This window comes from Myotis daubentonii, chromosome 5, assembly GCF_963259705.1.
Source record: "Myotis daubentonii chromosome 5, mMyoDau2.1, whole genome shotgun sequence".
In the NCBI taxonomy this organism is placed as follows: domain Eukaryota; kingdom Metazoa; phylum Chordata; class Mammalia; order Chiroptera; family Vespertilionidae; genus Myotis; species Myotis daubentonii.
Window position 1 is genome coordinate 59325572 of NC_081844.1, and position 144179 is coordinate 59469750.

Here is a 144179-nt window from a genome sequence, read left to right on the forward strand (position 1 = left end):
ACTTTTATATTTTCTAAGGGAATTTGATAGATTCCATTTTCTAAATTAAAATTTAGTTTTATTGAGCTAGAACTTTCACACCATGCACCTTTAATGTTTTTGAATTTGAAAGCAGTTACGATGAATTTCCAAATAGACATATATTAATTAAAAAATAAATCACCCTGCCAGCTTAACCAAACATAATAATGGCAACTACTATGTATCGGGCATCAACTCAGGTGACAGGCAGCACTTTACGTAATGGTTCCTAATCTTCACATCATACCTGAAGACTATGTCTCCCATTTCACAGTGAGAAAATCCAGCCTCACAGGACCTGGAGCACGTCACAGAGATCACCAGGGAGGGAGTTCAGGGACTCGAATATGGATGCAGGTCTCTGGCTCAAAGCCTTTCTGTCTTCCTTCCTTCACCTTGCTCCCGGTCTCCTGAAAGACAGAAGCTAGCGTCTGGAATGGATATAAAACCCTCCCCCATCTTAAAGATAGAGCAATGTCACAAGCCATTGGGATTGGTATTTTTTTTATTTTATGTTTCAATTACAGTTGACATCCAATATCATTTTGTATTAGTTTCAGGTGTGCAGCTTACTTGTTAGACCGTCATATACTTTACAAAGTGATCCCCCTGACGTTTCCAGTACTCACCTGGCACCATACAGAGTTATTACAATATTATTGACTGTATTCCCTATGCTGTACTTTCCATCCCTGTGACCATTCTGTAACTACCAATTTGTACTTCTCAATCCCTTCACCTTTCTCACCCAGTCCCCCAATCCTACCTCCCATCTGGCAACCATCAGTTTGTTCTCTGTATCTATAAGTATGTTTCTGTTTCGTTTGTCCATTTATATTGTTCTTTAAATTCCTCCTATAAGTGAAATCATGTGGTATTTGTCTTTCTCTGACTGATTTTTTTCACTTAGTATAATACCCTCTAGGTAGGTCCACCTTTTTTTATGGCTGAGTAGGGATTGGCATCCCTCTGGTTCAAATTTTAAGGCATTTTACTGTCCTGTGGGGATTAGCTCAGAAATATTTCTTAGTGGTGTTACATTTAATGCCTTATGTTTAAGCAGAATTACATATCCTATAAAGATTAAATGGGCTTTTCTTGCCTCCTTCCTCTCAAAAGAACCTATGCTTAATTAAAGTTCCTAAATATATTTAGGCAAATACAGGGGTGGAGTAGGAAAATTGGTAGGGATGTGAGCTAATGGCCTTTATTAGATACAAATGAGTGATTAACATATGATGACTTGTAAATGGTAGAATCTGCTGTGTATTTAGGCAGACGCCCAGGGCAGAGTGGCCACCAGGTCACCCAGTTAGACATCATATCCTAGTACGTCCATGTCCTGACCAGAGGAGAGAAAATTACACTACCCAATGCCGCCTCGCCTGCAAAGGGATAAGCAAGAATTTGGAATGTGGACTCACACAGAAGGACAACAGCTAACATTGTGGCGAAGGCATACCCCGGATGGGAATTTCCAGTGGGGCGTCCTTTCCCCAGATGAAGTCAAATGTGTGTGAACGGAAGAACTGAGAAACAGCTGGAACCCTTCGGGGTTAATGGCGCTCTAAGACTGATGGGGGGAGCTGGTCCGGGTCTGGGATCAGGTGTGGCAAACATGCCAGGGAGAGTAACCCATGATGGAACCAGGAATAAAGAAATTATTTTAACACCGGAAATCACAAGGGTAGGAGCAGCTAGTCTATAAAGCACAAGTACCTAGTAAGAGGATAAAACTAGTAATACAATCCGACCAAGATTCTTCAGTCAAGGAGCGGCGGATGGGACTCTTGTTGGAAGCGCCTGGGAAAATGGACGAGGCTTATGTTTTATTACCATTTGCTACGCTGCACCCTGAGCATTGCTTGTTTGTTTTTTGTTTGTGTGTGTGTTTTTGTTCTTGCCAGACTCACTGCATTTTTCTTTACTGTATTGACTATCATTGCTGTGGGGATTTAAAACATTCGTACTGGGTTTTGAGTCATCTAGCATAACTATCCAACGTTACTGAGGATCCTCCACCTCCACTCATTAGACGTCACTAGACCTGTATTTTTAAACCCTCTCGGTCATCATCATTGCAAGCAAGCCACTATTAAGTGCTTACTGTGTGCCTGGCTCTGTGCCAAGGATCTCGTATGCAGCACACCATCACACACCTGGGAGAGCGTGATTGTATTTTCTCACTTTACAGATAATGAGACTAAAGCTCACACATTAACTCACTTGCCTCAGATGACACACCTAAAAAGTGATGAGCCAGCATAAAAAACAAGTCTGGAGAACAGGTACCCAGACTCTTAACGATCACATCTGCGTGGCATGAAAATGCAGTGGAGGCGACTCTGTTCTGGCCTCCACCTGACCCACAGCCAAACGAAAGAAGAAATTTTCTCTCATGTTCTCACCGCTGTGTCTCTAGACATAAAGGGTCACAGGGCTCAATTTTTTCTTTATTTTTCCCTTTTAAAACTTATTCTAAGTTTAGGGATGATGGGAGCTGTGTTACTCTATTTCTTTTTGGATCAAGGGAGGAATTTACAAATTGTCCGATTTTTACAAAGGATTTCTTAGAGAAGTTGCTCCCAAGCCTTTGACTATAACAGATCCCTGGCTTTTACTTCTCGTGCTACATTCAGACCCGGATGGACTGGGGCCTCCCAGTCGCTGGCACCGCGCTTTCAGATCCATCCAACGTTGTCGGTTCCAGTGCTTGGAAACGGCAGGCCCGAGGTTTCCCAGCAGCACCCTCTGAGGGGCAACTGCCTTAAAAACCACGTGACGGTTATAAAACTGTACCTGCTACACAGTCACCAGGCCCGATAAAAAACAGACTTTTCAGTAAACTGCCTATAATTTGTACAATCCCCAATTCTCCCTGAACAAGAAACGTATTTGTAACAAAGAAACCAATTCACATTGTGGCCAACAGTCCCTCTTCTATGTTGGGGGAACCTCATAGGAATAAAATGTTAAGTCTAGTACAATAATTTGCAAAGCACTTGGCAAATTACTTCTTATTAGTAAGTCCTGCTAGTGTAAGAAAATGCTGTAGACCCAATGCAGGCAACAAATGAAACATAGTCTGTTAAGAAATGCCGACTGTTCTCAGTGACTCAGCTGGTATTGGATCAGCCCAGAAAATACCCCAAAAGTCCCTAGAGCTGGCAGAGACGTGCTCTTCTCCAGCTCCGGGGGTTCCATGCGCTCTGGAAGAGGGGGAGCCTGCCCCACATCCCACAGCAGCGGGGATGGCCATATTCTTGTCCTGCTCGTCTCCCTGGGACCGCCTCACTGCCTTCCATTTATTCTGCTTGCTGAGTCTGACCTTAGTTTAGACTTTTTTTTTTCAAATTTTATTTTTCAATTACAGTTGACATTCAATATTATATTAGTTTCAGGTGTACAGCAAAGTAATTAGACATTTATATAATTTACAAACTGATGCCCCTTTAAGCCTACTACCCACCTGGCGCCATACATAGTCATAATATTTCTGAGTATATTCCCTATGCTGTACTTCATATTCCTGTGGCCGTTTTGTAATTGTCAGTATGGACATGATTACTGACATGGTAGGATCTGGGAAAGCAACTGGTCCGTAACCTGAAATACGAGAAAGAAAACTCTCGGGAGCCTCGGCTTTCCGTCCGCTGTGCTCCACCAACCTCCTCCTCTTCTCCCCATGCCCATGTCCTCTTTCCTGGCTTCCTCCTCTATTTTACTGTATCACAAAGACTACGGACTGAGCTGGAAAGTCTTCAGAAATCCTTCCCAAACCCTGGCCACAGAGCATCTTTAAAAGACACAGATGGGCCCTAATGGGTTTGGCTCAGTGGACAGAGCATCGGCCTGCGGACTGAAAGGTCCCAGGTTCGATTCCGGTCGAGGGCATGTACCTTGGTTGCGGGCACATCCCCAGTAGGAGGTGTGCAGGAGGCAGCTGATCGATGTTTCTCTCTCATCGATGCTTCTAACTCTCTATCACTCTCCCTTCCTCTCTGTAAAAAATCCATGGAAATATACTTTAGAAAAATAAATAAAAGACACAGCTGGCATAAGGTTAAATCTGTGAAAAGTACGGAGCTCTGGTACAATACCAGCCTCCGCCAAGCGCTGGGAGAAGGAAGCTCTTCACCTTTCGCATCGCTCCTTTCCTGATTCCCGGGCGGATCGATACATGTTCCTGCTTCTCTCTGGCTTTCTTTTCCAGTGTCCTTCCTTTTCAGAGCCGTGCTCAGTCCTGGATTCTTGATGGTTTGTTTCTTCCCCACTGTGCATCTTCTTCTCCGTTGCCCTAATTCCACTGTAACCTTTCAGTGTCTTCTGCATCATCCTAAATGACTTCCATGTCCATGCCGCTAGACCAGTGGTTCTCAACCTTCTGGCCCTTTAAATACAGTTCCTCATGTTTTGACCCAACCATAAAATTATTTTCGTTGCTACTTCATAACTGTAATGTTGCTACTGTCATGAATCGTAATGTAAATATCTAATATGCAGGATGGTCTTAGGCGACCCCTCTGAAAGGGTCGTTCGACCCCCAAAGGGGTCGCGACCCACAGGTTGAGAACCGCTGTGCTAGACTATGCCATTCATTCATTCATTATGTATGGAGTGCCTACTATGGGTTAAGTACTATCTGGTGATGTAATGATGAGCAAAACCACAACTCCTCTTAGCCTACTTCTTGGTTCCTTGATTCTTCTCTCCTCCAATGAATAACCTTCACACCTCAGCACCATATCAGCACCCTTCATGGAGGGTCTTGGCTCAGGACTTATTGTCTTTGAGAATTCGAAATTTCTCTGAGTGAAGTAAAGAGAGAAGGCTGGGGTCATTCACATTGAATGTGCTCTTTGCTCTCATCTCAGCTTCCCTGCAACTCCTGTTTGGCTTCTTGTCCTTAGCTCACGTCTTAGTCTCAACCACATAGACCTACATTCCAATGATGATCGTTAGTCCCCTAGGATTTCCCCAGGACTGTGTTGTTAATCCTCAACTCTAGAAATTTTACATTCTTTTTCTCTGATCCTGACCCCAAACCACAGAGCCATTACAAAACCATGTAGATTGGGCCTATTTGGAGGCCATGTCACCCACCTCAGCCGTGTTACTGATGCTCTCCACAATCTCCAGCCTATGGCTAGTTGGCTCTTCTCTTCCCAGCAATGGCTTTGACCGTTCCATTGTCCCCAGCCCAGCCTCAGTCCCCTTTTAGTGGCTGACCTCACTCCGGAAGCACACTTCATCTTTGTTCTGACACCGCCTTCCTTCACATCCACTTCTCTCTCCACAATCCATGCTCTCTATTTCCTCCTCACCAAGACTTCCTAATGACCAAGTGTAAACCTTTCCTAAATTCTCATCCTTTTCAATCCCATACTGCTCACCTTGTTCGTTAAGCCCCCCTTGTTGAAACTCTCCCCTTAGCGTCTGTGGTTCCTTCCTATGTTGTTAGCTGCTCTTTGCTCCTTATCCTAGAGGCCTGGTGCAGGAAATTCGTGCATCGGGGGGGGGGGGTGTCCCCCTCAGCCCAGCCTGCACCCTCTCCAATCCAGGACCCCTTGGGCGATGTCTGCCTGCCGGTTTAGGCCCTGGGATTGGGCCTAAACTGGCATTTGGACATCCCTCTCACAATCCTGGAGCACTGTCTCCTAACCGCTCACCTGCCTGCAGGCCTAATCACCCCTCACTGCCTCTGTGTGCCCGCCTGATCGCCCCTAACTCCCCCCATGACAGCCTGGTCAACCCTAACTGCCCCCTGCTGCTGGCCAGGTCACTCCCAATTGCCCCCCCTGCCAGCCTAATTGCCCCCAACTGCTCCCCATGCTAGCTTGGTCACCCCCAACTGCACACCCCCCCCCTGCCAGCCTGGTTACCCCCAACTGCCCTCCCTGATGACCTGGTCACCCCCAACTGTCCCCCCCCCAACCCTCCTGCTGGCCTGGTCTCCCCAAACAGCCTGCTTCTTCAGTCGTTTGTCATTCCTCACTAACCTCCCTGCCAGCCTGGTCGCCCCATGCAGCCTGCTTGTTCAGTCATTTGGTTGTCCCTCACTAACTCCACTGCCAGCCTGCTCATAGGCAGCCATCTTGTGAGGGTGTGAAGGTTAATTTGCATATTACAGTTTTATTATATAGGATGTGTGCCTCACTGTCCATTCTCTCCTGGACCCTGTACTGTTTGATCCCCGGGTGACCTCAACCATTTCTAGGTTCAGATCTTTAAGACCCAAAATCCTAGGGGGAAAAGGAATCCCATTCCTTAGAATAGTATACACAAGATCCTTAATGACCTGGCCCCCACCCGTCCGTTCTTTCATTTACCATCATCATTAGTTGCCCAACACTCCCAGTAGACGGCAGTACTGTTCCCAAAGATGCCAGGCTCTCCCACATTCTGCCTGGTACACATCTTCCCCTTCCCATCCCTTGCCTGTAAGATTCCTAGTTAGCACACTAACCATTAACACTTAGCTCTGAAAAGTCTTCCCTTCCTCTTCTGGTCCAGTTTATGATCCCTTCTGTGCCCTTGCGGACACAGTAGTGTGTCACTGTCTAGTCCAGTGGTTCTCAACCTTCCGGCCCTTTAAATACAGTTCCTCATGTTGTGATCCAACCATAAAATTATTTTCGTTGCTACTTCATAACTGTAATGTTGCTACTGTTATGAATCGTAATGTAAATATCTGATATGCAGGATGGTCTTAGGCGACCCCTGTGAAAGGGTCATTCGACCGCCAAAGGGGTCACGACCCACAGGTTGAGAACCGCTGGTCTAGTCTCATTAGAGCGCAGGCTCCTTGAGGGCAGGTCTGAGGATTTCTCACTTTTATCACCTTGCACAGTGGCTGGCATGGGATTGGTGCCAACAACTGCTTAACAAACGGAACTACTAAAACTAACCTTTGGACCCGAATTTCCTACAGCACACCAAATATCTACACTAAGTTGTCATAATCACCTAGTTCAAGGATAAACTAATCATAGAGGATTAGTACAGGTGACGTTTAATTTCTCCTTTTGGTTTTTCCTGGACTTTAAAAATCTTTAGTAAGCAAGTATTGTTTTGATTAAAAGAAAATGATCTATAGAAATGATCTATATGGAGCTATGTCATAAGATAGGCTTTATTGCCGCTATTCTCACAGATGAGGAAACAGGTGCAGAGAAGTCATGAAACTTGTTCGAGGTCAACTACTACCAGCTGACAAAGTGAGGCCAGGGTGGCTCCAGAACACTCCACTTCTTATCACCCTGTCATTTCTTAGTTGCTGATAATACATCTGCTAGGAAACAGTTCACATTGCTTGGTTTTGTTTGAACTAGCTTTTTTTTTTTTTTCATATAGTTGCTCTTTTTCATTCCTTTAATTGAAAACTTCCAGGTTTAATGGTTTCCTATGGCTGATGACAATGGTCTTCACTAAGATCTTACCAAAGATACAAGTAATTGCCTTTGAGCATAAAAGGGCTATTTATGCACCATGCTGCAAGCTCCTAAGACCCAATCTAGTATGTTTCAATCTATGGGATGATCTTGGGGTTTTATCTGGTAGATCTACAAGCTACCAGCATTGCCACACACAATTAACTGGCATAACTATCTCATCAAGGTCGGTGCAATAGCTGTTCACGAGGAAAAGGGTGAGAAATCCTGACCTGAGCTCTTTATTTTCAGACAATTTCCAGTTACACCTTACTGTTAAAGTCCAATAGTCTAAATTTATTGATCCTTCTTTTATTATATCTCACTAATCACCACCATCGAACCAGATCACCTGTACTAGGAATGACGTAGCAGGTAAGTGGAAAAACAGAGTACAGGGGAGGGTTCAAGAAAACAGTGACCCTATACTTACATGCAGCTATATTTCCAAGGTATTTTCACACATATTTTTATTCCAGTAGATCCTCACCTCAACTTTGTGGTAAGAACACAACATCATCTCCATTTTACAGATAAGGAAAATGGAGGTTCACAGACGCGGAGTGACCCAGCAGGGACACGCATGAATTTGTGTTATAATGTAGGTCTTCTATTCAGGGTTTCCTCCATTTGCACCATGATGTTTTCGGAGACAGTAAGATGCAGCGGACATTTCTGCTGAGTCATAGTTTAGGGAATAAGGGGGGCTGGTAATAATTCTGGGAAAGAGACATAAAAACGTCAAGGAGAACAAGTTGCATCTATTTGGCCAAAGAGAACTGAAGCCTTCAAATCTGCATCCTTTGAAGGCAAACTCTGTTTAGGGGGATGAGGTGGAGGATGGGAGAGAGAGGATCCCAGGCCAAGCAGATTGCAAAAGTACAAGTCCTCACTTAATGTCAGTAAGTCCTGTGACGTCAAGCAAAATGGCACATAATGAACACAATTTTACCAGAGATTAATTGACATAAACAAAAGTTAAGTTCCTACAGCATTGCATCAACATTATAACAAAGTGACATTGAACAAAACGACGTTAAGGACCCACTGTGATCATTTTGATTTGCTGCAGTTTTGGCTCTCATTCCTCCCCAACGTTATGTCCTTCCAAGAGCCACCTTTGCATCTCACCTGAAGTTTAGAAATTGGGGATACTTTTGGTTGACTGAAGGGCATCCACCAATAATTGCTGCTGCTATAATTCATCACATAAAAAAGCTTATACATTTAGATTAGGAATTCCAGGTTTTACTAATTTCTCTTTCTTAATTTTTAAAGTTCCACATGTCCTTTCTTTTCTGATTTAAAGCAACTCTGTTCTCTTCATGATTCAATATTCTTGTCTCTATGGCAGTGATTTAGTTTGTTACGTTTGGCAAAGAATCTTTGAGAAAATCCCTCTAAAGAGTAGTGAATCTTATGGATCATAAAATTTAGTGTGTGAAAAAAGGAAACAACAAATTTTTAATCAAAGTAAGCAATAATGACAGGTTTATTTAAAATTTCCAGTAGAGAAAACCCACTAGTTTTGGAATAAAAGTACTCAATGTACGAGAGCATAGTGAATATAAAAGATTAGCAGAAGAAAAATAAAACCAAACATAGTACAAAAAAGTTTTAAAAGTCTAAAATGGATTTAAGCAGGGATGTTCTTTAAATCCTCCAAATAGTTAGCAGAGTTACTAGGTTTGGCAAATAATTCACTTGAGAATTAAAGCCTATTTCTGAACTGTAAACTCCATAAAAACTGTTTATTAAATTCAAGCATTCCATACAATTGGTATTTAAACATTTTTGCCGTCAATTTCAGAATAGCAGGAATTATTCATTTGCTCTCACAATTACATGAATTAACCAGCTGCATAACTGTTTTTTTGGAGCGAATGAACTAGAAGATGCCAAAAAAAAAAAAAAAAAAAAAAAGTAGGATAAAAATCTCTAAAAAATGGAAACACAGCAAAATTCAGATATCAGTTTTTTTCTTTAAAGCAACAAACTGAATTTTTACAGTATATTCTACATCTGTAGTTGTCATTTCCCTCGCCCCCACCCCCTCCAATACTCCTAAAGCCACTAGTCTAATCAATTCTTAGCTTCCAAATATTCTGTACATATATATTTAGCAAAGAGCATATGCCTAACATTATTCTGACAGCAGTATGGTCAGCATACAATTTTAGAAAGATTACTATGTATATCATCAAGATTAACCATTACTTAAAAAAAAAAAACCATTACTAAACAAATAGTTTTAAAATATTATGAAAACCCATGAAAAGAAGACTCCACATGGGCTCTAAACCTGATAAAAACACACTCCAGAAAGACTATTAATGCTAAACTTCTGCCGAACGATGACCTTAAAGTGCCAAACACAAAAGAATCTCTTAGGACCAGTCTTCCAATTGATTTGTCCCTGGCTTGGCCATCTCTCCTTTAACTATACACAAAGTCCTGCTAAAAGTATGCATTTTAGGTGATTTTTACAACAGAATGTTACAATGTAAACTAAACAGATTCTTGATATCAACAGTATGTTACCAAGGTGTTTTGTTGGTGTGTTTTTAAATTTCTGAATCCAACAATTGGTCACAGAGGTCAAGTATTATCGAGGCTCCTTTGTCAGTTGTCAATCGTGTCTGACTCATCCATCCTTCAAGTACATGCAAGGCTCAACAGTTTTCAAGAGGCAGAAGCCTGAGGCGTTTAAGACACAGACGAAATGGGATTGTGAGGTGAACCCATTTGAGTGAGAACTTTATCCAGCCACTGGAGGGGGCCATGCAGGTGGATCTCAATCCAGCAGGGGGTGCTAGTAACATCTTGGCGGTGGTATTCTGCTCCCCAACCCTAGAAACAACATGTAGGAGGTCATTTAACTTGCTTAACTCAGTGGTTAAACTTATTAAGTAAAAAGAGCTCACATAATCAGACATACAAATATGGATGCTTTCCACAAGACGAATGCTTGGGCGCACAAACACACACACAATTTGGCAGGCACTTTCAGGGAATGGGTGTGTTCCCAGCTCCCCAAAGCCCATCCATGGATTCTGGATTAATCAGTCTTGGTCTTGGGGAATAAAAGTTTTAGAATACATTATAAGGCTGTTTCAATAGTGTTAAACTTTCATTTTCATTGCCCATTCTGTTACTAATAGTATTGTAATAGATATTATTAAATTCTCACTTTATCGCCAAAAAAAAATAAGGAAGAAGGAAGTATGTGAGACAGACTGACATTCTGTTCCTCCTTATTCAACCATTGGAAGTCTCCTATGGACACAGGGCTCTGGAGCTTTTAATCTCTAAGCAAAACTGGCAGGAGTACGTAAGTATCCAAAAGCTATTATTGAAACCTAGTCATTGCCTTGAATCTATGGATTCCATTTTCATTTGCACAGGAAGGGAGCTTGCCAGGCATCTTCAGGATTGCGGAATCAGGACACTAAGGCTGCAAAGAAGAAAGTCACTATGCAGAAGGGAAAAGTAATTTTGCTATTGCAATGATGAGTAACTCACTGGTGTGGTAGCCAATGGAATATGACGTTCTGATAAACCCTGGTTTCATGAGGAATAGCAGAATAGACTGGGTTCTATCTTTGAAGGTGGGACCAGATCTTACTTATCTTCTATCTCAAACATCCATTGAGTGATTGGCACAAAGCAAAAGCTCTAGAGAAATACCTGTTCACCTGAGCGGACTTGGATTTTTCAGATATGGGGAGTTTACTGTGCAAATAATTTATAAAATAGATGTTTTGTATTAAAGTCCAAAACTGATCACCTTAAAAACAGTACAAGACTGGCTATTAATATTAGTAAAATGTTCTATATTGTTCCCCTAAGATGCTAAGTGTTGAGAGGGCAAAGTTGCGGTCTTTATGATAAAGAACAAGGTAGTGAACATTTTTTGTTGCTAATATATAAGCCGCTGCCCTTTATCATGTCAGCAGGAGTTTTAAAACAAGATTTATTTATCCTTAACTCTCCAAATCCAGACTCCCAGTTATGTCCATTATATCTTATATAACTCTCCATTCCAGCACTGACCACGTTATAATTAAACATACACTAGGCCATAAGCATCTTGAAGCTAGAGATTTTAGGTACTTTTCCATCTCTGTGTTAATTCTCTGGAAAAGTGTTCAAAGTATTTGCTAAATGAATAAATTCTAATATATTTTTAATGCATATCCTTGTGTTTTAACACTTTTTATTAGTGTAAAGGTTGTTTTGACGTGTGTAAAAGTAAATAATTAAAAATGTGTAAAAGTAAAATAATTAAAATTGATTGGGTAATCAACATGAAATGAATTTGAGGAAAAAGTCAATTGAGCAAGAGAGTCAGAAATTCTTGTAGAGTGGCCCTTCAGTAATAACAGACTCACCCAGGGACCTCAGCAATGACTGCCACAATGCCTGACTCCATGCACCCATTTTAAAGATGAGGTCTATGAAGATCAGAAAAAAAATCCCTGTGCCTGAACCACATTGTTAAAATGGCAGACTGAGCTAGAACTTGGATCGCCTCCTCTCGAGGGATTCTTTCCTCTTTACCAACAAAAACAGCAAATGAAAAGCACTGTCCTCATTTTAAAATTCATTTTAGCCAAAATCCAAGTCAAAAATTAACTATTAATGTTAACAGTGGACAAGGAAGGTCTTTGTAGTCACATAGGTACAAAACATATAGGTAAACTTCTTCAAAAGGTAAAAAAAAACCCCTCTTTTAATACTAAAAAGGTACCAGACTCAGCAATGAAGTGCTGTGGAATTACGTTTCGAGAAAAACACCACCAAAAGAACACACTGAAAATCTGCTAATAAAACTCAAAGAAGTAGGAAAAAAAAGATACTTGGGGAAGGATATCTGTGATCCACAAGGTGATTAACACAGTCAGTTTCCCGAATTGCCCTCTGTAATAAACACATTACAGAACAGGTTTAACAACAAGTCAGATGAGCTTCTGAAGAGAGGACATGAAAGGTGGTTGCCTCGCCCAAATATATAATTAATTTTGTTTCTCAAGGTAACAGAGGATAAAAAGTTACCTTTGAGAATTCAGCAACAAGGCAGTCAGTCACTAGAATAAGTTACTGACTCATGAAACTGATTCAGATACTTAAATGTTTTACATTTCAATGGCATCTTAAAATTTTTTTATTTCTTAGAGGAAAAGAGGAGGCAGCAAGGAAATCAATTATTGTGAGCAAAGTCCCTGACCTTCTCCGTCCTCCTACCTTACCATACAGTCTTAGAGCCAAGGCATCTATTTATCTTTGGGCAAAGGCCTTATTAACTTTTGAATTAAAAGGAAATTCATAGGGTTTACTGGAACCACTAAAAAAACTGACCAACTGAAAATAAATCCCAGTGTGATGAACCTTTATTTTTACAAAAACCCTGCTTGCTTATTGTTAAAACAAAAGCAAGAGGTGTTACCATCATAAAAAACATAGAATGAAAAGTAAAGGAAGGGGGTGTGTTGACTGAATTGATCTTATAAGACAACCAAGCATTTAAACTATGTATCTTAAGTATAATACATAACCTACTAATGGTATTACCATAGCTAAGATAGCGCTATTCAAGTAAGGGAAAGGCATTAAAGCCTGCTACTATTGACATGTAACACACACACTCGTATTATCCAATGATACTGGAAGTCCTCTATTAATGTTCTGTGACTTTAAGTGAAATGACCAATTTTTCATACGGTAACTGATATAAACACGAGTTAAGTTTCTATGGTGCCTTGTCAATACCGCAACAAAATTACATTGAATGAAATGACATTATTCAAGGACCTGCTATATTCTCCTAATAACTGACATCCTTGTTTAAGTTTAAAAATGCCTCGCTAACAAGCTGGCCTCCACGGACATGTATGGAGAAGAGACAGATTGATATACTGGGAGAAAGCACAGCACAGGTGTGTTAAACCCCCACCGGAGGAATCAGGGCTCACACACCTTCACAAAGCTCATGCGTATAGTACACATTTTCGTGAGCTCGTAGACGGTCTCGAAGCCATGGTTCACAGACTGTGCCAACAACTGAGCAAACTCCTGGTTATTAAAAATTTTCAAACTGCACCCGCTTGGGATCTTGCACACAGTAGTGGGATGGAATCCATGATGGTAGTTGCAGTTCCGGCTTTGCACAAAGATGCTACTGTCGCTGAGGCACTCGGCATACACCTCCCCTCCAACATAGTAAAGGTGGACTCCTGTGGGAAGACAGAGCACGGAGTCAGTTATTACAGCTGAAAAGCATGTGAGTTTATGCAACATATGAACATAGATGGGTCTGAATTTTGGCTAATTAGGTAAATAGACATTCTCCCCAAGTCTTGCACAATTGATAGAATCTTAGTTAACTGTATTAGTCAACATAGTGCCTATCTGTCAACATGCACGTCTAGGTTTCTAAGAAAAAAAATATAACAAAGTCTCTTAAAACTCCGTAAGAGAGTGCAGCAATTTCATTCTGATAAGTGTTTAATGCCCTGTGTGGCCACGGACTGAAAGCAATTCCTGCTTTAAAAATACAGCACAATAAAGCTGGACTTTATTAAGGGATCCTGCACAGATTCACCACACCAGCTTGTTAGCATTTATTTTGCAGCTGAACTGTTTGAAAGTGTTTAGGGTAGGAGAAGGGAGGATCGAGACGCAAAAGAACTAGGAAACCACAGGTGGAGGAAGTATGGCTGAGAGCTGTCAGATGTAAGGTCCCGGAAAAAAAACACACACTAGAAAAATAATCCAAACTGTGTGGAATCTGATCTCACTGAACTACCATCTGCTCCGAACCTTTTCCTGTGAGATCCAGAGTGCCAGGAGTGTAGGACATTGATCTTACCCAGCCTTTAAAAAAAGGGAAGGGGGAAAAAACCATTCTGACGAAGCCCCACCACCAGTTAGGAAGATTATTACAGGCCACCCAGAGAACAGGGTCCCATCCCATGTGGCTTCAAGTGATCTCGCTACCTTGCAGGTAACTCTGGCATGGTTTAGTCAATGCTACAACCACCGTCTCACAGGAAATATTATGTGCTCTGTGTACGTGTGCACACAACGGCTAAGACTTCTGCAACAATTCAACAGTGGCTGGAGCAAAAGCCCATTTTTCTGTCTGATCCAGAGAAAATTTAAGGGCGTGTTCTGTGTTTGTTTGTTTTTACTTTTTTCCTTGATTATAAAAGTGACAAATATTCATTTTAGAAAATTTAGAAAGTGAGACAAAATATAAAGCAGACAATAGTTTCCTTTCTTTGGTGACCCAGAGGCAAGAATTGTTAACAGTGTGACACACTGTATGAGGTTTTAAGGATCATTAAACTTTCTTTGCAAACATCTGAAATATCTACATGGCTGTAGGGATACAACATTTATTTAACGATTCTCCCATTACTGGACCATTGTGTTCACACTAATTTTCTGCTATTATAAGAATGCTATGATAAATGTCTCTGGATCATTTTTTTATAATACCCTTAGGAGAGAATCCTAGAAGTTAAATCATTGGATTAAACACTTTTGATTCACTCTGCCAAATGAGTTTCCAGGATGCTTCCATCAATTTACACCCTGCTCACCAGCTGTGTATGGTACCTTTCTCGTCTCACCCATACCAGTACTGAGTCTGAGTTTAAAACAAAACAAAACTTCTCTAATTAAGAGCTGAAAAACAATACTGTTTTAATTTATACGTGAGGCTGATATGATGATTTCATATGTTTATTAGCCACTTGTGTTTCTCTTATGAATTTACTGTTCATATTTCTCACCTATTTATCCTGCCGGGGCTCTAGGGTTTTTATTTATTATGAACTGCACATATATTTTAATTGTTTCCCCATTAGTCCTTTGCCTTTTAATTTTGTCTATGTATTTTTTTTTTTAACCTACAGAAGTTTGAAGTCTTTAAGTAGTCAAACCCCTTGTGGTCTTTTCTGTTGCTTTAAATGCTTAGAAAATTTCTCTCTCTCTGATCCAATACATTTTTTCCTAACTTTTTAATAGTCTGTCTTTTTTTAAAAAAAAAAGTTCAGCGCATTAATCTATTTGCATATATGGAATGAGGTCAGGGTTTCTCTCCCGAGCCTCACCCCAAAGCTAGCATTGTTACTGCAGGCCCATTAGAAGAATACTCTACTGATCTTATCATACATTAAATTTTAAAATACTGTGTAGTCTGAGTTTAATTTATTCCACTGTTTTGTCTACACACTGATTTAATTGTAGTTTCATAATGTTTTATTAACCCTAACATCAAGTATATTTTCTTTACTCTCCCACTAAAAAAAAATTAGCTATTTTCACTTGTTTATAATATTCAGAAAACATTTTCCAACTTTCAAAAAACATTACATTGTGATTCTGAAATGGATTGTCTTAAAGTATAGGAAGAATGAATATCCTCAAAATATTTTCACACTATTAGGCCTTTTCTTTAAGGAACACAGAATGCCTATTTATTTATTCAAATTTTCTTTCTCTTGCAATAACATTTGATTTTCTTAACATAAATCTTATATATTGCTGGTTCAGATTATTCCAAAAAAATGTGTGTTTTCTGTCGTTATTGGGAAGTCATTCCCCCCTCTAGTGTATTTTCTAACTGATTATTGTCAGATTAAAGGAAACTGACATATAATTTCTAAAAACAGATTTATTGGAAGTTTCTAAATAAACAATCATATCATTTGAATTGACACAATGACCATAAGTAATACTGACACATGGGCGAAGGAGGAAAGGCACTCAGAAACTTATGGTTCAAGTGGAAATTAATAAAAGCTTCCTGGAAAGTAAATTAGCAAAGTACATCGAGTTTATGACCTACTAATTTCACTTCAAGAATTTATCCCCCCCAAAATCTATCCTAAGAATATCAGCAACCAATTAATTAATCATATCATCTGCAAATAATGATCATTTTGGCTTACTGCTATTATCTGTAATTCCACAATAGTCAAGGCATCTGGAACAATTTTATATAACAGCATTCCCAGAATTCTCATCTTCTTCCTAATTTTTAATAGGAATGTCCCAGAGTACAATGGCTTTTTACTACTTTGGGGCAATGGCCAACTTTAGAACGTAATGAAAACTATGTCCCTCTATCCCAAATGTGTGCAAAATTGTGTTTATCTGCAATCTCAGGGGTTTACAGCCATAGAAAGGTATTTGTATGCTAAGTTCTAGCATTTCATCTTTACATGTGTAGCTTAGGGTTCCACCCCCCCTTAATCAGGTTAAGGAACTATCTATCCATTCCTGCTTTGAGAGTTGTTGCTTTTTTTTTTTTTTTTAGGATTGAATGTTAAACTTTATTTCAAATGTCTTTTAAACATCAATTAAATAACCTTTTAATTTGATCCACTGTTCTAAATTTCATAGGTCATTTAAAAAAAAACCTTTACTCTGGAAATAATTTCAAACACACGGAAATAGGAAAACAGATCAAAGCCATATAGCCATCATCCAGATTTATCTATTGTGACAATTTACTCCACATGCTTTATCATCTGTACATCCCTCTATTCTATTCTTCTATACACACCTACTCATACATACATGCATACATACATATACATATATATATTCTAGCACGGGACTATTTTAGATTGATATTTATACACAGAATAAGGCAAAAGTAGGTTTACAGTTGTGAGTACCCGAGTTTATTCTTGTATTATTATTTTTTAACTAGAAGCCCTTTGCACAAAGATTCGCGCAATAGGCCTTCCTTCCCCTGGCTGCCGGCACAGGTTTTACTCCGGCACCTGGGACCCAGGCCTTCAGTCTGGCCGCAGCAGAGAAGCCAAGCCTCTTCAGTCTTCAGTCTTCACTCCAGCCGGAGCCTTCAGTCTTTGCTCTGTGCCTGCATATGCAAATTAACCACCATCTTTATTGGGTTAATTTGCATAGTCACTCTGATTGGCTGGTGGGCATAGCAGAGTGACACCAATTTGCAGGTTTCTCTTTTATTAGTGTAGATTATGGTTGTATTTAATTGTATTACCATGGTAAACCTACTTTTGCTGCACCGTGTGTGTGTGTGTGTGTGTGTGTGTGTGTGTGTGTGTGTGTAAATAAAATTTCGTCCTGAGCCATTTCTTTCATCATGGCCCTTTACTCCTAAATACTTCAGTGTGCATTTCCCAAGCCTAGGGATATTCTTCTACACAGGCACCATACATTAGCAATGCCAGCACATTTAACATTGATATAATACTTTAATCTACCACTCTTATTCCAATTTTGCCTGTTGATCCCCATAATGTCCTTTATAATATGTTTTCCCTGGATGGTACAGGATCACATCCAGGGTCAGGTTATAACACTGAGCTATCGTATCCCTTTAGCCTCCTTTAATTTGGAACATTCTCACACCTTTGTCTTTTGACATTGATATTCTGGGAGAATACAGTCCCTCCTCACCCTTTTGAACAGGATGCTCCTTATTTGGGATTTGTCTGACATTTCCTGATTATTAGGTGCAGATTTGCATTCTCAGCTGGAACTCGGCATAGGTGATGTTTCCTTCTCAGGGCACCACATCTGGAGGTATATGATACCCATCTGTCTCTCACTGGTGATGATCATTCTGATCTCCCAGTCAAGATGTTGTCCAATTCCTCCACTGTGTAATCACTGATCTTTATTCTCCCTTGAAACGAATGGGCTGTCTGTGAGGAAACACTTTAAGACCATGCACAGATCCTGATTCTCATTTTAAAATTCTCTCTATTTTTAGGATCCATGGATGAGTGTTGCCTGATGGCTAACACATGATGACTGTCCAACTCTAGCACTCAGTCTACATTTACCAGTCAGCCTTCCCCATTCATTTATCAATTCATTTCTAGCATGGATTTCTGGATTGCTGTTGCTTTTCAGTGGTTTGAAACTCATTACTTAGTTATTTTGGTGCTCAAATTATCCTAGAGTTGGCTCCCATGACATGCGCCCATCATTTTCATAAGCATTTCTTTACTTTCTGACACAACAGAATGTTCCAGGCTCACTAGGTGCCTGTCTGTCCCAGCCTTGGAGTCAGCCCTTTCTCCAAGGAGCCCTGGTTCCTCTGAGTGGGAAATGGTGTTAGAGGTGTCTCACTAGATGTGTTTATTGCTCCTGGGTATCTTAGCCTGTTGGCCCTTTCAGCAGACAGGTCAGAAACTACCTGCATGTACAGATGCATCTATATATGCACACACACACACATATACATGAGATCATAAACATGTATGAACACACACATAACTAAAATCATGATTTCACACTGATACTTCCACAGGGTTCGTTTCTTTGCCGTCCTCCACATGTGTACGTCTCTTATTTCCCAGTGAAAACCCAGGCTCCCAACATCACGCATTCAGTATCAATCTTATAATCGAATCTGAACGTTTCAGAACTGTTTCATTCATATTGCTACTAAATAATCAAGTCTACTACAAACAGTTCAGGGTTTGCTTACAATCACGCTACCCTACCTGGCCCAGACTGAGGATATATAGCAAGGTACTATCCATTCCTAAATTGTTTGGGATTATTTCACTCTTTTTATTTCCTCAGTGAGTTACGGTATTTGTCTGACATACACTAGGTTTACTTATTTTAATCTGCTTTTCGTTTCAGGTGGTAAGTAATTGTTTAACAGCGATCCTATTCGGCAGCAAAACACAAGATAGGCCAGGGCTCCCGAACAGCAAATCACTGTTTCTGCTAATGACGACTAATTATTACGCGTGGGTCGGCCACAGAAATCGCTGACTGGAAGGTGGACTTCCTGGTAATGCGCATTGGGAAAATATTTACAAACTGAAGCAAGTACACATTATCTGGCGTTGCTACACTAGTTTTGCTACAGGAAAGACTAAGAGGCTCTGGGGGGACAGGAACACAACAGACAAAAGAGGTTAAAGTGGAAACTCACCTTTTCCAATGTGCCGCCTCGTGTTTTCAATAGTGGAATTCCGATTAACGTTGGAGAGCAGCCCAAGGCAGAAACGGTTCTTATTGTTGGAAGGGTCGGTGAAACCATCCACCAACACACTGGTGGAGGAGGCATGGAACGCTTCTCCCACGCGGTTATTGAGCTCGTAATAGACAATAGAGCACCAGTGTTTTGGCTCCTCATACGCAACTGCCTGAACATCTGTAAGAGAGGAAAGCTCCTAGTGAATCACGGTGGGTGCCCTGGGCTCGAAAAACTGAAACTGTGCTGTAACACTGGCTCAGGACCAATGGAGAAGCAACGGCTATTTTAGGGTATGGCGTGTACCTATGATGTCTTAGTATTCCTTACTAAGTGCAACATTGTCCTTTCATTGGAAAATAATTTTCTCTAATTACTATTGGATAACCAAAATGCCAGCTAGGCAAGCATACCCACAGCGTCTGCGGAACACTCACAATATGCTCTGTAATATGCCAAAATGGAAATTACCCCCATTACAGACCCTGGCTCACCATCTAAAGAAAGGCAACAAGTGGTAAGTGAGCTGAAAAAAAAAAAAAAAAAACAAGGGGGAAGAGAACAATAGAGGACGGGAAATATGCCAAAGGTGCTGGCACGGAAAGGAATTACTTTCAACCAAGCCTTAGCATGCCGATGCTTTTCCAGAGCAATGAAAATCAGTTTCTAATTATTGATAAGAAGTTCCTTTACTTCACGTTAAGTTGCCAATAACCATCACAGCTACAGCTCTGCTCCAGTCCTCAGACTCAGGAAGAAATCGTGCCAGCTGGCCAACTCGCACAGAATGAATCATATCTCTCTCATCCAGATTTCATGCTAACTTCCTTATATTTGCTTTAAGTCATGCAGAGCAGGTGTGTTTTGTCTCTCCATTCCCAGAATGGGCCAACAATGGAAATTACCCAACTTTACTGACAGGATGCAGCTTGTTAAGTCAAATCTCTTAAGACTAACAAATCTCCAAACAGAACATGCTTCTAAATATTTGCAACTAGAAGGTTCTAAAGATAAGTTCCTTCTGTAGTAAAACCTCTTATACCACTGCATTAGAGATTCCAGGAATACAAGCCAGATATAGCCAGCATGCCAGTATGTAACGATCTGAGGTTTATGGTCTTGAATATATAATCATAAAAAAAAGGAAAGAAAATCCGAATTGGAGGCAAGTACTTCTGTGTTCTTAACATCAACCTCCATAATATTAAAATGCACTTTACTTTAGAATTCGGTACAGAAAAGAAGGAAAATGATCGTTAAGAAATCACTCAGCCACAGAAAAAGAGGAAATACTGCCATTTGCGACAACATGGATGGATCTTGAGACTATCATGCTAAAGCAAAATAAATCAGACAAAAAAAGCTAAAAACCATATGACTTCACTCTTGTGCGATATAAAACTGAAAGCAACAAATGAACAAACAAGAAAAGCAAAAACTCATAGACACAGACAAAACAGTACACTTGAAATCTATCTAATTTTATTAACCAATGTCACCCCAATAAATTTAGTAAAAAATTAAAGAGAACCACACAAACTTTAACTGCTTTATACACTGAAGCGGGTGAGCTAAAAGCATGCTTGCTAAGCAATTATCCCTTGTCAATTTGCTATATTTCAAAGAGCGAAAGTCTAGTGATTTACAAGTGTCAAATCTTAAACAGGGCTGCAACATCATTAACAGGATGCTTTATCAACTATCAGTGTTGTTCAAAATACGTTCATCTAGGTTGGAGGTTGACAATATTTTTTTCTATAAAAGGCCAGAAAAGTTTTGTAAGCCACGTGGTCTCTATGGCAACTACTCAACAGTACCCTAGTAGTGCAACAGCAGCAACAGATAATATGAAATGAATGAACACAGTGTGTCCTAATAAAACTTTATTTATAAAAACAGGAAGAGTCTGAATTAACCTGGAGACTGTAGTGTACTGACCCCTGCTCTAGGAAAACCACTCCAAATTAAACAACAGCAACAAAAAAGGCCAACGTTCCTTCCTCATGAAAAAATTAACTAGAAACTTATTCTAATGGAGAAAATGTTTAAAGCTATTTAAAGGTCAATTTCCTGAAATCAGACATTTTAGACTTAACAATAATATTTACAGGTCAGCATGCTCATAACTGTATATGCCATCCTTTCCTGCAATCCTGATCCCCAAATAAAAATCCCAAAGATGTGTGAGACAGGAGTTCTTTTCTCCAACCAGAACCTTTGTTGGCTCATAACCATATGTTTGAGAGGATGTTCTAGAGATCATCAGAGCCAACAAAAAAGGTGTACATTCCAGTTTATCACACTGCACATCTAAGAAAGGTTGAGTTTACCATCAAATTTTAAGAACTTCAAAAATACAAGCAAGTCTGACAAAGTGTGAGGTGTCCTAAATTTTAATTATAAAGTTGATGAGAATGACCTAAGACATATCTAGTCATCGAATTGCATTTCAACTCCAATGTGTGTAAGGTCTGCACAAATTCGATGGCCCAGGCCATGTGCCGAGTGCACCTGTGCAGCACTGTCCTCCGTGAGAAGTTGTGGGAGCAGCTTTACTCAACGGCGTGGCCGTGACTTCCTACCGATGCTCAGACTTTCCCAGCACTCATTTACCTGGGCTCCCTGCTCCCTTAAGCCACTCGACTTGGCACTGCAGCCCTGGAGGAAGGATGGCGTCCTCCCCTATGTCATGGCCAAGGAGTATGCAGAGCTGCAAACAGACCCGCCCTCTACTTGAGAGACAAAGAACCTTCGTTCTGCTTAGAGCTCTTCCGGGTGAAGACAGGAAAGACATGCGCCTCAACTTCTTTTAGCAGCGAGGTTAGAAACAAACACAGAAAGCAAGAAAGAAGCGAACGTATGGTTTGTGCCAGCTGCCCTGTGCATGGAGGGGGTGGAGGGGGCTGGAAAATAGAGGGGGTTGATCACTATCTATCCCAGCTACAAAAGAACCTTCTTCTCCAAAGCCTTGTGACATGAACTCCTAGTTTTGGAAATCACCCGTGGAAACTCCACTTAGGTATTGTTATGATCATCATTTCTCAATGCCCCTTTGTCCTTAAAAATACTCTTTTTTCACCAATTCAGAATTACTAAGTATGGAAGCTCTAACATGACTGCTCAATTACACGTAGGCCTTCATTAGTTCAATCAGTGTGTTTGTTCTTCACAGCAAAGACTTACCTGTAACCCAAGGAATTGTTTCTGCAGAGCCTCTTATTGTGCTGTCTTCCTCAAATAGCTATCTTTTTAAAGACTAATGCAATTTTGTGAGAGAAAGCCACATTTGGGCAGATAAACCTGAGACTCTCAAAAGGGAATCAGCGGCAATTCCTTTACCTCCTCTGTTGATTTCGGGGGGCAGTGAAGGAGCCATCATGTTTGTGTCCATTGGCTGAGAGCCATCCTGGGTCATGGGGTCTTCAGGGGGCAGGTAAGCAGGTGGGGGCGTATCAGCTACAAAGTAAAAAAAGAAAAGAAACAAAAAAAAAAAACCCATAATTTTTAAATCCTTAATAAACACACACACTTAAAACATATATATCCTCTTCTGTCCTGAAATTCGTAAGAGATTAAGTTGCTGTTCCCACCACGCTTTCCGAAGATTGGAGGCTCCGGACACTGGACTGCTGTGCACTTTCTGAGAATTGCTACCATCTCGTGATCTTACACAATTTTAGTCAAAACTCAGGGGGAGGAAAAGCACTGAGTGCCAGTCCTGGAAGTGGTCTGCCAGTCTGGGATGGTGCCATTGGAACACACTCGGACGAGCATTTAAACCACCTTGGGTACAACCCACGCTGAGCGGGCCTCTGCCTTTCCCTCGCACTGGTAGATGGAAAACCTCTGAAGGCTCTAGAGGACTTCTCAAGAAAGGGGCTTCAGGGTCTCCTACATGCAACCTGTGGGCCCGTAGGAATCACCACTGAGTTTCATTACTCAACTTTCTGACTGAACTTAATTTTTCAAGACTTTAGGCGACCTGTCAGGACCACCTTCTCCCACCCTCTTAAATAATCACTAATTTTAAAACCCCTAATAGCGGAAGAGGAAACAAATCCGTTTATCACAGCTATCTTTTATTTCAGAATTTACATATATGTTTCCTCTGGAAAGTCATAGGCAACTGGCAAATAAGAGGCAGCAAACAATATTGATTTCGGAAACAAAGACCATCACACAGGTATTCTTAAACAAAGAGCATGGTTTTCCCAAAAACAAGTTACTCCCTGGCTAGCGTGAGCCCATGGGGCACACGGGGCAGAGCAGGGAACAAAGTCTCACCCTAGGGACCCACGCTAACTTAGGTAAGTCCCCTAGACCACTCGGGCAACCCTCAAATGCAAATACTAACTGGGCTCCACTAGAGTTCCGCAGCGATTTCCCAAGACTGACTGTTCCAAGGTTGAATCACAGCACCCAGTGACTTCCCACAGTCCAGCTGTTAACGAGCAAGGGCTCGGAGCACAAAGACAGGGCTGTGGGGACCTTATCCAGCTGCCTTTTTCACCCTTCTCCAGCTTCTTTTAATTCGGCTTCTTCCCTGCACCTGGAACACTGACTTGGCTTCACTTCCAGTCAGGAAGGAAGACAGCCTCCCCCGAGACCAAAGACAACACATTTCTCCAAACACACAGGTGACACTTCATGGGCAACCCACGGCATCAGCACCACTGAGAGGGACCAGACGCCACCGGTGGTGCCCACTGTCCCCACAAGTGCCTCCTCCACCTCCTCTTCTTCACATTTCCCCTGCTGGGCCTGAGCCTCCATCCCTCGGCAGCCGGGGAAGAAGTGTACATCCAAGCAATAACCTTCAAGTTTTTCACCCTTGGACCCACCCCGGTTTGCCACTGCTCAAAAGCCTTCTGAAGTTATCTCCTCCCTATTATCCTGTTCACCACACACAAAGGGTCTGAAAGGGTGTGGATAGAAGTCACCAGATGCTATTAGCTTGATTTTTTTAAACTAGTCAATCTCCCACCCTCATCTGAAACAGTTTTGCATTGAAAACCAAGCAAAACAAGGCAAAGTAACCAGGCTTAAAATAAAAGGAAGCAATAGATACATAAATTCCAGATAGCAATATCAAGTGTGGACCACTTTTCAATTTTTGAGGACATACCCATGCTGATGTCGAATTCAAATTTACTTAAAAAAAAAACAAAAAACATTTCAGTGGCCCAATGAACATGCTTGCCCACTCGTTCATAGAGGTTAAGTATGCAGATGCCAAGTATATCTTTATTTCGACTATGTTTCTTGAGGTCTACTGGCAAGAAATTCGTTACTAATCATTTTTGGTCTCTGAGGTGCTGGCTTATTAACCTATTAACTTGACAAACAAAATGTCCTAATTAATCATCTATTCTGATAAATATTACACCATCAGTTAAGTCTGAAAAAGGAGGATAATTGTTTTCTGTCTTTGCTAAGTTAAACAAGCAGATGGTTTCCAGTACATCTGTTGCAATTCCTTTGTTGTTAAAGTATATGTTTCTTGGGATTACATCACCCCTTAAATGAATTTAATTAAGAAGGGGACTGTGATCCCTCAGGAAATATCTTTTCTGAGGTTGCACTTGCAGCAGGGGTTTTAATTCCACGTATGAAATGATGCTGATGGAGCCTGTGTTTCTCCTAAAGCAAATGTGTGCAATACACTATTTTTCTCTTCCTTTTATCAAGAGCAAAGACTGTTAACAATGATGCCACGCCCAGAAAGATGCAGCTGTTTCGAAGCCCTTCAGAATAAAAACATAAAACTTATTTGAGCATCTGTGCCTGACAAATAAAACAAGACATGTGCCTATGACTTAGCGATGAGGTCTTCTTTCAACCAGTCGGGTCCTGAGCCCTGGAGCACAGGGCCATGTACCAGAGCGGACACCCTCTCCCTCCAGGCACACCAGCTTCTCCCCACACTGTGATAACACTGTGGGAACTGCCCACAGAACAGCCCCCAACAGTGCAACCTACCTGGCATCTGAAAAGGGCTTCCTGGGTCAGAGCTGGTGGGAGAATGAGGGTAGGTGCTACTGCTGCTTCCGGGAGAGTTGGGGTAGCTGCTGTTGGGGGAGTGAGGGAACGGGTGGCTGTTGGGCTGCTGGAAAGAATCCGGAAAAGTGGCGTTGAGTGGCATGTGAGGCTCATTTTGTCCTAAGTTGCGGAACTGAGCTAAGAGGCTGTGCTGAGGGTTATATTCACTGTGTCTCGGGACCAGCACTGGAGGAAGAACTGGAAAAAAAAGAAAAAGACAAAAATGAGAATGATGGAAATCTATAACAACATCGCGATAAAGTTGTAGCATAACCTGTACATAACAAATTATCTGAACCCTGCCCTGCTGCCCACTCGAAAGCGCCATCCAAATGAAAAGCCATTTTTCACTCAGGAACAAATGCGCTAAAAAAAATACTGTCCCTTTAGAATCACTGGAGACTTATGGTGAAGATGAGCGGCAGTGACAGACTGTTGGGGAAAGTCTGCAAAATACATCCATGTGGGTTAACAAGTTATGGCTCCCCTATTCTCAACTGTTTCATTTACTAAAAACCAAAGCACAATTAAGAGCATGCATATGTCATCACTGACGAGTCCACTTTATATCCCTGGCTGATAAGACTTGACATTTAAGAGTTAATAATGCCTATTAATGATATGAATTATTCACCATACATGTTTTAAATGGACCCAACTCACTTTAAACCAAAAGGAAGTGAATAAAGGTGAGAGGGTAAAATCAGTGAACAGTATAAATCCAAATGCCAATGAAGACAGTTAATTGGACAAAATAGGATATTTTGTGGGACAGACTTTAAGTTGTGTCCTCCTAGTCCAGCTGTGGGCAAACTACGGCCCGCGGGCCGGATCCGGCCCGTTTGAAATGAATAAAACTATTGAAAAAAAAGACCGTACCCTTTTATGTAATGATGTTTACTTTGAATTTATATTAGTTCACACAAACACTCCATCCATGCTTTTGTTCCGGCCCTCCGGTCCAGTTTAAGAACCCATTGTGGCCCTCGAGTCAAAAAGTTTGCCCACCCCTGTCCTAGTCATATAGTCACATGCCGCTTAATAACAGGGAACACTGTAATGGCATGGGCGTTAATATGACTGGCAGGCCAGTAGGTTTGTTTACACCAGCGTCATTACAAGCATGTGAGGAATGCGTTTTGCTACCGCATCACAACCACTATGATGTTACTAGGCGACAGGAAGTTTTCATCTCCATTATAATCTTACACTAGAGGCCCAGTGCACGAAATTCATTCGGGGGGTGGGGTGGGGTTTGGGGGGGGGGGCAAGCGGTCCCTCAGCCCGGCCTGCGCCCTCCCGCAGTCCGGGAGCCCTTGGGGGATGTCGGACATCCTTAGCGCTGCTACGGAGACAGAGACAGGAGAGGCTCCCAGCTGAGCGGCGCCCCCCCCCACTCCCCCCCCCCCCCCCGTGGGAGCACATTGACCACCAGGGGGCAGCTCCTGTGTTGAGTGTCTGCCCCCTGGTAGTCTGTGCGCATCCTAGCAACCGGTTGTTCCCCCGTTCGGCTGATTCGCATATTAGCCTTTTCTTATATAGGATTATATTGGATATGTGTGGTCTGTTGTTGACCAAGAGTGTTCTGAGGTACATGACTGTACCTTGGGAACATCTTTTCTCTAAGGATCTTAGTGTATTTACCCACTTATCAGTCATCCTATTTACTACCTGGTAGGTTAAAAAAAAAAAGACATTTTATACAATCCACATTTTGCTAGGTGAATACTTAAGGCCAAAACTGTTTGTATCAGTAGAGAAGGAAAGAAAACAAGCCATGCCTCAAAGCTCTGTGTGTGAGGAGCCTAAGGAGTTAATAATTAGCATGGTCGGAAATCTCCAGCAGCAGAGCCCCTACAAGTACACGAGAGTCCAGGGGAAGGGCTGGCAAACAGAGCCCTCACCAGGGTTAGAGCCTAGCTTCCTGCCAGGGTCACCAGATGGCTCTCCCCAGTAACAAAGGCCCTTGGAATCCCTGCTGTTCCGTGGCCTTGGCTAGAAAGACAAAAACAACCCATTTGGTAAACTGTATGGGAGGAGAGAGGAAGACATTTAAAATCTGTTATTGTTGCTGGGAGTTAGGATTCAGAATTTATTTTCCCAATGAAACAATACTTAGAGGCTTTAGGAATTAAGTAGATTTTTGAGGGCTATCCAGGGAATTTATCCATAATTTCTAACATTTCTACAGGGGGGAAAAAGTGCTCTTAACACTTGGATCATCACTTATTCATGAGCTGAAAAATGTTAAAAGTTTCTCATACGCTGTATCTTAAATTTTACATAATCCTGTAGCAATGTGATGTCCCTACTATTGGGCCCCTTAGAAACAAACCCTGTTAATACAATAAATAAATGTATTTTCTTTTAAGCACAGTGATGGAATCTGCCCAAACCAAGTCATTAAAAGAATAAGTCCTCCTTTTACCTTTCAATAGCCACCTGAAGTGTAATCTACTTTGTTTTGTTGAACAAAAAATTTCCGACAGTCTTAAAGGCTCACCCTACACCAAAAGAAATCTATATTCCAAAATAAACTCATGCTATGAAATAGTCCACTGCCTTTAAATTGTTTATGCAATCAAACATTCTCTTTTTCTTTTAGCTGCTGCAGCTTATGGTAAGTTACCACTTTACAACTTGCCTTGTTTGGTCATCTAGCTATTGCCTCATTTCTGATTGGTACCTTTCAAAGGGGGCAAATATTGGCCTCTGTACCCCTCCCTACAAAGGTAGCACCAGACAGCAATTTGAATCAATTCTCCATTTTAACCCTTCAGAGGACCCCTAACCCCCAACACACACACACACACACACACACACACACACACACACACACACACCCCTGCACCCCAAGCTGATACTCTGCACAGTGTTCCGGTAACTGCTGTGTGGTGTGCAGTGGTCTGGCTCCCAGGCACAGGGCTATCCTTAGTGGACATTACAGGTGAGCCTGACCAGCTTTTGCTAATCACTGGGAGAAGTGCGCTACCAGCTACAATAAATTAGCATCCGATGAACTTGACAAGAAAAATGACGTTTTTCCTCCCCTCTGACTATTGAGATGATTTTGCCACTGCTGACATAGGTACAGGTATCTTTTAATAAACTTAAAAAATGTATTGATGTATCACACATCTACCCTAAAATGCACAAATCTTCATATAAATGAAATCATACAGACTCATGTATCTAGCTTCTTTGGTTCAGCATTATGTCTGTGAAACCCACCCATGGTGTGTATAGCATCTTATTATGCATATATATTACAATTATTTACTCAGTCCCTCCACCTAACCTCCTCAGAGGATAATCAATTTCATTTTTTTTCTGATTTATCCTTCCTTTAAAAAAAATAAAATACATAAATATATGCTTTCTTTCTTTTAATTTTCTTTTTTTGTTGCTAATCCTCACCCGAGGCCATTTTTCCCCACTGATTTTTAGAGAGAGTGGAAGGGAAGAAGGGGGGGGGGGAGAGAGAGAGAGAGAGAGAGAGAGAGAGAGAGAGAGAGAGAGAAACATCAATGTGAAACACATCAATTGGCTTCCTCTCGAATGTGCCCCCCACTGGGGCCATGGATTAAGCCTGCAACCCGGGTGTGTGCCCTTGACCGGTAATCAAACTCAAGACCTTTTGGTGTGCGGGCCAACACTCCAACCACTGAGCACACCAGCCAGGATAAATATATGCTCTCTTACTTCATTTTTATTCCTAAAAATGAAAGTCAGCCTACTATGCTTTTTCTCACTATATCCTAGAATTAACTTCACTTTAATTTATAAAGATCTTCCTCATTTGTCTTTACAGCTAATAACACCATCGTTTATTCAACCAATCTCCCATGGCTGGGAATTTACATAGTTTACAATATTTTACCATCAGATATAATACTGCAATGAATAAGCCAGCACATATATGTTGTACTGTGCAAGGTGTAGCTCCAGGATAAATTCCTAGACATGGAAATCCTGGGTGAAAGGGTAAATGCAGGTATTATTTTGCTATTGTCGAGTACCCCTTATTAGGGTGGCAGCATTTTGCATTGCCACCAGCAACATATGAGGATGACTTTTTCCCCACAGCTTCCAGGACAGACTATGTTGTCAAGCTTTTGATTTTTTTTGGACACTCTGATGGGTGACAAATGGTATTTTGGTGCAATTTTAATTTACATTTCTCTTAGTATGGTGAAAGTTGATAGTTCAGAGGACATTTTAATATCGTGTGTGTGTGTGTGTGTGTGTGTGTGTGTGTGTGTGTGAATTGTCAGCTTGTGTCCTTTGCCCATTTTGGGGTAATTTTTCATTTAAAAATATATATTAGAGATGTCAACCCATGATATATTTATATGTCACAAATACTTTATCACAACCTGTCTTGATTTTGCTTCTGTGCAAGTTTATTTTTGGGCTGCAAATTTATCAATAATTTATTTTACTGTATGTGGATTTTGATTCATAGAAAGCTCACTCCTACACCCAGATCGTAAGGAGGAATTCACCCATGTATTCTTGGAGTGCATATAAAGTTTCTTATTTTACTTAGAGCTCTGATCCATTTGGAGTGCAGTTTTATTTATAGTAGGAGGAACAGATCTAATTTCATCTTTTTCCAAATGGCTAGCCAGTTGCCCCAACACCATTAAAAAGCCCATCTTTGTCCCAGTGACTGGAGATACCACTTTTCTCATAAAGTTCCATACATGTTAGGGTCTGTTTTTAGGCATTCCATTCCATTCTATTCTAGTCTGTGCCCCAATACCGCTCTGTTTTAATTATAGAGGCTTTATAGTATGTTTTAATATAGACAGGGCTAGTCCCCTCTCACAGTTCTTCGTTTTCAATGCTGCATGCTTACTTTTCCATATGAACTTTACTTATCACTTTGTCTGCTTTCAGAAAAAAAGGTATTATTGGTACTTTGATTGGGAACATATTATATTTATACATTACCTTACTAAGAATGAATGTCTTGATTATGTTGAAGTGTCCTAGTCAAGAACTAGGAAGGTCTGCTCAAGACTACTTCTGTGTATTTCAGGAGTGTTCTATAGTTCTGGTCTGTATGAGTTTGTGAGGGCTGCCGTAACAAAATACCACAGACCGAGTGCTTAAACAACAGAAATTTATTTACTCAAAGTTCTGGAGGCTGGAGTTCCGAGGTCAAGGTTTCTCCTGAGGCCTCTCCTCTTGGCTTGCAGTTGAGCACTTTCTTGCTGTGTCCTCATATCGCTTTTCCCCCTAGTGTCTCTCTGTATGTCCTAATCTGCTCTTCTAATAAGAACACCAGTCGGCTTGGATTAGAGCTCACTCCAATGGCCTAATTTTAACTTTTTAAAGGCCCTATCTCCGAATACAGTCACACTCTGAGGTACTTATGATTGGGGTTCCAATATATAAATTGGGGGGAGGGGGAGGGGGAGGGTCACAATTCAATCTATAACACTGACCATAGGTTTTAAATTTCTCGTTAAATTTATTCTTAAGTGTTTTATCTTTTCTGCTGCTATTTTAAATGGGGTTTTCTCTTCCATTATATCTTCTAATTGGTAATGACATATATGGTTATTGATATTTATGATATTTCTGTTACCTTTTTATTTCCTACTACCTGGGTGACTTCTTTTGTTGTCTGAGTTAGTTTTACCTTTGATTCATTAGAGAGCTCTCAAGATAAATGATCATGTCACCAACAAATACAGTTTTAATTTTCCCGTTTCAGCTGTTTTCTCTTGTCTAATTGCATTGGTGAGTACTGCCAATATAATGTTAAAAAGTAGTAAAGATAGTTAACTTCCTTGACTTATTCTTAACCTTGGTGAAAATGCCTCTACTGTTTCCCCATTAAGAAGCTGACTTTAATAGGAGAGAGAAAGGGTGACAGAAGGAGACTTGACTTGGGGTGATGAACACACAATACAATATACAGATGATGTATTCTAGAATTTTACTCCTGAAACCTATGCAATTTTATTAACCAATATCAGCCCAATAAATTCAATAAAAAAGTTAAAAAAAAAAAAAGCTGACTTTAGGACTATAGGACTAAGGGGGTGTGTGTGTGTGTGTGTGTGTGTGTGTGTGTGTGTGTGTGTGTGTGTTTAAGGAAGTATCCACTTGTAATCCCGTTACATATCCATTCAGTAGAACACTACTCAGCAACAAAAAGGAATGAAATATTGATTCACACAACATGAATGAAGCTCCAGGTAATATGCTGCAAGAAGGCTGACAAAGAGTGCAAGCTATATGATTTCATGCACATGCAAACCAATGTATGGTGACACAAAGCAGACCAGTAGTTTCCTGGGGAAGAGGCCAGGGGCTGGAGGGAGAGACTGCAAAGGTGCAGGAGTGAACTTGTGTGGGTGATGAGTATGTCCATGATCCAGGTTATGGTGATGTTTTCAGAGGTATACACCAACACTAACCACACTGGACGTTTTAAAAATGTGTAGTGTATTCTATGCCAAGCTTTCCTCAATAAAACATTCAAAAAAGGAATGTAAAGAGGCAATTTAAAATGGTCCTTTACTGATTTTTTTAAATGGCTAAAATGTCCTATTATCTATTCCTTTTCCATTCCCGTCTTCAAGGTTCTTCCTCTGAGCTCTCCATAGTACATTCCCCAACTAAAACGGTTTTTCCCACTAGCTCTACTTTGGGGGCTCTAAATGTACGTCTCCCAACTCAGAATCCTCATCCAGGAAAGGAATTCCAGTTCTTGGCACAGATACGTCAGCTCTCACAGTGAAAACCAACCGAAGATACTGAAGGGAAAGAGCTGCAGAAAGCCTGGTGTTAAAGTGGAGATGACACTGGAGACATACAGGGTGTCATATGGCCCCGTTAAGAGTTAGTAAGCAGAACAGAAAGATACACAGTCTTTCCGAGAGACATGTCCCCAGTCTTTCTCAACATTTTCCACCCAAGTAAACGTCAGTGACAGAGGAGAAGATACTAATCAGGGGTCCCAGCGGCTCCCCTGGAATTATGGAATGGCACTGAAATTTTTCTCTATCTCACCAAAGTCACATATATTTTATGGTTATGCTCTACTCCTCTCTACTTCTCAAATACAAAAATACTTTACATAACTTACAATCAAGTAAAACTGACACTCCAGGAAGACGGTCCATGTTACCCATGGCTTTGGGTATGCAATTATGGCACACTGGTTGGGATGTGTGGATTTCCTATTTACTCAGTGTCACAATTCTCAGAAAACTGCAGTAAAAAGTGGCTGATGATAGCAAGGAGGGAGACAGATAAGATATCAAGCTAAACTCTAGAACTAAGAGGATTTATGTGGAAGCAAGGAAAAACATATCAGGTTGATTTTAGGGGATCACTGTATTACACAAAATTCACATGGACACGATTATAATTATTTGCTATAAGCCTAGAACCATGCTTAACACATCACACCACTTTGCAAATAAGAGTGCTGAGGGGTACTCACCTGAAGTCACATAGAAAGTTTCAAGAGTTGGGAAGGCAATGTGCGCTCTCAACCGTGGTGTCCTACGGCCTCAAAGACTCAAGGTGTCTAGGAATGCTACACTCTGTTCTATACAGCCTGCTTAAGACATGGATGAATAGAACAAATTCCAGAATGTCTCTGGACAAATTAAAGTTAAGGTCACTCCATTTAAAGGAGAAAACTCTAATTTAATAAGCTCAGTTATGATAAGCACCTAACTCCCTGATGATGGATAATAAGTGAATCATTATCAAACCTGATCTGTTTCATCTGACAACTTCTCTAAGTAGGGTGTCTCTATGTTCTGGTTTGCCTGGGACAGTCCCAATGTGCACCTGTTCTCTGATGGAATTATTCACAGGTGACCCTTGTCGCGCTCAAAAGTGTCCTGGTTTGAACAATAAATACTATGGCTCTTCAAACTACAAACAATAATGAAGTCATTTCAGAAGAGGGAAGAGATGAGCCTGGGGTCTGGGGCAGCGGCCAGCCCTCGAAAGAAGCATTACTGTGGAAGAGGTACCCGGAAGCTGGTGAGGCAGGGGTAAGTCCCCCTTTCCCCCCACATCACACACACAAGCTCCTCTCACCTGTGTGGCACCTACAGGACAATGCAGCTGCTCGTCTAGACATTTCTCTCCACCCCACCCAGTGCTTGTTCCTTTCCCTTCAGCAATATTTCAGGGAAGAGATTAAGCAATCTGTTTTCTACTGGTGGACAAGGAAAGAATAAGCATCCAGACTAATTATCCACGTTTAAACACATCTACATGGGATTCTTATTTCTTGGAGCGGGGTGGTGGTGGTGGTGGGAGGGTGACGATCCAGCTCCAAGAATGAGCGTTTAGGTACCACAGGGTAGCAGCTGGCTATTTTCCATTAGGTCTGTGTCGATGAACACAGGCAAGGGCCTGGCCCAGTACAGCATAGGGAATACGGTTAATAATAGTGTAATAACTATTTTTAAAAAACGGAATGAGGATTTGCAAACTCTAGGCCTGACTCAGGTCAGAAACAGGAAGACAGGGTGAGGAATGCCTTCCTCTTAATCTTTTCTTTCCGTGTGTCAGGCTATTTCCATTTTATGGAAACAGAAATCTGGGAGCACGGTGTCTCCCGGGGGCCCTTGTCTGCAGAGCCCTGAATAGGGCCACTCCTGCTTGGCAGCGTCACAGAAGGACTGTGGCTGCGGCTTCCCTTTGAGGGCGGCTCCCACTGGTTCATTTGAATGCAAAGAATCTCCTTTGAAAGAAGCAGCCAATATTAAAACGCTTTCTTTACACCCGTATGTTTCTTTTTTATATGAATCATTTTAAAATCAGACTGTGTGTGTTGCTCCTATATTTTCGGGAGTTCTAATCCTGGTAAAAACCCTAAGCTAGCTCCACACCCCCTCCGCAGAGGCATTCTGGAAGAGAAAAGGCTCCTCCTCGGGGATTTCACCACCCCCCCCTCGGTCCCTTGAAAATCTCCCATTGCTGCGTGCCTTTAGAAGGAGGAAAAGCGTTCTTCCTTTCTTTTCCTGACCTCTCAGGAGGGGGAAATCAGATTTCTGCCTTTTCTCAGTGAGGCACCTCTGCTTTTCAAAGTGTTTATGCATCTCTTTCGGTTAAAAAAAATAAATAAATAAAACCCCTTTTTGGTTAGAAAAAAACAAACTAAGAAAGTTTCAGGAGATATTTTCGTTCCAGGAAGCGAGTTTCAGGAGACATTTGTGATTCTGCTGTTGGACTCGGCTTTTCTGCGTTGCCAAGGCACAAGGAGGAGGAATGAAAAAGAAACAGCTAAAATTGGAAAGAGGGGCTGAGCTTTGGAAAGCATCCATACACCCTCTAGATCCTGGAGGGCATCCCGTACACCCTCTAGACCGGGGAGCTTTTCCGAGATTGGGAAGTACGGTCTGAAATTGGATCACCACGTTGTCAGTAAATATGTAACCGAGTAAATAGGAAATCCACACGTTCCAACCCCAACGCTCAACACCCACGTTGTCAGTAGTAAAGCTGTGCAGCAACCAGACTAAGGCCCACAAGTGACCCACCAAACGTTTATGGACACACTTTCTTTGAACACAGGAGAGAGTTCTATAGCAACGCTGCCAGGTCCTTGCCTGCGTCTGTCGACACAGATGTAATGGAAAAGAGCTATCTGCTAGCCAGGGGCACATGAACACCTTTTAGTTCTGAAGACTCGGAACAGGCATTTAGGTGAGGAGTCCAGACACCCGAGTTCTGGTCCTGGCTATGATAATAATTACTTTTGTGACTTTGAGCAAATCACTTGACTTCTCAGAGTCTCAACTTCCTCACACACAAAAGCAAGGGACTTGAACTCCAGGGCCCTCCCTGCCCGCTGTGCAAGTCTCCTGGCTGATGATAATGCTGCCGCGCCTGCATCTGCAGCTCCACCGCATTCGGAGTTCAGTGCCGACTGTGTCTCGGCTGGGTCTCAGGACACACCACTGAGGTCACCTATGAGTGGAAAGGTGGCCGGGGCTAATCAAGAATGGCCCGACAGCCAGTCCAGCGGCAGCAGTTCTCATTTGAAGACAGGTTGAAGGGGGAAAGGCACAAGCGGGCAAAGCAGCTGTGCCCAGTGTAATATTGATACCAGACATATGGCCCTAGACAACGTGTGTCCAGTGACAAGCACAGAAACATTTTAAGTACGAAGTGACGGAGAGGACAAGACCACTTAGATGTTAACAGCATCACATACAGCATATGTAGGAAGTAAAAATCCGATCTCAGGATATATCAGAAAAATTTTACACTAAGATTCTCAGAACCTTTAATGGAGGTTAAATTAAAAATATATATCCCTAAGTGGTGTCACTTGATCTTTTTGTTTGCTTATTGGTGGTGAGGCGATGGCAGGGGAGATCTGAAATAATCCTATATAATAAAAGCCTAATATGCTAAAGTGTCCAGTTGTTCGTTCAACCAATCAAAGTGTAATATGCTAATGATATGCTAAGGCTGCTCAACTGCTTGCTATGACATGCACTGACCACCAGGGGGCAGACACTCTGACCGGTAGGTTAGCTTGCTGCTGGCGTCTGGCTGATTGGGACTGAGCGAGATGGGCCAGACAGGCCCTGGAGCCTTACCTTTGTCCCTCCCCGACTGGCCAATCTCCCACATCCCTTCCTAACCCCTATCGTGCACTGGTGGGGTCTCTTGGCCTGGCCTGAGCCCTCTCATAATCTGGCGGTGGCAGGAGCCTTTCCCACCTCCGCTGCAGAGCTAAGGATGTCCGACTGCCCATGGGGAGTGGGCCTAAGCTGGCAGTCGGACATCCCCCGAGGGCTCTCAGACTGTGAGAGGATGCAGACTGGGTTGAGGGGATCCCCACCCCCCGCTGAGTACATAAATTGCATGCACCAGGCCTCTAGTATTAGATAAAGTTCACTGAGCATGACACATACACCCATGGAACACGAACTGCGGGCGAGGCACTGTGCAGGGCACCGCAGAGGGACAACCACTGTCCTTCCCCACGTGGAGTTTCCAAGAGATGGCTGAACCCTCGCAACACAGGAGGAAGCTGACTCAGCCCAGCTCAGCAGCACAGCCACCGTTACACAGCTGCTACCCTGAGGGCCAGAGTTTGAAGCAAGGTCATAACCACCAGACTACATTACTCAGTGCTACAAAACTGGGAAGAGATTGTAGAAGTTGTTTATAAAGTTCTCCTCCACTTTTTTGATTGGGTTTTCTTTGGGTGGGAGGCATCTTTTAAAAATTAAGATGGTTTTGCCTAAATGTAGCAACTTTGTAGTATTTTTTTTCTAAGCAAACATCCATTACTCTTGAGCACAAATACATGAATAGAAGACAAACATGTGAACACAATTTGAATATAAGCAGAGAAATAAATTGTATTCACTAACAACAGCATCTTGAAGTTTTAAGAAAGCCATGAAATTTACGTCAAAGAAAATCTAAATCAAACTCAACTTCTGAGAGCCCGACGTCCTAGATCATTCCAGGCCAGATTCCTTGAAACAACTCTTGTCTGTGAGCTACACACCCACAGTCCATCCTCTACAACCCCATGACCCTGTCCAGATTCCTGCCCCAATCTCACCCCACTCTCACCCAGCCTTTTCAAGCTTCTCACAGCTTCCATCTGCTAGTGTCATACTCTGTATCCTTTGCTCACTTGGGCACATTTTCAATTTATTCTTTAAACCTCACCTCTCACTAGTAAAATGGAATAGTATTTTCTCAGATTTTTTAAATTTAACATTTATATAGTGCTTATACTATATGCCTAGTGCTGTAGTAAATATTACCCCTTTAATCCTCCTAACAACGGTAACAAAGGCGCTGTCATTACCTCCATTTTATAAAAGTGGATGCTGAGGTGTAGAGGTGAAATGACTCGCCTATGTATATGTAACCATCGGAGACAGGATTCAAACCCAGGCAGCTTGGCTTCAGAACCTAGGTGCTTTAACCACTGTGGTATGCAGTCTCTCTCAATGTCACGCAGGTATGTTTTAACAAGTTCCTTGGCTATAGTAAGCACAGTGGGATAGTTACTATTACACGAAGACTACTTTTATGGAAATAACCATCCCCAGGAGTCACACCTGGCAGCATGGCTTAACTTCTAAATGCAGTTGAATGTAATCAGTTCCCATTTGGAATTCAAATTTGACTCTGTTAAAAATATTCCGAGAAATAGACACTAGTTGTCAATGATAAAGTTTGACCAACGGGAAATAAATCAAGGCTCCATGAAAACTTGAAGCACAGGTGTGGACGCTCTCAATTTACCATGATCAACCCCAAATGCATGCATTTCTGGTCACATGCTCCCCTACTAAAAACTATGGGTACCCTGCCCCTTTGGGAAAGAGAAAAAAAATTGATTAAAGGGAAGCAGCACAGTGTGGGGTTAGAGCATGAATTGTGAAGTTGGACTTGAAGTTGAATTCTAGCCTCTCCAGTGACAAGTTGTGTGACAACCTAGCTGCACAGCAATGGTCCTGTGGGTACCTCTACCGTGTAATCCCTGCCACAACCCTGGGCAGCAGATATGTTCTCCCCCCGTGTCACAGGTAGGAAACACAAGCTCAACGAGGACAAGAAACTGGCCCAAGGTCAAAGATATCGAGTGCCAGAATTTTAATCCAGGCCTTCTGACCTGAGATTTTCCAGACCAAAGAGAAATCGGTATCTCCTTTGAATAATTGTATTTGTCCCAAATTTCCTAAAAGCTCCACATTCACCAGTCGGCAACCAGCATTCTTCAGTGAGCAAGAGCCCTCCTCGCCCGTCCCCACTTACTTACTATCAGCATGGAGTCCTACTGTTACCCCCAACGGTTTCTAATTCATTTCTGTCCTTGATTACTGTGCGGCTCAACTGTCTGATTTAGCCAGGGGCTCACCCCTGAGTCCTTATGACAAGCTCCCATCAGTTTTCTCTTTTCAAAACAACTCATTTTTAAATTAGCTGTTCTTTTTTTTCCTAAGTAAAAGCTACAGCTTACATATTTCAACAGCATTTACCCACAACTGCTGCCTGACTTGATCTTTACATAAATACCTGTCTCGCACACCACTAGACCTTGGGTAAACTTTACAGAAGCTCAAAGGAAAAAAATCCTGCTGAATCTGCTACAGCGCTAGCTTGATGTGATTTAGGGAAATTACAGGGAAACATAAAGGAAAAAACATACAAGGCGATTCCGCTTGGTTGTCCTATATATGTTTACTTTTAGATTACAAGAAGTTGCCCCAATATCACTTATAAGCAGCACAGGCTCTCTTCCTGCCTTATTGTGACGGAAGATTCCGGACAGCCAAGCAGGCAGATGGTCAGGCGACAGTGATGTGGCCACATGAGCCAGACCACTTACTCCTTAGACCAGAAATGGCTTTTCCGTGCGGAAGAGTGAAGAATGGAGAACAGCAGCATGCCTCGGAGAGCTGTTTTAGAGATGAGGCAGGGGTGTGGTAGAGCGTAAACCGGACCTTCCATTGTCAAGGTGTGCTAAGATTCCGGAGCATAAAACAACCGTTCGAAGAACTGGAGGGGGGAAATTGCCAGACAGCCCTATGTTGACTTGGGTCTTTGTATTTACACACAGTCCGTGTTTCCAGGACTAGATCTTTCTAGATCTTTTATCAGGGAAGTTACTGACTTCTGGTTGCATAACCCGCGGCAGCCCTAGTGTTAGGAAAGGCAGACCTGTACCGAGGGGCACTGCAGGCCAGGGCTGAAGGTCACAGGGATGGAGAAGTCCCGCTGATGCAAGGGGAAGGGGTGAGACGCAGGTGAGTGCTGCTCTCCCATCTCCTCCCCACCGGGAAGATCCCTGTTGACACTGTGGAGGCCCAGACAGGCTAAAGGCAGGGAAACGGGAGTCTGCAGCTTCTCAAACTAACCCCAAAACCAGCATCGAAGGACTACAGGAATCCACAGCCACGCTGGCAAATTAACATTTGGGCTTTTTAACTCTCCAGAGCACTCGTCAGGCCCTTTGAGACTATTAGCGCAGGGCTCATGGGACCCTATAGCTGCCCACAGTCCGTGAGCTCAGCTCTTTGCAATCAATTTCCTCTCTTTGCTCCCCTGACCCCTCCCCAAAGGAATCTGATTTTCCCAAATATCAGGGCAGAGGCCTGATGCCGAGTCTTTCACGGGAACATTCGCGTTTTGAAATGGGAAAAGACAAGGGGGTGGACATACATTTCAGAAAGACATCTCCAGTCTTTTCCGTGAGCCCTTTGGTACCTAGTAGCAAGGAGGCTGCGAGGAAATCCGAGATCCTCAGCCCGAGGTCCCACATCAGCCCACCTCGCCTTCCATTTCTCTCACCTTCCCAAGTGTCCATCAAGAGCACGGGCGCTGTCAGCACGGGCAAGTCGCCTGTGGCTCTTTCACTCCGGCCACATGAAACGTTCCCGACCCGACCAGAACTCACTGGCTGAGGATGACCCACCTGTGGGCAAAATAAGCCCTAAAGCACGACTCATAGGTCTCAATATTATCTCACCCAAAGGCGGACTTGGAAGTATTAGCCAGGCATTCTCTTTAATTTTCACATAAGTGCAATCAGTGTATACACCACTTCTTTCATTTATCATGACAAATACTTTTCTATGGTTTTCAAAATTGTTCTTTTCCATCATTGTGTGTGTGTGTGTGTGTGTGTGTGTGTGTGTTCTGCTTCTAACACGGGCTGTGGTTCCTTTGGTGCTATAAACCAGCAGTGGTGGATGGAAGAGTGCTGAACTTTAAATAAACCAGCAAAATCTGAAAATAGCTGCTCTTGCCCACCTAATGTTGCAGAGACAGAAAAACGAATGAAACAGAGGATAAAGGTCAGGAAAGCAAAAGTAGGAGAAAGATGCTTAGTATAATCTGTAGCAAACAGTCTTAAAATTTCAAATTGGAGTAGATTTAGCAAAAGAAAATGTCAACTCAGAAACAAATCACATAACTGTCTAGATGTCCGCTTCCATGTATGTAATTTATGTAAAAATAACAATTAGTGGCTGCTAAAACTTTCCATCTGTTCATCTATTAATAAAAACACACAAAACCAATGCCCCAAATAATGTACTAAAAAATCAGAATAAACTTCACATTCTGCCTTAGTTTTAAAATATGGAATCCACTAAAAAATCTGGGTATAGCCCGGCTGGTGTGGCTCAGTGGTTGATTGTTGACCTATAAACCAGGAGGTCATGGTTCCACCCCTGGTCAGGGCACATGCCTGGGTTGCAGGCTCGATCCCCAGTGTGGGGCATGTGGGAAGCAGCCCACCAATGATTCTCTCTCATCATTGATGTCTCTAGCTCTCTGTCCCTCTCCTTTCCTCTCTGAAATCAATAAAATGTTAAAACACACACACACACAAAACTCATATTAAATATATATATGTATATATATATATATATATATCCTATTAAATATATATATATGTATATATATATAAATCCATCCATACATACATACCTGCATATAAAATCCTACTCATGATTATATTACCTCATCTGTTCTAGTATTATTGTAAATGACAATGATGAAATTATCAAACACAAGCCAAACACCAATGATAGTATCTAGGAGAACAATTCACCATCTAAACTCCATGTCCACTTGGCTGAGTGTTGAGCTTGGATAAGAGACAGAAGTAGCTACTAAATACTGTGTCAAAACAGAACTTCCACCTGGATGGAGACTGGAGCGCTGATGGACTGAGCGAGAGTCAGTGCTCAGGTGGGACGCTCTCCTCACCCCAGGCGTCCCTCCCGAGGAAGCTTCTGCAAACAGCCTCCGTGGCTCTTCCCCACCACCCACCCGCAGGTACATGTACCTCTTAAGAGCTTTTAAAACATTCTTCCTTCATCCCAATGTCATACACACCTCCCTCACCAAGAGCCTTAGAGAACCATCCAGACTACGACTAGAAATGTATAGTTACTACCCACAGCAGTATATCTGCACCACAGTAACTTATGGAACACACATGTGCTCAATTTCCTCCTAGCCTTGACTTTCCATTTTAATTTGTTTTCCCTGGTCTACTTTATTAGTACTACTTTCCTCTTTATTGTATATCTTCTTATAAACTGATCTAAATCCTCTGTACAATGAAACATACCTGTATGTCTGCACCACCATGGAGACTGGAACACAATGCCCAGATGTGTGAGCCGAGTGAGCTTTCTGAGCGGCCACTCTCAGGCTTGTCAGAGTTAGCTGCGCCCCCTGTCCGTGCTTCTATTATACAACGTGGCACACTGTGCTGTTATTACATGCCAGTCGTTCTTGGGTGGACTCAGTTCCTGAGGAGGAGTATGTGTGCCATAAATGTCTGAAGAGAAATTTAGATGTAGACGAACACAGAGCGATAGCTAACTGTGTGTGTCACCTCGACTGGGCTAAGGGATGCCTAGATGGATGGTAAATGCTATTTCTGGATGTGTCTGTGGAGGGTCTTTGGACTGCAGACCGAGTAGAGAGGCTGCAAGCTGCCCTCATTAATGCAGGTGGGCATCATGCAAAGGCAAAGAAAGGGCAAATTTGCTTTTTCTTTTTGCTTGAACTGAGGTGTCTTTTCCGGCCCTGGGACACGGGTGCTCCTAGGTCTCAGGTCTTGGACTAGGCCTGGGAGTGACACCACCAGCTTTTCCTGGTTCTCCAGTCTGCAGACAGCAGGTCGTGAGATGCCTCAGCCTCTAGGCTCATGTGAGCCAAAGCCTATAATAAACCTCCTCTGATCTATCTATCTATCTGTCTGTGTCTGTGTCTGTATCTGTATCTGTATCTGTATCTGTATCTGTATCTGTATCTGTATCTGTATCTGTGTCTGTATCTGTATCTGTATCTGTATCTGTGTCTGTGTCTGTATCTGTATCTGTATCCTACTGATTTTGTTTCTCTGGAGAACCCTGAATACACATATCTTAATGTTTTATTTTAATAGTTAAAATTGTTGCTAATTAACCCCAAATCTTCAAAGCACTTGTAGTGATCCTATCTTGGTATCTGAATTACAACTTCAGTTATCAGACTCCTAGATAGCACCACTCAGATAAACGAATACTTCTCCAAATGGATGCACTAACACAAGACTTAAAAACCAACAGAGAAAAAAGAAAACCCAATCACCTGGATAAGATAGAAGTTTCTGTCACCACTGCTTCAAGTAAAATCATTCCAATATAAAAGAAACACATTTTTTAGAAAAGATATTGACTTTTGTTTTTTAAAAATATTAACTGCACTACATCTCGATCCTTGAGTACGTAATGTCTTTTTAATATTCTGTGCGTGAAAATATGAAGTATGCACAGAGCACCTTGCTGCGTGTCCAAGCACAACGCTGTCGGGAGGAAAAGCTGGGGTGTGACTGTCGGAGTCGAGAGCTGAACTACCTGCTTCTTCCTGAATCACTACTTCTTAAAAAAATATATTTTATTGATTATTTTACAAAGAGGAAGGGAGAGGGATAGAAAGTTAGAAACATCGATCAGTTGTCTCCTGCACACCCCCTACTGGGGGTGTGCCCGCAACCAAGGTACATGCCCTTGACCGGAATTGAACCTGGGACCCTTCACTCCGAAGGCCGACGCTCTATCCACTGAGCCAAACCAGGTACGGCCTGAATCACTACTTTTTATTTATATATATATATATATATATATATATATTTTTTTTTTTTTTTCTTAATTGATTTTTTACAGAGAGGAAGGGAGAGGGATAGAGAGTTAGAAACATCAATGAGAGAGAAACATCGATCAGCTGCCTCCTGTACAACCCCTACTGGGGATGTGCCCACAACCAGGGTACATGCCCTTGATCAGAATCAAACCTGGGACCCTTCAGTCTGCAGGCCGATGCTCTATCCACTGAGCCAAACTGGTCAGGGCCCGAATCACTACTTTTTAAGTTGAGATCATTGTGGATTCACATGCAGCTGTACGACATAATACAGAGAAATCGGGCCTACCCTTTACCCAGCCTCTTCCAATGGCAACACCTTGCAAAACTACAGAACAACCTCAGGATCAGAATACTGACACTGATTACAATCACGACACAGAGAATGTCCAGCAACCCAAGGATCTCTCCTGGTACCCTTGACAGCCACACCCACTCTCCTCCTCAGCCCCTGGCAGCCACCAATTCCTCCTCCTTTCCTGTCATGTAAAGACTTCCTCTTCGAGGTAAAATTCACCGAGTGACAAATGACATAATGACCGAAGCAACCAGAGTCAGAAACCCGCATTCCAGCAACAGGTGAAGAGGATTTTAGGTGCATTTCATTCTTCCAGCAGCTGGGAGCCATTACGCTGAAAATGAAAGCACCTGGAAGCTAACTGCAGGGTGTTACTTTAAAGATCAAAATGGAAATCTCAGAATTTCAAGCTCAGGTTCAACGTGGCCTTTCAAGTTAATGAAGTTCAAAGGACAGAAGATAATTTTCAAGAACCATGTGAAACACATAAAAAAGAAAAGAAACAAGCCGAACGACAGGAAGTCTCCGTGAAGCCATTTTAGTAGCAGCAGACAGCAGCTGAATGGTCTCCTCACAACCACAGTCAGATGACTTCCTTAACCGCTGTCAGCATTTCCTTTGGTAAAGGAAAAGAAAACCCACACTTACCCCGACCACTAATGAGCAGCCTTGATTCTAAGGCTACTCAACGTCCAAGGAAAGAGTCACCTGTTACATCAGCAGCAGGGCCATCGTCTTCAGAAGCTGCATGAACTTTCTCTTTCCTATAAACTGCCCAAACACTTGCAGAAAGAGAGACTCTTAACATCACGCGCTTAAATAATCTTATTTGTACACACAGTTACGTCGCACTTCTTGGCGGGCCTACGTTCCGAGGAATGCATCGTTAGGAGATCCTGTCATTGTGTGAACATCACAGGGTGCACTTACACCAGTGGCTCTCAACCTCCTGGCCCTTTAAATGCAGTTCCTCATGTTGGGACCCAACCATAAAATTATGTTCGTTGCTACTTCATCATTGTAATGTTGCTACTGTTATGAATCGTAATGTAAATATCTGATACGCAGGATGGTCTTAGGCGACCCCCGTGAAAGGGTCGTTCGGCCGCCACAGGGGTGCGACCCACAGGTTGAGAACCGCTGGCTTACACAGCCCTAGATGGGACAGCCCACGGCACACCTAGGCTATGGGGTCCAGCCTATGGTCTATACGTCATGTTACTGTAAGAAATACTGTAGGCAACTGTAACACAGCGGTAAGTATGTCTGAATCCAAACATAGAAAAGGTACAGTAAAAACATACAGTGGGGCCTTGACTTACGAGTTTAATTCGTTCTGAGACCGAGCTCGTTAAGGAGCTCATTAAGGTGCTCGTTAACTCAAATTACTCTATCAACTCAATGCAAAAAATCAGCTGAGAGACAGCTGGTATCTCAAAAAACTTGTTAGTCGGGACACTCGTAAGTCAAGGCCCCACTGTAGTGGAAAAGATAAAGAATGGTACACCTGTATAGGGCATGTACCTTGAATGGAGCTTGCAGGACTCAGTGGGTGGTGAGTGAATGGGAAGGCCAGGGCATTGCTATCCCCTACTGAAGACTTTATAAATACTGTACACTAAGGCTACACTAAATTTATTTTTATAACTTTCCTTTTTTCAATAATAAAAACATAGCTTACTGTAACTTTTTTACTTTATAAACATTTTAATTTTTTTCTTTTCAACCCTTGAAACAACATTTAGCTTAAAACAGAACACATTATACAGCTGTACAAAAATATTTTCTTGATATGCCTTTATTCTATAAGCTTTATTTTTAGAATTAAAGAATTTTTTTTTTTTTTTACTTTCTAAACTTTGTAGTTAAAGACAAAAACACACACATTAGCCTCTGCCAACACAAGGTCAGGATCACCTACATCACCGTCTTCCACCTCCACACCTTGTCCCACTGGAACGGCTTTGGGGACAATAACACCCATAGAACTGTCTTCTCCTACGGTAACGGTGCCTTCTTCTGGAACACCTCCTGAAGGACCCGGCTGTCGCTCTTCTCATGGGGGTGTCGCTCTTTCCAGAAATATGTCCATGATGGTTTGGTTTGTTTCTTTTCTTCATCACAGATTTTCTTGTAACCAGATAATGCACCATCCAAACCTTCCGGTGTTCGAGTACAAATCTCTTAAGCCGCCTTCTAAGGCACCTGCTGAGGTCTGCAAAAGCATCTGCTAAACCCTTCACTGTGAATTTCCTTGGGGGTTCTTCTTTTTTCTTGCTTCTTCTTCAGCTATGCATTCCTATTCCACTTCCAACAACTCCTCATTAGCCATTCCTCCAGGAGCTCCTCAGTGTCACCCTCATCCACACCCACATTCAAGTTGTTTACCATCTCAGCCACAGCCTTGTTGATTTCTGCAACTACCTCATCCTGGGCAAATCCTTTGAAGTCATGAATGAACCTTCTGAGTGTCTTTCTTCCAGATGCCATTCATAGACTCCTAGGTGACATCACCCTACACCCAAGCAAGGTTCTTAAGCAAACCTTGAACATCATAGATGTAATCTTTCCAGAATTGCATCAGTGTCTTCCCAGTGTTCCCTTCAGTTTTAGCAACAGCCTGGACACAGGTCCTCCTCGGGTCGTAGGCCTTAAAAGCTTCTGTAACTCCTCGATACAATGGTTGGGTCAAAGAGTGATGTTTGGAGGGAAACACACCACTTTGATAGTGAAATGACAGTGGAGTTCTCACCAGGTGGCAGGAATTTTTTTGCTCCATTAAAATCTTATGAGACCAGTGTCATATTGGTGGTCTATTGTTGACCAAAACACTGTTATGCGGCACATGACTGTACTACTTATACACTATTTTTTACTCTCCAAAACTCTTTGCTCCATCTCAATTTCTAGCTAAAAGAAGACCATGTTTCTTTGAGTTGAGTTTTGTGTGTGTATATTGCTGGGTTTTTTTAATTAACATCACAGCAGGTATAACAAGCAGTAAGTAGTATGTTTATATTAGAATAAGGGGAATTCCAGTAAGGTTGTTAGTAAAAAGCAAGTGCAGTTCCAACAAGAGCAACTATAACAAAATATAACTTACAAAAGGGTACAATAGAACCCAAACAGTGATTAGAAATAAACCTAAGAAAAGATGTACAAGAACTTTATGGAGAAAAATTTTTAAAAAGACCTATATAACGTTAGAAAAGATTATGCACAAGGTGTGACTATGTCAGTCCCGCCCCAAATGAAATCAGTGAAATTCCAATAAAATCTCCAGGGGATTTTTCACAGAACTCAAAGAGTAATCTTACAGTGTATAAAATAGAAGTCATAAAAACATAATGGTGAATGAATATAATAAATTGTAGAAGGATCCTCCAATATCATTATATAACTAGAGGCCTTATGCATGAAATTTGTGCAAGAGTTGGCCTTTGCAGGCCCAGCTGCCTTGGCCCTCACAGCCCTGGCTTCATCCAGAAGGTCATTTGGCTGCCCAGTCTAATTAACATATTATGCTTTTATTATTATAGATAATCTTAAGTATACAAAATAGGTATCAAGATGAATTCATATGTACTAATACTGTTACTTATACTTAAAAAGCATGAACAGGAATCTATAATAATAAAAGTGTAATATGCTAATTAGATCAAATGGCTGAACAGTGGAACGACTGTCCAGACGACCTTCCGGGCAACCTTCTGGACGAAGCCAGGGCAGCTGATGTGGCTGTGAGGGCCGCACCCCTCGCAAGAATTTCGTGCATCAGGCCTCTAGTGCTAACCATAAAATTTTATCAAATTCAGAATAGTAGTTACTGAAGAGAATGGGATCAGAGAGGTATAAACTGTAATTTCAGTTTTATTTATAATCTCTTATTTCTTAAACTGGGTGATGGGTACAGAGATGTTTATTATATTGTTCCCCAGTCTTTAAACTCTGTTTGTATGTCTTAAATACTCCATAAAAAAAAAAAGAATGCCTTTTACTTGAGAACCATGTTATGACATGACCTAGCAAACACAATCTAATAAACTACATCAGCACCACCTTGTTAAAAACATGGATTACCAGGCTATACAAGAATCAGAATTTCTGGGAGGGGGGTCATGTGACTCTAAGGCACAGACTCATTTGGGAACTCTTGGTAACCATTCATCCATCAACAAAATCGGTTCCAATCTGACAATGAGATACTTAAGTGCTTACGATTACCTAATCACTTTCCAACTGAAGCAAATGTCCACAATGCGGACTCTAATTTGAGAGCAAAACCGTACAAATTTTAAAGTAGCGTATCTTTCACTATAGACCCCCCCCCCCTAAAAGGTAAGACATGTAAAAAATTAGAAATATCTTATAAAGTAATCGCATCAAATGATTCCACTGCAGAACATAATTCATACACATCCTCTACAGGGAACATGTCACAGCAAAATTCCACTTCAGAGGAATTACTTTGACGTTTTAAGCCACACGGATCTGCTACACGCATCAACACTGAAAAGACTCGCTTACCGGGGCTCTCCACTCTCTTATAGTGGTAGGGATTGATGCACACCTCCTTCTGCTTGGAGCCGAAAGGAAACTCGCAGCATTCCAGTGGTTTCAGTTCATGGTGGCTCTGCAGGTCGGGCCAGCGCCACACTCGGCAGTAAATGACGTGAGGCAGTCCCTTGCGGTGGGAAACCTGCAGCCTGCCGTCCAGGGAGCGGGGGATGGTGACGCAGTTGCTGGGCTGCCCCGGGCAGCTCAAGGCCTTTTCCAGTTCCTCCATGGCCCCCTTCTTTTTCTTCAGTTTTTTCACCAAAGCATCCACCGCTTTCTCTGCCCATTTCTCTTCTTCGTCGCCCTGCTTCCACCCGAGAAGTCTCTTCACGGCCGGACTTGTGAAGGAAAATAAACTTGTCACGTTCATGGTGATGGCACCGGTCAGACGCTCCTTGTTGATGGTAGGACACAGGAGCCTCCAAATGCAAAAGGACCCGAGGAGGGATTCCCCTTTATTTACATAGGACTCTCCTTAGCGTCTTCGTCTTGAGGTGCTGAAAAGTAGGAAGGACCATTCCTAGTGTTTCAAAAGGTAACCCAGAGTCAGTACCTGGAAAAGAGAAAAGAAAAAAAAAATGTTTAAAATCATCTCTACCACAAGCCACAAGTTATTAAAGAATTACTATGGGCCAGGTCTGATTTTAAGTGCTTTTATCTATTATAGTATGATATGAACTGACCTACGTCCCTCCTAAAACTCATGTTAAAACCCTAACCCCCAACATCACTATATTTGGAGAGGGAGCCGCTAAGGAAATAATGAAGGTTAAATGAGATGGTGAGGGTGGGGTAGTATCTGATAGGAATGGTGGCTTGACAAGAAGAAGGGAGGGTATTTCTTTCTCTCTCTCTCCCCCATGCACCGAGGGAAGGCCATGTAAGGACACAGAGAGAAGGCAGCCATCTGCCAGCCCAGAAGAGAAAACCAGAAACCAAACTGGCTGGGACCTTGATCTGGGACTTCCTAGCTTTCAGAACTGTGACAAATAAATGTCTGTTGTTTAAACCACACAATCTATAGTACAGTAAGGCCTCATGTAATGTTCTCGATACGTTCTGCGACTTTAAGCAAAACAATGTATAAGGAATCCGATTTTTACCATAGGCTAACTGGTACAAACAAGAGTTTGTATGGCATCTCATCAACGTTATAACAAAACGTTGAACAAAATGACGTCATTCAAGGACCTGCTGCACTTTGTTATGGCAACTCAAGCAGACCAACACACAGCATTTAATCCTTTAAATAATCCTTTCAGCTAGGTAATAAAAGCACTGTCATTTTACAGATGAATAAACTGAGACACAGTTTTAAAAGTAGTGTGTTACTGCCAGGCCGGTGTGGCTCAGTGGTTGAGCATCGACCTATGAACCAGGAGGTCACGGTTCGATTCCTGCACATGCCCGGGTTGTGGGCTCGATCTCCAGTAGGGGTCATGCAGGAGGCAGCCAATCAATGATTCTCTTTGATCGTTGATGTTTCTGTCTCTCTCTCCCTTTCCCTTACTCTCTGAAATTAATAAAAATATATTTCAAAATAAATAAATAAATACATAAAAAAAAGTAGTGTGTTACCGTTTACATGATTTCTGATACAGAAGCAATAGACACCTTAGTACAAAACAGTTCAAGTTCTCACCAGATATTATAATGTTTTATATTTAGATTCATTTATAGCACTAAAAGTGTATTTTAAGACACACCTGAATCAACAAAAACAAATGTTTTCATTTGTTCAAGTATTTTTAATGCTAAAAGGAGAGGTAGTTATATTTTTACCACATAAATGTAGCAACAATTTAGGGTACTTATTCAATGAACAAGCCTATGTCTATTGGCCACAGGTTATGTAAGGTAAGAAATTTATTTCACACTTTTTCAAATTTGCTTTCTATGGCCATGAACAGAATGATGCACATGAACACATACTTCACCAAATTCTTTAGTGAAGTTGTCTCATTTAAACCTTCTAGTTACCTTTAACCAGATGTAAGCACAAACGGTGAGAAAGATTAAAGAGGGTAACTTTACACAAACTCTGGCTAAGGTGCAGTAGCATGTATCAAACCAACCTCCTCCCAAAAATTACTATAAAAGCTGTATAAAATGCAAACAAACTAGGGTGGGGGAGCCTGGTTTTTAATGGCATGAAAAATCAACCACGGTGCCCAACCGGTATTGCCCAATGGTTAAGTGTTGACCTATGAACCAGGAGGTCATGGTTTGGTTTTGGTGGGGGCATATGGTGGGGTTTCCGGCTTGACCTCCAGTGGGGGGCGTGCAGGAGGCAGCCAATTCATGATTCTCACTCATCATTGATGTTACTCTCACCCTCTCCCTTCCTCTCTGAAACCAATAAAAATATGTATTTTTTAAAAAGCAACCAAGGTACTCAGGACCATAGTGGCCAAGATATTGGAGAAAAGGAGAAAGCAATGAAGTGAGCTGAGCATTCTTCATTGCTTTTCTTTTCAAGGCATTTGCAAAGCCTATGCTATGAATAGCAAGGGGCCTAGTAGCCATTTTGAAAGAGGCTAAAGACCCAAGCAGAGACTTCAGTAATCTTATGGTAGAGACAAAAAAAAAAAAAAAAATTGGAGTTGAGGGCCTGCTAAGAAGGCCTGGCGAGTACACTAGGCTTTTAGTTCAGACCCGTAAGGGCAAAAATGACATGGACCAGTTTTTATACTAAAACACAGCTTAGAATCATCTTAATACTAAAATGGATCAAGGTGATGAGAAAAGAGAAGAGTGACAGAGGCTATATTTGTAGATAATGGCCAAGGCTTTACCAAAACTGGCAATAGACATCTAGCCACAGATTCATGAAGCCCTCTAAATCCCCAAAAGGATAAGTACAATGAAATAACATCCTTAGCATGCCAAATGTAAACAAAGAGCTGATAACTCAGAATTCTATACCTAGTAGAAAAAATCATGCAAAGAGATGATTGTGAAATAAAGATGTTTTCCAACAAACAAAATCTGAGAAAACTGGCTTCCAGCAGGAATTCCTCAGGCAGAAGGAAAAAGTTCCTAGAAAGAAACAAGGAACTGCAGGAAAGAATGAAGAGTTCCAGAAGGGTAAGTAAGGGTAAGTCTAAATGAATACTGATGTCACAAAACAATAATAGGAATCGCTTTGGTGTTTAAAACATACAATTAAGATGCATAACCCAAAAAAAGCAGAAAGGGCTAAATGAAGTTGGTGTTCTAAGCTCCCTCTATTACCCAGGCTACAGTAAAGAATTAAATTATTATTGATATGTTTTAAAGTCATGTCATAATAAAGCAACCACTGAAGGAATAATTTAAAAACTATAAAAAGGTAATAGTTTTAAAATATGTAAATTATTTTTTAAAATATGACTAATACAAAGAATATAAGGGGGAAAAGAAGCAAATAGTGGATGGGACAAATAAACAGCAATACAATTTAGATCTAATCTCCAACGTATCAGCAATTACTTAAATATAAACAGATTAAATATGTAAGTAAAAGATGGGGGTGAGGATGGGGAGCTTCTCTTAACCACAGTGTACTTATGAGAGACACAGATTAAATATAAGGGTGAAGAAAGGTTGATAGGAAGGATGGTTATTCTTACCAAACTGCTGGCAAAGCTAGCCAATCAGACAAAATAGGCTTCAAAATAGAAGCATAATCAGAGATAAAAAGGGACATTTCATAATGTTAAAAGAGTTAATCTACCATGAATATATCACAATCCCGACACCATGAATATATCAAATTTTTATGCACATAGTAACAGTCTCAAAATACATAAAGCAGAATCTGACAGAATGAAGATAATAAAGAGAATCCACAAGCTAGTGGAAGATTAACACAGTAACTGATAACACAAGCAAACAAAAATCAATAGATACAGAAGATTAACAACGTGTTTAAAAACTTGATCCAATTCATATGCGTATATCATTGTATCCAAGAACTGTAGAGTGCAAAATACCTTCAAATACACATGGAATATTTAACCAAAATGACCATATAATGAGCCATAAAACAAATCTCCATACAGAGCAAAACCATACAGAATGTGTCCTTTGATCATAGCATAACTAAGAAATCAGTAACAAAATGTTGTTATCGGAAATAATTATGCTTTTAAATAATCCATGGGTCAAAAAGAAACCACAGTTCTAAATTAGAAACCCTTTTTAACTTAATGATTATGAAAATATGATAAATCAAAACCTGTAGGATATGGCTCAAACCATGCTTAAAGGGAAATGTATACTCTTAAATGCATATATTGGAAAAGAAAGATAAAGTTGAAAACCAATGTTCTATGTATCCACCACAAGAAAAAACATTAAATTAAATCCAAAGAAAGTAGAAGGAAATGACAGTAGTTATTAAAAAAAAAAAAAGAATAGAGAAAACCTATAAAATCAAAGTAGGTTCTTTGAAAAGACTAATAAAATTGAATAAACCTCTAGAAAAATTGGTTAATAAAAGAGAAGGCATTTATTATCAATAACAAATAAAAGGGGGAATCATTACTGATCCTCGAAATTAAAAAAGATAATGATTATGAACAGCTGCACAGCACACTGTGCATGTCCATAGCTACTCTGTGGTCATTTACACATCTTTCTCATTATAAAACAAGGAATTCAATCTTCTGCCTTCCTATCTTTGGAGTCCAGCACAGTGCCTGGCACACAGCAGATTCTCAACAAATGTTTAGCTCCCTGGGGAAATCAGAAGGCCAAGTGTGGGGCTTCAACTTTATTCAATATTTAATATGAATAAATATTACCTAATATGAATATTATTGAATAGGCTGTGGCAGTCAGTAGTTTCCTTTTTTAAAGTAAAGATTTTTACTCAAATTTACCAGTTCTTTTCATGCTGGTATTATTTCCATTTAACAGGAAACAGAATGATGCTATTATCAAAAGTCACACTTGGTCAGAGTGTACCTATTGACACGATCATTTACTAAAAGTTAGCTTTGCAAAAGAACAAGAAAGACAACTTCTGTCTAGTCCTCAAGTCACAATGTATGAAGGGAATATATTTCTTCTTGTTCTATATGTTATTTTCTTTTATTCCAAAAACTGCTTCTTTATAGTTTAGCCAATGATTTTTAAGTAGAGGGGATGAGTTATTGGAAAAATCACTCGAGGTTACTTGAAACTCTATCACTGATCGGTTTGTTACACTAATACATGTGTTCGGGGGTGGCAGGGGATTAAGAACCCCCATTTCAGACCCGTGTTTTAACTAATCAAATTGACATTCATCCAACATCGCTGTACTGAGCACGGTGCTTCTCCGAGGACAGAGGCACAGATGTCTACACACCGAGGGAGCTCACATTCTAATGCAAGAGCCAGTGCCTAACTATGATGCTATGCGGTGAAAAGCTCTAAAACAGGCACCAATAACACAGAAAAGCAGAAAAAAAAGAGAAAACAATTCCAGGATTTCAGGAAGTTCGTCAATGAGGAAGGATCAGACAGCCTTAAAGGATGGGTAGAATTCTGTGAAACAACAAAGCTAACATTTTGAGCAATCATTACCGGACAGAATGTGTTCCAAGCACTTCACATCTATTAACTAGTTTGGAGGGTTTGCGACAAACCCTCCAAAGTGACCACTAATTTTACAGCTAGGGAAAGGGGAATGTAGAAAGTTGGATGACTTGCCCGAGGTTGTTTATGTACACAGCCGTAAGGCAGAGGCAGAGTTTGGACCCATGCGTCTGGCTCGGCAGCCTCAATTTCTTTTAGTAACCACGCTTTTGTTGTTAATCCTCACCCGAGGATATTTTTCCATTAGTTTTTAGCGAGAGTGGAAGAGAGAGGGAAAGACAAAGAGAAACATCGATGTGATTGAAACACATCGATGGGTTGCCTCCTACATGAGCCCTGACCAGGACCCGGGCCGGGGAGGAGCCTGCAACCCAGGTATGTGCCCTTGACCGTGCCCTTGACCAAAATCGAATCCGGGACCCTTCGGTCCACAGGCTGACACTCTAACCACTGAGCCAAACCGGCTAGGGCTAACCACTTTTCTAAATTGCTGGTTTTAACAGACACACAATAGAAATGCTAGGGTTCAAGACGGTGGGAGATAATACAAGACTGATAAGAAGGGCAGGGTTAAGACTTGTGAAGGGCCTGTGATACATCTCATTCTGTAGACTAGTGGACGGTTTTAAATGAGAGCATCGACATGACTAGATCTATGCTTTAGAAAGACAGCTAAGGTGATATCCTCAATACAGGAAATCTTCTCCATACAGAGACAAGACAAAAACAGAAACAAAACATACTGCTTCAAAGTACTGCAGGGGCCAGTTAGGGGGTGAATGTCTTGATGTCACTCACAAAAATCAAAGGGCCAAGATCACACACACCCTTTGCATATAAATGCAGAGATGACCCAAAATGCAGGCTGATCACTAATTTGTGTGTTTCTGAGTTAAGCACTTTTCTAATATATACAAGTCAAACAGGTCATCTACCTCCCAGTAGGAATTCAAATAAGTCCATGATACTCTGTCCTTGGCAAGACAACTCATTTTTTTCTGCCCCTTTTTGTACTTCCTGCTTTAGTTTATGTCAAAAGTTAAGTGGCCTTATCAGTTTAAAGTGCAAAATAAAAACATGAGTCAGCAAACAGAGATTTCCTTCCCGCTTCTCCAAATACAAACATTTCACACTGACAAAAAAAAAAGAAAAAGAAAAAAAACCATTAATCTAGTAAAGAACCCCCCAGAAGCCTTAAAATATGGAGATCTTTGTTTCACTTTTAGAAACCTAGTCTGAAATATTCTGAACTAGAAAAGGTAAAAAGTTTTTGTACAAAGGTTTTCATCAGAGCATTATTTATTATGGGGGGAAAAGAAGTGTCTAATCATTGGAAAATAGTTATGTAAGCTATAGTACAATTCATTCAATAAACTGTTATATAACCCTTTAAAATTATGCTTATAAAAACTACATAATAACTGGGAAAAACCCTTAAGCAGAACACAGTGATATCGATAACATAAACAACTATGCAGATACACCAAAATATGAACAGTGGCTGGGTATGCAAGGTTAGTACTCTCTCTCTCTTACTTTTCTAAACTTTCCAAACACTCTTTAATGAAAAACTATAGCTTTAAAATAAATGTTTAAAGCTTCTATATTTAATTTGCTAATTACAAATCAACAAAACTCAATTTCAGGAGCTCAGGCCACACACAATCTCTACTTCCATGTCAGGCTGGACCTGTAGTGCGATCTGGTTTCAGAAGTAATGAAAATGGGAGTTGAAAACAGGGTTCTCAATTCAGAGCCCTGCCCTGTGGGTCCTACTCCTGAGAAGGGTTTCTCTGGGCCCTGCCAGAAGCCAAGTGAGAAAAATACGCCTTTTGACTTGGATTTTTAATTTTGCAACTTATGTGGTGTTCCTTAATGTTAAAAGGAAAAAAAGCAAAAAAATCTAACAAGCCTTTAACTGCCGTGCAACTCGCTTTATATATAAAGGAAACCTAAGTAGCCAACTGGACCACCATGGGCATTTCTTCATCTTCCCTCTTCCAGTGAAGACACCCGTAATTATCTGACTGTGTGACTATCAACAAAACACACCCTCTGCCACTTCTTATCGTTCGGATCCCAATTTCCACGGTAAGTTTTAAAAGGAAATTACTTTGATCTGTATCTGAAGATATATTTTTTAAGAAGGTGTGTGGGGGGGGTAGGGGGTAGGAGATTCGCCACCAAGTGTTACAAACCAAGTACCGTTAATAAAAGGATGAGAAGGGGAGGAGACAGATAATGACCCAATGTCCTCTGTAGCTTCAGACCAGTGCCACTTTACACATCTTGCACTGGCATGGGATTCAAGTGATCCCATTAAATATTGAAAGAATAATTAGATTATTCAATAAAAACTAACATAAAATATATGCTCCAAAAAGTGACTGGGGTGAAAAAAATCAGAATCCTTCTACCTTGAAAATAGAAGGTAAATGATCTATTTTCAATGACACAAGCAACTCACTTTTTAAAATTCATTTCTTGTTCTTTGGTTCATTATCTTAACTGTAAAGGTGAAACTTCAAAGCATAAAGATCAAAAGAACCAAGGAACTAAAATCACAAGGTATTGATTAACTTTACTTTGAAAATGGTTACAGTTGGGTGAGTCGTTTAAGAAAAAAAGACAATTTTATAAAATTATCTTTCTATAAAAATATTTGATCCTTTTTTGGGGGAAGCGAGTATTTTTCCAAGTAAGCAAATAAACTGGGTGCACACTTCCTGACTCATACCACTAGCTTTCTTCTTAAACAGATGACCTTGTTTCTTTCTTTTTTTTTTTTTTTAACCTCACCCAAAGATATTTTTCCATTGACTTTTAGAGAGAGGGAAAGACAGAGAGAAATATTGATGTGAGAGAGACACATTGATTGGTTGCCTCCTGCACTCGTCCCAACCAGGGCCCAGATGGGGGAGGAGCCTGCAACTAAGGTATGTGTCCTCGACTGGAATCAGAATCAGAATCGAACCCAGGACCCTTTGGTCCACAGGCCGATGCTCTATATCCACTGAGCCAAACCGGCTAGGGCTTAAACAGATAATCTTATGAATAAACAGAAAAAGTAAGATTTGAGTTTCCAAAGAAGAGCTACAGCAGGGCATCAGAGAAATCATAAGCAAACCATATGATTTTTGTAGTTTAGCATTTTTATATCTACAACACATCACTATAGGGAATGCTAAGGAGATGGAAAAGACGTGTTGCATAAAGTGATTGGTGGCAATATGAATTAGTATTATGAAAAGGTATGTGTAATCTATCCTAACATCCAAGTTTAGATAGGATTCAAGGCCTGATGAGCATGCATAGCTAAATTAAAACATCAACAAAGGGAGAAAAAGATGAACATGGGAGAAGATCTGTAATGTAATTTTTCATTATTCCAAAATGGACTATTAAGAGTACAACTAAAAATGGTACCAACACGAAACAGTTCCTAATAAAAGCATGAAAGGTTACTTATTTTACAGATCCTTAAGGAAAATGATACATATTGACACGTAAGGCAGACAGAAAAAAAAGTTAACTTTTGCTACACAGGATAATGCCATTACAATGAACATAAAAACAGAGATGGGTTTTCTCTATTTCAGTCTCAGAAAACACCCCAAAGTAACAATGCTCTCTGATTTGGTTTCAACAATATTCAAATGTTTCTTTTCCCCAGTTATCCCAACTCGTAACTAGCCTGCTTTTGAAATATTGGTATTGTAGGAGAAAACAGGTGAAGCGCCTCTGTTTCTTTTTCCTGTTTTAAAAGAGCAGTTAGCGCTTGACTTTCGACATTTCTCCATTTCAGACGGGTGAAAAGTAGTCCAAAATAACCAAAGGTAGCCCATCACCAACCAAAATAAGGGGTGGAGGACTTAGAACAAGAAAAAAAAGTGAGAATAGATAAAATCTCTCTCCATTTCTTTTACAGATTCCAAAGCACTTGTGAAACAACCTACTTCACTGCTTGGCAGTTGGACTAAAAGGAACTCTACTTCAACAGAGTCCTCAGAAAAAGAAAACGTACTTAAACAATTTTCCTACGTGAGAAAGCAATGTGAAGATCCTCTGGGGATCACAGAACTCCCCCGGGTTTCAAATCAAAGCATCAGCGAAGCCTGCTGTCAACAACACCTAGAGTCAAATTTCACCTCACGGAACCCCTTACTATCAAGCCTTGTTCTGGTTACTTCCAAACATTTCCCAACTTTTTAAACATGTGATTGCTGGCACAATAACTAGTTTGCCATTTTCTCATGAACATGTTTATTTTTTTCAGAGAGTAATTTCCCAAATCTGGAGAGATGGGGGGCTGAAGGTGGGAGGGAGGACAAGCCACTTGAAAGCCTTTTGAGTGATGCAATTAGGCAGGTACTGTTGCCTTTACACACAGCTCCCAGCCTCTCAGGTGTGACTGAGTGACATGATAGCAAGAGCTGCCATGTGGTGTCTCAACAGAGTGTTAAGTGAATGGGAATCTCGGGGATCGAAAAGAAAGGGAGTACCGCAGACCCTGAATGCTAGCTTACCTACGTATCCGTTCATCACCAGCTGTGACATTTCAGTCAAATGATTTCAAAAGTAGCGCCCCCTTAATGAAAACGCAGCAAGGGATGCCACGATTACAGGAGTCTGCAAGGTCAGACCTGTATGTGGCTTATAGTTTAGGGGTATAGTTGAGGAGTGCCAAGTATGCTACTCAGTATATCTTCATTGCGTTAGAAAATTCTTCAGGACAGGAATGCTTTCGTGTCCTGCTCTGCATACACAAGTCTGTCCGTCCATCCTGATAAAACTGGGCTGTGTGTAGGCCAACTGGCCAATTTCTTAGTCAGAGAGATTCCATATAGACCAGCAAGTGTCAGTTCTGTTATGTTTCATTGGCGAACTAGCTATTTACTTAAGGAGACTGAAGGCGCTTAAAAGTTTTCTTCCTGTCAACGTCAGCAAACAAACTTGGCTTCTTTCTCTATCTCCTTGCCACTTCTTCCAAAAGTTGTATGGCATTCCTTAGTCCCACTGAATCCCCTCTCTTAAATTCAGCCTTGTCACGGGAAACTGTCCTTTCGCACAGGGTGGCCTCCGAGAGAGCCAGCTCCCAAGTACCTCACCCTGACAAACTTCTCCTCTAGTCATCTCAAACACTGCTGAGTCACTGACCCGCAAGCGCTCACTCCTCAAGCATAGGACATGGAAGACCGGAGGCATTTCAGAATTTAATTGCATTGACTACAAGAGGGGAGACGTCTACAGTGGTTGTCTCTAAGAAAAAAGACTTCTCTTTGAGTCATTGTTATCATAGCACAGCAATTCTACAGATGACAAAGAATGCTAAATGTGGTAAATTTCCATTGAGTGGCCAGTTATGAATGGTTCATCATTAGCAAGCGAGTGAAATTAGTTTAATTGAGCTATTACTTACACAAGCATTATACTGATTGTTTTTACAAACATCTTACTGACTTCTTACAGGAGTTCTCTAAGGTATGTATCGTTATCTCGACTTTACTTAATAAACCTGAGTTCAGAGGTTAAGTAACTTTCTCGAGGCCATGTTCTAGCAAGTGGTTGATCTACATTTTAAACCAGAATAGATATTAATGCCTATTCATCAGGGTTTTTTTAAAAAAAAAATGCACATGCCAACTTCACAGGAAAAATGGAACAGGCGGAAAAAACTACCCGTTATTTAAAAAAAAAATTACTGTTTCATTTTTTGGAACATTTTTCTCTTGTTCCACTGAACTCACAGGTGCTGTTTATGACAACAAACTTGCACATCTGTAGGGGTGAGCGGACATTCACGAGGCAGGACAGCCTGAACCCTCTCCCTATATTTAGATCCTTCAGTGCAGAGCTAATTGAATAATTTAATCTGGACCCTTTAGAAGGGAAACACATCCATATTCATCACAGGCATCAAAGGAAACATCTTTACAAGTTATATCCTTTTACAAACCAACATATGGTCTCACACCATTCTCCCAATTGTTGAACTCCTCCTCTGGGAAGAGCATGGAATTTTATTTCTTTTTTATCACTTGAAAAAATCACTTCCCTCCTAATTCAGTAAAACTGGGTGGAGGCCACTTCCTCCACAGGTGAGAGAAATAAAACTTGTTGATCTGTCATTGTCAGGAATTTTAAAGTTAACCATTTATTTTACGTACTTTCAACATGGGAACAAAAGGCAGGCTAAATCCGGAATAAGAAATCAGAGCTCCTTTCTCCAGACTTTCAAAATAAAACCCCTGCCGTGTTTCTGTCGTTTTAAGATGTTCCTAAATGAGAAAACAAGAGTCCTTCCCTCGGAATCAGGGGCAGGTTGCAACGGCAGCTTTCCACTTAGCAGCTGTACTGTGAGCAAAAAGACTCTTCTCTGAGCCCCCATTTGCTTTTCCACAAAATGTTGACTCTACTACCTACCCCACTGGGGAGGTTAAATATAAATATGTGAAACTGATTTGAAAATTATAACAAGCTGAAAAAGGTGACATTTTATTGAGAGCAGTTTCACAAATAAGAAAGCTGATTTTAACATTTTGTATATACAAAAAAATACCCCACAAAAAAAAAAGTTTCTGTCTTTAGTTTTTATCTGTTCAGTGAAGTTCTAACTTTATTTTTTTAAAAACAATAAAAAGAAAAACGGATAAGCACTACAGTCATTCAATGCACTTGACAGACACCGATATTGCGCCCGACACTATGCAAAGCACTGGGACAGAGCACTGAACAAAAGAGACAAAAGCAGTCATTTTTAGGAAGTCCATGCCTTCAGGAGACCTACATTCCAAGGGTGATGGAAGGCCTCGCTGAGAAGGTGACATTCGAATGGAAGCCTGCGGGGGGAGGGAGGAGACACTCGGATCTCTGGGGAAGCACAGGGCAGGCAGGTGGACGTGGGGACGTGCGAGTGCAAAGGCCCGGAGGCAGCAATGTGGCGACCTGTTCCAACAGCAAGGAGCCCAATGGGACAGCAACACAGTGAGGAGAGAGACGTGGGAGGTGAGGTCGGAGAGGTGAGGGGAGCAGACATAGGAACCGCAGGGACTTGTTAGCTTTCCCTCTAAGTTGAGATGGAAGCCACTGGGAGATGTGAAGAGAGATGGAAGTCATGCCCTGACTGACAGTTTAACAGGACTGCAGGGCTTGCTGGGTTGGGAACAGGCGGAAAGGATGGAAGCAGGAAGCAGCAGGGAGACCAGTTCGGAAGCTGCAGCAATTGTTGCAGTTTGAGATGATCAGGGTTTGGACTGTGACGGCAGAAGGGGTCAGACGCTGGAGGTATTCTGAAGGCAGAGCCATGAACAAATACACTTTCCTGCTTACGTAAATCAACAAAAGAACCATAAACTTGGAGAAATCGGTTTAATTTTTAGAAGGACTGTGGGACTGAGTATCTGAGGTGGGATCAAAGGTCACGGAAGAAGTAGACCAAGAGTGATCAGAGGAACAGCATGAAGGGAGTAACAACTAGAAGCTAAAATCTAGTAGGAATGAGGGAGAAGGATGGGAGTGAGGCAGAACGTGGAGGGAAGGGAGTGGTATAAGCTGACAGATACTCCAAGCTGGGTGTTTTCACAAAGGCTGGCGGGAGGATGGTTTGGGGTGGCAATGAGGAGGATCCCCACACCTCCAAGCCCCACAGTATGAGGTGAGAAGAAAACAGGCAGGACCTACGAGAGCTACAAGGGAAGCGGCATCCTCAGATCAGCTTCATCTATGCTTAAGATTATGCACAGCCCAGATAACCCAGATGTCTAACAACACAGAATGGTACATCCAACCATGATGTAACTGTTAAAAAAAAAAAAAAAAAGGAAAAAAGAAGACAGACTTTCATGTCTAACATGGAAAGAAAACCATACCATAATTGTTCAATGTCTTTGTTTGTTTGTTTGTTTGTTTGTGGGGGTTTTTTAATTGATTTCAGAGAGAAAGGGGGGTGGGGGGGGAGAGAGAGAGAGAGAGAGAGAGAGAGAGAGAGAACCATCAATGATGAGAGAGAATCATTGATTGGCTGCCTCCTGCATGCTCCCCACTGGGGATTGAGCATGCAATGTAGGCATGTGCCCTTGACAGAATCAAACACAGGACCCTTCAGTCCACAGGCTGATGCTCTATCCACTGAGCCAAACCAGCCAGGGCTGTTCAGTGTTTTTTAATTGCAGAACAACATATATCATATGATCTCATTTTACAAATAGAAACAAAACCTGCACATGTACAATATATGTGCATCTTTAAAGGCCTGGAAGGAAATAAACAAAACTGAACACGCAGTTACCTTTAGGAGTGAGATAGGAGGGGAGTGTAAGAGAGCTGACTGTTTTTTTTAAATAATCAATTACCGTTTTCAATGTTAAAACCCCAATAATAAAAACTAAACATTGGTAAGAGATTTAGTCTACAGGGCTCCAAAAGACAATATTATGACCAAGAGGCAGAAAGACATCATGTTATAAAGAAAAAAATAACTGAAATTGTTTCTGTACAGAACGCCATAATTTATTTATGTACACAGGGTCTGAGTGAATATGATATGGCTGGGAATGTACTTTTTTATTAAGCAACTCAGGAACATGATAACAAAATTCAATTTTACAAAATGCCGTGACATGAACAGAAAGTAAATTTCCGTTAACAATTCAAACATCCTTCACATTTTTCAGTGCACGAATCTTACCCCCCAAAAATGTTCTGTGCTATTCAAATATCTCAAGAGCAGTTTGCTCCTGTCCCTTCCCCAGTACAGAAATCTGTTACTTAGAAAAAATAAAATAACGCCTGAAAATCAAAGTTTACATAATCACTGAAACAAACACTGAGATCAGCCAGGTTCCACTCTCCTCCACATGACAATCAATGGCATCCTGTTTTCAAGCTGCCGAACACTGGACTGGCCTTCCCCACGTCCAGTTGGCCACCTCAGCGCAGAAACTGAACAGAGAGGGGCAGCCTCCTCCAGAACTGTGAGAGCTCCTACAGCGAGAGCGGGAAGCGGCAAAGGCGACTTCTCTCACCGGGTTAGGAACATAATGCTGTGGACATAAGTGAGCGTCACCTACAGAATCCGGTGAGACCTGCACCGTCACTCCAGACCCTGGCTGCCTCAGATCACTTGCTCAGCCCCGTGATGGCACTCACCGCTCCACAGTGACTGACTTACCATCAGAATGGAGAACCCTAACAGAGTGGTCCTAGAAGACTCCAGAACCCCAGTCCTCTGTTACACGTTCAGCTACTAAGACAGCTTTCGTCTCCACTAATTCACTATGTGATTGAACAGTTCTTACTGTGCTTCCCACCAACAGAAAGGTGCAGTGGAAAGAAAATGAGAAGACTATATCTCCCACACCACCAAGGACACAGCTGTAAAGGGTGTGGGGGAGGGACGGGAGAACCATACTATACAGCTGACTGTGATAGGAGCCGCATGACCTGTTCAGGCTGTTTAAGGAAAGACATTCGTGCAGGGAGAGTGGCCAACAGCCTGTGCCATTTTCTTTGCCATAATGACCTCTCCCCTGCATCCTGGGATCTGAGATACCTGCTGTGCAATGGAAATCCAAATGAGTTCAACCACCGACCAGTTGCATCAATGGGTGTGAACTATGGAATGGATAATCCAAAGCAGCCTTCATAAAAATTAGCCATGGCTTTTGGAATATATTTTGCTTTATCAGAGGAAGCTTTCAATTCCTTATCACATTTTGCTAACACTAATAATAAAACTATTATATACATGAGAACACAATAAATTAAAAAAAAATACCTGTTCAAGACTCAAATATTTCTGTGGAAAATCTATAAGTGGATGACAGTTAAAAGTAATGATTTTATTATAAAAACTTACAAACATATTTTATCATAAAAGTCACTCTATCTTCCTCTGGAAATTCAGGCTATATGCAAATGAGCCTTTACAGAACACCTGAAACATCCCAGTTTGAAGACCCAACAAATTCCCATCACCATCACCATCACCACCAACTTCAAAGGGAGAGCATTCTCATGAAGGTGGTTCTATGGGAGACCTCACCTAACAGCTCACCCGTGGTCTCCATCAATTTTCCAACAACTCTAGTGTTCAGAGAGAATCATGTATCATTCTCATGTCATTACCACCACCACCACCACCACCACGAAGCACCAGTATCTGTTCTGAGCACTTTATACCTATTAACTCTCTTAATCCTCACAAGAATCCTAGGAGGTAAAGACTATTTCCGAGATGATGAAACTGGGGTGCAGAAAGGTTAAGGAGCTTGCCAAGGCAACCCCTCGACCACCCAGTTTCCCCTAAATAACCTCCTCCTCCGTCTCATGTATAGAGCAGAGGGGGTAACAAGCAAGGATTTCTTTATGGTTTTATTTCTTTTTAAATTTTTATTTATTGATTTTTTAAAATTACTTTTGTGAGAGAGAAACATCGATTTGTTGTTCCACTTACTCATGCATTAATGGGTTGATTCTTGTAAATACTCTGACTAGGGATCAAACCCGCAACCTTTGTGTAGCAGGATGATGTTCTAACCAACTGAGCTACCGAATTAGGGTTTATGGTTTTATTTTAATCCATCCAATTCCTTCCCTTCCAAACTTAATTTATTTTTTCATTGTTGTTTTCCTTCTTAATTTACTCACACTTTCCTAGAACACAGAAAAACCAAGAGTTTTATCAGGGCAGCAATGACAAAATTAAGTTCATTTTCATCTAAAGAGCCTAGACTACAGATAAGAAGTATTAAGCTATACCTCAACAAGATATATGGAAAATGACACCATTACTTCACACCAACAGCTCATAATATTCTTAATATTCTTTTCTTATGATGAGTCATGGGACATTAAAATTAAACTCCTTTTAAGAAATCCACTTTCCTTATTATATTTCCACTAATTATTCTTAGGGTCCCTTATGAAAACATAAACAAAGCAAAACAAAAATTACTGCCTCATTTATTTATTTATTTTTGAAGCAAATGTAGAGATAGAGAAAAGTTAAAGAACTCCTTCAAGTATCATGTTTATTACAAGTAAAATATTTAAATATTCACTTTAATGACTCCGATATAGCTGGCAACCTCAATGCTTTCTACAAATAATGGCAAAAAAAAAAAATAGTACTCTCAATTGGAGAGATCTGGGTGCAGTGGCGTGGCAGAAACAAGTCAGTGACACTGCCACTTCTATGTCCTATCTGCCTCTAGACCCCCTTGTCACCCTCTACTCCAGGCTTTCTCAACCTCAGCATCGCCCTGGCCTCTACCCACTGACGCTGGAGAAACGCCCCTGCCTGCCCCCCGCTGTGATGACCCCTAATTCATATTGCCCGATGGACCACTGCTCTATTCTCCCCTTTCCCTCTTCTCCTTGTAATCTAAGTGCCTCGGGCCTCAAGAGCTTTGTTTAACTTCATTCTAGACTCCAGGACACAAGGAACTGCTGATTTCTACAACAAGGAAAACACGGCAAACACATGAATCTGTTCTTCCCATCTCTTTTCTCCTCCAAGAAAAAAAAAGTGGGAGAACAAATCAGCTAACACTCAAACATCACTAGTACGTCTGGGTATAAAAGACCTAGTGCATAACCACAGTGAACTTACAACATACCACTTTTCCTGGCATGTTTTAAAAAACATCAAAATGAAAAAAGTTTACTCAGCAATTACCTATTGTGTGTCAGGGCTATATTCTTTTTTTTTTTTTTTTTTGGTATGGAAATATTCATAATACTGCTATACATGAGACTTCTCGTGGTACTTTTTAAAAAGCTCTCCGAGAGAGAGAGAGAGAGAGAGAGAGAGAGAGAGAGAGAGAGAGAGAGAGAGAGAGAGAATGAGAAAAGAAAAAAAGCTCTCCACTGTAACCCTTGAGAGGGTTCCCTAGGGACAGGCCCAGTCATTTCTGAGGTGGTTGTTCATGTACTTCTATGTGCCAACAGGTAAGAACCACTGTACTAACACAAAGATCATAAACACACTGTCCATATGCCTTCACGGAACTCAGTCCAAAGAATTAATGAGGTAAGTGTAATAAAAGCCATTAAAACTGACACTGGATGAGACAAGCAGGTTTGTATTGTCCCTCAAAGGTACAAGATCCACAGTGCAAGTCCCACACTTATGGCCCCGTATCCCAACTTTATCAAGCTGTAGGAGAGATACACTATGAATAGAAGTACAATTATAAATACAGACACTCAAAAACCTGCTGAAAGAATTAACTAATGTAGAAACGGGCAGGAAGCAAGAGCTCTACCAAGCACATCAGATTCCTTTCCCCATCCCTTGATTTTGAAAGACTATCCCCATTATAAGAGAAATGCCCTCCAGCTGAGATGATATAACATTAATAACAATGGCTTCTCATTTAACTTTTCATATCATCGCAGTCTCCCCTTAGGAGCAAGAGTGCTTCCTCAGGGCGGAAACTGACATACATTTCTCTGTCCCTCCCAAAACAGAGCCCAGTGCTGGGCGCACAGTAGGAAGGCATGAAACACCTGCTGAACAGGATTCATATCAGCTCAACCAAAGGCAGAACCCCCACAGTGGGGATGCACCGTTTTGAGAGGAGGCTCTCTGGCAATACAAAGCAACATCCCAACCTGCGCAACATGACCAAACTCTTTGGTGTAAATAAATACAGCCTGGGTGCCAGTCATTTAAGTAAGTTCATTTGGTTCACAGTTAACAGAAAAACATTTAAAACCAATCAAACACTCCCTCAAGCATGAACAGACTTAACAGAAGTCCTGAGCACACAAACATGAGCAACGGGAAAAATAAAGAAGAGGTTGTTATTAATTATGCCAGACGGCAAAGCCAGCAACGGACAATAAGCAAAACAGGAAGCTGCACTGGATGAGCTGGCAAGCTCTATACAATCAACCGTCCTGAGCTTCCACAAGGCTAAATGTCTACTTTCTCCAGCTGCACGCACTGCCTTACTCTTATTCCCCTTCATGAAAAACTACTCTCTGATCAAATTAAGACCAACTTTCCCCAACGTTCATCCTCTCTCTCCAACTCAACTGGAAGAGTTTGAGGAACAGCTCTGACCAATGCATCCCAGTTTAGGGGCCCTACTCCAGTCAATCCTTCAGAAAGGACTTAAGAATGGGGGGCTGGCGGGGGTGGTAACAGGCCAAGTGCTGAGCTTGTAGATGCGATTTAAAAGCCCTTTCCCCCCCAACTCTGAGATATCTGCAGGTCATTTACAAGAAATAAGATGGTGAGGCAGAAGATGCTGACAAATTCAAATCTGTCTAGTGGCTGGGCAAGAACTCAGTGCCGAGGGAAGATGGAGTGTTCGTAACTTAGGTAAGGGTCCCACCATCAACCAGCTGTTGATCGCAGCACATGCAAAGCCTTTCTAACCCCCACAAGCCTAACCGTTATTCTTAAGAGAAAATCTAGCAAATTAAATGCTGATGCCTAACTCTTTCAATCCCCCCCCCTTTATAAGTGGTTTTACTACATGGGAGAACTTTTCTCGCTTTATTTTAATACCTATAAACGAATCCATCTCAACCATCAAATCCACATTCCAAGACCAACACTGTGTCTCTTATGAATGAGGAGATGTCACTATAAAGAAACTCCAATACTGCAAGTCAGGTAGGAGGAGGAGGCCCGTTCCCATGTGCTCTGTTAAGCACTGGTGTCTCCCAGGTTCATGGTTCGTGCAAGCTGACTAAGAAACCGCACACACCTGATAGCCCAGTTTTCCCAGACTGCGACTTCCTGGTCCACAAAGAGTAACACACTGAAGAGTCTGGTGCAGGACACAGCAGCACATTTTATGGTTATTAGCAGCTTGCATTTTGTTTGTGAATCGCTTGTTCGTGTCTTTTACCAGTTTTTCTCAAAGAGTGGTATTTCCTATTCACTTAAAAAGTTTCTTACCAAGAACAGTAACTTGCTGCAAATTTGTTACCTGAAAGACTGTATTTGTGACTGTGCACTTTGTCATTTGTGGTCACATAAATGCTGTCAAATGCATAAGTTTTTCCTCTATGGTTTCTGCCTTGGGAGCCACGTGTAGAAGGGCTCTACAACCGGCTATTAATACCTCCCCACCTCTGGAAATGGCACAAACCAATCCCCCTTTCCTTCTGACACTATGACGAGAATCCATGCCAGGATCTTTCTGCACTGAGCATATATTACTCGAATGAAAAATAAATTTTTTTTAACACTAATGAATGCTATAAGAAAAGCCATTGGTAAACTCAGTATATTTACTTTTTAAAGCTCTTGGCAATTTAAATAACTTAAAAATCATTAACAGGCATTCATTCAATTTCTACACTTCTCTTAAAAACCTTTACCTACGATTGTCAGGGAAATGTTCCATCTACAAATTCCCAAACTTGGTATTTCACAATTTCATTACCGGCATTCCCATTGCTTCACCCTTCTCAATTCGTTTAGTCCATTCGACTCCGTATAACCCGTGACCCCGCTGATCTAGACTGGATTCAATACTGCTGTCATTAACATTCTGGACTCTAAAATCACAGTGATTTTTAGAAAGAGCTAACATTTTCTGAGTGTTTATTACATGCCACGTCCCATGCTACGTCCTTTGTGTAGTCTGTATTTCAACGACTGAGATGCTCCTCCCATTTTCACCTCCAAAACCAGGAAACTGATCATCAAAGATATGTCATGTCTAATTGACAGCTTTTTCCTCAGTAGCACATGAAATAATGTCTCACAATTGGCAGCATCTTAGATTAAGTGAAATATGAAAGTATAACTCGTTTCATTCGCAATCAATCCTGAGGCTATCACTATCACCTCTCTTTTCCAGATGAGGAAAAGTGAGGCACAAACACTAATGGTTAAGTAGCTTTCCCAAAGTTATAAAAAAGCAAGGAAGTGTTGGGGCTTGCTTGGACTTAAACCCAAACATCCAGATTCTAGAGCCTCATTTCTTAACCGATTTGCTATCTCTAGGCCAGAATCAACTCTACCAACATTTCCCTCCAATCTTACTATGGAGCCACCTAGACGCAACAATTACCTAGTCCTCCCTACAGCCACATCAAGTCTTTCCCCAGGTTTCCCCCTACTGTTTAGACTTTGAGTTCTCCATAGATCTCCTGGCATACCACCTACAAGGGTTCTCCCAAAACTTCTCCATTATTCTAAGCTTCCACTACCATCTGCTGAGTCCCACACCTCACAGTCCCAATGAGGGGCTGCCTTCCAGACTGCTGGGAAAAGGAGCACAAGCTGGCATGAGCTCCACCATCTGCTTTCTCTCAACTGAGACCCCATCCTGCTTCTTTCTCAGACAACTCTCCCTCCTTACCATGGCTAATATTTCATCCCCTGTGCTCAAGATCACCAACTCCACCAATCTTTGTTTTCTATCCATTAACTTCTTTCCCTCAACCTTCAAGTATCAAGAGGTCCCATCTATTTTGAAACATAAGTCACTCAAGGGAATTTTCAGAATCTAGTTCTCATTTCCTAGAATACTACGTCTATTCTCCTCAACGGCATTCACGTGATTACCCGACCGTTTCTCCTTCACCATGAACCATGAGACACTTCCCCTCTGACCCTAGTTCTGGGATCCCTCTTCCCCAAGCTTCCTCTGACCCCATACCTTTCACCCAGTTCCTTCTTTTGTCTACTTCAAACATACCATCCCCTCCTCCTAAATCCCAATTGTGGGTTTCAATGGCAGAGACAACCTACCAGTTCTTTGTTTCTGTTCACGATTCTCTCAAAACACCTTGGAAGTTCAACCATCATTTCCAACAATCTGTACTTAATGTTCTGAACCCTTCCCTAAGCTTCAGCTTAGTTTGTATCTCCAACCTGCCTGTAGAATACGTGGATACCCCACCTTAAATGCAACCCGTCAATTCTAATTTATCATTCACACAAACTATATTCCTTCTACAAGTAGTTCTTCCCTGTCCTTAAGTAAAGGCTTTATCAATTTTACAGCTACTCAGGGTGGAAACTTAAGAATAATCTCTGCCTCCTCTCCCTCCCATTACTCTGTAGCCAAATAACCACCAAGTGCATTTTACTCACAAAACCCACCTTATCAGATGGATAACTCAAATAGCTTTCTTCTTCATCTCCTGGCATTATGGGCTCTACCCCCTCCAATCCAAACTGCATGTTCAAACACCTTCAGTGATTTCAAATGTGCCCTTTTCCTGGCACTCGAAGGCCCGAAAATTCTCACCCCAATTTAACTTTTCTGAATCTCTCTCCCACCGCACTGCACTGGGCCCCATCAGGAATACCTACTGTGGTCAGGTAGAGCTGCTGCTCACCAGCCTCTCAGCCGTGGGCAAACGCCCGCGGGCCTGTTTGAAATGAATAAAACTAAAAAAAAAAAAAAAGACCGTACCCTTTTATGTAATGATGTTTACTTTGAATTTATATTAGTTCACACAAACACTCCATCCATGCTTTTGTTCCGGCCCTCCGGTCCAGTTTAAGAACCCATTGTGGCCCTCGAGTCAAAAAGTTTGCCCACCCCTGCGAGTCTAGATCTATGCTGGCCAATAGGATAGCCACAGGTGGCGATTTAAACGTAAGTTAATTAACATTTGAAATGCAGTTCTCAGTTGCACTAGCCACATTTTAAGTGCTCAACAGCCCCGTGTGGCTAGTGGCTGTGGTCCTCACTTGAGTTGTCTGTAAAACTTACCTCTATATTTATTACCTTGCCACAACTTTTGCAATGTTGTTGCATTTAAATTTTCCATTTTGTGTGTCTTCTCACCAATGACTGAGCCCCTCAGAACTAATATTCATTGAATAATGAAGCATATACTTATGAAATGCTGCATCAAAATTACTAAATGAGCATATTTTAAAATCCCTCTTCCATTAAAATGACACATTCTTTCCAATTAAACAAAAGATCTTGCATTTAGCTAACTAAATAATGATTTGATTTTAATGCCTAATGATAACACTTAAAAGATAATAGGTTCCCTTTTCTCTTGTGGTGTTTGAAACTGAAAGAAAAAAAGCTGTAAAGATCTGAAATACTTCCACTTTGCAAAAGAACACTGCAAAGAAACCACAAAAGATAGGCAACAGGAAAACGAATGAATAGTTTGAGTAACTATACCCTAACTATCTGAGATTGTAGGAAAAAAATATCTATAGAACAGCTGCCCTAAAATTAAGAGGAAACGACAAATAAGCATTAAAAATTATGTATATAAATACATTTTTAATCAAAAGTTAGACTCCTCTATCCTCTTCCCAAATATGACATTGTATTTATTTGCATTTTGAACACAAAAGCATACAGATGCATAATCAGCTGCTGTGTGTGTTCCCATAAATTTAAGCTTGTTGTCAAGAAAATTAGTTAAGAAACCAATCTACCACACCACAGCCCTGGATTCTTACAAGGGAAGAAGGCTCTATATCTGAACATGAGAAACTAAGCAGAGAAGAGAATCGCCAGGTAGGGGTTCCCGTGAATCGCAGAGGGTTTGATGCTTTATTTTCAAGAGGGAATCATCCCTAAAGTTCTGATTTTAGCTTAGAACAACTATTACAAAGATGTTAAATTGCTAAAATACTGCAGTTTTCAGTACCTTCCTACCAATCTGATGTAGTCACTGGAGTTGAACTATTTATGAACGTTTTGGTTTTTCCCATCTGAAAGATAGCTTCCCTTATGCCAATGACTCTTCCACAGGGCCTGCTCACTTCTGCAAGTCAGCAAGCAGTGGCTGGAAAGGCTATATTTTTGACTATAGGACTAGCTGTACACCATCTTAATAAGGTACACCAAAATGAAGATTTAAATTTAGATTTTAAGTACATTCATGTTAACTAGCTTAGCTATTTTCTTTTTTAAGCAAGTTGCTCCAGAGTAAGTATTAAAAATATTTCAGGTGTTTTTGTGGCAAATCCAATGACAGATCACCAGTTTAGACTAAAAGTTGCCCTGCCAGGTAATCGCAGAAAAGGAATATAAAGAGTCAAGAGGGCCCGGCCGGGGTGGCTCAGTGGTTGAGCACTGACTTACGAACCAGGAGGTTACAGTTCGATTCCCGGTCAGGGCACATGCCTGGGCTGTGGGTTTGATCCCCAGTGTGGGGCGAGCAGGAGGCAACCGATCAGTGAGTCTCTCTCATCGTTGATGTTTCTATCTCTTTCTCTCTGAAATCAATAAAAAAATATTTTTAAAAAAGAGAGTCAAGTGGTTTCAGTGTGGGGCAAAATGGAGATGCCTCCATCTGTTAACAAAGCATGCTCTGCTAATCTTGGGAGCAGTGAGTAAAACCAGGGCTTCCTGGTTGCTGACCACATGCAGGTGCGGTGACAGTGGTGTACCTGGAGAGGGCACAGGAGCTCTGCACCCCTTCCTCCAGACCTAGCCCTACACATTTCTTCCATCTGGCTGTTCCTGAGTTGTTATCCACTATCATAAATCGGTAATAGTAAGTTTAAAAAAAAAAAGGAAAGAAAAACCATATGTAGAAGTACAATTACAGAGAACACTTCATCAGCCTCAATGTCATTCTATAATTTAATATCAAACTTCTCTACCTTTTTATATTTACATTATCCTTTTTCTCCTCAGATCTTTCCAATTCTCTCCCTAGTACCCCATAGCTCCTCCCTAAAAATCCCACACTTTTAGCTCTCGGTTAAGAATGTGATTTATTTTTTAGTTAAAACAGGAGATATATATGAACTGCCTGGCTTAATAGGAATTTTGTACAAATCTGGAATCACCCATCTTCTGGAAAGGCCCTGCTGATTAAATCAGATGCAGGACTTTCCTTTTCCATCTCCAAAATAGGAAAAAAAAAAACACAAAAAACAAAAAACCTCTCTGAGGTTGTCAGACTTGATTCCTTCTCAGCTCAAACAATGCTATGTACAAAAAGTCAACACACCAAAAAATTCTTCTTTCTCCCCTCCCCAGATGACGATACACTGGGTATGCTCAGAACAAAGCTGCAGGAACAGTGAGTATGGTAAGAACAAATAGCCCTGGCCAGCGTGGCTCAGTGGATAGGGCCTCTGCCTGCGGACTGAAGGGTCCTGGGTTCGATTCCGGCCAAGGGCATGTGCCCGGGTTGCAGGCTCAATCCCCAGAGTGGGGGCGTGCAGGAGGCAGCTGATTAATGATTCTCATCATTGATGTTTCTGTCTCTCTCTCCCTCTCCCTTCCTCTCTGAAGTCAATGAAAAATATATTAAAAAAAAAACAGAAGAAAGAAAGAAAAAACAAATAGACAAGTAAGAACTTAACAAGTAGAGTGATCCAGAACCTGGCTTTCCCTTCTTCTGATCACTACATGGGTGACTTTTAGGTAAGTCAGCTATCTTCTCTGAGCCTAGGTTGCTCAACCTGATATGAACCAACTGGATTAGAAAATCCTCAAAGCAACTTTTAACACTAAATAGCTCTATTCTCTATAAAGGAAATTACAATCTGAATGTTTATGAATGCACTTGGCACCACAGTCCCATGATGTCCTTCACCTGAAATGTCATGCAATTTGTGTACTTAAGTGTACACACAAGCTTACCAGACCATACAAGCATTTTTGGATTAGAAGATGGGAGTGAAAATGTATAAAAGGTCCCCTGATTTCATCAGATTCTTAAACAGCCCTAACCAAAAAAAAAAAAAAAAAAATAGTTAAGAACAACTGAACTGTAAAACTACATAAAAGTAGACATTACATATAAAAAAAATTTTTTTTTCCCCAAAGGAGTTTGCAATGAACTATTTGTATCTCAAAATGCAGTGTTTACCAGCTAAGGGAAGGAAAATATTGATGAGATAAACTGAACTACTAGAACTTTCTTCTTCAGTACCATCAGCTTGTGATTATACAAGAAAAAACACAAGGGGAAAGTGGCAGGAATGATCTAGAAAAGCAGAAATAAAACTCATTTGGTTTTTACATCAGATTTACTCTTCCAATTATGATCTGCTTCCATACGGATTAACATTGTTTCCTTTCTTCCAAACACTTAAAAGGAGATAGCCAAGAAAAGCACAAAATTTGTCTAAAGGCCTAAAAATAAAAGCAAAGTCATATCTATACTGGAGTAATGAAGTCCAGCAGAACAAGGATTATTTGGGAGGCCCTAGAGTCAGACTGCCTTTTTCATATCATCATCACTAGCTATGGAGCCTGAGGCAAGACAGTGAATCATTCTGAACTCAGTTTTTCTTTTCTGTACATCCATACTTAGTCAAGTTTTGAGACTTAAATGAGATAGGAGTTTTAAAAACAGGAAAAAGTCAGAAAAAAAATAGCTATAATTATTTCTCCTCCCCAAAGCTTTAAATCAAAGAAGAACCCGGGACATCAATGATAAATGTAATCCACAGAAAAGTCTACCTCATTTTATCCAGTAGCTGCAACTGGTTCATCCAAACAAGTAGCAAAAACTGACATGTCTCTTTCTCCTTTTGACCCCACAAACTCATCAGCAGAAGTGACACACACAGAAGTAATTGAAAGATGAGTACTGGAGGAGGAAGAAGAGAAGTAAAGTCCCAGACCAGCACTGTCCAATGGAACCTTCTGCCATGATGGAAATGTTCTATATAGCTATCATCCAATATGGTAGCCACTGGCCACATGGGGCTATTGAGCACTTGAAATAAAGTGCTACTCAGAAGATCAGTATTTATTTTTACTTAACTTTAATTAATTTCAATTTAAGTACCCACATGTGGCTAAGGCTACCTTATTGGGCAGCACAGACCAAGAGGACCCATAAACTGAATAAGGATTGCCAAAAATCTAAGAAAAAAAACGAGGGTCTTTTCCTGATTTGTTCATATGTTCAATTCAAATATCTTTTGTTTTCAGTGGAGACCTAGTCCCTATGACTAGTTAAAGAAATAACATGTCAGCTGATACATCAACAGAGAGCAACTCAGTAAGTATGTGGTCCTCTGATATTTTAGGAGGTCCCAAAGGCCAACTTAAATTCAAGCACACATGCAGCATGATTCAGGAGAGGGATCGGAGCTGCCAAGGTCCAAACATCAGCACCTCCACGACACCTGCTTCTCCACCAGCAAACGAAAAGCTACTTACACGATGCAGACTGAGCACCCCTGCATTTGTCAGAAATTCAGAGCTCTGTAAGCCTTCCCCTCTTTCCAAAACACCAGCATTCCTGGCTGGTTCAGCCTTTCCACTCTGAACAAAAATCCATGTACCACCCATATCTGAAGCATAACACCAGACTCCTGCTTAGCTGCCCCTGTAATATGGTTTAATTATGATGACTGAACTAATAGGCTGACATCATAGACTTTTACAGGCTGACCCCATGTCATCCTGATGTATCATTTTGCACCAGTTCAGTGCTGTAAATCAATTTAAGATCTCGAGCAGGTTGAAAAGGCTGGTAATGATGCTTTCTCTGCTGCCTCTGGGGACTCTACATTATACACAACTTACATTATTTATAAAGCTTCAATGATGCCTCCATTAGCCTTGTAAGACTACACAAATGAGATCTTTTATACACACACACAACTTGGCCCTGATTATGTAGGCGACTGCAGCTTAAATATACTGGTCTAATTATATTCAAGTTCATTCTTTTCCCAATCCAACCAAGTTAAGTTTTATCTTTAACCCAGCATTACTAGAAATCAAAATTACAACCTGAAATTTACTTTTTAACTATTAAGTGTATTTGGGGGAAATGCGACTTACTTCTTCCTAATGCTTTAATGAACTTAGCAGAACAAAATTAAGTTTCAAGAGGTGTAAGAGGTTAACATTTTTAATTGCCTAAAACTGTCATTTCTCTAATGCAAAAAGTCATCAGTTCTTCAAGGGTATAAAACCAAAGGATACTGCAAAAAAAGAAAAGTGGATTTGGTTACATACCTAGGGTTGGAGGGGTCAAAACTGAAGCAAGGACCTTCAGGAGAAACTCGATCTAGCCTGGATCCCCTAGAGGCCCTGGCATCACCCACTTCTAGAAAATCATCTCTCTCCACCCTGGTTACAGTTTCCCAAGAATTGCAATATTACACAAATGTACACCACCTGCACAGAAATATCAAATAACTGCGAATGGGACCGAGGGAGGGCGGGGGAGGACAAACACTTAAATCAGGACAACATATTTAGGCCTGGCACCTACATGTCAATAACACTGGATGCACAATATTTCTACTAATTGAAAATGCTGGGGCAGTGAACACTGCTTCCGCCTCGACTCTTTCCCAATGGTGGTGGCACTACAGCTCACCTACTACCTCCAATAAAACGCAAAGTGGTAATTAGCAGCAAGGTGAAAAATCAACCTGGCCAGAGAACAGTTTTCTCCTTGTGCTCCTGAATGCAGTAGGCACGTTACCCACGCCAGGCAGGCAGCTGGAGCGAGCAATGTTCGGAAATAAAGGCATTCTGCCATTTGTCCACAACAGGAAAGACATACAGAAATCGTGCAACTTCTGAATCATTCCACCTACTTTGAAAGTTCCGATACAATGGAAAGGCCGGTTGCCGCAGCACTCACGAAAACGATGCTTTCTCGGGAGATGGTGCTGAGACGCGCCTCGTTTCCAGAAGGGAAGCCAGCGCCTTGCCGGCTGTCTCGCGCAGTGTATTTAAAAATCGTTTGCGCTTCCAAATAAACAAAAGCCGCAGCTACTGCAGTTGTGAGATCCGGCAGGCATCTGTCCCCCCTCCCTTCCGAAGGACATCAAGGAAACGCTCTCCCCTCAGCCTTCATATTCAGTAAGCAGCTAGAAAAACAAGCCCACATCTCCCGGCGTCTCACCCCCACCACCCCCACCTTCTACAGAAACAACCCCGAGAAACCCTCCCAAAGCCAGCGAACGGAGTAAATGAGCAGTTGTCCAACGGCGAACTCACAAATACACTTGCAGTGAGGCAATCGAATCCGGTCAAGGGAAAGGAATGAGACGACACTTGGAGGCGCACGGGGTGTAGGCGGAAGAGAAAAAAAAATTACGCGCCGCCGCCGCCAAACCTTTGAATAAATTAGAGGGAATTTCGGGACGAACTTTCCTTGACCTCGACCCCCAAAAGGCTCGTTGGGGCAGAGAAGGGGACCGATGTGGGGCGCCGAGGGACCCAGGGCACCGGTGTCCCCCCGCCCCCCGGGCGAGACCGGCTCCGAGCGCCCAAAGGGCAGCGCCGGCGGCCGCCCTCCAGCTCCCCAAAGGGTGGCCCGAGCCAGCGCGGGACACAATGGGCCAGCGGGCCGCGCGGACGGCCTCGGCCGGGCTGCAGAAAGGGAAAGAGAAACGGGGAGCGGGCGGAGGGGAGGGGGGCCGGGAGGTCCCGCCGCGAGCAGGGCCAGGGGCGAGGCTCTGGCCGTGGATCGCGGCTTCCCCACCACAGACCCAACAAAGACGCGAAGGGAATCCTGGCTGAGCCCTGCCGGCTGGTTGGAGCGAACGGAGGAGAAGGTGGCAGGTTCGCTCCTCCGAGCGGCCCGGCGGCGCCATCACGGTGGGGTGGGGGGTCCCCGATCCGCCCCACGCGGGCAAGAGCCCCCTCCCCGCAGCGGCCCGCGCCCGGCCCCGGGGACAGCGGCAGCCCTGCGGGCCCGCACCCGAGTGGAGGCGGCGGCGGCGCTGGAAGTCCAGGGCGCTGAAGGGAGAGGGCGGGGACGCGACAGAGGAGAAAGTTGGGTTCGGGTCTGTTTCGTTTTACCGGGTTGGCGGCGCGCCCGTCCTCGCGGGCGCACGAGTGGCCGAGCGAGCGGGGTCCCAGGGCCCCGGTCCGGGCGGCGGGGTGCTGCCCCGCGCTGAGCTCGCAGGGTCCCTCCCCGCGCCTCGGCCCGGGCTGAGCCGCTCGGCTTCTCCTTCCTCCTCCCGCCTGCCCGCTCGCTCCCGGAGCCTGGATTGATCTGGTCGCGCTGGCGTCAGGGAGTCGGAGCCGCCCAGCCTCCACTCCTCGGCTGCCAATACCCTGCGCACTCGCCCGCCCGCCCGCCCGCTCACACGCGCACCCGCGCGCCGCCGCCACCGCGCGACCAGGGATCCTCTCCAAATTCTTGGCCGCGCCGGCCCGAGCGCGGACCGCGGGGGGAGCGGCCCCCGCCCCATGGAGTCCAAGGATTAAAAACTCTTCGGCGCATTCTGACTTCCCTCCCGCTGCCTCCTTTAGTCCCCGCCAGCGGACTTGGCGCATTATCTGCCAGGGAAGTTCTTTGTCAGTGTTTATTCTCTGAAAAGCTCATCCACAGGTCCACCGCGCCCAGAGGAACCTACAGTAAACGTGAAGCGCATGGATGGCAATGATCTTTCCAGAGTCGCCTTTTTCTGTCTAGTTTTCATTGCCCTTCACCTATTCCCCAATGATTTGCAAGTCCCAGAAGGTACACATATCCAGAATTGGACAGCCTCGTAATTGTTGCATGTGCTTATGCCAAACCCTGAATCCATACATGTGTTCTGTGCCATATCGGGGGATCTAATGATTCCAGTAAGTAACCTCGTTGCTCCAATTGACAGATGCCACAATAGCACTCTAAATTTTTGATCCGATTTCTACAGTCTTTTCAATGATACCCTTCTTCCCGTTAAAAACAAACTCTCATCTACCTGATCAGCATAGACACTGAAAATATCTTTTTGTTAAGACTTGATTTTTCTCTTGGCCAGCTCTCTGGAAGCTGGCATGAAATCTTGGATAGTTACCATAATGTTGAGTTATGTTTAGAGACGAAGTATTGTTCTGAGGAATAAATTTTACATGAACCAAAAGAATCATTACCACCCAAACAAAGAAAATATCAGACATCTGTAAATTAATGGTACTCTCCAGTTGCTCATATATGTTTCCATGTCCACATTACATTTGAAATTCTTATTTATTGGTTACTTTATTATTATTTCTGCTTTCCATGTTTAATTATCGAAAGAAAATGCAACAAATCCCATAAAACACAAATACTGTTTATAAATTATAGATCAGAATATTTCTGCTAATTCCTTCATTAAACTATTTGAGCACTTACTAGCCAACTCTTAGGCCTCATCTTATTTTCCCTAAAAGCAACATTTAACACAGTTCATCATTCGCTGCTCCTTCCAACAACAGCTGGAGTGAACCTTGTTAAATGCCACTCAGATCAGGTCACGCCTCTGCTCAAAACACTCCCTTGATAAATAGAAGGTGCTATCTCCATACAATGGAACACTATTCAGTCATAAAAAGGAATGAAGTACTGACACATGCTACCTGTATAAACCTTAAAAAGCTTATGCTAAGTGAAAGATGCCAGAAATTGTATGCTTTCACTTACTGTATATACAAAATCCAGAACAGGCAAATCTGTAGAGACAGAAAGAATGGTAGTCGCCTATGTTTGCGGGGATGGGGGAAGTAAGATAGTGGTTTCTTTTGGGGGGTAACAAAAATGTTCTAAAATTAGTTTGTGATGATGGTTGCGTAATTCTGTGGATATACTGAAAACCACTGAATCAGACACTTCACATGGGTGAATTATATGGTATGTGAATTTTAGTTCAATAAAGCTATATTTTAAAAAGGCATGCCAGCCCCAGCTGGTTTGGCTCAGTGGATAGAGCGTCAGCCTGCGGACTGAAGGGTCCCAGGTTCGATTCCAGCAAAGTGCACAAACCTGGGTTTCAGGCTCGACCCCCAGTGGGGGATGTGCAGGAGGCAGCCAGTCAGTGATTCTTTCTCATCATTGATGTTTCTATCTCTTTCTTCCTCTCCCTTCCTCTCTGAAATCAATAAAAATATATTTAAAAAAAGAAAAAGAAAAGGCATGCCAGTCTGGCCAGCATGGCTCAGTGGTTGAGTGTCTACCTCTGAACCAAGAAGTCACAGTTCAGTTCCCAGTCAGGGCACATGCCTGGGTTGCAGGTTGGATCCCCAGTGTGCCGGGCATACAGGAGGCAGAGGATCAATGATTCTTTCTCATCATTGATGTTTCTATCTCTCTCTCTCTCTCTCCTTTCCTCTCTGAAATCAATAAAAAAATATTTTTAAAAAATAAATAAATAAGGCATGACATCTAAATGCATTGTATGACCCTTGAGTGGATCATGAATTGAGAGGGAAAACTATAAAATGACATTATACAACTGTTAATTTTTAAACCAATAGATGATCTATTTTAGTGCAATCCTGTTAGCCCCAAATGATAATTATTAACACTCCAAATGCTATGAAATTTGATCTTGCCCCTTGTACAAGTTATTTCTTTTTTAAAATAAACATATTTTTATTGATTTCAGAGAGGAAAGGAGAGGGAAAGAGAGATAGAAACATCAATGATGATAAAGAATCATTGATTGTCTGCCTCCTGCACTCCCCACACGGGATTGAGTCCACAACCTGGGCATGTGCCCTAAATGGGAATTGAACAGTGACCTCCTGGTTCATAGGTCAATGCTCCACCACTGAGCCATGCTGGCTGGGCTATTTCTTTAAATAGTAATAGAAAACTGGACTTTTTAAAAAACAAAAGGACATTATTGGAGCAATTGTGAAAACTTGAAAGTGGGTTGTATATTAATATCATGTATCAAAACAATAAAATCTTCCCTTGGCTCCCCATTTCACTCAAAATACAAGTTCTTACAATGCCCACAGGGCCCTACATGATCTTTCCTGCTTTACCACTCTGCCCTGGCCTCCAACTGTCTCCCTTGCTCACTTCCACAGCCATCCTGGCCTCTTCACAGGGCCTGGGACAACCTGTGCACACTGCCACCGCCGGACCTTGGCACTAGCTGTTTCCTCCCCGCAAGCCCTTCTCACAGACGCTCACATGGCCCCTGTGCCTTTCCTCTCTCTGGTCTTCACTCAGTGTTCCTCTCAATGAGCACTACTCTAGCCACTCTATCTACAATTGAACACACACCCCACACACCCCTCCAAAACCTAAACACTTCATATCCTCTTTCCCTGCTCCGCATGGATGTTTCACTTATCAGTACCTAGCTACTTAGCCACAAGAGCAAGATTCTGGGTCTGTTCCATTCATTGCCATATCTCAGTGCCTAGAACAGTATCTGCCACCTATAGGAGCTCGTCAAATACCTGTTGGATGAATGAATCAAGCACTGTTTAAGTCATAGGGGCTATGGTGGCAAACAAAACAGATAAAAATCCCTGCTTTCATCACGGAAGACAAATAATGAATAAATACAGCCATGTATCACATAAGGACATTTCTGTCAACAGGAACTGCATATACAACAGGTGGTCCCATAAGACTATTATGGAACCGAGTCCTGGCTGAGTGGCTCAGTTGGTTGAAGCATCGTCCTGTACACAAAAAGGTTGCAGGTTCGATTCCCAGTCAGGGCATATACCTAGGTTTCGGGTTTGATCCTTGGAGCACCTACAGGAAGCAACTGATCAATGTTTCTCTCACATCGATGGTTCTCTCTCTTTCCTTCCTCTCTCTCTAAAATTCACATATCCTTGAGTGAAGATAAAAAATAAATAAATAAAAATAAAGATTATAATGAAACCCAAAAATTCCTATCCTATATAATAAAGAGCTAATATGCTAATTAGACCAGATGGCAGAATGACCTTCTGGAATGACCAGTGGGCGGGGGCGGGGCCACAGGGCCATGAGGCACCAAGATAGCTCAATCTTGGTGACATAGCCACAGACTCCCTGAGAATGGAGAGGGTGGAAGAGATACTGGAAGCTGGAAGAGAGAGGAGCAGATATGAAGCAGTTTTCTTCTGGGAGAGTTTGAGAGCATATGAACTTTGGAAGCATGGTCAGCCTGCCAGGCAGTGCTTTTAAATGTCTATTTGAGGTTAGTGGTCATGAATGTAGAGCAAGACCAGTCAGCATAGTTGTGGATTTTTCTCCAGAGTCCGCAGCCATTGGGGGTAAAGCTGGGTTTAACCAGGGCTGGGTTTTGCAGGAGGGTATGATAGAGAAAAAGAGTGTTACAGAGCAGAGGGTGTAAGCAAGGGAGTGACGGTGGGGGACTGTGATAAGAAAGGAGGTGAGAACAGAAAGGAGTGGAGGACGATGGAAAGGTGATGGGATCAATGGATTGAAGGTCCCAGTAGGGTCCAAAACCCTAGCTGGTTTGGCTCAGTGGATAGAGTGTCAGCCTGGGGATTGAAGGGTCCTGGGTTCAATTCTGGTCAAGGGCACATGCCCAGATTGCAGTCTCTATCCCCAGTAGGGGATGTACAGGAGGCAGCTGATCAATGATTCTGTCTCATCATTGATGTTTCCATCTCTCTCTCCCTCTCCCTTCCTCTCTGAAATCAGAGCACATGCAAGAATCAACCAACAATTAAATATATATATATATAATTGCTGGAGTTGGGAACCACTCCCAAAAGCTGGGGAACAGACTGAGAATAGCATGCTTGAAATTGAAATTATGGAGCTGGGACAGTTTGGGGTCATGCCAAGATCTAGTGGTGTGACCAGAGAAAGCTGGATGGCTGAGATGGGTAGAAGACAAGTTCCTGGTACCCAAGGTCCCTCAAGTATAATGCAACCCACATTCTCTCCTGGTTTCCTTCATACTTGCACACAAACACTGGCAAATTTGCAACAATATTCCCCCAAAGCATTTCAATATTGTATCCTTTGTTCATACTTGGTATGGGATCCTGCCCTCTCCAATTTTCAAAGTCCTATCTGTTCTTTAAGACCCAACCAACATCATCTCCCAGATAGAAAACAAACCAACAAAAATATGTCTTCAAGCTGGGATGTATGGTTTTGTCGAGCTCAAAATTCTCATTTTAACAAATGACGGAGATGAGGTCTAGAAAAGTTAAGTAATTTGCCCAATGTCAAAAAAACTGCTAAGTGGCAGAATCAGGTCCAATTCAAAAATCTCTGAATCCAGAGTTGTCTCTTCTCCATCCTAAAGCCTCATCCCTGAGGCCTTCTGGCTCCCTTCCTCTTGCCGTGCCCTATACACTGCATTTGTACCTATGGCATGTCACAGAGCACTCATCGCTTGACCCATTGATTATCACAGGATGTCCCCCAAAATGTGTACAAACTTTAACAGCTGATAGCTCAATTTTGAAAATGAAATGTATTTTAATAAGCACTGTCTTTATAATTATTCAAAGTGTGTGTATACATTTTGGGGGTACACCCTATATCATCATCAAACCCTATAAGCACATTTACAAAGATAGATGCATAATGACTAGCCTTTCTTTCCACAAAAACCTACCTTTTTTCTCTTCACCCATACAAAATTTTGGCACAAGTCTCTCTACAAAAGCCTCATTGGAGTGCTGTCATGGATCAAGCTCATAATAATATGTATCAAGCTCACAATAGCAAGAGCTTACTGTGCATTTACCTGGTACAATGCTAAACATATGAGAGGCATCTTCTCTTTCTGGTCTCAGAGTCTCCGTATGAGATAGATGCCATTACCCTCACCTGCTAGTAATATCAGTGCCTATCGAACAGGGATTGTGGGGAATAATAATGAAAATAATAATGACGATGAGGATAATAACTAATATTTATTCAGTGATTACTATTTTCCAGGCATTGTTTTGAGCACTACTTTATCCTTCCAAACAGTTCTAGGATATAGTGATGTTATCTCCGTTTTATAAATAAGGAAACTGAAGCACCAAGATGTGTAGTAAATTTCCCAAGATCAACCAGCAAGTAGGACCCCTCTAAAGAGCCTAGCATGGCTTCCGGAACATTGTATGTGTTCAATAAAGTTGCCAAAACTCTTTTCACTGAAAGTTCATAGTGCTGTGCTGAGCATACAATTTCTGCCTCCAAAGTCAAGTATTTAGGTAGACTCACACTGACAAAATATTTAGTGGACTGTTCAGTCTTTAAAAGTTTTAATAACTATATATAAATTCCAGAAACAAATTATTTGTCTTGCCCAGCAACATAGTCCCGATACGCCAAAGTTGCGTGTTTGATCCCCAGTCAGAGTACATACAAGAATCAACCAACAGATGCATAAGTGGAATAGCAAATCTCTCTCTCTCTCTCTCTCAAATCAATTTTTAAAAATATTCTTAAACAATTTTGCTTGTGGTAGCAATTTCTCTCCACTAGACCTGCACCCATTGGCAAGCTTGCCCAAGTTGAAAGACTGGCTTTGTCAGCCTTTAACACAAAACCTAAATGATTGTGGCTTAAGCAAAACAGGAATTTATTTCATCTCTTAAAAACAGAGATCAAAAACAGGAATTCCAGGAATGGTGAGGCAACTCAAAGATGTTAAGGCCAAGATCTCTGTGATTTCCTTGGCTTCTCCCTCATTGTTGATTATAAAATGGCTGCTGTAGCTCCAGTCATCACATCTGCCTTCCAAGCCAGAAAAAAAAAGGGGGGGGGGTGTGTGTGATAAGGACAAAGGCATGAACTGAGTCTGAAGCCCCTTTAAGGAACACACCACCGCCACCACCATCTATGGCAGGCCATCACCACCACCATGACATGTATCTGCCTACTGCTAGCACATCATTAAACACTGTCTTATGGCCTGTCCTATTTGCAAGAGTGGATGGAAAATGCCATGGTTTTTGTTTTGAACCTTAGAAAATTGCCGATGCAACAGGATGGAATTCCTGCTAATGATAAGAAGGGGAGGATGGATGCAGCGATGTGCTCCAAATGGCTCGCTCTGGTTTGTAAGAGCTGTTGGTTAAATTTTTAGGTTTTTTACAAGGTGGTTGTTAAACATATCAATAGTCTGAAATTGGTCACAGTGGGAGTGTTTACACCACAAAATATTGGCAAACACCACAAGTTAAGGCCTTTTCTTTTCTCTTTTCTTTTTAGCCAGTTAAGCACCAGCACACCACTGAGTACTGGGTAGGTAACTAGGAGTCCCTGCCACAGGAGGCTTTTTGTTTTCCTTGTTATGTTTGTCATTTATCTTTGACTGCAATGCTTGAGGCTTAGGAACTGAGGTAAGTAATCTTTTGAAGTACTTGGCATATTAATAATCCCCCTCTCTTTATTCCATAAAGATGTTGGGTCTTAGTATGTATATTAGGTTTTTAGTATTTCCCCAGAGAATATACAAGTAGTTTTTTTTTCTTTATTTTATTTTTCCCATCACCATTTATACACCCGATACCCTCTTCTACCTCCACCGTCCCGCTGACCCCGCCCTGCAATCACCATGAGTCATCCATGCCCATGAGTTCCTTCTCTTTACAAGTTGTTTTTTGGGGGGGCATTCAATTAGGAATGTCACAAAACTGCTGTAACATTTTGTTCAGGAACTCGAAAAAGTTCCACGTAAAAATATTCTGTTCTGGTAAGAGTCCGCCGTGCAGAAGCAGCCTCCGCTTTCTGTCTGAGGCTGTAGTAGTAACTGAAATACTAAGCTGCTGCTAAGACAGGCCAGCTCTTCTAAGTTAAGGTAGAACTTTCCTGAGGCACGAAAAGTCCTTTCCAGTAATTTCTTCTTCCAAAATTTATTCCTGGAAAATGAGGCAAGTAGAACATTTCCCCCTCCTGGTTATAAAGGAGGAATCAATGGGTTTTCACTCCTAAGGAGGAAATGCCTTAGGTAAGTATTTTTAGGTTTCATTTTGAACACAAACAGGTACTTAAAAACACAGCACTGATAGGGACAAAGAATGGCTTTCCTTTGGTTTGAAGGGAGGCAGTAAGAAGGCAGGCAAAGGCGACATCTGTAATAGTGTACATTCAACAAACACTGCTGACTTCTTCTACTCCCCACCCCTAAAAAGAGGAATGACTTTCGGAGCTGAGCCAGACACCAAGAAGCAAATCTCACGGGCTTGTGAACACGGCCCCACCTGAGAAGTTTTGCCTCCAGAACAGAACGTAGGGCGCTTAGAAATGAGCACCAGAAACAAAGTCTCATATAAATTAGAGTTGGATTTTCCTTTTTCTTTTGTGATTAACAGACAAGACTGACAAAAAGAAGCTTTGAAATTTTGCATTAAATTTTCCTTTCATTTCTTTTGATGGTATCTTGCATGACAGGAATTTTTTTGTCACCTTTGAAGCCCACTGTGTAAATAAAAATAATAAATCTATTTTTTGGTCCAAAATATTTTTTAAGAACCTTTCTTTGTACAACATACATTAGCCTATGTTACCCAACTGTAGCAGCTGCAATGAGCAATCTTATTTGAAAAACAACAATGATCAAATAGCGATCAATCTATAAGGCTTGGGTATGCCACAGAAGCAACCGCATTTGAGCACTGCCTCTGTTCAGGATATTTTTGGAGGGTGGTCCATAACTAACACCTGCTTCCTCTCCTGCATATGGAGAGAAAGAACCAAACCCAGACATCAGAGAGCTGGAACTCAAAATAGGATCTTTATGACATATAAAGTGGGTTGGAATACTTAGCCTTTAGAACGGTGGCCACATTGGCTTGCCAATATTTTACCTCCAAAGTAGACATTCTCAGGCACTAGCACAGTGGGACAGCCAGCGGCTGCAATTTCCTTGTAGTTGGGTCGTTCCCTCTCAGAGAATGCCCTTCTTCTGGTTTCCCGAAGGATTCTTCCGCTCCGCATCGGCATACACCCCGAGTTAGCTCATCTTTCAGAAGAAAGGCTAATGTTGCACTTTTCCACTTGAGGCAAGGGGATCAGGTTTTTTTCCAGTTAACCCAGGGATACTCCATTTTGCCTGAATAAGGCTCCCTAACGTTGGCATTTTGTTCTTAAGGAGCTTAAACTCAAATTTTGCCCATTTCAAAGTTGCTGTAGTTGTATTAACCCACAAAGCCACGCTTTGTGTAAAACCAAAGGAGAGAAAATAATAGGTAAAAAAAATAAAAATTAAAAAAAAAATGGGGAGATTACTACAGAAGGTCCTGGCAAAAGTCAAAGAATAATATTAATCCTGTCAGCAAATGCATACTGAGTGCCTACTGTATGCTGGGCACAGTTGAAGGCACAGGGGGCAGGGTACTACTTTCACTTTCCATTGGGATATATTTTAATTGGGGAGACAAACAATGAACAAAGGAACACACAACAAGTTAAGGTGTGACGGTTTAAGCTATGAGGGCAATAGACCGGCTCTGTGGTAGACCATGATTTTAGGGAACGGGCAGGGTTCTGTTTCAGATAGGGTAGCCAGAGTGGGCCTCCCTGAGGGAGGAACTTAGAGCTGAGGTGTGGACAATGAGATGGAGGCTGGAGAAGATCATCATTTTAGATCTTCACAAGGACTTGGAGTTTTTCTAACTGCAATAGGATGTCATTGAATGATTTAAAGCAGGGGAAAGACAGGATTTGAGCCACGTTGTCCTGGCTTCTCTGTAGAAAAGTGGGAGCTACAGAAGGTTCAAGAGTGGAAGCAGGTAGGCCAGTTAAAAGGCCACTACACAGTAGGCAAAGAGAAGCTTGTGGCTGGGACTGGAGGTTAGTGACAGTGACAGACCAAGGAGAATAGAAAGCTGTGGTGAAATAAATCTTCATTTATTATCAGCTCCAAGAGGACAAGAACCAAGCCAGTGAAAGCTGCCTCTTAGTGGTAACTTGACAGTCTGTACATTTCAGGAAATGAATTTTTTTAAAGATGCTTGTCACATGTTTATATTTTCCAACCATATTTTCTTTTTCTTTTTTTTTTCTTTTTTTTTTCTTGCTTAAAGTATTACAAAGGGTATTACATATGTATCCATTTTATCCCCCCGCCCTAGACAGTCCCCTAGCCTCCCCTATCACCCAGTGTCTTATGTCCATTGGTTATGCTTATATGCATGCATACAAGTCCTTTAGTTGATCTCTTACCCCCCTACCTCCTGCCCCCCAATCCTCCCCGGCCTTCCCGCTGCAGTTTGACAATCTGTTTGAGGCAGCTCTGCCTCTGTATCTATTATTGTTCAAAAGTTTATAATGGTCTCTATTGTCCATGAATGAGTGAGATCATGTGGTATTTTTCCTTTATTGACTGGCTTATTTCACTTAGCATAATGCTCTCCAGTTCCATCCATGACGTTGCAAATGGTAAGAGTTCCTTCCTTTTTACAGCAGCATAGTATTCCATCGTGTAGATGTACCACAGTTTTCTAATCCATTCATCTACTGATGGGCACTTAGGCTGTTTCCAGATCTTAGCTATGGTGAATTGTGCTGCTATGAACATAGGGGTGCATATATCCTTTCTGATTGGTGTTTCCGGTTTCTTGGGATATATTCCTAGAAGTGGGATCACAGGGTCAAATGGGAGTTCCATTTTCAGTTTTTTAAGGAAACTCCATACTGTCTTCCATAGTGGCTGCACCAGTCTGCATTCCCACCAGCAGTGCACAAGTGTTCCTTTTTCTCCACATCCTCTCCAGCACTTGTCTTTTGTTGATTTGTTGATGATAGCCAGTCTGACAGGTGTGAGATGGTACCTCATTGCTGTTTTGATTTGCATCTCTCGGATGATTAGTGACTTTGAGCATCCAACCATATTTTCAAAAACCTCAAGAGTCTTCTCTTCAAAAATGAAGAATTACAGAATTTCTCTGCCAGCAACACCTTCTTTTCCTCCCATTTAAACCTTTTCTCTCTATAGCTCCTTCCCCCAAGCAATAAACATGCTCTAATAGCTTTCATCCTAAAAACACATCTACACATTCATCAACATATAAAACAGAGCCACAAAAATGAAACTCTTCTTGCTCCCAAATTTCTCTAGTTATAGTTCTGTGTTTCTTCTCACCCATGCTTCCTGAAAGACTAGTTTATACCTCCTGCTGTCTCCATTTTTTTCTGTCACATTCACCCCATAACCAACTATAATCTGATTCCTGTTTATATCATAACAGTGAAAGGATTCTGGCTTCGCTAGCATCACTGTATACTGCTGGATAAGTTGGGTATATACAACTGAGCCCTGGTTAGGATTTCATTGACCTTCATGTTGCCAAATCCACTGATTTCTGTCTTCTATTGACTAGTTTAGGTTCACTGGACACTACCAGTCATTCTCTCATTTTCAAAAACTTCAGCTTTGTAAAAGACTGGAAACAACCTAAATATACTTTTCTAGAGGACTGGTTGAATTACCGTAATGGGGTACTTTGGAGCTGTAATAAGGAATCAGGACTGTTTTCTATATGCTGCAGGGAGTAATCTCTAGGATATTTTGTTAAATAAAAAGAGTAAGGTGGAGGATTAGGTATGTTATCTATTTTAAGAAAATGAATATATATGAATATCTACCTATATATATATATATATTTGTTTATAACAAAATAATATTGAGAGGATAAATCAAAACTTTAAAAAAAGTTACACATAGGTGAAGAGAGAGAATAAGGTGGAGAAAACAGGGATGAAGCTAGAGTTCTCATACTAGACCATGTTTATGGATTTGACTTTGGAACCATGGAAATGTTTTACCTAATTATAAAGCAAAAGTAATTTTTTAAAAATCAATAAAAATTAAAATAAAAAGGAAACAGGTGAACCTAACTATAAATCAAGACTGACAAACACACAGAGAGGAATTATTTCAAATGACTCTAAATTTACAGTAATCTGACTGTAAATTCCTACTGGGATATAATTTAAGGACAGAAAACTAAATACATCTTTAACTATTTTCAGTATTTAATATAATTGGTAATGTTTGCCATTTTTACTCTGAAATTATCATTAAAACATATAATAAAAGTAATTATTTTAACTTTGCTGCCAACCATGATTTTCACCAAAAGAAAAAAGCAATGAAATTAGTAATTTAACTAAAGATGCTTTAGTCTTCATTTTGAAATGGGAATATCAGTGTGAACTCATGAAGTATTTTATCTAAAAATACATATTCTCTGGCTCTTTTGAGGGGAAAGTCCTAGAAACAATTACTAATGAACACCTTCAACATCCAGATTGTGGTCTGTAAATACCATTTCCCGTGAAAAGAAACCAGTCCTTTTGGAGAAATAACAGCAGCCTGGTCTGGAGCAACCAATGCATAGGATTACTGTGGACCAACTTGTCATTTTGTTGATGAGAAAAATCAATGCACATGTTACTGGAATAATTTCAGAAAACTCAGGAACCAACTTACTGATGACAAGTGTGCCATGATAATGAAAGAGATTAACATAAGGAGGAACTAGGAGAGGGGTATATAGGAACTCTGTACTATCTCCGCAGGTTTTCTGTAGTCTCTGCTCACTTAGTTGCCGGGGTCCAGCCCCAGCAGGTCCAGGGGTCCCCAAAGGTGTGGACGGAGTCGGCGAAGAAGGAAGGACAGGGAAACAGCGTTCAGTTGATCAGCAGCCTAGCCAGGATCTCTAGCCCGGATCTCCAGCCAAGTTCTGGTCTCGATCTCCAGAGAGGTTCTGCTTAGGATCTCCAGAGAGGTTCTGGTGTCCATGTTCTCTTGCTAGGTTCTCCAGCCAGGTTCAGTCCAGGCTCTCCAGTCAGGTTCAGTGTCCAGGTTCCAGTCAGGTTCTCCTGCCAATCTCTGTAGTCAGGTTCAGTCCAGGATCCCTTGCCATGTTCTCCCGCTAGGCTCTGTCTCTAGGCTCCGAGGCCAGTCCCTCTCCAGGATCCTCCGGCATGCTCTCTCCAGCAAAGTTCTTCTGTCTCTAGGCTCCGTGTAGGTTCTGTCTTCTTGATTCTGTTCTAAGTTCTGAGTGTTTCTGTCTTGTTACAACTGTATTTATACCAGTTGATTCAATCCTATCAATCTCTATTACAAAGGTTAGGGCGTTTCTTATCTCCATTCCAGGGAGAAAAGATTATGTAGTTTAAGCATGATTGTTCGTAGTTAAAGGGATTAATTACCCGCCTGGCACTTAGTTGAGGGGTTTTATTCCCTCCCTAACTTCAGGGGAAAATCCCTACCTGGGGAAAACAACCTTTCTCAGAGACCTTGGTTAAAACACATAGTGCCAAGAAGGTGAGCAAACATATTAAGAACAGTATGCCATATATGCCAGGTCCCTTGAAACAGCAAGCATGGACCGGCTCCCGGCACTTAGTCTAGAGACCTCAAGCCTTCCTGACAGGGTGGCCCCTAAAATTATAGAGAGAAGAGCAGAAGACTCCTTTCCCCAAATTCTCTGTGACAGTAAGTCCTTACTTAAGGTCTTCGATAGGTTCTTGGAAACTGACTTTAAGCTACACATAACAAAACCAGTTTTACCTTAGGCTAATTGATATGAAGAATTAAGTTTCCACAGCATACTTCTGTTCACAAAAACATCACCAAACTTCTAATATTAAACATTGAAATAAGTGTGAGCTATACCTACATTTAGGAAAGATGCATAGAAACAAGTGAGAGAATTCTTTTGCAGGCTACTTCTTCCAGGTCAGGGTCTAGGTGGCTGGAGCCTCTCTCGGCAGCTCAGGGAGCAAGGCAGGCAGCCTTCAATCTGGACAGGATGCCCTTCCATCCCAAGGTGCACCCACACCCACATTCACTCAGGCTGGAATGATGTAGACACACCAGTTCCCCTGAGCTGCACATTTCTGGGATGTGGGAGGAAACCAGAGTCCCCAGAGAAAACCCACGCAAATGGGGGAGAAAGTGCACACCCTCACAGACAAAATTATGTTCTTTGAAGACCTGCTTACTTCCTGGACATGCATTATACAAAGTCAACTAACCCACAAGGGAGGAAAAGGTACAATCTGAAATAGGTCTTAAGACGATGGCTCCCTTGGAAAGAGACTTGACTTGGGATGGTGAACACTCAACACAATACACAGATGATGTAGCATAGAATTGTACACCTGAAACCTATGTCATTTTATTAACCAACGTCACCCCAAGAAATTCAATAAAAAGGGGGAACAATGTTATCTCCTATGCCTGTCACTGTTAACGTGCTGGAATATCCAGCACCAGGCCCAGAAAATTGAGACTTCCTTCCCTTTCTTAGAAGCTCTCGGTTTCCTCTAGGTAGGGATCCCTATCAGTCAGCAAATGTTCTTTGGCTCAATGTAGCTTAAAGGGTCCTATAGTGAAGCTCTTCATCACACAAGCTTTCTCCCCAGTGCATTTGAATTAATGTGTTCCTTCCTCTCTGCAGCCTCTCCCAGGAAACGTCTCCCTCCCTAATTGTGTTTTCAATAGACAGAAATGAACCTTCATCAATCTTCACTCCTACATTGTAGTGTTTGGATACCGTCATGTCCCTTAGCACACTAGATTCATTTGTTTATTCAATAAATATTTACTGAGCACCCACCATGTCCCCTTACACATCAGGAAGCAATGCGCAACTCTTGCTTTCATGGACTGGCCAACCTCGTCACTCCAGCAAATGTCCTGCGAGGTGACTTCAGACAGCGGCATGCTGGAACGTAAGGAACAAGAAGTGTCAAGGATCAGATTAGCGCACACGGATTTCCTGTTCTCAAAGCTCTGATTATATTACATGCAAAGACAGTCCATTTTTCTCATAGATAGGCTGTGTGCTTTGCTTCTCATAGTCCCAGAAACACTGGGCTGTCTGCAGGTGTTGTGAGAAAACATTTAAGAAATTTTAAGAAATGCCATAAGGGAAATGACTCACTTTGTAGAAATTCAGGTCAATAGTGTATTTGGAATCATCCACTTTACCAGCTTGGAGAACAAACACAATCGCCTCACTTTTACTTACACAGCTTACTTCCCAAGGCCTCCCCTAGACCCCCTACTTGGGCAGGAACACTGGGGACTTATTCCATTAAGGAGCTGGTCCTGCTGCAAAAAGCCAGAGAGAGGAGAGAAAGCCAGGAAGTGTGGCCAGCTCACGAACGCTGTGGCTGGGATCTCTGCCACAGGAGGTTACAGGTGGGTCCTACACATTCTGATGTCAGGACATTTGTTTGTGGCTGCCACGATACTTCTACTGGTTCAGCTCTTTTCTTCCCATCAGCCCAGCAGTGCCCCAACCCCCCTCCTCACCCCCCCCCTCCCCCCAACTCTGAGGCCACATCTCTTTTAGATCACACTCCGGAGCTCAGCCATTTGTCCGAATGCTTAGAACAGCGCCCGTTGGGCTGTAGCTAAGGAAGAACCCAGCCCCAGCCTCCCATCACACTGGAGGAGTCTCCCCCTTGAAGCCCGGTTCCATCCACCTGGCATCTTCCCTGCCTTCGGACCACATCCACTTCCCAACGAGGGATTTTCCTGTTGCACAGAAAGGGATAAGGCAGATGTTGCTAAGCAACAAACACACACCGGCCTATTTTGTGCACCGTCACCTATATCCACACGCAAACTTTCACAGGCAAGGACTGCCTGGTTGCCTTGAAATGTTCATAACTTGGAGGGTGTTTTAAATGCTTCTCTACAAACAAGAAACATCCTCCAAGGAACTGTTCCTGGCTGAACAGTGGCAGCGGCGCCCCGTTCCGGCACAAACTTTTCATGAAGAAAGGTCAGCTCCCAAGACTATGCTTTTGAGCGAGGCCAAGTGATAATCATTATTCAGGACTTGAATGCTCTTGGGCTGGGGTGAGGAAGGGAGGGTTCATTAGATCGTTTGTGTCTCCCCTCCTAACAGCTTGTCGTTTTACCGAGCATTAGTGTTTTAATAACTGAGGAAAGTGTTAGAGGGGAAATGTTAGTGTGTTATTTGTGTTGCTTTCTAGGGAGTGTGGTGTTGAGCAAACACAAGCCAATGCTGCTGGTAACATCAAACACTTTGAGGCTCAGCTCTCCTATGCAGGCACTCAAAGCCTTCTGCAGCCTAGGCCTTACCCCACCCTGTTCATCTTAAGTTACCACTATTTCCCTAACCACATTCTGAGCGTCGGATATATTAGTTTACCTTTTTATAGGTAAGCTTTGATTTGGAATCATTTTAGATTTACAGAAAACCCGGGAAGGGTAGTACAGAGTTCCTATAGACCCCTCACCTAGTTTCTCCTATGTTAACCTCTTTCATTATCATGGTACCTTGGTCAAAATTAAGAAGAAACAACATCAATACATTACTGTTAACTAAACACCAGTTTTAACTACTAATGTCCTTTGGCTGGTCCAGGAGACATATCAGACACCATGTTACATTTAAACCATATACATTCCTCCCCAAGATGTCTTTTCCTCTCCTAACTTACTTAAGTCCTACCTATTCTTCAAGTCCATTCAAATCTTATCTCTGCAATGTCTTTCCTAATTGTTTCTGTCCTCAGTGACTTCCCTAAGCTTCAAATTCCAGAACCACTTTGGTCCAGATCATGTTTTTGGAATGTGGCATACGCTGACCTGCATTGTCATGTATCTTTTTATATTTTGCTTGCCATCTAGCATTTAAGGAAAGGATAATACTCATTTTCTGGCACATGTGCAAGCACTGTATTCTCAGTAAGTGTTTAGTGGTAACGAATTTATATATTCATGATATGTTATTGTACCATTAGCATACACAATACAGAGTAGGCTATAAATATTAATTGACTTCTTAGAGGTCCATGGTTCCTGCATTTATATTTTAAAATATAAAAGATATAAATGTAATCTAATGAGTAGTAATACACACTACACTAATATTTATGGAGTGCAGACCATACGCCAGGCACACTACTAAATGTTTATAATTCTCATGAAAAAATGTGTGGAAATACTATGCTTACCCCATTTAAGGTTAAGTAATTTGTCTAGGACGACCCAACACAAATGAGATGGAGCCAGGCCTCAGAGCCAGCACTATGGCTCCAGAGCACACACTCCTAACCACTTTTCTTTCTTTCTTTTTAAAAATATACTTTTATTGATTTCAGAGAGGAAGGGAGAGGGAGAGAAAGAGAGAAACATCAATTAAGCCCATGCCCTGACCCAGAGTTCATTGGGATACACTCAACCACTGAGCCACACCAGCCAGGCCCTAACCGCTTTTCCATAACATTTTGTCCCAACAATGATTTCAGATGAGTTCTTTACGCTAATGCCTCCTTTGCATCAGCACCCAGGGTTTCCTGAATGTCTAAATCCTGGCGTCCCCAGTAGCCTACTGACAACTGTTGTTGAAAGTTTCAAATTACTTTTTTTCTTATCAGTTCCGGTGGCCTTATAGTCAGTCCCACGAGGCTGCTTCTCTGTGCAGCTGGAATTTGGAAACTATTTTGCATTATGTCCCATCTCTCCTCACCAATGGCAGGGACTTTGTATCCTCACACCCAGGACCAAACTTTGAACACCACAGAATACAACTGTTTTTCCTCTTTGTGACAATATTCTGAAATCCTTAAACTTTGTAAATTATAAAAGAAGTTAATACACATTAAGACATTCTAAAGTATGAATATATAGCATAGTAAGTGAGAGACACCTTCTTTCCTTCTTCATTCTCAGGTATAGATTGTTCAAAATTGTGGCCTTGGCACAGATTGTTAAAAATGATGAATATTTTTAACTATAAAAATGACAGCCTTATGGCTAAAAATCAAAAACTTTCCAATAATACAGAGGAATATACAAAAATAAAATCTCCCTAAGTTCTACTTTTCAGAGGAAATTGCTCTTAAAAGTTTACTGTTGTAAAAGGTTTCCGCACATATAAGCTGTGTGTGTGTGTGTGTGTGTGTGTGTGTGTGTGTGTGTGTGTGTTTTGGGGTTTTGCGGGGAAGGGCAGGAATAGAATCCTGGCGTACGCTGTGACCCAACCTCCCCCGTCCAGGTGTCCCTCACTTCTGCTGTCCTTGACAGTTACCCATTCTTTTTTTCCTCACATTCTAGCCACTCTCATTTTCTAGACACTAATCAATCCTTCCTTCTTTCCCAGGCTTTTTCCTCCTGACTCCTAACAGCGAGTGTATCTGGGATGTCTGTTCTTCCTCTGAATGTCTTCATCCTGGGAGAGTTGATCCATTCTCCGGGCAGGTTAGCACCTTCTCTTACTCTGTTCTCTTGCTGCCAAACTTCTCTTTAGACTTTCTCAGCCCACACTCACTCCTCAGCCCCTTGTGATCTGACTCACAGTCACCACTCCGGTAAAATTGCACGGAAGGTTCCTGATTCATCTCTAAATCACTGAAACTCTCTCAGCCTCCAACCACAGGCGTTCTGGGTGCCATCATTCCTTCAGGTGCATCCCTCCTGGCTTTGGAGACACTGCAAACTCTGAGTTCTCCCTCATCTTTAGGACTGGCGCCTCCTTCCCCTATTGCGCCTTCCCAATCTCTATCTCTCCCAGAATCTCCCACAATCTCAAACATCACTCAACTCCACGTGCCCAGCAAGAACGGGCCTCTCTCCAACTCCAAGCTCACATTTCCAACTATCTGCTGGTCAAATTCACTATTTCATCTCAAGGTGAACATGTCAAAGCTTCAAGTCACAGCACGCCCTTGTCCTGGCGTCCTAACTTCTGTTAATGGCATAACCACTCTCTTGGTCAAGTAGGGAACACACCGGTCATTTTTCTCTCCAGAGCCCGGGAGTCCCACCAATTGCCTGTCTCATGACTTCTGCTATAGCTTTTGCTTGCTTCCCCTATCTGGCCCCACCATCTCACTGCTCTGACTGCACTCTTACAGCCCTCACTCTTCTATCTTCACACCCCCTTCATTGTCTATCGACCCACAAATTGCCAGATAACTCTTCCCAAAGCCTGCCTCTAATCTCGCACCTCCCTGCTCAAAACTCTTCAGTGACTAGGCGCTGCCTGTGAGTGACACATTCTTCAACATAGTTTCAGAAATCCTCTATAACAGCGACTCTCAGACCTTTTCCTTTTCCCTCTTAAAAATTATTCACCCCAAAGACCTTTCATTTATATGAACTCTATCTATCACTATTTACTATATTAGAGGTTATGACAGAATACATTTTTAAGAATTTATTCATATATTTAAAATAACAAACCCATTAGATGTTAGTGTAAACAACGCATTTTATGAAAAAAAATCCACCTATTTTCTTTTTAAAAAATATATATTTTATTGATTTTTTACAGAGAGGAAGGGAGAGGGATAGAGAGTTAGAAACATCGATGAGAGAGAAACATCGATCAGCTGCCTCCTGCATACCCCTACTGGGGATGTGCCCGCAACCAAGGTACATGTCCTTGACCGGAATTGAACCCGGGACCCTTCAGTCCGCAGGTTGACGCTCTATCCACTGAGCCAAACCGGTCAGGGCCCCACCTATTTTCTAAAACTAAAAATTATAAGGAGAATGGCATTGTTTCATTTTTTTAAATCTCTCGAGTCTGGCTTAAATGGAAGACAGCTGTATTCGCCTATCTGTTCTGCATTCAATCTGTTGTGATTTCACAGGTCTTGTAACCTCTTGAAAATTCCATCATGTACTTAGAGAAAAGGAGTGTGAAAGGGCAAATGACGTATCTTTATGAATGAGGAAAAGAGCTGGGCCCTCACAGACTCTTTGAAAGGACCCCAGGTCCCCAGACCAGACATTGAGACCACTGCTCTCTCAGTTCCTCAACCAAACCTCATACACCAGTTAAACCAGACTGTTCTTAATCCCCCTCAACATTCTTATGTTTTCACGGCTCTTCTCTGAGCTAAGTATTTTGGTAAATAATTTTGTTTGTTGGGAGTACCCTAGGGTATAGGGATGTATGGGGAAGAAAAAAGATTTTTTTCCCTCCTCTGATTTGTTGGAAAGCTCTCTAGACTAGAAATCAAGGAACTCTAATGCTAGTGACAATTTGTAACTCGCATTTTATGTCCTCCTTGACAAGTCGGTTAACTTGGTTAACTTTTTGGTTCTTAGTTCTTGTATTTATAAACAAAGGAAATAGATAAGATGACCTCTGTGAGTTGTTCCAGTTCTAAAATCATCAGTGATTGGGAATTAAATCACCTGGAGTCTATTCTGAATAAGTAGGAAACATGTACCACTTCCAATCTTCTCTCTCTCTCTCTCTCTCTCTCTCTCCCTCCCTCAGTTAAATACAAATTGCTGTCTTTTCATGAGTGCATTACAGTCAGGTCCTCTGTATTTGCAATTTCTAATGATTGTCTTAAGGGCTTCAAAAAAGAACCCACTGGAACTTTTGTTGATTTTTTAAAAATTGAGGTATAATTGACACGTAACATTATATATGTTTCAGATGTACAACATGATTCACTATGTGTATACATTGCAAAATGATCACCACAAGTCTCTGTTCTCCACTCCCTCCCCCCCCTTCCTCTCTGTTTCATTTTGGATAGTTTTTCTTAATGTCTTCAAAATTACTAATTTTTTCTTAAAACTGTATCTAATCTCTGTTAATCCCATCCAGGGTATTGTTCATCTCAAATATTATATATATATTTTTTATCTCTAGCAGTTTTACCTGGGTCTTTTTTTTTCTCTTTCAAGACTCTTAACATGCTCATGTTTTCCTCTACTTTCTAAGACTTCTGGAGTATGATAGCTGTTTCAGCATCCTTACCCACTAATTCTGTAATTTATTTCACTGGGTCTGTTTTTATTGATTGATTTTTCTCCTCATTGTAGATCAGATTTTCCTTCTTCTTTGGCAAATTTTCCTTCTTCTTTGCATGCCTGGAAGTTTTGATTGGACGCCAGACATTATGAATTTTCACATTGTGCACACTGGCTATCTACTTCTTTAAGGATTCTTGAACTTTGTTCTGGGATGCAGTGAAGCTACTTGGAAACAGTTGGATCTTCTCAAAGCTTGCTTTCAGGCTTGTTTAGGTGGGACCAGAGCAGCCTTTCGCCCCGGGTTAATTGGGCCCCATTCTGAAGCAATACCTTTCTGAGTGAGCTCTCTGTTGCCCTGTGCAGTACGAGGTTTTTCCATTCTGGCTGCATGAGCCCTGAGAGATCTCCGGAGGTTATTCCAACCGCTCCTTTCTGATGCTCCTTTCCCTGGCTCTCAGCACAGGCCTGAGCTGATCGAGCTGCAGCCTCAGCTGAAGATTCAAGGGGAAACCTCTGCCTATCTCCGGAGCTCCGTTTACAGAGGTCTCTCCTCTACATGCAGCGATGTTTCTGGTCCTCTACCCTGCAATTTCAGCTGCCTCGGCCTCCCTGACTTCCTAACTCTGTCTCCTTAACTGTGGGAGCCACCAGACTCTGTTTGGGTTCCTCCTCCCGGCACTGCAGCCTGGAAACTTTCTTAAAGCACTAAATTGGGGTAATTCCAGGGCTCACTTCATTAGTTTCCATTCTCTCAGGGATTGCTGACCTGTGCTGCCTGATGTCCAATGTCTGAAAACTGTTGCTTTGTATCTATGTTCACTTTTAGTGAGTTTTGAAGTTTTGTCTTTCACATTAAAGCCCTCAATCACTCTGGAATAGATTTTTTTTTATATATAAGAAAAGTAACACTGAGTTGTGTCCCCCTCCAGATTCATATATGAAGGCGCTGACCTGTATTTGTAGTTGGGGCCTTTAAAGAGGTATTAAGGTTAAATGAGGACATAAGGGTGGGGCCACAATCCCATAGGACTGATGTCCTTAGAAGATGAAGAGATATAAGCAGAGCATGCACACACAAAGAAACCGCCATGTGAGGACACAGCGGGGAAGCACCATTTGCAAGCTAAGAAGGAGGTCTCATCAGAGGCCAACCCTGCTGACACCTTGATCTTGGACTTCAGCCTCCAGAGCTGTGGGAAAATTAATTCTGTTGCTTAAGCCACCCACTCTGTGGTACTTTTTATGACCGCCCTAACAGACAAATACAGTAGGGATCTAACTTTGTTTATAAGCATTTTTAATACTCCAAATGCCTGTACAAATTGCAGTTAAAATGACATAATTGGCTGTATCAAGTTTTTGAATAAACATTTTTCAAAAAGGAAAATGAATTTGAATTTCTCTTCCAAATATTTGAAAATATAGATTATCCTTAAAGTGAAAGACTTGAACAGGCTTTATGGGAGGCAGACCATCTGGATACGTTTGGTTTCTTTAAGGAAAAATCTAAGTTCACATATACATTAGTTTGCTAGGGTTACCATAACAAAATACAAGGTGGGGCAAAAGTGGGTTTACAGTTGTTCACATGGAAAATAATACAATAATTAATGAATAATAATACAAGAATAAACTTTTTCATGTACTCACAATTGTAAACCTATTTTCGCCCCACCCTGTCCTATAAACTAAGTAGCTTAAACAACAGAAATTTATTTTCTCACCATTCTGGAATCCAAGACCAATGGGTAGGCAGGGTTGATTTCTGAGAAGACCTCTCTCCTTGGTTTGTAGATGGATGTCTCCTCCCTGTGTCTTCGCATGACCCTCCCTCTGTGTGTGTCTCCTTTTATTATAAGGACACTAGTCAAATTGGACTAGGGCCTACCCTAACAGCCTCATTTTAACTTAATCACCCCCATAAAGGCCCTATCTGTAAATACAGCCAATTCTGGGGTATTGTGGGTTAGGAACTTCAATGTATGACTTTTAGGGGGCCCGTGACAGTCTACATATTTAAAATGGCCCATCTTTGGGGCACACTGGAAAGACATAACTTTGCAAAACAAACGAGAAGGAATGAGCCCTACACATATGCATGCATATTAATGTTTTAAGTTGGGCTTGCACTCCTTTGTCTTCCATTTCACAGGAGGTGTATTGTCCTGAGGTTGACCATGGCTGCTGGTCAGCGACAGGTTATAATTGTCCAAAACTTCACTTTGCTGAATTAAGTAACAGAAAGATGGTTTTCAGTTAGCAAAGAAGTTAAAATAGCTCTCAGGGTTTCCCAGCATAACTGTGTCACACAATAATTACCATCTGATTAGCATTTGTCACATCCGGTGTGGCAACCACAAGAATGGAATAATATCTGTTGTCTGGTTAATTTGTTGAATTTGCTGTTTCATTTTGTACATTTCCCCACATTTTTAAAATTAATTTTTCATAAACTATTTTGGGTAAATAAGTCACGTTGTGTTTTTTTATTTTGACACACTTCCATGTGCCCAAGGAGGCGGGGGGATCAAATTCAGCAGCTGGTTGGATGTAGTCCGTGAAATTTTTGTTGTTCAAAGTGCACTACATTGCATTGTGATCTCTGAAAGGCAAACTTTTTCACTTAAAATTACATAACCACAACTAATCTTTTTACTTTAAAGTAAAACTGGAGATTCTACCTGGCCTGCTCATCCATCAGTGCATCTTGATTGATTTATGTGTAATCCAGGTGAACTTGTTATTCCTACTTGACATTTCAGCAGCACTCCAAATAGTCCACCCACCTTCTGGAAATTCCCTCCTCTGGCTTCCCCTCTCTGGCTACACTTCCTCAAATTCCCTCCTTGGATTGCTTTCTTCTACATGATCTCTAAGTATTGTTCATCTGGGCCCAGTCTAAACCTTCCCCCACCACACCTGGGCTTTATAATCCTTCATAATCTTTCCTCAGCCTTTCTGTTCACTTGCATTTCTCATGCCAACCCAAAACACATCCTTCACGTTGCATGTTGAGTATCTCATTGCATCCTGCCTACACTGTGCTGGCTCCCACTGCTGAAACTTGGCTCACCATTGTTTTTCCTGGAATGTCAAAATGCCCCCTTTTGACTGTTCATACTACCCATCCTACAAACAATATTAGACCTCCCAGGACCTGCTCGAGGCTTTCCCCAAATGTTCCATGCACTCCAGTATCTCCCGTCTCCAAATTGCCCATACAGTTAGACTGAGCTTCTTTCTACACACTCAGTCTACATTTTTTTCTTGGTGTGCTGGTCTTAGCTCATTGAGGGCAGCGACCAGATATTACCTCACGGGTGTCCCTGTCCCCCACAGCTTTTTCACTTCCAAAAGAGGTTGTTATCAAGTGCTCTAATAATTGCTCTAGACCTTAAAGCAATGCTTCTCCAACTTTGCTGATCAGAAGACTTGAATGACAAAGCTTGTTCAATACGGCTTCCTGGAACTTTCTTCATATCCTCTGAGGCTTTCCAGGGGAGAAGCGTCGGCATCTCATGGTGTTCATGGCTGCTGTTGATCCTCAGGAACAGAAGATCCACCTAATCTCTGGTCTGTGCAAGTCCTGCTCTTGTGCCATTTATCCTCTCTCATTTTCATACTCCATTCCCTTTCCTCTCCTTCCCTCATAGGCAGCCATTTTAATGTTTGTAACACACAGATAGCTTCTTACTTTTCCCATGAAGCACTACAAGTTTTAGGTCCATCTGTGTTGTTATGTGTACATTTACGTCATTGTTTCTCACCTAGGCACAGTATTCCTCAGGGTGAATTCACTACCTGGCAGTAGATCCTCAGGTTACCTCCAATTTCCCCACTCCTACAAACACTGCTCCAACAAACAACCTAATTCTCTTTTAAGAGCCTAAATTATCCTTCTCATTTGATGAGATTATTATTTACTTAGTGAAGGGAGATTCAAATAAACAAGTATAATCATGTGTTGCACAACGACATTTCAGTCAACGACACACTGAGTTTATAACAGTGGTCCCATAGGATTATAACAAAGCTGAACAGTTCCTATCACCTAGTGACATCATAACCATCCTAACGTCGCAGCACAACGCATCACTCACGTGATGCTGGTGTAAACAAACCTACTGGGCCGGTCATATAAAAGTGCAGCGTGTACAGTACATAACACTTGGTAATGATAATAAACGGCTATGCTACAGGTTTATGTATCTATTATACTATACTTTTTTATTGTTATTTTAGAGCGTGCTCTTTCTACTTATGAAACAAGTTTCCTGTACAACAGTACACTGTTACACCAAGCAGCCTCATCCATCTCATGTTTACTGTAACTCTTATTTGCATCATTTTCTCCTGTACTTGATTTAATCTCATGTTGTTTTATAAATTTAGTGTAGCCTAAGTGTGGTGTTTATAAAGTCTACCGTAGTGTACAGTAATGTCCTAGGCCTTCACATTCAGGCACCACTCACTCACCCAGAGAAACTTCCAGTACTCCATTCATGGTAAATGTCCTACGTAGCTATACCATAATTATCTTTTATACTGCATTTTTACTCTACCTTTTCTATATTTAGATATGTCTAGATACATACTTACCACCTATAATAATAAAAGTATAATATGCTAATTAGACCAGACGTCCTTCCAGACAACCTTCCGGACGACGGGGCTGCGAGGGAAGCTTGGGTCCCAGATGCCAGAGGGAAGCTGGTGCCAGCAGCCGGGGGAAAGAAGGCCTACTCTTGCATGAATTTTGTGGACTGGGCCTCTAGTTGTGTTATAATTGCCTACAGTATTCAGTACAATCACATGCTGTACAGGCTTGTAGTCTAGAAGCAATAGGCTAGACCAGTGGTTGGCAAACTGCGTCTCAGCAAACTGCAGCTTGCGAGCCACATGCGGCTCTTTGGCCCCTTGAGTGTGGCTCTTCCACAAAATACCAACTTCTGCACATGGGCCACGAAGTTTCAATCGCACTGTATGTGTGCGCCCGCACGTGGAATTTTGTGGAAGAGCCACACTCAAGGGACCAAAGAGCCGCATGTGGCTCGCGAGCTGCAGTTTGCTGACCATGGGGCTAAGACAATAACAGCCTAGGTGTGTAGTAGGCTATGCCATACAGGTTGTATAACTGCATTCCATGATGTTCACACAATGATGAAATTGCCTAATGTCACATTTTTCAGAACATACCCCTGTCATTCACGGCACATGACTGTGCACACACAAAAAGGGTCAAATCTCATGCTTTCCACATAGCTATTGGATCCTAGTTTTAAAAGAGGGCTAGAAAGCCAATTATTTTCTAACCAAACATGATGACACTACAAAACAAAGTTTATTTTCAAGATAGAAATTTAGTAAAATTGGTAGTCGCAACAAATCCTAGGTAATTTATAACAAGGTTTGTAAAAAAGGCTGGAGATTCTTAGCACTAAGCTTCCATTTACTTGAAGTCAGTTATGAGAACACCCTGGTTACACCCTGACTCAAAAGAAAGTTTTGCCGATCATAGCGAACTCCCCAGAGGCACTCCTCAGGACAGGTCCAGGCTGAATGTCAAGGGGGCCCCGTTTGGAGTCAGCAAAAGCACTTCAGCAGAAGCCAGTGGCCACACACGGCAGTGCAGGTATTTTTAAAAGCTGAGCACCGCAGAGGCTCCCCCATCCGCTCTGGCTGGCCTCGATTTGTTGCCTGGGGCTACATTGCTGAGCCTTTGATGTATTGCCAGAGGGGTCACTGGAGAATTGTGTGTTTGCTCTAAGGTACTCTAACCCTCTTGTCTTTGCCCATAAGTCATAGCACTGAAATGCACAAATTGGCGAAAACCCCTCCAACTGCCCTGGGCTTCTTATGACAAATCCTTTAGATCTTCTGCCATCGTATCTAACAAGATGTGGAAAACACAGAGATACCTTTTTCTCTTGAAATAATAAGCACAGCACGGGGACTGGGGAATCTGAAGGAAGTCCAAGAGGTTAACAAAAGTCAGAGCAACAACCTGAGGCAGCACAGTTCCAACGCTAAGACAACCCTATGTACCTGGCTCAAAGAATTAGAACGGCTTTTTCTAACTGGCCAAACAGGGACACATTTTTTGTAAGCCCCACTCAAAGGGATTTGGTTGGGATTTCCGTCTCCTCTGTTAAAAGACACTCTATATTCTGGCAGCAGCCCAGTGAGGAGGGACACTGTGCCATTCATATGTTAACCCTCACTGACAGGTGCCATGAATGATATGGTGATAAACCATAAAATACAAGTTTGTTGAACTGAATGTTTGTCAAACTGGGATTTGTGGCTTTAACACCCTGGTGTCTACCTCCAAGGGTATACTCAGTATAAAACTGATAAATCCAACTTACCTGCCTCCCCAGCTAGATGGGTAGCTGGCTTTTTGAGAGTATGGATCGTGTGTCCACTTTCTTGATGATCCCCAAAGACACATGGATGATGTTATGCCCAAAGTAGGTAATCGATAAACATTGGTGAATGGCTCGTACAGATGAAATAGGAGGGCTGTTTTAAAACCCTTGTCGTAGGCCTCTGCCATTTGAGAACAACTAGAGCTGATTTGTGGAGACTCTCTGCTTTAATGCAACTTTGGAATCCCTAAAGGCAAATTTTAATTTATACAGGTGTTCAAAAGAAACTACCCTGAAGGCATACAGGTGTTTCTCAGCACAGGTGAGTCAAGCCTGGTAATGGGAACAAAATAGTTTCTGGGTTTCTTAAAGAGATAGTATTTATAGGCAAAGAGGTAGAATCCTTCTCTCTCCTTATTTCTTGGAGCTCAGCTAAAACATAGACTTATCATGTTTCCAGGCAAATTAAATGGTATAATTGGATTCCAATTCCATCTAACCTTCCCCAGAAAGACTGAAACCCAGCATTTACAAATAGGAACTGAATAACATGCTAATTTTTTTAAAAAAATATGTTCTTATTGATTTTTGAGAGAGAAGAAGGGAGAGGGGTAGAGAGATGGAAACATTGATGAGAAAGAAACATCATTAATTGGCTGCCTCCTGCATACCCTTTACTGGGATCAAGCCTGGAACCTGGGCATGTGCTCTGATCAGGAATCAAACCAGTGACCTCTTGGTTCATGGGTCGATGCTCAACAACTGAGCCACACAGGCTGGCTGGGCGAAGACTCTGAGCATCATAAGGAAAACCAGTGTCTTTTTCTTTTCTGGATTGCCCACAAACCTAGCATGCATCAGCTGGAGTATCGTGTAGTAATTAAACACAACAGATTGTTTGGTCAGTGGCTGTTAAACTTGAACAAGTTACTTAATCTTTCTGACGCCCAATTTCATTGTCTGCAAAATGGAGATGATAGTTTTTAACTAGAATGGGTTGTTTTCAGGCCAAAATGAAAGGCCTTCTTAAAGCAACTGTCCTATAATATGTTTTGAGTTCTAGATGTTTGGGGGTAACTCATCTCTATTAATCATCATGACAACCAACCTTGTAAATTAGGCGTTATCATCCCCAGTTTGCAAATTAAGAAACTGAAACTCAAAAGTTAAATAATTTCTCAGGATAATAGAATCAGTAGCAAAGCAAATTAATCTGTCTCAAAAGGCCAATATCTTTTCGTTAAGCCATATTATTTGTCTAGCATAGTTAATAAATATTTGCTAATTGATTGGTATAAAAATATATGACTTTAAAAATACTATAACATAAATATCCAAAGTGTGTGTGTGTGGCGGAGGGGGGGTGAGGGGGTTCTCTATAGAAGACAGTTATGTTGTCAATGCTCAAATTTTTTAAATAGAAATTTCTTTTGAATTTGTAGCTCATTCTTTTTTGTGTGTCTATAATTCATTTTTTAATGTGCTCAATGATGGCAAAATTTTAAGATGAATATGATTAAGACAAATACATTATATACATGAGTGTGAGTGACTAATCTAAGTAATTAATTATATTTGGGGTAAAAGTGAGATGGTAATATTGATCCTGGTTTGTTTGTTTTGTAATTTTCAAAGATAATTTCAAAAGATAAGTGCCCAAAATTCACCAAACAATGGTGGCATCAATTGAAATAAGTGCGTAGTCTTTTGTGGTGCCTACTTTAAGGTGGCAAACACTAATTTTAATAAGATCTGATGCTTACTTGAAACATATCAGACTCATTATACCACAGTCATAGCTCATTTAACCTTGATTTTCTCTGTATCAAGCTGTGATTCGAGGGTGGCAAAACATTTAAGCTTCTTCTCAAGTAGGGTTGCCTGTATAAATATTATAGTTGAGTGTATTGTTGAGGATTAGCTGGTTAGTTGTCTCTGAATACTAATTTGAAATAGAATTTTGTTATGTAGGTACTCTATATACTTGTTTGACTATTATAGATTTTTCACTAATGCAACTCTCTAGCATTGAAACAGAAGAGATAACTATTATATACTTATTCTAACTAATTTAAATATAGCTGAGTTCATAAATAAAGTTAATTATTAGAGCAATTCCCAGATCTATTGCTACTAGATAAGAAAGAGGCTGAGTGTCAAGAAGCCTGGTTTTAGTTCCAGCTGGAGCTGCTGTGTGACTTTAGACAAGTGGTATTTCCCTCTGATCTATCTTTCTCCAATTTTAAAAAGTGATATATCACATTTCTTGTTGATAGCAGCACCTCAGTGCTTTTTAAAACAGCTTTTTTTTTTTATTTTAAACTTAATTTTCAATGAGCTATGAAATAGCAACTAAATATTTTTATGGCAAGGGCTCTGCGTTACCCAGTATTTGAAGTAAGTGTTTGTGTGTGTGTGTGTGTGGGGGGGTGTTATTCTGACATTAATCAAGTGAGTGTTGTCTAAAAGGATATAATTAGGCCCTGACCAGTGTGGCTCAGTGGCGCGTCAGCCTGTGGACTGAAGAGTCCCAGGCTCGATTCCGGTCAAGGGCATGTACCTTGGTTGCGGGCCCATCCCCAGTAGCGGGTATGCAGGAGGCAGCTGATGGATGTTTCTTTCTCATGGATGTTTCTAACTCTCTATCCCTCTCCCTTCCTCTCTGTAAAAAAAATCAATAATATATATATATATATATATATTGTTTTTAAAATATATTTTATTGATTTTTTACAGAGAGGACGGGAGAGAGACAGAGAGTCAGAAACATCAATGAGGAAGAAACATCGATCAGCTGCCTCCTGCACACCCCCCACTGGGGATGTGCCCGCAACCCAGGCACATGCCCCTGACCGGAATCGAACCTGGGACCCTTCAGTCCTCAGGCCGACGCTCCATCCACTGAGCCAAACCGGTTTTGGCTATTTTTAAAAAATAAAAGAATATCATTGGAAGATTTGCATAGATAGCTCCAACATTTGCCAAGATATTTATTCCACCGGGAGAAAGAAGCTATATACCTTAAGTAAAACATACAACTTATAAAAAATGAAGTTTCCTATGTAGAACTGAGTCATACACATAACAGACAATTTGTAATAAATTGAATACAAAAATCATTCTGTTCATTTACACCTATGACCTAGAATACCTACTGGAACCAAACTTTCAAAAGTGAAAGACCAATTGACCAAGTTCCCATCATACAGCACATTAATGTTAATCATTTAAGATTCACATAGCTACATAGCTTCATTGCTTATACCCAACGCACACAAATAAAACATGGTCTAGTTCCTGATCAACATTGCTATTCAAATTTTTTCCTTAAACTATTTTCAAAATGCCTCATGTAAATAAGATTCATTCCATTTTTGCCAGTTGATTAATCTGGAAGCAAACAAAATGACCCTCAATTAACGATGCCTATGTTTGACGTCTTCGGAAGGTAGCCAGACCACACACACACACACACACACACACACACACACACACACGGAAAAATAATTAACTGAACATCTGTTATTTTCTTTCAAATTTGGGCTTGGTTAACAGGACACAAAGTACACAGCAACAACCAGCTGCTAACAAGCAAAGTTCAGCAAATATTTTAAGTCTGTGCCAAAATGTGTACTTCCTCTTCCTTGGTAACATTTAATGGTGAAATATATACATCACAAAATGTATAAGAAAGACTCTTCGTTGTGGAATATAATCTTAATTAAGATATGCTAAATTTGTACGCTACTGTGAAAATAGGTGCTACTAGAATCGCGCTTTATCTTTAAAGATAAGAATTCACCTCTGGGAATTCAGTCTGATGCTAGCAACTGAGACTTTTTAGATTTTGCATCTAGACTTTAACAGGCTACTGCAGATGGCCCCTGATGCACACATTTTAACTATCTAAACTTTAACGTCTGAGGTTGTACTTTATCACTTTTATTGCCTTTCAATTTTTGGGCTGCTCAGCTGAAAATGTATTAACAGGTTTGTATATTCTGAGAGATATTGGCAAATGAACCAAGGTACTTCTTGACATTTTTTGAGCATAAACAGCAGTCTATTCACTTATTTATACCAATATTTGCAGCACTTACCATGTACCCAGCATAATCTCTGTGGATACATTATGCACAAGGCACACTCCTTTCCCCAAAGAAATCACCATACAGCAAACAATAAGCAAGTACTTTCATCTCAAATAAACAAGTAATAGAACTTCATGCAAAAGGGGAAGATTTTTCAGCTCCTTTCTCATTTATCAATTTGGGGATATGCCTAGAGGTGTTAAGCATTTGCTAGATACTAACCAGAGTCAGGAAACTCAATCTGTGAGACTTCAGTAGGGAAACTATGCTAGGCATTTGCAAATGAAAATGTGAACACCTAGGAGCGAACACTAAAACTTCTTCCAATAGTAGAGGCATATTTCTGAGCCATGCATGAATTAAAGTATAGGAAATGCTATCAACCTTATGGGAATGTAGTAACCGTCATGGTGTATAAAATGAGAAAAAAGGAGTGATATTAAAATGTTTTACAGTATTTAAAACAAAAATTTAGTGCCCTCAAGACATCATCAATTTCTGTGTTCTAATCACATAATCATAGCTTTTGCCCAATTACATGCAACATCAGTTTTCACCAAATTGGAATAAACTCAATGATAAGTTTTAATATTTCCCTAATTGGTTAATTATTGCCCAAACCCCAGTGACATAAGGCAAATAGCTCTCATCAACAGTTGTCCCAACAAAGTTAAAGACCTCAGCTTGTAAGCACAGTAGAATAACAAGGATCAGATTTACTTTCCCACCTTAAACAAATACAAAACTAGATAAAATATAATTATAAAATATAATTACATAGATGACAGAGTTTGTAGAAAAGGACATTAAATCATCTATGACAATACTACATATATTGAAAAAGGTAGACAAGAGCATAAATGTGATGAGGAGAGAAATGGAAGAGAAAAAAAGACCCAAATATAATTTTTAGAGATGAAATATATAATAGCTGAGGCAACAACAAAAAAACACCCCAAAAAAATCCATGTCGTATGAAATTAATAGCAGATTAAATACTGCAGAAGAAACAAATGGTAAACTTGAAGACCTAGCAATAGAAACTACTGAAATAAAACAGAGGGGGGAAAAGACTGAAAAAAAATGAGTATCAGTAAGTGGCATCAGTAAGCTGTAGAACAAGGTCAAGCAGTCTACTGTATTTGTAATTGGCTTTCCCAGAAAAAGTTGGTCAAGGAAGGGAGCAGAAAAGTTATTTGGAAAAAAAAAATGGTCACAATTTTCTAAATTTAATGATCCAAGGAGCTCAACAAACCCTAGCAGAAAACATGAAGGAAACCACATGAAGGTATCCACCCAATTCTATATTTTTAGAAATGGTGTTTAAAAGGTTCTAAGAGTCATGAGGACGGAGACCAGTGTCTTCTTCTGCGATGCCCATAATACATAGCATGTATCAGTTGGGATGTGGAGTAATGATTAATCACAACAGGTTTAGGTGTGTGTGTTTTATAAATAGAGTGTGATGGATGGCTGTGGAACCTTGAAAGTTACTTGATCTCTCTGGCACCCAGTTTCACTGTCTACAAAATAAGGATAATAGTACTATATTCATTTCTTAGGGCTGCCATACACGTTACCACTAACTAGGTGGCTTTAAAAAACACACAGAAATTTATCATCTCATAGTTCTGGAGGCCAGACATCCAAACCACAGGTGCCCACAGGGCTGTGCTCCCTCTGAGTCTGCAGGGAAGAATCCTTCCTCGCCTCTTCCAGCTTCTAGTGGCCCTGGGTGTTCCTTAGCTTTTCCATTGCTAATGAAGTGCTCATACAGGCCTACTGAGTTGGTCTTTTGGGGCCAACATGAATACATGTAGCGTTATGCTCTGTACGACAATAAATGGTGCCCAGGGACCACAAAATCTGTAGTGTAGCCGTGTGAGGTTTAAGTGAAAGAAATTTTCATTATAGAGCAAATCTATATGCTAAGACTTAGCAGCTAAGCCTAAATGGTTTGTCTCATTATTAGATCAAAATTGCCACAAAACTCCTTTATGCTTAGGAAAACGTTAGGGACTCATGGACCTCACTGACCACCCGCTCGGTCACAGGCTGTACTAAAGAATCTGACTACATTTCTTGGTGTTTGACTGCTGACAGCATTTAAGCCTTAGTCCTCCTCCCTTCGCCCCACATCTGAGCAAGATGATAAGAAAGCTAGTGCTCCCTACTTTGGTCCCAGTGGAAGATTCAAACCACAAAAGGTCCTATTCTCAGCCTGCCCCACTAGCCTTCTGTTCTCTCACATTTTGGACCAGCTTGGGAGGCCTGCCATGCTCTCCCCCAAAAACCTCATTACAGCAAGCCTTTTCATCCCTTCTTGGTATGTGTGTAGCACCGTCAGTCTCAGAGCGTGTATTCAATTTTGCCTGGGAGTCCATACCAGCCCAGTGGGATGGCCACCACACAGACACCCAGCCAAGCATTTCACATTTTACAGCTGGGGAAACTGGGAAACAGGATAAGTATCCACAGGTCACACCGTGAGCACGCTGTCAACAAAGACAGCCTTCTGCTGACCAAACCCTAACAGTGGTGGTCAGCATGATGATGCTGTATGTCTTTGGAATTGAAAATATATTGTAAAGTGGTCTCTAAAGGCTGTTTCAAAATATCATAGAACAGCCTTGCCTTCGTTATCTGGTAATCCAGGCTACTGTTTGGTTGGACTCATACATTAAACAATGAGGGCTATGATTCAGCTCTAGAAAGCTAAGGCCGGTCAATTTGGCACTAGAAAGAATTGTTTCAGGAATGTCTCCTTTGACCGTCTCCTGGTATTAGGCGGCCCCAGCCAATGGCACACTTTATCTAGATAAAGAAACAGAGGACTCTATTTCACATGTCTTTCCAAAAGAGGTGGATGAGCCACAAATTAAAGAATGTGTCACATAGTTACAAGGTCGATTCGCTGTTATGGAAGTATCAAGTGGGGAAAGGATCCTCATGAAGCCTTCCTGGAATTTTGGCAGTAGAAGGAGGTAGATTATGCGGGATCCTCTGCAAGTAGAACAAAACAGTTAAAAATGCATAAAAAGCAGAGAATAGTCATGCTTACATTACCCAGGGGGGCCATCAGGAGTTCCTTTGGAAGTAACCTCTCCTTTTCCTTGATCTTTTGCAGTAATATGATAACATTTAAAACCAAGGTATGCAGTAGTAGATAACATGTCTATAAAGATGTGATAAAGGACAGTTAAAGGTACTTTAAAATGAAAAATGAAAAAAAAGGGGGCCAAGCAAGAAAGAGATAAGACGATCAAACAACCATGTCGGACATTTTTGAGATCTTACTGTTTTTCAGGTATGCAAAATACTTCACATTCATCATCTCATTTAACCCTTATAATAGTCCTGAGAAGGAGATATTATTTCCATTTTAAGGTCAGCAAACTCAGACTCAGAGAGATGCAGTGTCTTATCCAAGGTCACACTCCTACTAATTGGTGAAGTCCAAATTGGACCCTCACTCCAAAGACCACACCTTGCAATACACCCTCTGAAGTGCTGCCTACTGATTACTTCCAAAAAATGGTGTAGAAATCAGAATGCTATCACTTGAAGATCCATTTTCATTTCCTCCCAGTCATTTACATTTGAGATAAATGGTTCCCTCAGTTGCTCATCAATATACCATAATTCTTAAGGAGACCATATTTCTAAATATTTCTAAAACTGCGTTTTTACAAACTTTGTTCATATGCCTTTATGATTTTTTTCTTACCTGCTAATGTTTTCCTTGAAATTTGCTGTTTCTTTTTATTTCAGCTTCTTCCTAAGTTGTAATGTTCATGAAGTCATATGTTTGATATGCTTACATTTTTCTAATAGTTATTAAATAAATATATATAATCATTAAAACAAAATATGCATCCTATTCCAGAGTGCTTCATATTTCACATCTGGGAAACGTTGTTCTTTTTTAAATATATATATATATGTATATATATACATATATACATATATATATATATTTAAAAAATTAATATATATATTAATTTTTTTTATAGAGAGGAAGGGGGAGGGATAGAGAGTCAGAAACATCCATGAGAGAGAAACATCAATCAGCTGCCTCCTGTGCACCCCCTACCGGGGATGTGCCCGCAACCAAGGTACATGCCCTTGACCGGAATCGAACCCGGGACCCTTCAGTCTGCAGGCCGACGCTCTATCCACTGAGCCAAACCAGTTAGGGTGGAAATGTTGTTCTTGACTTGTAAGCAGAGAGAACTGAAATGCACCTCCTCAAACCACCCCTATGGCAGAGCTGCCCTTCTCATAAAGAACACCATTCCTGCACCATTAAGGTGGATTTTTTTGTTTCAGCCTCACCCAACCAAATGGTGAGATGTCTTCCTGGTTTCCAAATTCTAAAACCGTCTACCCTCACTTGGTAGAACTTACCATCAAATGACCTAGAGAGTACTGTGCCAGGATCCTGACACTTCTACCCGCCCTGGTTCAGGCTCTTCACACTTGGCCTTTGACTTGCCAGTCTCCTGCCTCTCCCCCAACTCAAGCAGGATCCCCTACTCATCTTCAACATCTCCTTTTACATTGGGCCATTTCTCAAGGTACAGTACAATTTGCTCATCTTATTCATGCCAAGTGTGGAATTAATAAGTTACTGTGACACCTCTCCCAAGTAAAATACTTGCACATCAATTGGGCTTTCTGGAGGCCATGGTTTGACTTTGAAAGTGGCACTCCAGGTATTTTGACAGCCTGAGGTAAGACAGTGCTTCAGGGCCCTTCCGATCACCACATCAGGTATGTGGCCACTAATTCTCTCTGTGTGGTCTGATCCTGTCTCCACCAGGAATCCTGAGACCCTTGATAACATGGCTAAGCATGGAATTTCACCCATGATATCCCTCAGGGATTGGTTTGGATCTCCTTTTATTACAACGTCCCCCACCCCACCCCCGCCACCACCCCATTTTAAAAAATATGCAGTACTCTCTCCTGTCCACATTTCCAGAAGACCTCACACTATTTGTGAAAAATTCATCATTCTTTTCTTTATCTTAAAATATACTTTATTATTAAGACATTTTCCTAGTATTACATAATTGTCAATATGTAAAAATACATGTGTAAATAATAACTATGCATCACTTCACAAAATAAACTTTGCCTAACTTTGTTTTGGTGATCGAAGCATAAAACTTTCACTCCTGGGGATCTTAGAGACCCAAGTTTTATGCTTGAAGATTGGAAGGAAAATAAAAGGATTCCCTCTATTAATCTGAAAGACAGCAACTGGGACCTGCTCTAGAACAGTCATGTGAAGTTCAAGACCATCTTACATTTATTCTAAGAAACAACAGTAAAATGATGTTGAATAAGATAGGAGACACTGAAGGCAGTCGGGGGAACATGATACATTGCTATCTGTGCTCTTGATCTTGAAATTTGCCTTTATTTATGTATCTGAGGCTCAGCAGCTGCCTCCACACCTAACCGAGGAACTGTTGGTATGTTCACTCCCTCTTCTTTCTTCTTGGAGGGCGCATCTCCCAGGCCACATGTTTTCTTGTTTTGTTTTGCGTTGCTGCTAAAAGAACATCCACAAGGGGTGAGAGAGGGCTGACCAAAAAGAGTTGGAATTGGCCCAAAACATTTGACTATTTCTTGGCACCTGAGAAAGGAAGAAACTTTTTATTATTAAGAAGAATGTCCTCACTGTTTGCTAAACATACGCTGTCTTGAGCAGCTGTGTGTCGTGGGAGCCCCTTTTGTTGCTGAGGAAACTCGCTAAATGTGGCCTGTCACCTTGTCATCAAAGAATTCAAATATTCCATTTGATTATCCTTCCCAGCTAAAAATGGACATGTTGGGGATTGTAGAACTTGCTTAGGCAATGCTTTCCGACATATAAAAGTGCCCCATTCCTCACAACTATAGAACTGATTCTCTTCCTTCAAATACCAACATGGGCAAAATATATGTCTTTATACCCAGAATCCTCTGTGTGAAAATTCTACCTTTGTGACTTAAAGTTGAGGCAATGGCATCGTTAAAAGCAAATGGGAAGATACAAGTCTGCAGTATCATTCTTCATGGATATAATTGGAAATAATGCATGTATATTTTTTTCCAAGGTCAGTCTCCTCCAAGGGCATTCTAAAGTTTGAGTAAATACAGCTTTTCATCATACTGGGGTTAATCAGAAATAATTAAACCCAAATTCTTGTATTTCTAGGAAGAGCAAAAAGGCAGCCAATTTCTTCCTCCTGATTTATACCATGAAGTGTGAGGTAATGACTAGTCCCCATCAACATGTGCTGTTTGCATCAGAAGTCTTTCCAAGTGTTATCTTGGCAGCAAGCGAATGCTCTTCCATTATCTTCCTCATCTAAATGTGAAGATATTGGTTTTTTTGAGCTCCTATTCTATGCCTGGCACTGTGTTGGGCACTGGGGATAAAAGAGTAAAGAAGATACAGTTCATATTCTTAAAAAGGGTTCTATCCCCCCAAACAGAGAAGTCAAGTGTCTAACAAGTCAGATCTTTGAATGAAAAGTTCCCAAATGTAACCCGCAGGGACAGCTGGAGTGAATGGTAGTGCCGGAACAGCATGTAGAAATGAGATACATACAGCCCTGCTTCCTATTAGGAAGGCCCAATAACCTCTGGCTACCTTTTAGACAGCCACGTTGGGTAAACCATACCTACACCATAGTGGTTCTTCTGTTTTTGCTGTAATCATTGCCTAAAGGTAAATGAAGCAGGAAGCATCCATTATGTAGGCTATCACCTATGCCTAAACGAAGTGAACATTGCTGTTGTAAGAAATATTGGACTATGCATCTATTTTTTACCTATTGTCTGTCAACTTCATACCTGAAATACCTGGAGGGCAGGGTAACTGATAGCTGCTTCTTTGATCTCACCATAGTTCCTCAGGGAGAGTCACAGTAGGGCTGGGACTGGAGGTAGCTTTCCTTTAGTTGGGTCGCTAGGGATAATCTGCATCTTGCCCTAGAACAGTGTTTCTCAAAGGATGAGTCAAATAGGGTGGATTTCTGTTAAAAAAAAATATATTCTTAGACATACTCAAGTTTGCTGACCCTGAATTGCTAGGAACGGTGTGTGGGGGTGGGGGGGGGGGGAGGGGGCGGGGGCGGGCAGGAGCTGAAATCAACAAGTTTAACGTTTTTCAAGGGCATTTTTGGCATACTGAAGTCTGGGGGAAAGCCCACTAAGAAGTATCCTGAAGAAACTGACTTGGGTTCAAGGAATTCAATGAAAGACTATACGCCTGAGGGTTTCAAACAGTGGAGTCCAGCCTAATGGTCTGCTAGTGGACTGCATAGTCCAATGCATTTAATATTTATAGAATTAAGCTGCTTTGAAGGTTCCCAAAGTGCCATAATATAGGAAGAGCCAGTGGGTGACACAGATGAAATCCTCCAGTTAGTCACACCACTTAAAATTCTTCAATAATCAAATATTCATGTGATTAAATAAGCTTAACTGTTTTAATTTGTAATTTCCTCTGGTAGATTCCAGGAGGAGGTATCGGTCAACTACATTTTTGGTGTGAATTAATCTTATTAACTTTATCTTCTTTAAATAATATAATGGGATTAAAAAAGGGAGGATTGTTAGCCCATTTAGTATGTCTCTCATAGCTCAATTAAAAATGTATATTCCTGAGACTGTCCATGATGGCCAGTACTGTGTGTCACGTTGGCAAAGTCACAGTACCCAGTTACTCGGTAATAAGCAATCTAGGTGCTGGTGTGAGGATGTTTTGCAGATGTGGCTAAATGAGTTGACTTTAAGGAGATTATCTTTGATAATCAGGGTGGGCCTTATCCAATCAGTTGAAAGACCTAAAGAGCAAAACTGAGATTTTCCTGGGAAAATAGAGCTTCTGCTGCAAGACTGCAGCATCAACTCATTCCTGCAGGCCTGCCCTGCAAATTTCAGACTTGCCAATTTCTTGAAATAAATCTTTCTCTGTAGATAGATAGATATTTAACATATATATATGTAAAATATCTGTATATGTGTGTGTGTGTGTGTGTGTGTGTGTGTATCTGTTTCTGATATCTGCTTCTGCTTCTGTTTCTCTGGAGAACCCTGACTGTTACACAATCTTACAAACTTCTCTCTTCCGGTCTTAACAGCAGGGAAGTGGAAGAAGTGGGGGGTGGGAGGAGCGTGAGGCTCATGAGGGAGAATGGCACATCCATGGATATACGCTCCTGCCTTAGAGGGAGAAGGCAGGGATGCAAGATAAGTGAGCTTCCTGCTCCAGTAAAGCAACAAGGGTTCTTAGGTTGGAGGGTAAACAGACTCCTTTTACTTCCAACAGGCTCTAGAGACGCCATCTGATCCACTTCAGTGCTGTTCCCATACTCTGCCCAGGCTTCTAAAGCCACCGTCCCTGCATCCTCTGCCCACAGAACCATGTGAGGTAGGAAGGGGTGAGCAGTCCACTAGCGGACCATTAGGCTGGACTCCACTGTTTGAGACCCTCAGGTGTACAGTCTTTCTGCTTTATTCTCCATCTAACTCCACTCCCCTATTTGTTTCTAACACTAATTTTTTTTTAAACAAAGCTGAAGTTTTCCTGGTTGAAGGCCCAGAAAGGTCTATAAAGTTTCTTCCCTTTGAAAATCTTCCTTACAGCAGGTGAACTAACCCTCAGAGCTCCATTTCGCTGGGCCATGAATAATATAACCTTAGAGTCCAGAAATAACTTGTCATTTGTGGCTTCCTATGCTTGCTCCCTACAACACACCCTATTAAAGACTCACCTTATTGAAATGGAGTTGGATCAAAGCTGTTGCCTTTGTTTGCTACACCTGTTAGGTGCCCGAAAGTGCTGACACTATAGAAATATTAGAAAGAAAGAAATGCCACAGGTCAGCAGTTATTTGCCCAGCCAAGGTAATTCATCTTATCAAAAACCAAGCATGTCCTTTCCACAATCCCTACTGCCTTCCTCAGTAGATGAGGTCATTAAGTGATTTGGCATTTAAAGGTTAAGCAGTTGCAAGAGTTGGCAACAATTAAAGGAAATAAAAGCTGATTCTCAAAAATCATCCTAGCAAGCAGTGGTTTCCTACCGTAAAGAATCTCTCATTGTATCACATCATAGCCTTTAGATTTCATGTTGAGATATGTTTGGGGCATTGCTCTTTCTACTTAAGAATTGAATGTAAGGTTTCACATAAGGAAACTACAAAAGGGCTTGGCACTGACTTGTGGAGTTTACCCAGGACACAGCATTTATTGCGTCCCACAGCAATTTATTTGTTTAACAAGCACAATAGCTAGTAAGTGGCAGAAATAGGATTTGAGCCCCTCTCTGCTTGAATTCAAAGCCCATACACATTCTTTCACTCACCCATTTAACAGAGCCTTATTGATCACTTACTAAGTACCAACACGGTGTTGTATGTCACATAATCTTGGGGGGAAAATATTAAGAAGGAATAGTGGTGATATTTGTCCAAACCTACCTCCCACCAACTGAAAGTGATGGAGAGGGACTAAGTCAGCTCCTGAGGTTACAACAAATTAAGAAGAATTTATGACTACACCTACTTAAAAATAAGAAATATCATTCAGAAAGTTTATCCATTTCTCTGTTTTTACAATTTCACAATCCAGTCCACTTCTACTCTTTGATGTCCTAAGATGAAATTATTTGGAAAAATCCCCACTTTGGAGTGAAACAGGTATCCTCATTGTATACTATTTAACCATTCATGTACACTGAACAAGACATTTAATTTCTAGTAATCTATCTTTTTAAAATATATTTTATTGATTTCAGAGTGGAAGGAAAAGGGAGAGAGAAATAGAAACATCAATAATGAGAGAGAATCATTGATTGCTGCCTCCTTCATGCCTCATACTGGGATCAAGCCTCAACCGGGGCATGTGTCCTAACCAGAAATCTAACCATGACCTCCTGGTTCATAGGTCAATGCTCAACCACTGAGCCACGCCAGCCAGGCTCTTATCTCTCTTTTAAAAATAATCCAGAATATGGCAAATGTTCCATGCATGGAAATCTTTACCACTATGTTATTTATAATTAAAAATTGAGAAAGGTTGGGTAAATTATGGTATGGTTGGGCAAATAATGGTATTCTACAGTCATTTAAAAAGAATAATTTTATAGCTTACTAATCACATGAAAATTGTTGTGAAACAATATTAAGGGGAAAAGACAACTTAACTACTGTATAGGTATATTATGATTAAAATGCAATTTTTTTTGGAATATACTCCAAAAAGACCAAAATGCACCAAGATGATAAAAGTGGTTGTTTCAAAATGGTAGGATATTTGTTACAATGGTAACTTTCCCTTGTTTTTAAGCATTCTTTGTAGAGAAAATAAAATTTAAAAAAAAATTTTTTTAACACCCTGGTAATAGATAGGACACTCTATGCTAAGTGAATTGATGGCAAACTATTCCAGTTTATGGGGGGAAATATGGTGCTGGAGGCAAACTATAAACAGGGCAAAGTTTTGTATGGATGTGGTTATTACTCTCTAAGCTATTCCTTCACACGCATAACACTTTAATTTTAGTGCAATTTGTTTTCCTTGTAGTGTTTTTCTGTTTTATCTTAACACAACGACTAGAGAGACACCATTCCTTGCCAAAAGCAGTCTAGATCTGAAACCCTTCTGCTAATGGAATCTCTTATCTGCCTGAAACCAGAGCATTGGGCCAAATGGTTTCTTGGATTCTCTTTCAGCTCTACAGTCTAAGCTTCGGTGATTTCACTTATTGTCACTCTGCTGGCAGCCTGGTAGCCCTGCTTCGACTTCATACCATTTCAAGGAAATAGCTGACTAATCAAAACAGAGCTGGGAATACTGTGAGTGCCCTGGGGATATTAGTGAGAAGCTGGGCACTATTTATGTAGGGGCTGCTCCTGTCAGAAAGCTGGAAGAATGACAGGAGAACTTTTCCCTAATGAACCCCTAGCTTTCCACCTGGCCGGGCAGGATGCCAATCCTAAGAAATCACATTTTCAAGTAAACCAAACAATTGGATATGACAGGTTGAGAAACATTGGCCAGAAACGTAGATGTCACTTTGATATATCTTTACTTAAGAGTTGTTTTATTTTTTATGTCTCGGAGTTGATTAAACAATATTAAGCAAAACTTTAGAAACATTCCTGCTCCTTGATTTAAGAATTCATCTAAAGGAGACAATCAGATAAGGTGGGAAGAAATATATGTACTAGACAATTTGCCTAAAATAGCAGCATCAACAGCAAGAGCAACAAAAGCTCTAGTAGTCAGGGTTTCTCCATAGAAACAGAACCAGTAGGACAATAGGATATATAAAAATTAATATTATATACTGCTATATATAATATTATATACTGCTATATATATATGTGTGTGTATATATATATATATATATATATATATATATATATATATAGAGAGAGAGAGAGAGAGAGAGAGAGAGAGAGAGAGAGAGAGACCAGGAAAGCTGAAAGCTGGTGATATAATTCAGTCCAAAGGTCTGAGAACCAGAAGAGCCAATGGTATAAATCCCAGTCCAAGGGCAGAACAAGATATGTCCCAGCCCAAGCAGACAGACAGACAAAAAAAGGGACAAATTCCTCCTGCCTCTCCCTTTTGTTCTCTTCATGCCATCAACAGATTGAATGCCTCCCACCCACACTGGGGAGGGCAATCTACTAGTACATTCCCGAGTTATCAATTCAAATGCTAATCTCATCTGGAAACACTCAGAGACAACACCTAGAAATACTGTTTAACCTGGAAACCCCATAGCTCAATCAAGTTGACCCATAAAATTAACCTTAACAACAAATGGAAGCACTCTAAATGTCCAACAGTAGAGGATTAGTTAAATATGGTATATCCATACAATGGAATACTATATGGGCAGTCTAAGTGATATTGTATCTCTATTCTTAGTGGTGCTGATGAATTTTCCATAACATATTAAATGATAGAAAGATTATAAGAGAATTTGTGGTTTATAATCTAATCTTTTAAAATATGCACATTTGCTTGACTAGAAATCTGAAAGGATATGCACTAAAATGTTAACAGTGATTTATGCCTGGTTTTAGTTTAATATATATTTTGTTTTTGCCCATTTGTATTTCTAATGTTTCTACTTTTAAAAATTAGTCTTTTACAAGTGTTTAAAATTTAAGAAAATATAATTTTAAATCCTGTAGTATCTAGTGCGTACTACTTCTATAAGTGAACTGCTAGCACCTGCAGGGCACTGAAGGCCATGTAACGAAATGTTGACTTGATCGGAAGAGCCGATGGAAACCACACAAAGACTGAAATGTACAGAAAAAAAAAAAATGGGAGCGACACACAGCCAGTTGGCCTGGAGGTCAAATCCCCCTAGTATTAACTACAACAATCAAGGCTTAACTACAACAAGACTGCGCACAAAGAACACTAGGGGGTGCACCAAGAAAGCATAAAAAATGCGGAGACAAAGAAACAGGACAAAACTGTCAATGGAGGATATTGAGTTCAGAACCACACTTTTAAGGTTTCTCAAGAACTGTCTAGAAGCCACCGATAAAGTTATTGAGATCCTCAAGAAATCTAATGAGACCCTCGATGTTATGATAAAGAACCAACTAGAAATTAAGCATACACGGACTGAAATAACGAATATTATACAGACTCCCAACAGCAGACCAGAGGAGCGCAAGAATCAAGGCAAAGATTTGAAATGCGAAGAAGCAAAAAACACCCAACCAGAAAAGCAAAATGAAAAAAGAATCCGAAAATACGAAGATAGTGTAAGGAGCCTCTGGGACAGCTTCAAGTGTACCAACATCAGAGTTATAGGGGTGCCAGAAGATGAGAGAGAGCAAGATATTGAAAACCTATTTGAAGAAATAATGACAGAAAACTTCCCCTACCTGGTGAAAGAAATAGACTTACAGGTCCAGGAAGCGCAGAGAACCCCAAACAAAAGGAATCCAAAGAGGACCACACCAAGACACATCATAATTAAAATGCCAAGAGCAAAAGACAAAGAGAGAATCTTAAAAGCAGCAAGAGAAAGAAACTCAGTTACCTACAAGGGAGTACCCATACTACTGTCAGCTGATTTCTCAACAGAAACTTTGCAGGCCAGAAGGGAGTGGCAAGAAATATTCAAAGTGATGAATGCCAAGAACCTACAACCAAGATTACTTTATCCAGCAAAGCTATCATTCAGAATTGAAGGTCAGATAAAGAGCTTCACAGATAAGGAAAAGCTAAAGGAGTTCATCACCACCAAACCAGTATTATATGAAATGCTGAAAGGTATTCTTTAAGAAGAGGAAGAAGAAGAAAAAGGTAAAGATACTAATTATGAACAGCAAATATGCATCTATCAACAAGTGAATCTAAGAATCGAGTGAATAAATAATCTGATGAACAGAATGAACTGGTGATTATTATAGAATCAGGGACATAGAAAGGGAATGGACTCACTATTCTTGGTGGGGAAAGGGGTGTGGGAGATGCGGGAAGAGACTGGACAAAAATTGTGCACCTAGGGATGAGGACAGTGTGGGGGTAAGGGCAGAGGGTGGGGTGGGAACTGGGTGGAGGGGAGCAATGGGGGGAAAAAAAGAGGAACAAATGTAATAATCTGAACAATAAATATTTACTAAAAGAAAAAAAAATGGGAGCGAGAAAGAGAGGTTTCTAGGAGGTCAAGTGTGAGACAATGGTGGCTGGTAGTGAGGAGAAGAGGAAAAAATGAAAAATATGTAGGAGATCTGGAGGTCTAGGAAGAAAAAGTTACAGTCATACCTTTGGGCTTTGACTTAAATGATGTAGAAAAGTAAATGCCACAGATTCCGGTTAGTAGGCAGAACTCAAAAGATCAGTGAAGGCTTACAAGATAAGGTCTAGGGAGGTTTGATTACTGAGACATCCATGGGTCCTGGTAGGCAAGTTAATATTTCTACATTTGTCCCTTAACTAAGTCTACGGCTACATCTTGCCACGCTTTTAATTGCTGCACTTCAGTCACCTTGTCTTTTCACCTGCTCCGATTTGGGGGTTGAAAACCAGAAGTGCCACAGGAGCCAGGCAGGTAAATGAGTAAAGCAGGCCCAATGTGGGCTGTCATGAACTGGGAAAGCTTATGTCGAGTCCAAAGCGGGTAGCCTCTACCCACTTTCTTCCCACTTTCTTCTGCATTAGACCCCAAGTTCTGTGAAGGCAGAGGCCAGTGTGGTTTTTATTCATCAGAGTGCCTGAGTGCCTAAGCAGAGTGCCTACACCCAATAAACACTCAATAAATGCTTGGGGAGAAATCAATGGGTAGATGCTAGGATGTATAACTGAATCATGGCAGAACCCATGTTCCAAAGTATCACAGTGAGTGAGAAGTTTTAGTTATGCAATGCAAGGTAAAACAAACAAACAACAAAAACAGGGTGGGGCCCTAGCTGGTTTGGTTCAGTGGATGGAGTGTCAACCTGCAGACTGAAAGGTCCCAGGTTTGATTCCAATCAAGGGCACATGCCCAGGTTGTGGGTTCAATCCCCAGTAGGGGGCATGCAGGAGGCAGCCAATCAATGATTCTCTCTCAACATTGATGTTTCTATCTCTTTCTCCCTCTCCCTTCCTTTCTGAAATCTATCTCTCTCTATATATATATCTCCTATCTAATAAAAGAGAAACATGGTAATTAGCGTAAGAACGCTACCCTTCTCATTGGCTAATCAGGGTGATATGCAAATTAACTGCCAGCCAAGATGGTGGCCGGCAGCCAGGCAGCTTAAACTGAACATGAGGCTTGCTTGCTTCAGTGACGGAGGACTCCAACGTTCCCCGCCTGCCTTGCCGGCCTCTGAGCTTGCAGTTTGAAACATTGTAACAAATATAGAAGCTAAACAAAACCCCAGAAACCAGCTTTCAGCCAGCTGGGATCTCAGAGCTGGAGTTGATACAGAGTTTCGATTATAGAACCTAAACAAACCAGATACCTGCTTTCAGCAGCTGAGGCCTCAGAGCTAGAGCCAGAGCTAAAGTTGGCCCAGAATAAAAAAAGAAAAAGAAAAAAAGGAGCAGTTGGGAGCTTCAGTCCAGCCTGAAAACAGCCCTCAGCCCCTCACCCAGACTGGCCAGGCACCTCAGTGGGGACACCCACCCTGAAGGGTGTGTGACCAGCTGCAAACAGCCATCATCCCCTCATCCAGGCTGGCCAGGCACCCCAGTGGGGACCCCCACCCTGATCCAGGACACCCTTCAGGGCAAACCAGCCAGCCCCACCCATGCACCAGGCCTCTATTCTATATAGTAAAAGGATAATATGCCTCCCAGCACTGGAATCAGCGGAGTCACGAGGCCACCCGGCACCGGGATCAGCGTGACAGGGGGCAGCACCCAAACCCCCTGATTGCCCTGCGGCTCTGTGTATGACAGGGGGTGGGGCCACAACCTCCCTATCGGCCCTGCTCTGTTCGTGACAGGGAAAGGCGCCCCAACCCCCTGATCGGCCCTGCTCTGTGCCTGATAGGGGGAGCTCCCCAACCCCCTGATCACCCTGCGGCTCTGTGTGTGACCAGGTGCGGTGCCCCAACCCCCCCCACCCCACAGGCCCTGCTCTGTGTGTGACGGGGTAGAGCCATAACCTCCCCATCGGCCCTGCCCTGAGTGTGACAGTGGCAGCGCCCCAACCCCCTGATCCACCCTGCTGTGTGTGTGACAGGGGGCGGTGCCCCAACTCCCCTATGGGCCCTACTCTGTGAGTGACAAGGGGGAGCTCCTTAACCCCCTGATGGGCCCTGCTCTGTGCGTGACAGGGGGGAGCTCCCCAACCCCCTGATTGACCCTGCTCTGTGTGTGAGAGGGGGTGGCACCACAACCTCCCCATCAACCCTGCCTTGAGTGTGACAGGGGGCGGTGCCCCAACCCCCCAATCGGCCCTACCTTGAGCGTGACTGAGGGTGGCATCGCAACCTCCCAATCCGCCCTGCTCTGTGCATGACAGGGGGCGGCGCCCCAACTCCCCAATCAGCCCTGCTCTGAGCCCGACCAGGGGCTGCACCTAGGGATTGGGCCTGCCCTCTGCCACCCGGGAGCAGGCCAAAGCCAGCAGGTCATTATCTCCTGAGGGGTCCCAGACCGTGAGAGGGCACAGGCCGGGCTGAGGGACCCCCCCTCCCCCCTGAGTGCACAAATTTTTGTGCACCGGGCCTCTAGTATATATATAAAAGCCTAAGTGACCAGTCATCCAGTAGCTATGATACCCACTGACCACCAGGGGGCAGATGCTCAAAGCAGAAGTTTCCCCTCGGTGGTCAGTGCGCTCCCACAGTGGAAGCGCCACTCAACTGACCAACGGGTTCCAGGCGCCGGGCTCATGGCTGGCGAGTGCAGCTGCAGCCAAATGAGCCTCTCCTGTGGACACTCCCCCTGTGCACCCCTCCCCCATCCGGACCAGGACGGGACAGGGACCGGCATCAGGACTGACTGGGCGTGAGCCCACTGCCAGTTCTCGGTCATGGGTGCACTTGTATCGCCTTAGGATGGGTGCCTGGAGACCACAGCAGAGTGGCAGCAAGCCTACCAAGCAGTGGTGGCAGCAGGCACAGCGGGGCCTGGATGAGCGGAAGCAGCATGGCACCTGGCCTCGGCCCAGGCTCCTCCCTAGCCACCTGCCACTTCGCATCCCTTAGGGGATGTAGGACTACCAGTTTCGGCTGATCCCCGCAGGCCAGGCCTAGGGACCCCACCGGTGCACAAATCCGTGCACTGGGCCTCTAGTAAAAATATTTTTAAAAAAAACAACAGGGTAGGGCAAAAGTAAGGTTACAGTTGTTCATATGGAAAATTATATAATAATTAATAAATAATACAAATCACAACTGTAAACCTATTTTTCCCCCACTCTATACCTGTATACCTTCATAATTGTATGCAGGATGAATGAAAATGTTTTTTTTCCCAAATCTCAGTGTCTGACTACAACAAAGGCTATCTCTAGCTAAGGCAACAGTACAACGGGGGTTTCCGATCTATTGGCTGTCCTCCAAAGTGTGGGTTGTGACTGAGGAGTTGCTCTCCTTCTTATCCAGTGGTTCTTTTTTCTGTAGTGAACCAGCTAGTATGTATTCTAGGCTTTGCAGGCCATACAGTTTATCTGTCACAACTACTCAACTCTGTAGCACGAGAGCAGCCATCGACCATAAGCCTGTAGAGTTGGCTCTTTGTGAACTCTGCCCTGGGGTATCAGAGACCTTCCTTGGATCTCTGCTTCTGGCAAGCAAAAGGAAGAGATGATTATATGGAAGATTATTATAAACCATACCTAGAAGTGGTAATGTTTGCCTACATCTCACTGTCATAACTCAATTACCTGGCCCCACCAACTTCAGGGGAGGAGGGCTGGGAAATATGGTCTAGCTGTATGCCCAGAAGGAAAAGAAAACTAGGTTTAGTGAATTCATAGCGCCGGTCCTTCTATTCACCAAGGACCTGTTAACTTTGTCCCATACATAGAATGCACTCAACCTTCTCTCAAAGGAGCAGTTCAAAACCCCAACCAGTTCTGGCATCTGGCTGAAGGTCCAGGATCTCCTGTGATGTGAGCCTTTTCTCTACCAGGTCCAGATGTAATTCTCCGTGGTTGTAAAAAGACAGATTATTTGTCCCTGTCACTCTCCCCTCCCTAACAAACAATTATGAGATAGGGAGGGTACGCCTGCAATAGATACTCCTATTTGGAAAGGATAAGAAGACACAAAGCAGGGGCTGGTCCGTGCAGTTATAAAACCCCACTGTACAAACCTTCTGAAAGCTCTCTACCCTGTTTGAGTACGTCCTGACGCGGCTTTTTGGGGGGAGCTCCCTTGTCCATTGTTTTACCTGGCTTCTATCTCTACCCATTTTGTCCATCATCTCCTTTGGCTGCATCAGAAGTGGGCACTGGGGACCATGCTCTCCTTAGGGCCTTCCCAGTTTTGTAGGCTGCTTCCTGTTTGATTAACTTTTGGGCTCAAAAGTTGTCTTACATTTCAAAGATATTTTAAAGATGGTCATGGTATCTTTGACAACAAAATTTCTTTCAAAAATTAATAAGCTTCTAGCTAGTTCCTCATACCACTAACTTTATTTTTTGTCTCCTCACCATAAGCCATTCTCCCTCAATTTAAAGGCCTCTACCATCTAATAGAATGCACGGGAAGGCCACATTCCTGATATGATCTTTGTCACAGGGCTGAGTTTTGGTTTACCTGGGGGGTATCCCTGGCTTTAATACTGAAAGACATATCTCTTACTACTTGGGAATCTAAACGGTATCATCTATTCTAATATTTCAACAATTATAGATTTCTTGACATTTAATTCCCTTTCATTTCAGCTTGAAAACCGACAATTCTTTCCTAAACTCCTTTCCTTCCTATAAAACATTACCAAGGACACCTAATAGTAGTCAACACACACTAGCACTCAAATTCCCACCACTTCCCCCAGGGCTCGATTCAGTGAGCACATGGTCTTCTTTCAAGATACTACAGGTGACAATTTCTCAGTCTGTGATACTGCCACTTTATAGCAGAGTATCCATTATTCCAGCTACTTCTATTAGTTTTCTTACCATTCACCACCTTATTTTAGGTGTCTGCTATGGCAGCACCGCACTTCAAGGAACCAGTTTCTGAACCAACATTTAGGTGGTTCAAAATAAAAAAAAAATAGTTTTTGACCTGAAATTGTCCAACACAAGTATCCCTGGTTAGCTCTGGCCAGTATGCTCAGTGGTTAGCATGCTCAGTGGTTAGCACGTTGGACCTAGGGGGGGCCAAGTTTGATTCCTGGGCAAGGGCACATTGTACCTGGGTTGCAGGTTGAATCCTGAGCATCGGGGGGGAGCACATGTGGGGGCCACCAATCGATATGTCTCTCTCACATTGATTCCCTCCTCTCTCTCTCTCTCTCTCTCTCCTCCCTTTCACTCTCTCTAAAAATCAGTGAGAAAAATATCCTTAGGTGTGGATTAACAAAAACAAAAACAACAAAAAGAACCCCAGTGTCTCTGGTTGGATGGATCTCCCTCCCAGGTAGCTTTCTTGCACATGGCAGCTCCAATTGGAAGCCAGGCTTGCTTCCAATTTAGTGGCTTGGCCATCCTCCAGGGGCCTGCATCCAGCCACTAGACTAGACCCACGACGGACCCATGTTTCATTGGCCAGAACTCAGTTCTGTGGCTCCACCCAACAGCAAAGGAGAATGGGAAAGATAGCCTAGCTGGATGCCTAGGAGGAAAACAAAAATGATGTTGGTGAACAAACAGCACTCGCTCTAAACAATGGTTAATGTGGTACAATTTTCCTGATTGTAGGCAGTCACGGGGTCACCAGGCCTATAGGACAGCGATCTCTCTCTTTCCCTCTCTCGGTTTCTATGTTCTGGTCATGAAAGAAAAGAAAGAAGCCGAGTGTTGCAGCGACAAGCAGAAGTTGTTAAGACTCACAGTGAGGTAGAGAGAGCAAACGGGGAAAGCCTGTGAATTACAGGCCTCTCAGCTGACAGCTGAAACTGCAGACAGCTGTCAAAAGGCAAACCCTGTGTTCAATGGCTTCAATCTGTGAACACCGTCCAGGGATCTTAACACCATGAGCTGAAAAATAGTTGAAACTTTTTTCTCTGGATAAAGAAAGCTAGAGAACTAGATGTAGCTGTGATTTCATAGAGTTTAATATGAGAAGGATAGTTATCTATAGCTAGACATTTCTATATCTCTGAATCATAATTTTTATTGTATGTTTTTGCTTTTTCATTTTACATTTTAGGGCTAATTATGTTTACTCTTGGAAATTATAATTGATTAAATTATAAACTTTCTTATTCTTTTATTTGACAGCATTTATTAACTAATTCATCCATTTATTCAACAAATGTCTATTAAAGTCCAATTAAATGCTAGACACTGTCCTAGGTACTATTTTTTTTTTTTTCCTAGGTACTATTAAAAGACAAACGGGCCCCAGCCCTCATGGAACTTACAATCTACTGGATAAGGCACACATTAAATAAAAACTCTGGGACCAACAATTATTGGTTTTAGTATATGGTTACAAAGTGTGAAGGTTGTAAGAGTATCTGGTTATGAAGGAGAACACAGGAAGTTTTCAGATGTATCATACAAAAGACTGAACCTTCCTGAGGGGTTAAGGACACCTTCCTTGATAAAATCACATTTTATCCTATATAATAAAAGCCTAATATGCACAGTGTCTGGTCATCTGTTTAACCAATCAAAGCGTAATATGCTAATGATATGCTAAGGCCACTCAACCACTCGCTATGCCATGCACTGACCACCAGGGGGCAGACACTCTGACCGGTAGGTTAGCTTGCTGCTGGGGTCTGGCCAATCGGGACTAAGCAAGACAGGCCGGACATGCCCTGGAGCCCTCCCACTGTCCCTCCCCGGCTGGCCAACCTCCTGCATCCCTCCCTGGCCCGATCGTGCACCAGTGGGGTCCCTCAGCCTGGCCTGCACTTTCTCGCAATCCAGGACCCCCTGGGGGATGTCAGAGAGCTTGTTTGGCCCAATCCTGCAGGCCAGGACAAGAGACCCCACTGGTGCATGAATTCATGCACCAGGCCTCTAGTTTTTAAATAAAATATTATGTATTTAAGAGTTACAAAAGGATATGTAGTGAAAAATGTTTTCCTACCTGCCACCTTTGTCCCTGCCTCCTACACTCTCTGCCCGAAAGTAACTAGTTTTCCTAGTTCCTTGTGTGTACTGTTCCATTCCTTGCTTTATATTCCAGAGATTGTTCTATGACAGAGAGTCTTGTCACTCTTCTGTAAAAGCTGCATGATATCCCATTGTATGGATTACCACAACTTTTAATTAGCTTGGGTATTAGTTTCCTATTGGTACTGTAGCAAGTTTCCACACATGTAGTGGCTGAAAACAACAGATTTATTATAGTAGAGTTTTTCAGGTCAGAAGTCTGACATGGGCCTCACTATGCTAAAAAATCACAGTGTCATAAGGACTTTGCTCTTTTCTGGAGGCTCTAGAGCAGTGGTTCTCAACCTTCCTAATGCCTTGACCCTTTAATACAGTTCCTCATGTTGTAGTGACCCCCAACCATAAAATTATTTTTGTTGCTACTTCATAACTGTAATTTTGCTACTGTTATGAATCGTAATGTAAATATCTGATATGCAGGGTGTATTTTCATTGTTCGCGACCCACAGGTTGAGAACCGCTGCTCTAGAGGGAAATCAGTTTTCTTACCTCTTTCACTTCCTAGGAGCTGCCTGTATCCTTTGGCTCACACCCGCTTCCATCTGCAAAGCCAACGACAGAGTCTTTCTCATGCTCTCATTCTAACACTGACTCTCCGATAGCCCCTTTCCACTTTTAAGGACCCTTGTATGACATGGGGCCACCTGGATAAGCCAGGATACTCTCTCCATCTCTAATCAGCTAATTAACAACTTTAATTCCATCTGCAACCTGAATTCCCTTTTGCCATATAACATATTCAAAGACTCTGGGTATTAGGGTATGCCTAGATCTGTGGACATCTTGGCGGGAGGTGAGGGGCATTATTCTGCCAATTATAGGCCTTATTGATTGACACATTATTTCTAATTTTTTTATTTTAAAAAACAGTGATAGAATAAGTATATTATTATAAATATGTCATTTTTGCATATGAAAGTTCTGGGTCAAAGATAGGCATTGGCAGGCATCGTTTCATATAGTAACAAACAGCCATTTATGTTTTCCTCCCTGGGACCATCTGTTCATACCCTTTGTACAACTGTCAGCTTTTTTAAAATGTATTTTCATTTTCTTTATTACTGGTAGAAGTACTTTACATAGTGAGGACATAGTTCCTTTATCTATAATGTATTGGAAATATTTCCCCCAGTAAATTGTTGACCTTTTCACATGTTTTATTGACTTTTGCTATGTAGACATTTTAAAAATGTATTTATGAAGTTGAAATGATCAATCTTGTTTAAGTGCTTCTGGATTAGTCCTATTTCCCCACTTTGAGATTATTTTTTACGTGTTTTTCTTTTTTCTTCTAGAACACTGTGATCTTTGATTCATCTGGAATTTATTCTGGTTTCAAAACCTCTTCTTTCCCTTGCTCTGGAATGGCTTAAATGGCATTGAAACCATCATGACCTGGTGTTTCTACCCCTGTTGGTTCCTTCCAATTTCTCCTCATATTTCCTGTACTTTTTACTTGAGGAATATTAGTGTTGCACTCCTTGTTATTATAATTTGTCTTTACTTCAATTTTTTCCGGTGCTAAATTCCTAACCACTGTTTTCTGCGTTGGCACTTCATCGATATGACTTTGACCATCCTGTTATTTTCAACCTTTCTAAATCATCTGGTTTTAGATGTGTTTCATGTTGTAATAGTGAGCCAATATTTATTGAACTTTTACTGCGTGACCACTCTAAATGCTTTACATATATTAACTTGCTAAATGTTCTCAATGATTCACTGAGTTAACTTTAATTAATATCCCCATTTAATCAAGGAGGAAACTGAGGCGCTGAGAAATGAAGCAAATTGCCCCAAAATGACATAGATTTAAATCTAAGCAACTTGGCTCTACAACTGTTAATAAACTCTCCTTCATATTGCTTTGTATCCAGAGTGCAGTCGAGGTTAGTTTGTGTTTTTAATCCAATCATATTTTTAAAAAGGAGATATTTTAGCCCATTTTTACTTTCTGCTATGACAGATAAAATTTGGGTTTGCTTTTGCCATTTTTCGTACTTCCTGTTTCATTGCTTAAATTTTTTTTTCATTATTTCCTCTTCTTGTATGTGTGCATAATAATTCTGATTACTTGGAAGGTTTATGTGTTTGTTTTAGTGATTTTTAGGTACTACAATTTTGTACAAAAATGTATATATTTATATATGTATTTAATTAACACATATTCTGTATTTCTCTAGGTGTATTTACTGGTTTCCTAATCTAGCAGAAGCAGTCCATTTCACTAAAAGTAAATTTGTCCAAAGCTAATTCACTATGCCAATTCACCAAAAGTCAATTTTCTCCAAGGCCAATCTGCAGAACGACTTTTAGGAAATTGGCTTGCAGCCACTATAAGTAATAGCAAAATTAGCATATTTCCTATCTCTCCTTCCTTACCTCTTACTACTAAAGAAAAAAATCACTTATGACACTTGTGAAAGACAGCCACCCTGACTTTATTCAGAGGGACGATTACAATTGATTTTATAGTAGGGGCTCAACTCTGAATACAGTAAGAAAAAGTGGGATGTGTGAGTGAAGTAGGCAGCAGAAGAAGCAGGTACTGGTGGAAAGAGTGGTCCTTGGAGAAGCCGCACGATGCAGCCTGGGAAGGAATGGAGGAGGGAAAGCTTCACACAGAGACCGGTGTTGAAGAGCAGTTTGGCTAATGAAACGGGCTCTCCGGGTTCTCGGGCAGGTGTATAATGATCGTCCTCGGATGTCGCTATGTTGCCCAAGCCATCCTCAGTCGAGGAAATTTGGGAGGAGCCCTCACTGAGAACGTTGGAGTTGCAATGGCGATCGTCATGGCCATTTATGTGGCAGGGGTGTCTGGTGGCCAATCCACCCTGCTGTGTCTTTTGCAATGCGTCTCTTTGGACGGATGAAATGGTTCAAATTTCCTTTTTATGTGGGAGCCCCATTCCTGGGAGCCTTCGCAGGGTCCACAATCCTCTTTGGTATTTACTATGATGGACTTATATCCTTTGCTGTTGGAAAACTGCTCATTGTGGGAGGAAATGCAACAGCACACATTTTTGCAATGTACCCAGCTCCGTATGTGTCTCTGGCAAATGCATCTGCAGACCAACTAATGCCCACCATGTTCCTCCTCATGATTGTCTTCGCCATCTTTGACTCCAAAAGCAGGGGAGTCCCCAAAGGCCTAGAGCCCATTGCCATCGGCCTCCTGGTTATTGTCCTTTCTTCCTCTTTGGGATTAAACTGTGGCTGTGCCATGAATCCATCGCGAGACCTGAGTTCCAGACTTTTCACTGCTTTGGCAGAATGGGGGTTTGATGTCTTCAGAGTTGGAAATAACTTCTGGTGGATCCCTGTTGTAGCCCTATGTGGGTGCTGCCATGGAGGCCTCATCTATGTTCTTCTCATTGAAATCCACCACCCAGGCCCAAATCCAAACTTCGAGGCAAAACCACTGGAGGACAAACTACAGAAACATGGACTTAGTGTGGTAATGCAGCAGCATGCTCAGCTCTAGGTTTACAATGGGCTGCGCCGATGTTCTCTTCAGGAAAGATGGCATCCAGCTGCCTATGTTTTCATAACACTGGGGTGGATCTGCCCAATGTTCTCTGCTAGCCATTTGGGTCACCTGATTGGAAAAGCATCTGAATGAAGTTTTGAAAACAGTGACCTCTTCCCTACCAGCTCCCGCTGCCCTCAGAGTAGCATGGATTGTCTGCTGAAGCAGCCTTCTCTTCACCCTGTTTATTTCATTCTTTCATATGAATTTTTATTGCTGAGTGAGCACTAATAACTTGAAACTTTGACCTTGGGGGGAAAAAAGAATGAAAAAGTGGGAATTGATAGCCAAGGAACAGGGCAAGGGTCAGTGGATGGAAAATTGCTAAGAGGAAAGATTAAGGGTAGGGGTTCTTGCTAGACCAACTCAACAGGATTCTTGCTGAAGGCAGGCCAGAGTGATAAGATACAAGCACAGGGGATGAAGAATTTGATCAGATATCAGGGTGTAAAATTTTCCCAAAACTGACCCAACAGGATTCTTGCTGAAACTGGACTAAATGGGCCACAGAGTCCAAAATCAGGGACGAGTCAGAAAGAGGAGCCTGATTCAAGTTTGGTCAAAGGAGAAAGTGATTGTGTTGTTTTTCTCAGTGTTTCTTGTTACACCTTAAAGTAAATTACACCTGCATTACTCGATTTATCTTTATCTTTCCACCCCTGGTCATAGAAGATGGGAAAATCTGCATATTTATCTTTCATTGTATTGCCCCCTTTCCTCCAACTTTTTAGTTAATTCATTTATACTTTGTCATGATTGACAACATTTATAGTCTACTCTGGACTTTTATCCTCTCAATTTGCTTTAGTTTTACCAATTAGATCAGGGGTCCTCTAACTACGGCCCGCGGGCCACATGCAAATACAAATATTGTATTTGTTCCTGTTTTGTTTTTTTACTTCAAAATAAGATGTGTGCAGTGTGCATAGGAATTTGTTCATAGCTTTTTTTTTAAACTATAGTCCGGCCCTCCAATGGTCTGAGGGACAGTGAACTGGCCCCCTGTTTAAAAAGTTTGAGGACCCCTGAATTAGATGGATTGAATGTTTTCTGTCGATCTGTTTACTGCAGTGTTTTTACTTGTCATTTGATTGGCTGAAGTTTGACCTCTTCAAGAGAATCATGGGATCTTTACTCCTTGAGTTTTTATATGTTCAAAAATACCTACTGGGAAAAAGGTCAAGAATCATGATTTCACTCATATGTGTGATATAAAACAAACCAAAAAAATGAACAAACAAAGGAAACACACAAAGAACTTTACTGACACCGAAAAAAACAATATGGCGGTTGTCAGAGGGGACAGGGGGTTGGGAGGAAAGCTTGAAAAGGGTAAATATATGGTGATGGAAGGAGACTAAACTTTGGGTGATGAGCACACAGTGCAATATAAAGATGATGCATTATAGAATTATAGACTTGGAACTTTTATAATCTTATTAACCAATGTCACCCCAATAAACTTAATAAAAAATATTTGTTTCATGGATGTAATGTATCCTCCTATTTCACTGAGTTATTAAGTCTAAAAGTTTTTCCTGCTCCTCTCATTTTTTTATTCGCACGGTTGTTTTAGTTTGTTTCTTCCTGTCTTAAGTACTAGAGCTGTGGTTCTCAACCTTCCTAATGCCGCAACCCTTTAATACAGTTCCTCATGTTGTGGTGACCCCCAACCATAAAAGTATTTTCATTGTTACTTCATAACTGTAATTTTGCTACTGTTATGAATCGTAATGTAAATATCTGATATGCAGGATGTATTTTCATTGTTACAAATTGAACATAATTAAAGCATAGTGATTAATCACAAAAATAATATGTAATTATATATGTGTTTTCCGATGGTCTTAGGAGACCCCTGTGAAAGGGTCATTCGACCCCCAAAGGGGTTGCGACCCACAGGTTGAGAACCGCTGTACTAGAGACTTTCTTCAAACGTGTAATGATCCTTTGCTTTCTGTTCAGATTTCAGACTGAGGTGCTGAAAATGGATTGGAACTTGATATGCAGTGATGGAGCTTGGAAATTAATGAGCTTCACTGGGGAATAATTTTAGAAGAGACTTAGTTCTTTCTTTGGGGGCTTTCGTAAAGTCACTTTCACCTGAAATTCCCCAGTTGTGAGTTGGGGTTGGGCAAGGATTAAGCATGGTTGTTAGAATTCTGGGACCCGAGAAGAGAAAGTTGGAGGGTCCAACTCACCTCTCAGGAAATAGACTGGTTACCGTTACCCTCAAGGCCTTCCTGATGACCCCAAGTCCAGAGGCAGCCAGTCTGTCTGGTTCAGGTTTTCCCAGCAGGTGATCTCCAGCTTCTGCTGAGGCTCAGAGAGGAAGTCTCAGGACTATCTGGCATAAGGAAGGGGAAGAGGGATTTAACTGTTCTTTTTAAACATTTGTGATCTTTTTTCCTGTTTTCAATCTACCCTGCACTTCCGTCTTCAAAGTTACCTGTTGCCTTCAATATCTGAGTTTCCATGAGAGCAATTCTTTTGTTTCTTGCGAGCTTTATGCCTGTGTTTCAGCTTTCTCTGGTCCGCTAGGTCAATCATCATCTGGTTTTCCAGTTTCAACATGTTGTTGACATAAATCACCTTTTCCTCCCATTCTCTTTTGTTATGGGGGGGTTTGCCTTTTCAGAATTTACCATCCTTCTGGTGAAGTTTTGAGTGAAAGCAGACATAAATGGACAATTCCGTCTGTGACGGCCATGGAGATACACTTCTCAGATGGCCTGCTGCAGGGAGTATAACTGACTGAAGGCCCAGCTGCTCTCTGAAGTCCAATACAGTCTGTTCATCCTCACCCGAGGACATTTTTCCCATTGATTTTTAGAGAGAATGGGGAGAGAGAGAGAGAAGCATCAATGAAAGAGGAAAACATCAATTGGCCCTAGCTGGTTTGGTTCAGTGGAAAGAGCTTTGGCCTGTGAACTGAAGGGTCCTGGGTTTGATTCCAGTCAAGGGCACATGCCCGGGTTATGGGTTCAATCTCCAGTAGGGGAAGGGCAGGAGGCAGGCGATCAATGATTCTCTCTCATCATTGATGTTTCTATCTCTCTCTCTCTCCCTCTCCCTTCTTCTCTGAAATCAATAAAATGTATTTTTTTTTTAATCAATTCGCTGCCTCTTGCATGCCCCACCCTCTATTGGGGATCCAGCCAGAAACCCAGGCATGTGCTCTGACCTGGAATCAAACTGGCAACCTCTCTGTGCATGGGAGGATACTCAACCACTGAGCAACACTGGCCAGAGCCAAATCAGAATTCTTTATCCAACAAAATAATATATTTCAGGAATAAAGGAAAGTCAAGACATTCTCTGATAAAAGAAAAAGAAAATTTGTTACTAGCTTACCTATTCTAAAGAATAGCTAAAAGAAGTTCTTAAAACAAAAACAAGAAAATAAAGAAGAAAAAAAGGATGAAAGGAAGGCAGGCAGGAAGGAAAAGATGTTTGGAACATCAGGAAAGAAGAAAGAACAACAAAAAGAATAAAAATATGGGTAAATACAATAGATCATTCTCCTCTTAAGTTTTCTAAAGTGTGTTTGATGGAAGCAAAAGGGAAGACAAACAATTCCCAAATTAAGTACAAAGGGAATAAAGTAGAACTCACCACCAGAATAAATAGGAATTCTGGAGAAAGTTTCCCAATTTATGTAAAAACAAGATGATATAAAACAAAACAAAATAAAAAACAGCACCACAACCCTGCAAACATTCTACAGGAAGAAAAGAATATATAATTCACAAAAGAGATGAGTAACCCAATCTGTATGAAAACATAACCTATCAAGCAGAAAGTAATTCTCCTCAAGTATTTCATGATGTACAAAAACCTTACGAGAACATGAATAAATACAACAAAAATGCAAGATCCAAGTAATAAACACAAGAAAAATTGGAAGTGGAGATTGAAGAGCTAAGAAAAAAATTGAAGCAAACAATAACTCCATTTCAATATCAATAAACTAGTAACTTCAAGGAATAACATAGAGATGGCTAAAATACAGAAAAGACGTGATAATTACTGTATATAAATGCAGAGGCAAAAACATTATTTTAAAGAATTTAAAAATTATAGAGAAGATAATAGCTACGGAAGAAAGACAAAAATGATCCATTTCAAAGCTACTTCCTGAAGTAGAGAATCCCACAGATATATACAGAAGGTACATAATATAATATAGAAGAATTTCCCTGAAATAGAAGACATAGTATGCAAATTGATAAGGTATACCGTATTTTAGCCATATTTGACATATAAAAATCAACACTGAATCAATTCAACCATAATAAAAAATTCTCAGGCATTCAGAAAAAAATATATTTAGATCACCTAGAGGTCATCTTCCAGCTACCTTGGCCCTATTTTTGAGCCCAGTAATTTTTGACAGCTCTAGTAGATTGTCTCAAGTATTAGGAGGTCTTTCATCTCTGGCTGGTGGGAAGATGAATTATTAACAAATCTGTGTGATTTTCAAGAAGTTTTCCATCTGTTCCTTTTTAGTAGCTTTTTCCCTGACATGATAGTTTCCTCAACACATGAACTGATCAGTCCTTAGGTAAGATTCAAGGGAAACCCTTGTAGAAGTCTTCTTCTCTGAAGATTTCTCTTCCCCGTGCCTCTGTCTCATGACTTCTACACACCTTGGCCTCCCTACGCTATGAACTCTGACATCTCATCTCAGAGAGGCTAATGGACTCTGTTTGGGTCCACACTATCATTCTGAGAACTGGAGACTCCCTGGGAAGTGAGATGGAACAATCATCTTACTTGTTTTCATTGTATTAGAAATCGCTCCTCTGCTCTACCTGTTGTGCAGAGGAGTGATTTCTAAGACAATGAAATCAACTATTTCAATGAATGCATTCAGTTCTTCTTTAAGACAGGAGGATAAATCAAGGCCCTGTAAGTCCATATGGGCTAGAAGCAAAAGTCTCAAACTTCTCTTATTTTCCCCTTCAAAACTGTAGAGTTTTTTGTTTGTTTGTTTGTTTTGTTTTTGTGTAGAAAGTAGCATTCGTGTTGGTTAGGAAACATCTATCTAACGTTCCTCAATTTCTTCAGTTTCATTTTTATATTTCTATGGATTCCAAGTAAAAATAAATTTAGTAGATTGATTTTCTAGGAATTATGTCTATTTCTTTCTATGTGTAAATATAAAGAGACATCTGAAATAATGGGCACATGTTAATGACAGCAATTCTAGGTGGTAAGATTTTGGGTGAATTTTTACTCTTGGATACTTGGATGTTTGTATGTACCACTTTTTTTTAATGTTAAAGACATTTTGTGATATTTTTACAGTAATTAGAAAGGAGAATAGGGAAAATATGAGAGTAATTTTTTCAAGGATAATGGAATCTTAGGGAAAGGTAACTTCAGAGGAGGAAGAATACCTATCCTCTCTGAGATAAAAAGATAAAAGATAATTGTAGAGATTAAAAATCCAATCCAGGTTAAGGGATAAAGTTCACACCAATGTTCAGATAAGCTCCATCATTTTAGAAAAGTAAGCGATGAGGTCATTTCCAGTGAAACCATTATTTCATAAGGAACACATCACGGAAAGCATGGACTCCAGGTTTTTAGGGAATTGAATCTTTTGATCTTAAAATTGAGTGTGCCAGTTTTCTGACTCCACTATTCCACTAGACTATAATGTAGTTGAATAAAATGTGAGGGATGGAAATATAAATAGGCAAATGGGAATATGGTGAAATGAAGGAGAACAATAATAACAGTAGCAGTAGTAGTAGTAGTAGCAGCAGCAGCTACCTTTTATTGAATGCATGCTCTGTGCCAAGCAGAATGATAAATGCTTTCTCTACATTTGGTCCTCTTAGCAAGTGAATTATAAAGAGATTAAGAAATCTGCCCTTGGTCACACAGCTAGCCAATGGCAGATCTGGAATCTGAACCCAGTCTGTCTGACAAAGATAAATCTTCGTTTTTTAAGTAAAAATTTTTATTTATCTTTTCTTTACATACTGACTTCTCAAATAGAGATCTGCCTTTTAATAGTTTTAATGTCCTTATTGAGATGGGTGTTTTCTTAAGTATATTAAGAGAACACATCCAAATGCCCTCCAAGTGTTCTCACCTCTGCACAATGAAAACCGAGTTTCCTCTATCTTGTTTCTTGCCTCTTATGTTACTTTCATTTTTGCAAACTCAATTTCTTCCCCAGTCGTTGGAATGGCACCTTCTAGCTCAGCCTGGATAGAGTATCCATCTTTATCTCCCCCTGTTTGGTAACGTGACACCCGGATGTGGAACCAGGACTTCAATTTCAGCGCCTACACATTTTCTCTTTGACCCTGGCCAATCTTTTTGCTTCCTTGTCTTTATATGTATAAAGCGAGCAGTGAGAACTGGATTTAAGAATATTCAAGTTGCAGAATATTTTTAAAGTATTGGAAAGGTTTTTGACAAAACATTAGAATAGAATTGTGAAACAATTAACATTTTATTGCTTCAAAATAGGGTAAAGTTTACTCATATATTAAAATAACCCAAATTCTTATGAATAAGACATTAGTCTATAGAATTCCCATCGATCCAGCCCACTTAAAGGTATAAAACAATTATGCTCACTGACAGTTTGACTCAGAGTACGGTCAAAGGCCAGTAAAACGTACCATCTCAATTGCTGCCTAAATTATTTTTTATTTGCCCTCATTTTTTTTCAGGTTCTGGATTGGCACCTAGGGCTACAATTTTAACTTATCCACAATCAAGCAAACTCAAAAGACTTTAGCAGTTCCAATCTTTATTTAGATTTTTGAGCTATGTTTCAGGAAAAATAGCAACAAATATGCCTATGGGTGCCCATCCTATGGTCAAGACTAATGGATCTGAAACTTGGGTGAGAGAGCAAGATCAATCCAATTTCTTAGAGAAAGAAAACAAAACGTTAGTACTCCAGTATAATAATTTAATACTTTCCTTTTGTGAAATCAGAGTACTTCACATATTTTGGCTTCTGATCATCAGTTTGTTTATGAAAGAATTAACACCAGTTGGTGGGTTTTCTAAGAAATGAAAGAAAGATTTAACTCTTCTAGGCTTTACTGCAATAAATGCAGAAACTGCATAAAGGTGTGTGATAATAACCTAGTTATTTCTTCTCTTTTGATTCAGGAGAACATATCTACTTGTCTTCTGCCTGAGAGGATACTTTTTTTCCCTACCCTCTGACATCTTTTAGACTCATAGTTGGTGTTTAAAAACTTCACTTAAAGGGAGGTAAGAGCCCTAGCCAGTTTGGCTCAGTGGATAGAGCATTGGCCTACAGACGAAGGGCACATACCTTGGTTGCACGCTCCTCCCTGACCTGGGCCCTGGTCAGGGCATGTGCAGGAGGCAACCAATCAATGCATTTCTCTCACATCGATGTCTCTGTCTGCCTTTCCCTCTCTCTTCCACTCTCCCTAAAAACCAAAGAAAAAAATATCCTTGGGTGAGGATTAACTAAAAAATAAAAAATAAAGGGAGGTAAGAAAGCCCTTTTGAAGAATTGGCAAAATGGCAGATTCACTGTCTCTGTTCTTTGGCTCACATGGGAGGCAGTTGTGGTCCGGTGGCAAGGACTGTAGAGTAGGCAATATAAGTTCTACTCTAGAATCACAAATTCTAGCTTTGTGATTTACATTTATGTCTATGATCCATTTGAATTAATTTTTGTGAAAGGTGTAAGTTCTCTATGTAGATTTATTTTTAATGGGAATGTTCAGTTGTTTCATCACCATTTGTGGAAAAAAACAACTATCCTTTCTCCATCGAACTGCCTTTACTCCTTTGCCAAAGATCAGTTGACTATATTTGTGTGTGTCTGTTTCTGGGTTCTCTGCTACGTCCATTCTTTTGCCCTTACCATGTTTCCTTGATTACTGTAGCTTTATAGTAAGTTTTATAGTTGGGTAATATGTCAGTTCTTGACTTTATTCTTCTTTTCCAATATTGTGTTTGCTATACAAACTTTAGAATCAGTTTGTCAGTATCCACAAAATACTTGGGTGCCATTTTGGCTGGGACTGCCTCAAATCTTTAGTTCAAATTGGGAAGAACTGATATCTTGACAATATATTGAGTCTTCCTGTCTATGAACATAGAATGTCTCTCCAGTTATTTAGATATTTAACTTTTTCTAGGAGTTTTGCAGTTTTCCTCATATAGTTTCTAGATATATTTTATTGTTAAATTTTCATTTATGGAGTGTTAATGTAAATGGTAGTGTATTTTTAATTTTAATTTCAAAATTGTTTTGAATTCTGTGGCTAGCATACAGGAAAGCAATTGACTTTTGTATGTTAACCTGATGTCCTGCAAACTTGCTGTAACTATTTACTGGGTCCAGTATTTTTTTATTTTTTTTTGTAATTTCCTTGGGGTTTTCTACATAGACAATCAAGTCATCTGCAAACAAACAGTTTGCTTTCTCCTTTCCCAATCTATAGTCCTTTTACTTCCTCTTTTTGTCTTAGTGCTCTACAGAGGACTTCCAGTATGATGTTGAATAGGAGGACATCCTTATCTTGATCTAATCTTAGGGTGAAATCATTAGTTTCTCATCATTAGGTATGATAATAGCTTAGATAATAATGTAGATATACTTTATCAAGTTGAGGACTACCTCTCTATTCTTAGTTTGCTGAGAGTTTTTATCTTGAATGGATATTGGATATTATCAGGTGTTTTTTTCTGTATCAATTGATATGAGCATGTGATTTTTCTTCTTTGGCCTGTTGATGAGATTAGTTTAATTATTTGATTTTTGAATATTGAGCCATCCTTGTATATCTGGCATAAATTCTGATGGTTTGAACATACACATTTTTATACATTGTTGAATATGATTTACTAATATTTTATTGAGGAATTTTGCATCTATGTGCATGAGAGATATATTTGCCCTTCTTGAATATCTTTTCTGGTTTGGTATCAGGATAATGCTGGCTTCATAGGATAAGTTAGCAAGTATTCCCTTCATTTCTATTTTCTGGAAATGATTGTAGAGAATTGGCATTATTTCTTCCTTAAATGTTTGGTAGAACTCACTAGTAAAACTATCTGGGGCTGGAGCTTTCTTTTTTTCAACATTATTAGTTATTATTTCAATTTCTTCAGCATTCTGTGATGGTTAATTTTGTTGTATCAGTTTGGCTGGGCCATGGGGGTGCTTAGATATTTGGTCAAACATTATTCTGGTGTTTCTGGATGAGATTACCATTTAAGTCTGTGGACTTTGAATAAAGCAGATTGCCTTCCATGATGTGGGTGGGCCTTAGTCAATCAGGCTGAATATAACAGAAAGACTGGCCACCCCGGATCAAGGGGAAATTCTCCAGCAGATTGTCTTCAGACCTCATCTGCAGCATTGACACTTCCTGGTTCTATAGCAGACAGCCTCGGGTTAGAGTCGTGGCCTAAATTCTCCTGGGCCTGCAGCCTGCTGGCCCACCTGCAGATTTTGGAATTTCCACCTTCCATAATTATCTATGCCAATGCCTTATAATAAATCATACATGTGTAAGTTATACATACACACATCCTTTTTGTTCTGTTTTTCTGAAGAACCCTGACTAATACGTAGTCCTATACAGATGATCTGTTTCTCCTTGTGTTGATTTTGAGTTGGTATCTTCTGAGGAATTAGTATGTTACATCTAAGTGATCACATTTCTGAGCATAGAATTATTAACAATATTCCTTAATTATTATTTTAATGTCCACGGGTCAGTTGTGATGACCCCTTTCATTTCTGATATTAATAGTGTCCTCTCTCTTCTTTTTCTTAGGCTGGCTAGAAGCTTATTAATTTTATCAATCTTTTCAGAGAACCAGCTTTTTTATTTCTCTATGATTTCCTATTTTTAATTTCATTGATTCCTGCTTTAATTTTTATTATTTTTCTTCTGCTTGCTTTAGGCTTAACTTGCTCTTCTTTCTCTAGTTTCTTCAGATGGAAGCTTAGACTGTTGATTTTAGATCTCTTTTCCTATACATGCATTGGATGCTATATATTTCCCTCTAATTATTGTCTTCACTGCACCTCACACATTTTGAGACATTGTATTTTTTATTTTCATGTAGGGCAAAATATGTGGCCTATGTAAGTTAATGTTCTATGTGAGCCACTGACTCAATTTTAATTAAACAGATTTAAAATGAGTTTATAAAATTAGTGAGGTAAAGTGGAAATTGAAGCAAGACTAGGGAAGAATCAACAGGACTTAGCATGTTATTACTTTAGTTGACTGCAGTGATAAAAGAAATTTCCGAACTTGACTTACCACATACCTGTCTACCCATCCGTGGAAACAGCCTTCTGAAATATTTCTGTTCAGATTTTTCCTAGGCGAGGTGTCTGCATCAGAGATCCTAAAGGGAGGAGAGACTGCACTGTTTTAACTCTTTACTGATTTGGATCGTCCAGCATCGCTCGGGATGCACCTAACGCAGCGCAGTGTGTTTATGAGGCCCGCGGGAACGGAAGTGAAACGCCATGTCTTCCTCCTAAGCGCCACATGCCCATGCCACGCATACCGCAAACAACAATAAACACCGAGAGCTGCTGACATCTCAATGCAAGAGCAATCTATTTGTTGTTGTCAATTGTTTCTTTTTTGGTTGGCAGCATCAACTGGTAAGTGTCGAGTATATCACCACTACTCACATCTCCAATGACAATTTCGCCTCCAGAATGATGAAAATGATGATTACAGTGTAGTGGTCACATAGGTTATAGGTGACCTGTCTTTTTTTCCAGGACCTCTTATCCCTACTGCATTCCAGGCTCTCAGAAAGAGAAAATTCCTGCAGCAATAATCCCACCTCCGGCTCCATTTGTGGCAGGGCCAGCTTCCAGCGGGTTTGGCTGGCTCTCCTGGCTGGGCCTTCCATCTCCGGGGTCTCTAAGCAGACTGGCTGGGGCCAGCACCCAGGCAGACTCAGCACTAGGAACATGAGTTAAATCTCCAGTGTGGGTCCTGTCGCAGATTCCACAAAATAGGTTCAGGAGCTGTTTGAAATGACTTTTCAAAAAAGTGACTCTCACCCCAGCTGGTTTGGCTCAGTGGATAGAGCATCAGCCTGTGGATTGAAGGGTTCCAGGTTCAATTCTGGTCAAGGGCACATGCCTGGGTTGTGGGCTTGATCCCCAGTGGGGGGTATGCAGGAGGCAGCTGATCAATGATTCTCTCTTATCATTGATGTTTCTATCTATCTGTTTCTCTCTCTCTCTTCCTCTCTGAAAGCAATAAAAAATATATTTTAAAAAGTAACTCTTGTTTGTAAGATTTTTAGCTGCTCCTCATTGCAGCTGCTCATAAGGAGAAGGGCGTCACACACATACAGCTGGGCTGCATGTGCCCTGTCTCCACTCCTTAGAAATTCAAAGCTGCTCCTGGCATTGGCACGTTAAACATGGGTGGCTCAGACTGCCCTGGGGATAGGAGGTCAGGCGCGTGCGAAGCTTCACCTAAGTCTCTCAGCCCCTTGGAGACAGTTCCAGCCAAAGAGTGACAGGTG

General features: G+C 41.4%; 1 protein-coding gene and 1 pseudogene across 3 annotated transcripts; one reads left to right on the forward strand and one right to left on the reverse strand.

Moving 5' to 3' along the window:
• Positions 1-8925: 8925 nt before the first annotated feature.
• Positions 8926-77528, reverse strand: SMAD1 (SMAD family member 1). 3 transcript variants are annotated; one of them, XM_059697910.1, is made up of 7 exons: positions 77275-77528; positions 47984-48566; positions 25426-25683; positions 22786-22902; positions 19405-19626; positions 13428-13684; positions 8926-10301 (listed from the first exon to the last, which is right to left on the reverse strand). In XM_059697910.1, exons 2-7 carry the CDS (start codon positions 48381-48383, stop codon positions 10158-10160), a joined length of 1398 nt encoding a protein of 465 aa, XP_059553893.1. In that variant the 5' UTR covers positions 48384-48566; positions 77275-77528; the 3' UTR covers positions 8926-10157. The 3 variants fall into 3 exon arrangements, with proteins under 3 accessions (XP_059553893.1, XP_059553896.1, XP_059553894.1); XM_059697913.1 differs by lacking the exon at positions 77275-77528 and adding an exon at positions 76468-76702; XM_059697911.1 differs by lacking the exon at positions 77275-77528 and adding an exon at positions 76062-76366.
• Positions 77529-131635: 54107 nt separating this feature from the next.
• Positions 131636-132493, forward strand: LOC132234291 (aquaporin-9-like; annotated as a pseudogene).
• The last annotated feature ends 11686 nt before the right edge of the window (positions 132494-144179 follow it).

Bases quoted from the DNA above. Each gene is read 5' to 3' on its own strand.
- SMAD1 (XM_059697910.1), bottom strand. From the start codon at position 48,383: ATGAACGTGACAAGTTTATTTTCCTTCACAAGTCCGGCCGTGAAGAGA. The intron at 25,684-47,983 runs GTAAGCGAGTCT...TTTTTTTTCCAG, and splicing joins TAAGAGAGTGGAGAGCCCCG to TTCTTCCTCCAGTGCTGGTC. The intron at 13,685-19,404 runs GTGAGTTTCCAC...GTCTTCCCACAG, and splicing joins GAGGCGGCACATTGGAAAAG to GAGTCCACCTTTACTATGTT.